General features: G+C 44.1%; 1 protein-coding gene across 3 annotated transcripts; it reads right to left on the bottom strand.

Moving 5' to 3' along the window:
* Positions 1-8,312: 8,312 nt before the first annotated feature.
* On the bottom strand, positions 8,313-116,993 carry LOC118597631 (storkhead-box protein 2). 3 transcript variants are annotated; one of them, XM_036209234.1, is made up of 5 exons: positions 115,348-115,403; positions 32,059-32,178; positions 30,468-30,620; positions 19,893-22,167; positions 8,313-14,816 (listed from the first exon to the last, which is right to left on the bottom strand). In XM_036209234.1, the coding sequence occupies exons 2-5, from the start codon at positions 32,081-32,083 to the stop codon at positions 14,621-14,623; spliced, it is 2,649 nt and encodes an 882-aa protein (XP_036065127.1). In that variant the 5' UTR covers positions 32,084-32,178; positions 115,348-115,403; the 3' UTR covers positions 8,313-14,620. The 3 variants fall into 3 exon arrangements, with proteins under 3 accessions (XP_036065127.1, XP_036065126.1, XP_036065128.1); XM_036209235.1 differs by lacking the exon at positions 32,059-32,178 and adding an exon at positions 19,693-19,746 and having other exon boundaries at positions 14,754-14,816; positions 115,348-116,993; XM_036209233.1 differs by lacking the exon at positions 32,059-32,178 and having other exon boundaries at positions 115,348-116,992.
* Positions 116,994-144,179: the final 27,186 nt, after the last annotated feature.

Genomic DNA, 144,179 nt, shown 5'->3' on the forward strand with positions numbered 1-144,179 from the left:
CTTGTAGCCTTCCTTGTGGCCTGCCTCCTGAATGACTTGGTCCTGGGAACGTGCCTGACTTGATGCTGGAAGGAAGAACTGACAGACAAGACACACGTACTGAAAAGCTGGGCTCCCGTGGATTACGCTCACTCTGATGGAGGGCCTCTACCACACGGGAAGAAAGGGGGGGATGGTCTCAGTAGGAGGCCTCTATAGGGGAGCCTCCTCACTTTGCAGTCTTCCTGGAAGAGAAAGCTGGTGTCGCTGAGTTTTGCACACACTGTCAACATCTAGGCACAGACCAGGGGAAGGCTTTGTCATTTGTCATTTCCTTGAGCCCTGCCTGGGGAAGGCTTGCCACTCGGGTGGGTCCGAGGCATTGGCGGGGGAGGGTGTGTGTCTGTGGGTGTGGGGGGCTTTGACACAGCCTGGCTCATGTCAACAAGCCACATTCACTCAGGCCTCCAGCTGCCCCTCATGCCTCCTTCTGTTCTCATCTCATATTCCTCCTCATTTTCTTTGTCCACAGTGTTCTGACTTTAAAATCAACGTGCGTAGGGTAGAAAATGAGAGCATACCCACAGCTAAGGCGAAGAGAGCGGTTTCCTCAGCGGTGAGACTTCTGTGAGGTGTGGATGTGGATGCCTATCTTTCCAACGTCAGTCAGGTCCCAGCTCCCCGAGGGAACTTGTCTTGGCAGGACATTGTCCCTGGACCTGAAAGCCGACGGACTTCAGAGTAGGACAGTAACTGCTGTGTCCGAAACCTGGGGCCCCTGAAAATGACTTCCTTCAGGTAATCCCTCTAAATACTCCAACCCTAAGAGCTCAGGTAAACGGAAGTGTGTGGAGATTCCCAGTAGCTTCTGAGCCAGACCAAACCCAAGCAGAGGTGGTGGTTTTTTTTAATTAAGAAAAGCAATTGAATTTCAGCTAACCTGAATAATGGAGAGGTAACTGTGATTAATTTACCATAGTTGGACTCCTCAATTGATCTCTAAAAATCTCCACATTACACACATATACATGAAATAGTCGGGGCAACTATTATAGGAAAATAGGAGAAAAGTTATCAGGAAATCGAATTCAAGGGCTTGTTTGAAAAGTATGCAATGGGCGGAGAGCAATGAGACCGTTCAGGTGAAAGATTCTCTGGAGGCCCAACTCCCACAGCTGCTTAAGGAGGAGAGGCCGAAGATTGGGGGGTTGGGGAGGGAAGAAATGACGAGAAACAGAAAGAGAAGCACGTGGCTAAGATGGGCGGGAGTTACATCAAGAGAGAGGATGAATTTTTGTTATACTTCGGTGGAAACTTCGCATACACAATAGTCAGCTGTCTCTAGATGGAAGACACAGCTGAAAGGAAGCACGCTGTGCCTGAGCTCAGAAATACTCCAGTCACTGGGGAAGCCCCGGCCCCCATCGAAGGCCCAGGGCGCACAAGGCCTCAGGCCTCCCCCAACAAATGGTCTGCAGGTCCCACTAAGCAGTATTCACCCCTTCTACGAATCAACAGTTTCTAAGAAACAACTGGTTCTGTGGGGTTTCCTCCATTTCTTTCTTTTTTCTTTTGTTTTGTTTTGCTTTGTTTTGTATTTGTTTTTTGTTTTTGTTTTTGTTTTTTGATAAGGCAGAGTCTCACATAGCTCGGACTGCACTGGTTGTGTAGCTAACAATGCCCTTGCATCTGATTCTCCCTGCATCCATCCACACTCTTGAATTACAAGACTAATAATATGTGTGATGCTTGGGATCGAACCCAGGGATTTGTGCATGTTTGAAGTGTGGTGCTCTACCCATGGAGCCACACTCCCAGCTATTCTCCATTCGTCTTAAGACGCCCCCTGCCTATCTTGCGTTACACCCACCCACCTCCCACACTGAAGATGGCACGTAGAAACTATGTCCCGTGGAGTCTAAAGCCAAGGGCCCCCAGTTTGTTCTAAGAAGGGCCGGAAATTTCCCCTTCATCTTCTAATCTCTTAACAACTTTATGACATTCCGAAGGCCAGCTCTTCCTTCTTGGCTCTCCTTGGTGAGAAGGAAGATGAAGGAAGCCCAAAGGCAGTGCTCCCCAGCGAGCACATTTCCAAGGGCTGCACTGTCAAGCAGGAGCCTTCAAATTATTTCCAGCCTGCAGAGTCCACTACTCACACAGCGAATCGTCCTGAAGCCTTCTTTGCTCAAAGGGGCACCGAGAAAGCAGGATAAATGGAGTCAGTCCCCTTGTGAAACGTGTCATAGAGGGAAAGTGGTAGGAATTATTTTTGCAGAAGATGAGGTCTTGAATGACATTTGTCTCGAAGATTTGGAAGAAACATGATGAAGACACAGGGTTGGAAATGGTGCATGTTTTACAAGAGCACGCTTTGATCAGGGCCCGGGAGGAGAAAAGAGTGCTCAGGGCGACCCTTGTGACGGCAGAGCATTCGATCCGAACCTCGAGATATAGAGAAGCTTAGATATGCGGAGGTTGGAAGCATGGAGGAGGAGGTGTAGGGGCTTATTAACTCCTGCTACAGTATTCAACGTGGCACAGTGCTTTCTTCCCTGGAGAAGGGGCTGTGTGCATACACAGGTGGTGAAGGGGAGGGAGAGGAAGGGACTAAACCCCAGAACAAGGATACGTGCAAACAAATTGAATACGGAATCCTAGACAGGCTCCTGGAACAGAAAGAATAGAGTGGGTCCGAAGTAAGGAAGTGTGAATGAAGTCTGTAACATTCAGAGAGCAGCAAGCTGGTTCATCTGGCGAAGGTGCTTGCTTCTAAACTCAACAAATCGAGTTCAATCCCCAGATCCCACATAGTGAAAGCGATGAATCTATTCTTTCTAGTTGTTCTCTGTTACACACCCACACACCACTAAAGAAGTGCAATAAAATATTTTTAAGGCTGGGAGGCGGTGGCGCATGCCTTTAATCCCAGCACTCAGGAGGAAAAGCCGGGTGGATCTCTGTGAGTTTGAGGCCAGCCTGGGTCTAGAGAGTGAGTTCCAGGAAAGGCGCAGAGCTACACAGAGAAACCCTGTCTTGAGAAAAAATGTTTTTAAGATCTACTTTAATAGTAATCATTAAAAATATTAGTGCTGACCTATTAATAAAGACGGCTGTGACATATTAAATGGGAAACTGGACACAGGACAAGGAAGAGCTCTGTGTAATTCCCTTGCAATTCTATGAGTCTGAACTATTACAAAGGAAAAGTTTTATTATTATTTTTTAACATGGAAGGGCTCTGGTCTAAAACATTCTGCCAAGTCTCCTCCTATTGAGCTCAGGGAAGTCTCCCCTAAGTGTGTATAGTTTCATCAACTGACAAGAAAACAAACCAATCGGAAATGTGCTCTACTTACGCCCATTTGCCTGACTTCTTATGTGGCCCCTCGGGAGCCTCCCTGGTCTTCCTCAGTTGGCTGTTTTTAATGACAGAGGAGGCATGGAAGGGACACCTGTCTCCAAGATTGGTACCTTATTCCAGAGATTTCTCAAACTTACCCAGTCTGGATACCGATTCTTTGATAGTCAGCTCAGATGCCTCGAAGGAGTTTCCTTCAAACATCTATGAAGGCCAAGGTCGGGGGGGGGGGGGGGGGAGAAACACCTGTCTTCTCCAGTCTACTACTTGCCCATCACACTTGTCCAGTCAACAGTGACAAATGATGTGACGCTGTACCGTGCCTGACAGACCAGTGATGCCCCCCACGCAATGACCACTGAGCTACAATTTCACTGTAGAGGAAGAGGCAAGCGTCCCACACTGAGGTTGGAGCAGAGAATGGAAGATGCTGGCTTGAAGCACAGATATTTTTAAAGTTCAGAATAACTTCCCAAAGTGACATATTTTTCAGAGTCAGTCATACAGACATCTTTTGTTTCATTGCCATTTGCAGAGGAAACACAATGTTGATAGACTGATCCATGACAGATAGAGACAGGATAGATGACATAAGATAGATGATAGATAGATAAATAATAGATAGATAATAGATAGATAGAGATAATAGGTAGATAGATAGAGATAGAGAGATAGATGATAGATAGACAATAGGTAGATAGATAGATGATAGATAATAGATAGATAGATAGATGATAGGTAGGTAGATAGATAGATAATAGATAATAGATAGATAGAGATAATAGGTATATAGATAGATAGATATAGATAGACAATAGGTAGATAGATAGATGATAGATAATAGCTAGCTAGCTAGCTAGCTAGCTAGATGATAGGTAGGTAGATAGATAGATAGATAGGTAGATAGATAGATGACAGATAGATGATAGGTAGATAGATAGATAAATAGATAGATAGATAGATAGATGATAGGTAGGTAGATAAATAGAGGATAGGTAGGTAGGTAGATAGATAGATGATAGAGAGATAGATAGATAGATGATAGGTAGATAGATATAGATAGATAGATGACAGGTAGATAGATATAGATAGATAGACAGACAGATAGATATAGATAGATAGGTAGATAGATAGATAGATAGATAGATGACATAAGACAGATAGACAGACAGACAGAAAAGAAGGCAGGGTGAAATATGCAAAGGATGTTGAGGAAGGAAGAGAGAGGAGAAGGAAAGAAGGGAGAAAACAAAGGAAAAAGAAAAAAAGATTTTCTAAGGAAAAAAAATGAGGGGTTGGGGATTTAGCTCAGTGGTAGAGTGCTTGCCTAGCAAGTGCAAGGCCCTGGGTTTGATCCTCAGCTCCCCCCCCCCAACTCCCAACCCTCCACCCCCCCAACCCCCACCCCATCAAAAAAAGTTTTTTTTACTCTTGGAAACTTAAAAATGCAAGTAACATAAAAATACATTTCAGCAATTTTGCAATAAAGGTCTTGTTTACTTAGTTGCTAAGAATGTCTCTGAGTGCATATCCCCAGGCCCAGGACAGGCCCAGTGCAGGCAACCACAGCAGGTGAGCGTTCATGAGCATGGTAGCCATGTTATATGGTAAGTCGGCAGTCTATAACTATCTTCCTCCTCCTTCTGCTCTTCTGTTTTTTTTTTCTGCCCTCTCTTCTCCAATGTTCTCTAAGCCTTAGAGGGAGTGATAGAGATGTCTCATCAAGGGCCGAGTCACAAAACTAAATGAAAGCAAAACAGTGTGAAAGTGAGAGATCCAGGGAGAAGGGGAGGTTGGCAAGGGTGTGGGGAGGATGGGTGTGTGATCAGAATGCATTATATACATGTATGACATTGCCCAAGAGTAAGTTTAATGAAAATAGGTTTAAAGGAATACATTTGAGCTACTGCAATTTCCCATCGGTAATCCACCCACATACCTGTCTATACATACCTGCACATTGACAGTTATTTATCTGACCCCAAGTGAATGTAGATGAATGAGCCCCATAGAAGAGCTGGCAGTCAAAAAGCTCCCAACACAAAGGTGAGCAGAAATAAGATGATGGAATACACTGGTCTGTGGACTTGGGGCTAAGGCAATATGAATAGGAATTATAAAATATAACTAATCCATTGTGGTTATGAATAATTGAAGCCAGGATAAAATTAACACTTAAAAAAGTTATTTTTCTTTTAAAAAACATTTTGGGGAGCTGAAGAGAGTGTTTCCTGCTCTTCTAGGAGACCTGAGTTTAGTTCCCATCACCCGTGTAAGGCAGCTAAGAATCACCTACAACTGCAGGACCGGGGATGCTGATGTCTTTTTCTAGATATCACAGGTGCATGCACACACACAGACACAGGTACGTACACACACACACACACACACACACACACATACAAATAAATCTTGAAAAACAGTCCTAAGGTTTTTTTTGTGTATTTGAATGTTCATGTGTATGCATGTGGGATCAGAGGGCCATTTGCAGAAGTCCATTCTCGCCTACGGTGGGTCTCAGGGACCAAACTCAGGTCAGTAGGTTCAGTGGCAAAGGCCATAACCCGCTGAGCCATCTCTAGGCCCACGATCAAACTTTAATAGCATGACAATAATCACAAAACTGTCTTTAGGCAGTATAATAAAGTAAAAGAAACCCAAGGTGGTAGAAAATGATGTGTGGAATTTTGCAATAAAGAGAAACAAGGAAAACCTGAAGGGTTGTGACCAAAAAGTCTGATGGTGCCTTGAGGCTAAAGAACCCACCTACATCCTCAATCCTTTTATTAAGCTGAGACTGACCTCAGATACAGATTGTTCACCCACTTTGGGGGCAGTAGATCCAGCTCCAGACTCCTAGACATGATCAATAAGGAAACAACATATTCATTTTGCCCCTTGGATCCAATCTAACTTTGTCTTGTTTTGTTTTTTTTTTTTTTTTTAACCTATCAGATTGCAGTTCACTTTCACACCTCACAGGACACACCCAGTGATCCTTTCAAGATGCATCAAAACCGCCATCATGCCTTTCCTGAGTGCATGCGGATGCCTTGATTTTTCTTACTATTACTGCTTGGGGCCGTGTGCATATATATATATATTCACCACACACTGTCCCACAGGTTGCAAGATGAGCTATTTGTTTGACAGGAAAGGTCTGGAGCCCAAAAATGGGATTATCAGTAAATCCAAGTATTCCCAGAGTAGGAATAAGATTTTACAGTTAAATAAGTTATGAAAGTCAGGTGACTAACTCCTTTTTATTATTCAGTTTCTCAATTTCATAGCGGCAAACGGAGTAGGAGGCAATTATATCCCACTTGGATTTTCTTTATGGAGGGGGCGGGGATCTCCCCCACTCTAAAACACGTAAAAACAAGTTAAAACTATACCATTTCCTTTGGAAAGAAAAGACTTTTATGAACTGTGAGCATTCTCTCAAAGGAGCAAGAAACATGCTTTCAACCTTCTTACGAGGTTCCCAGACTTCCTCCGTGCATCCAGTTCACTGGGTCCTGCTGAAATACACACACGGTGCCCTCTCCTTGACCACAGCAGCTGGCAATTCTAAAGCACAGGGAACAATGTGTTGGCTCATCCCTATCTCACGCCTAAAGGCGGGAGTGTCTCTATTGTGGCAGTTTATGTCAAACAAACATGCTCAATAAAATGACTTGTCCTCCAAGGTCATCACCTTGGGCTCTTCAAATTAATGCAAAAGACAAGATTGTTGTTCAAGACATTTTTGGAAGTCTGGGTTAGGTTTTTGCCTTTACAAGAAAATTGGTCTCAATTGTAGGGGGTCTAGTGTTTGGCGGTCACAGGCTGTTTTTTAGCTTGATCATTAGACAGAGTATCATTTTTAGTTTGAGAAGATGGACTTCATTCTCCAGGGGCCTGTCACCAAGGAGCCGACTCAAAGGAATGTAAAGGCATCCTTTCCAGCCCCAGGGAATTGGCTCCAGGACCCTACACAGGTACTCAAATCCTCAACTGTAACAGAAAATGTTTCAGTGTTTGTGTATAACCTATGTGCATCTAAAGATGATGCACATTAAACAATATCTAGATTATATACAATACCTACTGCAACATAAATTCTGTGAACATAGTTATGGTTTATTGTTAATGGGAACTGACAAGGAAGAAGTCTATGCATGTTTAACATAGACACAATCCTATTTGTGATGTATGCATGTGTGTTCATGTGTGTGCAGATATGCTTGTATATGGAGACCTGAAGTTGGCATGAAGTGTCTTTCTCAGTTCCACTTTGCCATATTTTTCAAGACCGTCTCTCACTTAACCTAGAGTTCAACAATCTGGCAAGACTGTTTGCCAGTAAACTCCAAGGATTCTGCCTCTGATGCTCCAGTATAGAGAAGCATTGTCTATGCACCCAGCGTTTATGTGGGTACTGGAGATCTAAACTCAGGTCTTCATGCTTATACAATAAGTACCCTATTGTGTCATCTCCTCAACCCTAGACACAAATTTAAAAGAAACAACTCTTTCAACACATGGTTGTTTGAATGCTGTTAGGATTGGAAACCCATGGCTAGATTTTGAAGACCACTGAACACGTGGGCATCCCTAACTTCTAACCATGTAGGCAAACCTCTCAGTATTTACCTGTGAGACATTTAATTTGTGTTACAAGTTGGAAATGAGTGGTTTAAAAAGAGAAAGCCCCCAAATAACCATGTTACTTTATAACTTCGTAGAAAATGAAACCACACACAGCTCTAGCCATTGCTCTCTGTTAAACCCACCCCAAAATGTGATCTTCTCAAAATCCACAGGAAAAGAATTTCGATACAGGAACTCCATTTTTGGTTTTCAATTTAAAAACTGTAATAAAGAATGTGCAACAGAACTCTGTTACAAAAATCACATTCATCAAAGAGAAAAACTGACCTCGTCTAAAGGATTTTTCTCTCAAGTACCAAAAAAAAAAAAAAATCCACTTACACATATAACCAAATGTTATTTAATATCTTAAAAAGTAACACAATCCAAAATGGATATTTCACACAACACTACATAAACAACATGAACACAATATTACCATATGGAGGGACTTTCAAATATAGACTTACAAAAATCCCTGTCCTTTTTTTCCTTTTAAGTTATTATACTAAGCATGACAAGGAATCATCATTTACAATATGGTACACGGACACGTTAAAAACCATGTTACAAATGTGCTGTTAGAAATCAGTAACATTAGGGAAGACGTTTCATGAACTGCAGTTATTTCATATGAAATACTATACAATATAAACAGAACATCCATCTTGGATGACCTTTACAGCAACCAGAGACCAAGTCATTTAAAGGTTTTTTGTTTTTTGTTTTTTTTTCAGTGCAAAAACATTTTATTCAAGGCAGTCTTGGCTGCAAAACTCCTTCCTAACATACAGTAATTCCCACTTGCACTTCTTAGTTCGTTGACCCCTAATGTAATAGTCACATTGAGTCACTCAGAGAATAGTGATCCCTCGAAACTTGGATGCCCAAATTGAATTCTTTTGCAGATAGTGGTACTGATGTCCCTGCTCTAAGCACTTTGAATCTGTAGCTGTTGATGCTTTCATGAAGGTGACCCTAGGGCAGTTTTACTCCTAACTGGCACACGTGCACAATACTGCACAGTATTCTGTCCTTCCAATGTGGAAACGGTTGTGGTGTAGGTATTTAGGGGGGGGGGGCAAGGAGGCAGAGAGGGTGACCCTCAGAGGAGAGGAAGAGTGAGGGCTGCCAAGATGCATGATGCATGTCCTGGAGCTGTAGAGGACTGGGATTGGAGGAGAGCTCGGGTCTCAGGTTTGATACCTCTTTTAGGCGAGAGCAAGGGAGTGGAGGTACCAAGATCAGCCTTTGGACAGGGAGGTAGGCGGCTGTACAGGGTCCAGCCAAGCTCTAACCTGCCATTTTGGGCCTTTCTAGAGCCATTGATGCCTCACTTGGAAACACCCTTTTCCTCATTCACAGGAGGGTGTGTTCACATGCAAAGCTAACAAGGGGCAAAGGCCTCTTACTGCCCGAATACAATCACAAGAAGGCTTCGTTCCCCTCGAGCTTTATCAAAGTTTAAATTCTGCAAGTCATCAACTGTGTTAAGTCAATGAACAGCAGTAAAGACACAGGAGTGTGTGTCAGAGAAGCCATCACGGGGGAGCCCTTCTGCGTCGTCGCTGATGCAAGGCAAGGGAAGGGGACGGATGCCAATCAGAGAGAAGCCAGTGCCTTTAACAAACACATGAGATTTAGTAACGAAATGTCTCATAAGTATAATTTATGAAATGCATCCTAGAGAAAACTCCATGGGAAAATACCAGTTGTGTCATTAATACTATAACACCTTCTTAGAGAGATGCGGTGACAGCTGGTTTGTTTATATTTCTTGGCAAAGCTCAGATAAGAGCAACCCCTTCCCTGCTATATTTAACTAACCCGAAGAAAAACAATGCCTCCCATGGCTTTTGCATTCATTTTTCTTGTTTCTAGCTTCTCCAAGCCTTAAACACGGACCTAGGAGTCCCTCGCTCACAGGACATTGTTGGATGGCTTTGACAATGGGTGGGATGTTACTGGGTGGGTAAGGAAGATTCAGTCACTTCTGCTTGGGTCCACGGTGGTCTGACAGTGCTAGTTGGATCTGGGACTGGCCTGTGGGAATGGAGAAAGCAGGTATCAAAGACCTTCTGTCTCTTAATTTGAGAAACACTTGGAACTGGACCAGCTTCCCAGATCTTAGGAAGCAGGGCTTGATATACTGTAGCAAATGTTACTCAGTTGAGCACTGTGAAGAGAGCTTAGAAAGATTTTAAAGTAAAACAAAACAAAACAAAAAAACTGTTTCAGCACCTTCCACTGCCTGGAGCAGCCAATGTTCCTGATGATGGGGTTTACAAGAATTACAGAAACCCAATAAGAAACTGTAAACAGGGGTGGATGTCTGGATTGGCCTTGAACAGCAATGGCCTTGGTGTGGATATGCTCATCTCCCACTTTATAACCAATACCAGCAATGTGTGCTGAGGTGTGGAGATTCCAAACAGCCATAACTCTCTGAATGAAATGGACAAGGTGTCAAGCTGAATTTGTTGTCTTTATTAGCACACATCAGAAAAATAGCATTGTAGTGATTTCTCATGATGGCCTATCAAACAGATAGAAAATAGGTCATTGATAGCTGCCACTGTGTTTCTGGGTGATCTTGAATCACTCCGTTTGTTTGCCCCTGTCAAGCATGGGTATTACACACAGGACCTGCCCTGGAATTGTACAATCTAATGCTTCAGAAGCACTTTGAGATCCCCGGATGAGCCGCATAACATTACCAGTTGTTGGATGTTAGCATCCAACAGAATGCTACCCCTTCCAAATGGTAAGACATTTCTCAAAAGTGATCACTACGGTTCTGTGAGAATTATGCCTTTCGTTCAAGTTACAAACTTGATCTTCAAGTACACTTTGTGGTGACCAGTGGTAAATTACAAAGCTGTGTCAACCTAAAGAAGAAATTCCTCTTTCCTATGGACCACCAGTCTTGTTTTGTGGTGGCCACAATAGAATTTAAATGTGCATCTTAACAATATTGATTGAGTTTTGAAAAGGAGACATGTAGGAACAGCTGGTGCTCAAATCACTGCTCCTTCAGGTTCCCCTTTGCTTTATATTTCCTGAACTGGATTCTTCAACACCAAAGACACAGGCATTTATTATCTCTACCCAGCTTGTCTCCTTCCAGCTCTTCTATGTGTCTTCTCTATTGAGTGCACATACAGCTCCTTTCAAGTACTCATTAAGGTCTCCTGAGATGTGCACAATGTATCAAATGGTATACAAATTATTTAACAGACATCTCAGAAGGCATGGCACAGCTAGCTCTTTTAATAAAAAGGAAGTTTGGGCTCCATAGGGTAGCATATAATAAAGGCAGGGAGGCCCACAGTGCTTCCAGTTGGCAGTCCAAATTTCTCACATGTATTTTGTTACTGAAAAAAAAAAAAAGCCTAGCAACCCAATCCAATTCTTTTAGTAATTAATAATACCCCAAATGTTTACCAAGTGGCTCTTTGCCAAAGAGGGCCTTTCTTTCTTTTCTTTCTTTCTTTTTTTTCTTGTAGCAGGAATGGAAGAGTGGGGAAGACAATAATTTTAAAGCATTCATTCACTTGTAACAAATCAAATGAGCTTTCATGGGGGAGAAAGGAGAGAGGAAGAAGACAACAGGTTTATCATGGGAAGCCAAAGAATGTCTTGAATGAAAACCCAGGGAAGGGAGAAAGTCATGAGTCCAATGGACAAGTCACTAACACACACAGAATGCCATGGCCTACTGCTGAAGCATGTTTTCAACACTGCTTTTCTGAAGAACACACTTGAACACACTGCTGCCATTTCATCAAATTCATGGAGGTAGTTGTATGTAAAAATAAAAATTACCATAAAATAATATGCTGTATCATAATAATACATATAGGTGTGCAAAATGCCGACAGATGTGTTGACCCTTTAGAGTTGAATGCCTCTCGGAGATTCAACCAGATTCAGTTTTGTAAACCTTTCCATTGAGAAACACTAAGACTAGACATGCAGTCATGTAACACAAAGCTGTGGTTCCAGTGGAGAAGAGTATTGGCAAAGTCTGGGTAGGGCCTCAAGGCTGTGGGCATCAAGAGTCTCACCATCTTGATGAGACCATCTTAGACACATTGGACTTGTCATACCTGTCATGTGCTTCCCACCACCAATGTTCCTCCGTTCAAGAAGCCACATTAGATTCAGATCAGAGTGTATCTCCACAGCCTATCTGTTTTCGTGGTATATTATCCTTGAAGTCCATCATTCTGTGCTAATGGCTGCTGGTCTAAGGGAGATTCTTCTGTTTGGTTCTTTCTTAATCATGTACCCCATAGTGATTAGGCAAATAGCGTACACATTTTATTTGAATAATGTCTTCTGTAAACCTATTTCTTGTGAACTATCAAAAATGTATGTTTCAAAACTTCTCTTAAACATAATTATGTCCTTTCCTGCTCACACAGCACTAGGTTCCTTCAACGGCTATATTCAGAGGGTCTATCAGAGACTAATGTATTGTTTTAATGGTCCTATTATTAATGATCTGAGTATGCCAAAAATTTGAGAGCAGGTTTTTAGAAAAAAATTAGACAGACCAGATCCAGGAATTGTATGGTATACAGCTGCTTGAGCAAACAGACTATGTAGAATACCAGATACACGGCTGCTCTTTCTGGATGTAGTTAAGTAATGAGATAATATGTTTTTTAGTAACTGAGGCATGCCTGGGAGGAAATAATGTATAAGATTCAAACCCATTTGGCTTAAGTATTTCAATGATGTAGCAACGTACTGAGAACTATGCTTATGTTTCACTACAATAAGCACACAAAAGTAATTTACTATACTAAAGTTGAGGAGCCCAGTTTGACCCAATGCATCTTCCAAAGAGCAGGCAAAATGTGAGAGCATACACATTTCCAGCCACATCATATGACTGTGTTTCCTGAAATGCACTGCTAGTGATTAACCCTAACACAGAAAAAGAAATCTCTCACAAATTTAGGCTCATCACTGAAATCTTGGGTGAAAATATTTTATATTGATTTTAAGTGATTTATGAATTCACTTATGATCTATGACTCTGAAAAGCATCTGACACTAACCTGAATATAACTTCATGTCAGACGGTCTACTGGGATCAGAGGTAACCCTTGTGCAGACAGTTTTCCAGGACCTACAGATATAGGAATCCTAGGGTATACAGCTTCATCTGTATATTCTTCCTTTGAAATGTGTCTTTCCTGTATGACTGAAGTGTGTTGGCTAGTGGTCCCCCTGCTGTGGAGCCTTTTGATACTGAGCGTGACATTGTAAACCAAAGTAGAGTGTGAAGAAATCATTTTAAAAGATGCTGAGTGAGTGACCACACAATCCACCTAAAACACGCCTCGTGAAATTGTTACAAAGTATCTGTAAACATTACTCTGGCATAGTTCATGTATGCATAATTGTCATTCTGATAAATTTTAGGGGAGTACAAATTAAGGATATACCATACCAGCAGAATGAGGACACTCTGCTGTTTATTATGTGGGCCCATGTACATTTCTAATCAAAAATTACTTTAAAGGTTTTTCTCTATAGATATCTTCCCAGGAATAAAAGGCTTGACGTTCAACTCTCCCTAAATTTGCTCTTTCCTACAACCACTAAAAATTATCTCCCACAGCCTAATTTAGGCATTCTATTTAAAACTACATAAAATAGATTTATGCCCCTCTTCCATTAGAAAGAATAACACCCTCAGGCCACATTCTTCATTTGTATCATAAAGAACATTTTGTTCCCAAACAAACTAATCACTGCATCTACTATAGTAAGATAGCTCAACCTAAGTGTCACAAGGAGGAGTATCTCTCTTCAATATCCGATTCATCCCTCCCCAAAGTCCACACAGCCTTCTCCATCACTCAGTGCTGTGCCTCAGCGAGACCTGATTTCCCTTCCTTTGTCCACTTCAAAGGCCAATATTCCTATTTGTGATTATGGAAGGCTAAGCAACTCAAGACAAGCATGGAGCGCATCAGAAAACAGAATCCTGAAACCAAACACTCTAAGGACTTGCGTTGGAACCCTCTGACACTCTTCCATAGGCTCCTGTAAGAACGTCATTAAGACTCACAGTGAAAAGTGACTGCTTTTGAAAGGACTCACACACAAAGGGCTGGGGTCCCTTCTGCTCAGTTTGGCATTGATTGCTCTCATGATGGACACCCTTACATTTACATTTTGTTGTGACTTGGCTTTTTGCGGGGGTGGGTGGGGGGAATTGTCAAGGATTCGTTCCCTGGCCCCATACCCCAATAGGCTGGGAGCAACACACATCTGTGGCATTTCAAAATGGAATTGGCAACTGCATGACATTGAAAAATGCATGTTCCACTTACAGTGTTTAGACTTGCCTATGTGTGCTCAGATATAGTTAGTGAAGCAGAAGTATACATCTCTCCCCTACTGCTATTCGGTTGCTACAGAGCCATAAATGTGAAAAGCAATACTCTGAAATAACAATTTTTTGTGGGTTTTTTTTTTTTTTTTTTTGCCCTAGCCTACTTAGCGGCACAGCTCAAGTGACCCTCAAGCTGTGCTTGAGATGTTTGTCTTTGCAGAGATGTAAACATCAGTCCCAATTGCCGTAAATGTTGCTGTATCAAACGAGACAGAAGGTCTGAGGCAGGAGGACAATCATACACTAGTAACAGAAGCTTGCAAGCAGTTGGAAGGTTTCTGTAATTTCTCAGCTTCGTTGGTCGGGGGATCCGTACTTGCACGGAAGTTGAAGGTTGCACCAGCTCCGCCATGGGCTGGACTCAAAGCAGGATTCGGACGACGGTTGCTTTCCACAATGCTTGACGTGTTGGAAGCCAGGCTCTCCCGAGTGCTAAAAGAATAAAAGGTTGGCTTTGGTTTTGCTTTGAACATAAACAATTCTATATTGAGCCCAGAAGGGAGAGCAAATGATGGAGCTAATAGATTTCCTCTGTTGGCTCACGATGTCCTATCAGTAGGCATCTCCACTGATAATCTGCATGTGCTCTTCCAGCTCGGGCTCTGGGAATCACATGAGACATGAACTGCAGCAGGCCCAGTCAAGGGCTTCTGACTACCAAATATATGGCTTCCCCTACTCTTTCCTTTCAAGAAAGTGACTTCAAAATATGTGACAAATGACCATCACTCTGGCTTAAACAGTGAGTACTCATACCTGTGTGATGGTTTCTCCAAAGGTCGAGAATTCACAGACATCATGGTTCTCGAATAAACTCCATAATTGTACCGAAAGATTCCATTCTTTTTTGTTGCTTTTGATTAGATGCTAATGGGGTGGTGGATGGACGTCAAGCATGCCACTAGCTGACTTCGCCACACGAATAGGAATGAAATTATTTATAAATACTTTATACCTCTGTCTCTATTTTAACACCAGTTAAAACACAATATATGGTCAGATAAAGAATATCACCCCTCCCTCATTTATCTGTGAAGCTGCAATTCACTCCTGTCTCCCCTTGGTAGAAATATTTTCATTTCTTAAGGATGAGGTGACATTAAAACTTCATTACTTCTGCTTAAGTTTTCCAAGTCGGAAAGACTTGAATCTATGTCACCACTACAGGAGATTTAAAACATTCATCAGACTGAGAGGGAGGGAAAAGCCTCCACATTCAAAGTCCCCAAAGTGACTCTAAGAAATTTACCCACTTACACAGAGCCCAGAAACCAGAATCATTCTCAGAACACCTACCCCACTGGCTAGATTCCAAGTTCAGTTGGTCTCTATACCGAGTCTAAGCCAAACCTAGCTACCATGTCAACAACCACAGCCAAGATGCCATCTCCTCCCTTTGCAGCCAATTCCAACAGGGTATTTAACTCTGACCCCTTAGCGACTTGAGTCTTCATCATCAGGAAGCCAAGAATTAAAGGTTTAAAAGACAGTGTGTTTACTGACTATCAAACAAACAAACAACAATAGCAAAAAAAAACCCCAAAAAGCAAACAAACAAACAAAAAAACCAACCAGCACTCTTTCGATTATAGAGGATTAATGCACTTAAAAGGGTAAGCCAAGTTTTTCCACCAAGCTTCTGGTTAGATGGGCACATCTAAAGAATACTCCAAAATGCCACTAAGGACATAAAAAAACCCGACTTTCCTACTTACCTGCCTGACCTCTTTCCCCAGAAAGCCCATCAGTTTTCCAGAGCCATCATTGAGGTATAGGGTCAGAGGAGGATGAAGGGCAAAGACCATGATGAATCTCAAAGGTTTTATGGCACATTCCATTCACTGCACTTCCAATTATGGCAAAACTTTTAAAAAACGATGTGGGGGGGGGCACAGGGGGGAGATGCTATGTGTGCAAAAGTCAGAGGACAATTTGTGGGAGTCATTTCTGGTCTTCCCTAGTACGATGTAGATGTCAGGCTTGGTGGTAAGTGTCTTTTACACACTGAGCTATCTGGTACATGATAAAAACTTTTAACAGCATCTAATTTCCTCATGAATATGGTGGAGAGAATTGTGTTTTGATTTACCTACTTACAGAGGGACTGTGAAAAAGAAATAAACACTGATGTATTGGCACATTAAAAAGTTAGGACAGCGTTATTTCTGTTACACACCTATCATAGACTCCGTCAAATAACTACTGTAGATCAGCTTGGGAATCTAACTATCGCCAATGATATTTTTCTGCGGGAAAATGAATTGTAAGGCCCAAAGTACCTATTTTTAAAAATAGCTGTTGAGGAATCAGCTGAACATTTATTGAGTACCTGCCGTATTGCAGATAGTGTGCTTGGAACTAGAAACAAAAAACACTCTCACATGACCCATTAGTTAAGAGATGTCTTTGGAATACACCTTTGGCCTCCTTTGAGCTAGGTCTAATATATTCATAGGGATAAATATGCACTGTATTCCAGTTTCTGCAAAGAATATATTTCATCCTGGTTGTAATCATGAGCAGAGTTTATGACAGTCATAAGGAGGGATCAGGATATACTAATAACAGAGTTGACTTTTTAGTAGTAAAATACTTCTCATATTTAATTTTAAAAAGAAAGCAAATGGAACACAACCTTTGAAATGAGCTACTTAGGCAGGGCGGTGGTAGGGTACGCCTTTAATCCCAGCACTCGGGAGGCAGAGGCAGGCGGATCTCTGTGAGTTCGAGGCCAGCCTGGGCTACAGAGTGAGTTCCAGGACAGTCAGAACTATGCAGAGAGACCATTTCTCAAAAAAAAAAAAAAAAAAAGAAAGAAAGAAAGAAAAAAAGAAAAAAGAAAGGAGAGAGAGCGAACTATTTGGGACTTTCTAGGTGGAGAGATTCTGCTCCCCATCCTCTTTCCAGTACGTAGCTTTCCAGAGGAGCACAGGCCCAGGGTAGCACACAGTCTCTCTCAAAGTTGTGTAGATGTTTGCTCAACCAGTTTGGGGTCTCATATTTAAAACAGTGACCTCTTCACTTCAACACTTCTCAGTTTCAATATGACTTCCCATAGCACAGTTCAAGTTTCTATCCTTTGTGGACTTTTTTTTTCCCCAATATTCTTTAGTTCCACCAAATGGGACTGAAATCATGGCTAACCATGATGTCCAGGTAAGCACCAAAACCTTCAAATGTAGAGAAAAATCATTTGTCTTGGCAGAATCATAATTGCTTAATGAACTGTTTTAAGGGAAGGTTCCCATAAATAGCCTACTTAAAATCCACACTCCTCATATCCTCATAGTAATGGAACAACATCTGCATGATAGTGTTATTTCACTAGAATACCACTCAAGTTGAAAACGCTGGAAGTCAGATATTCTCTTTTGTTCTCTCCCAGACATAGAAAGGCAGCTTGGTGAACCTACTAAAGTATGTAGAAAGTAAGTTTGTCACCATGCTTCCAACCAAAGGATCTTCATAAAACAGTAAAATTGGGGATTCTCGAATGGGTTTCCTGCATAAAAATTCTGGGAGAGCTACATGTTTCTGAAAAGAAGATCCAATCAGGTATTAATAGACAGACCTATGGCCGGTGGGAAAAGGCTCTCTCTTTTTAGAATGGGCATTTGCTGCTGTGATGACAAGGCATTTAACTTTTAAGTACCTTATTTCAAAATGAAAATAAGCTTCTAGAAGTAACTCTACTTATAAATTCTATGTTCCACAGCCCAAGTTTCAAGATAAGATATTCTTTGGAGATAGTGGTTCGGCTATCTCATGGATACTTCTTTTTACCCCTACACAAACAAAAGTTTTCAATATTACGCAGGGCTTTGGGTTAGAAGCTGCTCACTCCCAACATCTCCTTGACAACAGTCTTGGGAACTTCACCATTTACTGCTGAAGTCCAGGTGCTGAGGGGGCAATGGGAAGGGCTTGGAAGTATAATAAGAAAAGAATTAGGCAGAGGAGTCTACGTGATAAGAAATAATGTGCATAAAATACAAGCAAGGAAAGCATCTTTTCTATAAGCAATGTCTTTGAACTTTTACCACAGACCTCCAAGTATCTGGTTGTTAGTGCTAGGATTTCCACTAGAAATCGGAAAAAGTATAGAACAGGAAAATAAATAGATAAGGACAGAGAAAACTAATTGGAAAATGAAATCTGATTTGGGAGGGAAAAAAATTAGCAAAACAGTTTCTTTAAAAAGACCAAGGCCACTGCTCTCTGGGGTTTCTTGAACATCCTTAATGCCCACAGAGAGACCCAGGCTCCAAGATTCCCATGCACTTTGCCAGAGTGTCAACTCTGATAGATGTCTATTAGACATTAGAACTTCCATTTATGTGTTAACTTGGGGAAAAGGGGTTACATGATCAAAATAGCTACAATAATAAGTCAAGATCTGGTCCTTTAAAAAATAGTAAATGCCTAACTATGGAACAAAAATTGTTATAATCCCCAAGTCTGACTTTGGAATGATGCATCCCCAAGTTACCCAGAAATAGGGTGAAATGATTGCAATGGAATTAACTATAACTCTTAATACATAAATGAAGATCTGAAGTCCCTATGTGGGTACTTATTGTGATTGTAAACACTATGAGATCTTGGGAATCGAAGACAATGAGGAATGTACATCTCAGGATCATTTCTGCATCTTAGAATCACCAATCTGGAGTAGAATTTAGAAGCAAGATTTAGGTTCCAAGTTGCTGTTTAAGGAGAAGAAAGAGTTATGGAGAAAAACAGGATGTGTGGCGTCCCTGGGTTTGTGACTGTCAACCCTAAACAACCTCGGTGCGTTGGAGAGGACCATCAGGGTTTATACACTCTGAACTGTCAACACTGCTGAACTATCAAGGCTACAAAAAATGACAATGTCCAAACAGACACTGTCAGTCAACAGCTGGGCAGAGGAAAATGTGGGCTATGGTTTTGCTCTCATAGAGTACAGGCACCCCTAACTTTTGTGAAGGGAGCAAGCCTCCATGTCTCCATCCACACACAGGTGGAAGAGGAAGACCTCTGAGCCACACAGCCTAGGAGTCAGAATGGTAACGAGCTTTTAGATCCTCTGGAAAGACTGTAAAGCCCACTACTATATTCTCACTAGAGGGGCCATTATCCTGGTACCAATGTACTGCCCACCCCTTTCTTCCCACTGACTGTATTCATTGTTCTCAGAAAGTTACTTTTTTTTTGAAGGACTTAAAAAAAAAATTCCTTCCTCCTGGTTGGCAATACAAATGAGAAGAAAACACTAGGAGTTAATCAGGCTAGTCTGAGGCAAGGCTTAGGGAAGGAACCAACCCACCAGTCCAGATTGGTGATCTCTACAGCTGCAGAAACATTTTTTTTTTTTCAATTCCTGAAAGAGAAGTTAGAAACAGGCTGTTAACAACACAAGTCACACAACTCACAGCCCGCATTCACAATCTGAGACTGGTCGGTTATCTGCATAAAGCCCCGGGCCCTGGCAGGTGTATGCATATACTGAGGGACATCTCTCCCTACCGTGGGGAGTTGAATCCACTGTCCACTGTGATGCTGCTGCTGTCCATACTGTCCAGGCGGGCTGAATGGGTGGCTCTCTGGTTGCTGCTGCTATCAGTTTCTTTTGGGGTGAGGAGGGTGAGGTTCTTCTCAAACTTCCTCTGCAAGTCTCTCTCCTTCTCTCTCTCAAGAAGCCACTGCATGGTGCCCACATCATCTCTGTTTTTCTCCTCCTCTGTGTTTTTGTTGGCCCCTTCTTCAGAGTCATCATCATCAGAGACATTGTAATAGTCAAAAGAGGCCTCCTGGTTCCCTCCAGTCTCCTGTTGGCGCTGGGACGTAGGCATGGCTTGGGCCACGGACGTCCCAAGGGAAGAAGGTTCCAGTGTGTCGCATCGGCCTGGCAGTGTGTCGACAGGTGACTTCGGGTGAGACTTGAGGAGGGAGAAGCTAGATTTGTGGTAGCTGTTTACAGACAAGGTGCTGTGCAGAGGTTTGAACAGTGTGTCCTTGCTGAATAGTTCTTTCCTTTTGTCCAGGCTGCTGGGTTCTGCGCTATGATGTTGGACCAGGCGGCCATTGGCCATCCCCTCTACCACAGCACCAGAGGTAGCAGGGCCCCCACCTGGCCCTTTTGGTGACTCTTCCTTGTGCCCAACAGGTTCCCTGGAAGAATGAGGGGTTTGCCTCTCAGATGGAGACAGCTTTTTTACCCCCTCCACCAGGGTCAAAGTGTCATGGTCCTCTTTATTCTTCCCCAAAGGAGACGGGGCTGTGAGCACAGTCTCACTAGAGGTGTTGCATTGAAAATAGTCATCCACAGCTGTTTTTGCCGCTGGGCAGGGGTTGAGTTCCCCATAGGATGGCATACTCTCAGGGGGTTTGCCTGGCTCCAAAAGGCTACATGTACTGGAAGGCTCCTTGCTGCCACCAACTATTTCTGGAATGCACACCTCTTTATAGCTGGCAGGGGAAATGTGAGCCCTTTGATGACCAAGAGTCTGTGCAGGCCTTAGAGTACTGTCGTCAATGTAGGATTGGCTGGGGGTCTGGTCATCTTGGCTGCAGCCTTCGGCCAGGTCTTCCGGAGTCCCGAGAGAAGACGCGCCCAGAGGGCCTTTGGAGTTATCCATCGACCTGGATCTCTCCTTGGCCTTGTTGGATCTCTCGTTCCTGGACCTCCGGTCCTGGGTATGGCTGTGGCTTCGGTGCACTTTGGAGTGGGAGCTTCCCCTGGAAGGTTCGGGAAAGGGCATCTCCGTTCTCCTTTTGGCCAGTTCGCCAGACACATCCCACTCTGGCGTCATGGGGAAATGGGACTCGATCACATTTGTGTTGCTGTGCATGATGAAGTTGTCTCCTTTGTGTCCGATGATGAAGCAGCCCTCCCTGGGGGCCCTGGTTAGAGGGTCGCAGAATTCATACTCCCTCTCCCCTGGGATATCCAGATGTGAGCCATCCGAAGGATCGCCTTTCGACACTCGAGTCTTGCTGTGGGACCGAGACTTCCCGTGGGACTTGCGGTGAGTCCGGCTCTTTTTACTCCTTCCGCTGTGGTGGGCGGAGGACCCGGCTTTGCTCCGGTGAGCCTTCTCTTCTTCAAGTTTCTTCATCAGTGCCGTGTGCCTCATGACGTTTTCCACCGTCAAGTCCGGGTTGATCCGCCGTATGATCTCCATCTCCACCTCCCGGGGGATGGTGGTCGGCGTGTCCTCGTCTCGGAGGGGCCACTCCTCGGGAGGAAACTGGGCCGAGAAATTGGCCAGCTGTTTGGTCTTGTCTTTCTTAAAACTCAGCCGGAATAACTTGAGGCCGAATTTCTTGGACTGCTTTTCACCGTCTTTCGGTTTTGAGAGAGTTTCCGTCTTGTAGGAGAAATTTATAGTGCTTTTGCTTTTTTCAGTGGGCGGCACCTGGCAGAGCGGGGGAGGGGGGCAGTAGGGGTCTTTGCAGTCCTTGGCGGGTTTCCTCTGCAGAGTGGAGGCATGCATGCTGTGCATGTCTTCTCGGCAGCAATGGCAAGAGTCGCAGTGCTTTCTGGGTAATGTCCTTTCCCTGACACAGCCTGAGGCAGAGGGCGTTATGGTTCCGGGTTGTGGAGAGGTACACTGAGACCTGTCAGGTACCCTCTCATCCAAGTGGTACCACTTACTGTTAGTTCTTATGAGGGAAGGCGTGATGAAGTAAGTCTGTGGGGTCACAATGAAATAGCCATCTGGAGTCGGGTAGATTTTCCTCTCCCGGACCAGTGTGTTTAGGGTATGCCTCAGAATTTCTTGGCTTGGGGTTGGAACACCTAAGAGAGAAACAGAGACGTTTATGAGAGAAGAAAGGGCAGGCTGTGCATCCCTGATTTTCAGAGTCCTATTAACATTGCCAAATTTGAAGTGTCACCCCATGGCATGAAAGGCCGCTTCAGAGGTGTTTATTATGCTTCGTGTGAATCCCAGTTTTCTCTGATGACTCCTATGCAGGTTTACCACCTAGAGAGAGAAAAGGTGTTAAAACAGGGGGAGGACTGGGCATGGAGAAGGGCGTCGGGACTCTTGGCCCAGCATGTGTGAGACCTTGTTTGGGTTCCATGCCTTACACCACATCAGAAAAGTTGCTGCAAGAGAGAGGCGCAAGTCACGCAGAGTTAGATGGTTACTGCTCCAAGGCCTTTCTTGAACACCGGGAAAGAGAGGCTATTTTGTAAAGGGCAGGAAGATGAAAAGTTTCCTATGAAACTTAAATGTATATGACGCAAATTCATGGAAAATAAGTTTTTCAATAAGATCACCAGAGAAGTGAGGTTAAAATAGCTATCTCAATATCAGAGAATACTACACACACACACACACACACACACACACACACACACACACACTCATTTTTTAAAGACTTTATTTAAAGTTAATGTTTATACATTTTATAAAAGGGTAACTAGATTTGACTAGTCCTTTTTTAAACTTCTTTTAACGTTGAGGTTATAGGATAACTACATCATTCTCCCTGTCCTTTCTGTCCCCAAGCCCTTCTGTATACCACGCTTTGCTCTTTTCCAAGTTCATGGCTTCTGTTTTCAGTAATAGTTGTTATATGCATGTGTACAGATGCACCTGCCTACCCTTCATATAAGCCACTCGGTCTGTACAATGTTACTCACATGTATGTTCTCAGGGTGGACATTTGGTATTGGGTAAACAAGCGGGTGCTCTTCCCTGGAAGACACACTTTCTCCCATTCTCAGCATTCTTTAGTTACCTGTAGCTACACCCCAAAAGTCTCACCACTATGACTGCCTGGACATGAGTTGAACAAGGACAACAAGGACAGACATTTCATGTCTTGGGGAGCCCCCATTTGTTAGTGTCAGGCATATCAAGGGTAGTGATATTTACAGAATTGATCTGAATGGTATAATTCAGAATCAGGCCAGATCAAATCATATAAATACTGCCAGTATTTGACCCACAAAAATGGCAGTTCCATGTGTCACAGTCAAAGCAGTACAATATGGAGAGTGAAAGCTTGGATTCCAAGGCCAGACTGTTAGATTGGAAGCCCCACTCTATCTTTGACAATGGAGTTATTGGTTGAATTGTTCATTCTTTGCTCACCCCATTCCCTACTACAGCTGAGATCTAGAATGTTCTCTAAAACTCATGTGTTAAAAGCTTGGCCCTTGGCTTGTTGCTATTGGGAGTTGGTGGTACTTTTAGGAGGTGAAATTTAATGGGGAGGTGTCTTTAGGTCAATGGAGCCCTTGAAGGGGCTTCCTCTCTCTTTTGCTCCTGGGCTGTGATCTTACCACAGAAAGTAGACTCACCATAGATAGACCTAAAAGTCATGGACCCATCTAACTACAGACTGAAACCTTTACAACTATGAACCTAAATAAATCTTTTCTTTTTACAAGTTTTAATTATAATAAGAAGTTAATGCCTCCTCACCAAATTCACACCTTAAAATGCTCACTTCCCCATTAGTCCCCTCCACTCCAACTGACCTTTGTTTGGAGCTAGGGTCTTTGCAGGAATAGCCAAGTTAAAATGGGGTCATTAGAGTGGGTCATAATCCATTAGGAGTAATGTCCTTCTGAAAAGAGGAAAATGACACAGAGAGAGGCATAGACAGAAGATAATGTGAAAAGACACAGGTCAAAGATGGCCATCCACAAGTCAAGGAGAGATGCTTGGGACAGAGTCTTCCCTCACAGCCTTCAGAAGGGAACAGATAGCCCTGCCGGCATACTGACTTAGGATTTCTGGTTTCCAGAGCTGTACACTACTACACGTTTGCTGATCTCCCTGGACTGTTGCAGCAGTCCCAGGCAGTGGTGTGTCATTACAGCATCTGGCGACCTAACCTCTGAGGCATCTAGCCTCATCGAGATGATGGGAGTGTACATGAGTTTGGTGCATGCACAAGAGTGTGTGCCAGAGAGCAAGCACTCAACGAATACTAGCCATTGGCAGTCTCAACCTTGGATTGGGAGCTATGGAAGCCTAGACTACCTTCAAATGAACTACAGTAGCTGGGTGAGCCCATAAGTCTGTGTGCCCTCGATCCTGCCAAGTAATGAAAGTGGGGTCTAACACATTAGAACTAGTCTGGTATTCTGGGGGTGGGGGAGGAAGCCTGTGAGTAGCATACAGCATCCACATCTTTGGAGGACATGCTTAGCAAAGTGCTGAGGCTCACACACACAGCATATGACTAAATGCAGTTAATTTTTAGTTGCACACTTAGATTTAATGCTCCACTTTTGATGAATTTACCCTGATTTATTTTTTAACAAATGATTTGAAGACTGGTATGATAAAGTTTGTTTTTAAATTCTGTGATATTTGTACAAAATAGAAACTCATTTTAATGCAATTTGTGACATTACTCCAAACCATGCAATTCTTGGGTGCCATCATCAAAGAAAAAATAGCTTCACATGAGGTAAGCAACTTGAAAGAGTTTTTTACATCCTACTAAGAACCAGAGGCTACTGCTGAATAGCAGAAAACCCCATTCAGAATAGGATTCCTAAGATGAGTACACATAGCCACACTGGGCTCACAGATGGCGAAGTTGTGGGCACAATGCTCAAATAACAAACCTACATATCTTATATGGTAAGTTTCATTTGTAAAACTCCACAGCTAGCTAGCAGGGAGTAATGGCGCATTCCTGTAACCTCAGAACCCATCAGGAGGACTGAGATGAGTTTAGGGCCAGCCTGGGTTACACAGTAGTTTCTGATCAGGCTGGACTATATAAAGAACCCTTTCTAAAATGAAAAAAAAAAAAAGACCTTATGATTAATTAATTCACCTTGACTGTTACTTAAGGAAGGTAAGTTATACTTCTTTTTATTTCCTCTTAAGAGTGTGTGTGTGTGTGTGTGTGTGTGTGTGTGTGTGTGTGTACACCAAATATGTGTGGGTACCTGCACAGGCCAGAAGAGGCCTCTGGGACTAGAGTATCAGGTGACTGTGAGCAGCCCAACCTGTGTGCTGAGGACCTAACTTGGGTCGTTGAGGAGAGCAATGAGCATTCTTAACCGCCAGGCTGCCCCTCTAGCCCATGAATCGTATTATGAGCAATCATTACTTCTGGTCTTGGAAAACTCATAGATTTATATAGAATCATGACCATAACACAATATATGCTAATTACCATTAAGAAAAATCTCTCTAGCTCTTTCCAAATGAAGGAACAAGAAAGAATCTGTGCTTTGCATACCTGTGCTGCTCAGTTACACCAGACAAACAGCATTGACTTTGAAAACAGAAACCACAAGCATGTTTCCCCTTGCCATCCAAACTATTCTCACACTTCTACCTTGGTGTTTCTGGTTCAGCTGAAAGCTGTAAATATTTCTATTGAGGTTATTATTAAGTCTTGAATATAGTAACTGATATTTCTAGTCATCTGACCCTGAGGTTTACCACACTTGGAGGGTTAACCCGACAAAGTGATGAACACTTGCATTCTTCACATGTCCAGATTCTACACCAGTAGTTTATCACGAATCAGGATTTGCCAAGAACAAAGCTAAGCTCCATGTTCTAAAAGAGCTAAAACTCAACCTCTCCCTGTTCCGTGCCTTTATCTTCCAAAGCAAAGGTAGGTGTTTAAAGATACATCATGACTACATCGTGTTTCTTGGAGCCACATTTTGCTTTAACCCTTTAAATATGATTAATTCTCAGAACAGAGAGCATACATCTGTGTGTTTTATGCTAACAGTTTGGATGAAGGGCACTTTTATTTTCAGATAGGACCTGTGTACATTGTTCAGACTAGTCTGGAACTGGTGGGCTCAAGCAATCTTTATCCATTACCTTCATTAGTACCTGGGACTACAGGCACATGACTATGCTCAGCATTAGATTGAAATGTTTATTGGGCTTCATTATATGTATTTATGAAGAACACTGAATGGGTAGTCAGATAGAGAACACAGATCTGCAGCTAATGCGAAAGCCATGCAGTCCCATAGTCCTCTACGTCCCTGAAGTGAGCTGGCCTTCCTTGCAGGAAGATCCACTCTAACAAGGATTAGCCCAGTGTAACTGAGCACTCATCCTGGATGAATGTGTGAGCAGTTCTTTGGAAGTATGAAAAACAAGCATTATTTTAAGATCTTTAAAAATATTCTTAGGCTGAGGGTGTGGTTCTGTGGTAAGACTTGCTTGGCATGCACAAGGCCCTGGATTCAGTCCCCAGCAGGGCCATGTCTCTCACACCATACCACACACACACACACACACACACACACACACACACACACACACACACATGAGCGCGCGCATGCGCGCACATGCACGCACGCACGCACGTTAATAAAATCAAACCTGAGGCCAGTTATTGGGGTGAACACTGGAAGATCAGAGAAGCAAAACAAGCCACAGCTTCCCTCATCTCCACAGTTACTCAGCTGATCCTGTTTCCTCAGACTAGATGGCTCTCAGCTGAACTGTGCTGCTCAAAGCCTAAAAGCTTAACCAGCCAAATGCTTCTAGTTTCTGGTCTTCATGCCTTATATATCTTTCTGCTTCCTACCATCACTCCCTGGGATTAAAGGCTTGCTTTCTGGGATTAAAGGCATGAGTCACCATGCTTGGCTATATCCTTGAACACATAGAGATCCAGATGGATCTCTGCCTCTGGAATGCTAGGATTAAAGGCGTGTGCTACCACTGCCTATCCTCTATGTTTAATATTGTGGCTGTTCTGTCTCTGACCCCAGATAAGTTTATTAGAGTGCACAATATTTCAGGGAACACAATACCACCACACATGCACACACACCACACACACATACACAGCCCATACCATACACATACACAGCCCACACTACACACATATACACACACATCACACAGCCCACCACATACACAGATTCCACAAGACACACACACAGTTCACACACATACAGCCCACACTACACACACACACCACATAGCTCACCACACACAGTCTACAAGACACACACACACAGCCCACACTACACACACACACACACACACACACACACACTGCTCTAGGCACACATGCACATGCAATTCTGTAATGGAAACTGGTACATAGAATTTGTTGAGCTAATTTTCAAAGTTCAACTTACATTAAAAAGATTCATACTATCATTTGTTTCAGGGTACATTTTTACTAGAAGACTTTATTCTTTGGAATTTAGATGTCCAAAATTATAAGAGGTCACATTTGAAATTATCCTTTTTATTTATAAAACACACATCAAATATAAAAATTCAAATATTTTAATAATACTTTGTTAGACTTCAAAATCTCTTTTTCAAATAGTAAAGTACAAAAGGAAGTAAGTGGTCTTACCTTTAGATTGAAGAAGCTATTCCTTCTGGTACCGTCATTGAAAATGGACTTTTCAAGGAGAATTGAAACAATTTTTAATTCTCAATGATGTTTTGTTTTGATATAGCTGATAGAAAGCAACGCATAAAAAGAGGAGGAGGAAGGAAAGAAGGGAGGGAAGGCAAGGACATCTCCTTTTTTTATGAAATACTAATTAAACGTTTGCAGCTATTAAGTCGGGCATGATGGTGTACATCTATAGAGGCAGGATGGTCAAAGAAAGTTCCAGGCCAGCGTGGTCCACACAGGGAGACTGTGTCTCCACAAAAACAAAAGCAAAACAAAAGGGGGAAAGTAGCTGTTACTAAAGAAGAATTTAAATAATTATTTCCATACCCTGGACCAGAAGTTGCCGATGTTTTTCTGTGAAAAGCCAGTTAGTAAATACTATAGGCTCAGTGAGTCATGTGACCTACATGGCCTCTTCTCAACTCTGCCACAAAGTCCAAGGAGCCAATGCTAATACACAGACATCAGGAACGGCTGTGCTCCAATAAAACTTTATTCACAAAGACAGGTGCTCCTAGGCCTACAGGGCATGCTCTGTGAAGCCCCACCCTTGAGTAACGTCTGCACAGTGTTTTTGCAGATTTCTGGTTCTGACCAATTGTCGTCAGCATACCATAGCTAGAAAAGCTTAGGTAGTGCCTCTTTCCCATAGAAAGCTGGTAAAAGTGTGAGCGATTCATTTTCCTACAAGATCTTGTAACTTGGTGCTACCGTTTGTTGCTCAGCAGTGAAGAGCATGTTACGATTGCATACCAGCTCTGCATTCTTTCTTATTTTATCGTTATGGGAGACACGGAACCACTTCTGAGAAAGTCACTAGGAAGCCTTGAACAGCAGCTGGGCTGATGGATGTCTGAAGCAGTGGCCTAGGTATACTTTGGGGAGAAGGGATGTCCTGTACTGAAGAGTGGTGTTTGCCGAGATCATTGCCCCCTCTTACCTGGGGATTTGTGTCTCTTACTACTAATGGGAGAGGTGTGCCTGGCAGCCAGAAAGGGGCACCATAGTAAGGAATGCTGGGGGAAGGGGAGGATAAATGTTATTACATTTAGGATAATTTATAGGTTGCAAGTGTAGGTTGATTCTAGTCTTTGAATAACATATAGAATATAAAAACACTGACATTGGAAAAGGAGAGGGAGAGCATGGTGGTGAACGCCTTTAATCCCAGCACTCAGAAGGCAGAGGCAGGCGGATCTCTGTGAGTTGGAGGCAAGCCTGGTCCATATGAGCTCCATGACAGCCAGGGCTACACAGAAAAATGCTGTCTTGAAAAACTAAAAACAAAAAGAACCATAACTAAACAGGAAATGTAAGAAAAGAAAAAAGAAAAGAAAAAGGGGACAGGAAGAGGGCAAAGACTGGAAAGGAAATGCATAGTTTCTTTGAGGCCAAAGGAAATGTATGGAGACAGAGGATGGTAGGTCGTGTTAATAATCTTCACAGAGTTGGTTCTTCTATCCTTTCCTTGTGTGTGTGTATGTGTATGTGTGAGATGCGGACATGCATGTGTGCATTCACACACATACTTTCTACCTTGGTCTCAGGTCTAGTCAAGACTGCTTCATCAATGCAATATTAGGGGATAAGATATGACCAAAGGGTCAAGGAATTTTTTCCCCCAAGTCTAGGCAGAACAGGGCTATCTTTGTAAACCTCAGCCTACTCCTGGGGCACCCTCAGACACAGGACCTTAGTAAATGCTTATTGTTGTATATCTCTGTCTGTCTGGTTGCTTATCATCCAGTATTTCTGTAGCAAAAGCTGATTTGGCCAACAGCTTATATGACTAAAGTCTCTTTGAAGGCTGAATGAACATCAAGTATATCACGTGTTTATTTTTAATGTGATTCCTATTGCAGTCTAGAAAGGGACATGGTATTCACCAAGCGGCAAACCAGCAGCCCAGTAAGGTGCACACTGCCCATCTATTCACACATGTTAAAATGTGCATGCATAGAACACTGCCTGTACCTAAGGAAATGTAGAGATTCACAGTAAATGGGATTTTGAAATTCTCTTGTAACATGAGACTTGGCCTCACTGGCAGGGGGCACCACACTGGATGGGAATAATGAGGTACCTCCCTTGAAATGGAGCATGCATGTTTAGTACATACCACTCCAAACAACTCGGGCCTCTGGAATCATCAACAACCATTCACACTGCAGCTACACCTGCTTTCTTCATTTAGTAATATTTAAGGGAAAAAAAACAAATATTTTTTTTTCCTTTTAAAATTGAAATTTCAATTCATGAAGTAACATTTTATTAAGGCTCATCAGATCATAATGCAAACATGCAGGGCATATTTATTTTAGACATCATTTCTGAAGCTGAACTCTTGGGACTAAATGTTCCAGGTGTTTCTGATGAACCCCAGGTTTATATATTTAAAGAAGACTGAACTGCAATGGATGAGTAGCATCTTGGTCATTTTTGCCAATTTCTTATGATGTTGGCTCAATTTTTTTTTTATCCTAAGCATCAAGTTAAAAAAGTATTATATCAAAAAAATAAAAATAAATAAAAAATAAGTAAGAATAAAATAAAAAGTATTGTGTCTAAGTGACACTGTTACTGTTAAAAATGATTTTAAGTCAGGGAAGGAAAGGTCTGGTCAGTTTGAGAGAAATTTTTTTTGCCTTAGTGTTCCTTTAACGTCCTGGAGCCCACGCCCCACATCCCTTTGGAAAGAGCGCCGTTCTTCTTCATTACCTGGGAAACAGGTCGTCAGGTGTTCCATCAGCGCTTCTTGGGTGACAGGCTTTCTTGCAGAGTTCATCGCCGAGATGGCCAAGCAAAGGATTTCCCCGAGTGGAATAAACTGAGATTGACTGATGGGGGACATACTGATTGGTGACACATCACCTGCAGGGAGACAATTGTCAAGTGAGCGGGTTCATTAAGACACCCCACCATTTGTCACACACACACACACACACACACACACACACACACACACACACACGCACTCGCCCTCACCAGGCATGCCCCCTCAGGACCATCCTCTATTCCCCGCATTATAAAGTCAATCCACTGTGAACACAGAAAGTTGTTACCATCACAGCGGATCCGAGAGCTTATATGGAAGAGAGGCTTTAAATGGGGTTTCTAAGGATCAACAGCACCTGCAGGGTGTGGGGTTTCTCTGCAAGTGCTTTCCTGACCAAGCATCCTTTGAGACTGACTGTGAGCATGACCAAGCATCCTTTGAGACCGACTGTGAGCATGACCAAGCATCCTTTGAGACTGACTGTATGACCAAGCATCCTTTGAGACTGACTGTGAGCATGACCAAGCATCCTTTGAGACTGACTGTATGACCAAGCATCCTTTGAGACTGACTGTATGACTAAGCATCCTTTGAGACTGACTATGAGTATGACCAAGCATCCTTTGAGACCGACTGTGAGCATGACCAAGCATCCTTTGAGACCGACCTTGAGCATGGTTGCAAACACACAGAGAGAAGAGGGGCCCTGCCAGTGTGCATTGGGAATCATTTTTAAATGTTCCAATCATGCAAATTATATGAAGGACCTAACACTTTATCATTACTAAAGAATGATACTGAAACTACCTTTGGGGAGGTGGTAAAATCATGTTTTCAGAGACGCCATTTTCATGTTAGTGAATGCAACCTGGAAAGTATTTTTTGCCATTTTTTAAAAAAAGATTCTGTGTGAAAAGCTCATGGATGTTATTTAAAAAAATAGCCCTGTCATAATCAAAATCTTAAAGCAGACCCTAATGAAATACGCTGACTTTGTTAGTTCACAGAAGCCTCAATTTGATGCTATTCTTAGAAAGTCTCTCACTCTGAGTGTGCAAATCAGATTCCTTTGGCCTTGACTGGGAGGCATGTGGTCTCTGAATGTGTAAATCGGACTCTTTCAGCCTGGAGTGTGATGCGTGTGGGGTCCCAGGTCAAATAACACACATCTCATGGACTATATATTAAAATCGAAGAGAAAAAAATCCAAGGAATATTTTTCTCTTGGATGAGAAAGGAGACATGCAGATGATGGAGATGTGAAGCACTCTAATTACTTCCTAGCCTCGGATCTGCAGCGCTGACTGTCTGGCCCTGACTCAGCCATGGCACTCATGCTGATGGGGTCACATGCAATGGGCAGCCTCCCCTGGAGACTTTGGAGTGCCTTTGATGAAGGTTGAGGACACACTAACAGTAAGACCACTTCTCAGAGGCCGGCTTGCCCTGGTCACAGGTGGTATCGACATTCTAAACATATGTATATATTTTTTTCATACAACAATTTTTGAAATAAAAGCAGGGGGAACCTACCTGACCCTTTCTGGCCTGGCTCCATTCCCCAGGTAGCTTTGTGGCTAAAGCCTGGTGCATGCTAGGGGAACGCATCCAAGCACAAGAAGGAGCCAGTAACAGAAACGGACGTCCTAGAATCTGTAATAAGAAGAGAGAGTAAACGGTCGAGCAATAGTATCCTAAATGAGCATCTCAGAGAGGTTACTGCAGGCCTGTGGAATACAACAGCAATCTGGCACTTTACCTTGGAAGGTATATAGTTATATCTTCAATGGATTAAGAACCCTCAGCTCTTACAAATCAGGGCTTGTGAAGCTGAGACAAGGTCTGTTAAAAGGCTTGGAGTGTACTTTGCCGGTGATGGTTTTGTGGGGGCGGGGAAGGGGGGGGATCACTTTTACTGCCCATCTATCCTATTTGCATGAAACAGCAGGATCCTGCTCTTTGCCTAGCCCACAGATCTCAGTCACAAGGACCGAGGCAACAACCCACTGCAGTGTCTGGGGATCTGCAGTGTCACCCCTGGTCTGATTCCTCTCTGCAAAGTGAAGTCACAGGGACCAATCAGCCTGACTTCTCACTCCCCTGCCCAGAATCCTTTGTGAGCTGAAATGAGTCATGCTCCAAGAAAAGACACAGCCTGTGTGTCTGTTAGCTCCTTTGTCTGTGCAGAGAGGTGGGGACGGGCGCTCAGAGGATAGGACAGACCCCAGGTACAGGGAGCAAAGAGTCCACGCTCCTCTCCCAGGGACCCAGGCGCCATCGCATGCATTAGTTCCCCCAACACATTATTATTTTTTTTTTTAAATCACCAAGAGTAAAAAGGGCACATACCTCAAAAAATGCTTGAAGAAAGAACACACACATTAAATTTGATCTGGCATCGTATACTCAACAAACCGCAATCACAGACCTGATACTTTCCTTTTTTTGTTTGTTTGTTTGTTTTAAGGCTGGCTTTTCATCGTCACGGAGGACGAATCTCCCACCTACGTGGAACACAAACAGGCAGTTCTACAATACGCTGGAGTTTAGCTGCAGTAAGCTATTTGTCATGAATTCCAGTTGCCCTGCAAGTCTTTGCAAGCCCAGGGCTCACCACCGGACCAGGCGGCTTCACTCTGCCACTGCCCATAAAGGCAGCGTCAGGGAATGAGGTCACTATGTCAGGAGCTCACTCGCTCTCAGCGCCTGGCTCTCTAGAGCTTATAGCACAACTGGTGGGAGTCAACAGGATGTGTGGTTTTGTGTTGTAGCTTCGCCTGCTTTTCGAAATTTTTTAAAAGAAATTCTATGTTCAAGATCAGGAAGGGAAGGGGAGTTAAAAAATATCAATTGCGTATCTATGCGAAAATGTCTTGTTCTTTGAGCCATCTGTAGCACGCTCATTATTAGCCCACGCTGAATACCTCCTACATTTATGTGTATATGTGTTATATATAAACACATATAAACATACAAAGATACACACAGACACGTGCACACCCCCCGAGACTCTACAGGACAGAAGTACTGAGACATCTGTACAGCAAGCTCACCACTTCTTCAAGAAAACAGCAGCCACACTACAAAGACGAGGCACACCTGAAGCCAGGTACTATTTAAAAAAAAAAAAAAAAGAGTCCTCAACACGGTTCTTCCAATTTTCTTCCATCCTTCCTTTCTTGAGACAGGTTCTTACTCTGTAGCCCAGGCTGGCCTCAAATATCCTGTAATCCTCCCGTCTCAGCCTCAAAAGTGCTGTGATGAGGAGGGGGATAAGCATCAGCCTCCACACTTGGCAGCTCTTCCAAACAGCTGAGTTGGAAGGATCCTTAAGAGGATTAGCAGGCTCAGGTCCCACCTGAACCTTGTCATGTAATTCCTGTGAATGAGCCTATTCTGAGACACACCACCATGAGACTCCAGCCCTATCCCACACCATCCTCTGGTGAGTCCCAATCAACTTCCTCCCTGAAGTGATTTGCAGTCTGGCCTTGGGAAGCTGTGAACACGTTCAACCCTCTTTGGCCTGCCAATGCATGAAACAGCTACAAATACACATTAACCTGGCCCCTAGAGGCCAGATTGCCTCTTGTCTAGCTGCTTGTAGTTTTAGATGCCTAGCAAGCATCTAAACTGTGTGTGTTCATTTATTGGTGGTTGATACGTTTGATTCCAATGTTACACAAACAAACAAACAAAATAACTCTTTGGTGTCTGTCGTCTTCTGGTTCTTTTCAAATCCTCAGCCCCCAGGAGTCTCTTTTTTACTCATTCTTTCCATGCTGTGGACACCAGGGTTCTTCCCCCTGTCACTCTACTCTGGCTCTGTCATGAACGATACATCCACTGATAATGGATGAATGTAATGGATGTTAGCTACTGTGTATCACCAACAATCCTTCAGTAGCTATTACTAAACTAAGTAACACTTGGAATATCAAGGCTTCATGCACTTATGAATTATACCTTTAATGCTTTTTGGTCTTGAATTTCCCTTCCAAGGCATTCTCTTTTCCTGGTTGATCGCTGGAGCCTAAGCCTGTGGCTCAGGACTGGGGCTTTCTATCAATGCAACCCAAAGCTAATCAATTCTCTTTTAATGTAGCTGAATCCTTAAGTATAAATGCATCAAAATCCACCCAATGTATCTATGAAGGTCAATCTTCATTGTCAGCTTGACTGGATTAAGAATCACCTAGGACAGTGGTGGTGATGGTGGTGGCCCACACCTTTAATTCCAACACTTGGCAAGCAGAGGCAGGCAGATCCCTGTGAGTTCGAGGCCAGCTTGGTCTACAAAGCAAGTTCCAGGACACTTAGGGCTGTTACACAGAGAAACCCTGTCTCAAAACCAAACCAACAAACAACAAAAATAATCATCTAGGAGACACATTTCTGGGTGTGTCTGTGAAAGGTTTCCAAAGAGGCTCGAGTGAGGGGAAAGATCACTGAATACAGGAAGTCAGCTGAACACCCGTGTTTGTCTTTCCCCTTATGTAACCTCAGAGTGGATGGATAGCCTCCCTTTCTGTCACCATGACAACATCACTAGCCCTGACAACCTAAGGTCCTCCAGGGAAGTACCAGATTGTCGTGCCTACATTCAATAACTAAAGATTCCACCATCCTTTCCATCTACTAAAGGTTAAATCAGTGAACGAAGAAAAACAAAAGCCCAAGCACTCAAGGGGACAGAAAGGGACAACTAAAGATGTGTTCCAAGTTTCTGGTGTCTAAACATAAATGTGTCCATCCAGAGATGGGCCTATTCTGTTCATAGATAGAAGCGTCAAACCCTTCCAAGGACCTGAAAGGTAAGTCCCATTTTTAAAAGAGTCAACCTGTCTCCTTCCAGATGGTACAACAACTAAGTGCAAGGCAGGATCTGAGTCCCAGGCAGCTGGATCCAGGGTCTGCTCTTGAAGCAATATGCGCGCGCGCACACACATACACACACATACACACACACACACACACACACACACACACACACACACACACACACGCTACCTCTCCAACATAGTAAAATAACCATGGGCAAGAAAACATCTAAGAAATACATATCTCAAGTTTTAAATTAAAAGTCAATCCACTGTGAACACAGAAAGTTGTTACCATCACAGCGGGATCCTACTGGGGGCGGGGGGGGGGGGGCACAACTTCCACGCACAGTGGAAGCTCCAATAATCTCAACAAGCAAAATTCTCCTTAAAAACCTGAGATCTCATTTGAAGAGTGAGAGGACTAACGTCTTGTAACAAATGAGGTTTTGAAAAAACTCATTTCTGCTTTTATTCGCATGGAGATGATTTATGGAAACAACCACTGTTCATTCATGCATTTGTGGTGAGTAACGGTGATTCGTTCATTCAAATGTTGAGGTTCTTTATGTGGCGGGCATCTGCCAGAGGAATTGGGGGTCATGCAGAAAGAGAGGCATCCCCTCCACAACTGTCTTTGCCTCTGAGCAGCTTTAAACAAGTGGAAGAGACAGGCACAGAGGTCAAGGTCACAGTGTTATGTGGTGAGGTCACAGCAAGTGACGGAACAGTAGGCTTTGAGGAGGGTACAGGATAGCAGTAGATACACCTGAAAGTGGTTTATAGCATAGTATATATACACACCTGACAGTAGTATATAGTGGTATATAATATAGTGTATATAAATATATACACCTGACAGTGGTATAGATTGGTATATAACATAGTGTATATAAATATATTATACCTGACAGTGGTTTATAGCCGTATATAATATAGTGGTATATACTGGTATATAATATAGTGTGTATATCTGACAGTGGTATATAGTGGTATATAACATAGTGTATATAAATATATATACCTGACAGTGGTATAGATTGGTATATAACATAGTGTGTATAAATATATTATACCTGACAGTGGTATATAGTGGTATATAATATAGTATGTATATACACCTGACAGTGGTATATAATATAGTGTGTATGTGTGTGTGTATATCTGACAGTGGTATATAGTAGTATATAATATAGTGTGTATATATACCCCTGACAGTGGTATATAATATAGTGTGTGTGTGTGTGTGTGTGTGTGTATACCTGACAGTGGTATATAGTAGTATATAATATTGTATATATATATACCTGACAGTGGCATATAATATAGTACCTACTTGACAGTAGATATAGTGACAGTGGGACTCAGAATCAGGGGACCAGAGGGCTTCTCTAAGGCTTTGAGATGGGAATCTGGTGTCAAGGTGCAAGAGGGTGGCTGGTGGCAAGGAGATGGGGATGAATTAGGGGTGACAGGAAGTACAAGCAAGTGTTTTTCTGGGAAGTTGTAAAGAAGGGGTACAGCTCTGTAGGGGCAACCATGAGGCCACAGCTACGTGCTCAAGGCCTTCATTGTACAAGGAGCAGTGAGCTGTGGCAGGAATTTAAAGACTGGATAAAGCAGGTGTGAATCTCCCAAAGATGTGGTATGGTGGCCCTGCCGATGATCACCTGGAAGAGGACAGGGCAGAATGTAGTGGAATAGAGACCATGACCATCTGTGTGTATTTACCTGCTAATAAGGGATGATGGAGATTGGGAGGCTGAAAACCTAGTGTTGAAGGGTAAGAGGTGTGGATTCATTAAGTATCAGCCAGTAACACAAACACCTCTCTCTATTTCTGAAATCTTTACAGTTTGAAGATGGTCCAGCTGGCTCCCAAGGATTCCCAGAATTCCCTAGACATTTCTGGGGTGGGGGTAGTAGGCTCAGAAGAGGAAGAGACTAGGAGAGCAGAGGGGTAAGGTGTCTGCTCCCAATACCCAAGTGCCACCTGAGTTATACTTAGGGGTTCTGTAAGATTTTACTATAAAAGAAGTTCTACAAAAAGGATGAAAACAATCAGCAGAGTAGATTTTCTTTATTGACCATATTTATATAAAACCTCCTTTTTCGTTTTTTTAATTTTATTTTATGTATAAAAATGTACAGAATATGTAATATATACATATTATGTATTATTATGTACGTGTGTGTGTGTGTGTGTGTGTGTGTGTGTGTGTGTGTGTGTGCATGTGAGCGCAATGCCCATGGAGGCCAGAAGAGGGCACAAGATCCCTGGAACTGGAGTTACAGGCCACCCAATGTGGGTGCTGGAAACTGAACTCAGATCCTCTGGAAGACCAATATATGATCTTAATGGCTGAGCCATCTCTGCAGCCCCCACCCCTTTTGTTTTGTTTTATTGTTTCTTAGGCATGCTTCCTCATATAATAAGCAAACACAGCTGGCCAAAGACAAGGCTTCAGTCAGCCTGCAACTTTAATCAATATTCTCTCCAGAAGATGTCTGGGTGCTCTGAGGCAGCTCAGCCCCCCTGCTGTCAGGACACTTAGAGCTGTGCTTAGATACATCTCCTAGGTTGTAGATGGGTACAGAGGACCCTAAGGAAAGAACTTGAACCCAACTTTGAAATGCCGTAATGAATAAAATTAGGCGGCAGAGCTGGAGATCCCTAAGTGTTGGAATAAGTCCAGCTGGTGTATGAGAGAGAGCAGCAGAAATCCAGTGGCCAAGACCTGGGGCTTGTACCCCCTGCTGGAGCCTGGTTCAGTTCAGTGCCCCCCTCCCCCACTGCATCACTCGGGGACCCCGTCAGCTCTGTTCCGGCTTCAGGTAGATATGAGAGGAGTAGGTGATACTGCTAGCAGATCAAATTCAAATTCAGAAAAGGTCCGAGGAAATTAGAAAAACAAAAACAAAAACAAAAACAACCCAGCCAAAACTAGGAACACATCTAAGGTAGGTCCCACAAACTCGGGAACTCTCCTAAAGCAGAGCCCTCTGAAAATTTTTCAGAATATCTGGTGTAGGAGCAGCAGTTGGGAATGAATACATAGGATTTACAGCTGTTATTAAGGAAGTTGGTTTTATGCCTTGTGTGGGGAGGTGCTCAATTCACACTGAAGAATTGTGTGTTGGGATTATGTGAGTGGGCAAGTATACAGCAGTGCACTTAAGCTTTTTTTTTTTCTTTAAGGATATACACATTGTTCTAACAAAATCTTATTCAAAAGTCTGATGCACAACAGAAGAACTTGAGCCGATGGAGAAAAGCACAGGTGGGGGATGGGTACTCCCGTATTAACCCTTCCCTCCCACATGAGCATGGAGCACAGGCAGAGGCCTACAGACTCTTTCTGACTGACTTGAGAGGTCTGAAGCTGGCTTTCTGGCAAAGTGGCTACTCCAACCCCCTTGGACCTCCACGTCTCCTGGAGTGACTTTAACAGCCAGTGGAGAGGAGGGTGGGGTCTGCCACCAAAGCGGAAAAAAAACCAAAGCAGATTCGGAGATCTCTGGAGTTTACACACCACTTAGGAAGTTAACACCTTCAAAAAGTGTCCTCTCATAATAAAACTTCTCTCAGAGGACCAAGACACAGAGACACTAAATATAATTGCTTTCAATGTAGGTTGGAATACTTGGTGATTCTGCATAGATTACAAAAGACTTCTCGACCCTGATGCCAATTAGCAAAACAACTAGTTGCTGCCTGTCCTTCTGCATGAAGGTCTGTTTCTGTCATCCCCTTGACGGATTTCTTTTCATTCACTGCGCCCACTGTGAGAGGCAGACACTGTGAGCATGCCTGGGGTATTTTGCCAAGAGCTCATTTCCCTATAACCATGACTATGCACAGTAACTTTTAATGCAGGCTACAGAACAAAATGGAGATGGGGTGTCCAAGACATCAGTCTCCATGCCAACTCATGTTTATACTGCATTAAGAGCAAATCACTTCCCACTCCTCATCCATTCCCAAATCAATCCACACTGTCTGCCCCAGCACTTCCTTGGATCTGTTCCCAAACTCTGCCTGCAGCGAGCACCCTGAGCACCACATATCCCACCTCTCCACCTCTACTGCAAAGGACCATCATCTCTCACCTGGCCTGTTGTATTAGGCACTCAGCTTTTCTTCCTCGGTTTTTAATAGCCCCTTTCTCCAGAGCAACCAAGGTCCCCCTAAGAAATCGTAAATCATGCGACTGCCCTGCTTAAAACCCCACAGCACTGCCTTTTACACTCCAAGAGAAACCTGATTTCTTACAAGTTCTACAAGGCTCCCCAGTTTGGACCTAACTGCCTCTGTGGAATAAAGCCCCACTTACTCACACCTCCTCTTGCATTAAAGGCTCACAACCCCCTGTTCTTGGATCCTACCAAGCTTTCTCTGAACTCAGGCCGGATCTTTGTGATTTTGATTTTGCTCTTGGCCAGGGGACCTTCTGGGGTGGACTTTTCAAGGACTGGCCCCTTGCCATTTTATAGATCACAAGTGAAAAGCCATACCCCCGGGGAAACCCACTCACACCACCCAAGCCAATGCTGGGCTTCACTCTCTGAATGTGTGTGTGTGCTCACGTGCTCACGTTTACAGCTTACTGTCTATCTCATCTGCTAGACAGAAACTCCACAAGGAAGAAGACATGAACACCCTCCTGTTCCCAGTACCTAAAACAACGTAGTGCTTACACTAGATACCCAGTACATGGCTAGTGAATGAATACTCTTTTTTAATGATATAACAATATATGGAATGTCTAGGGCTTTTGTGTTGTTTTGTTTTGTTTTTCGAGACAGGGTTTCTCGGTGCCTGTCCTGGATCTCACTCTGTAGCCCAGGCTGGCCTCGAACTCACAGAGATCGGCCTGGTTCTGCTTCCCGAGTGCTGGGATCAAAGGTGTGTACCACCGCTGCCCGGCTCTGGGGTATTTTTTTTTAAACCACATTTTTTAATCCAGATTGTGTTAAGCAATTACAAAACAGAGACCAAATACACTAAACCATTTGATTTTTAAAAGACTCTCCCTAATTAATTTCATAAAAGAAGCCCCCCAAACACAGTATTTATCATAGAAAAGATGTCATACATTAGGTGAGATTTAGAATATGTGTTTAAGATCTGTTAAAGAAATCCTAAGATCTCTCAATACAACATAACACAATCAGAGTTATCAAGATTTTCCTGGGATCTTTCATCAGCATGATTAAGGAGACAACTAGTCACTCTTAAAATATGCCACTAGAAAATTTTTCCAAGCACTAGAGAGCTAGCTCAGCAGTTAAGAGTGCTTGCTACTCTTACAGATGACCCAGGTTCAATTCCCAGCACCCATATGGTGGCTCATAACCATCTTTAACTCTTGTTCCAAGGAATATGACACCCTCCTCAGGTTTCTGTGGGCACCAGATGCATGTGTGGTATACACTGACACATGTAGGCAAAACACCCATACACATAAAATAAAAACAAATTATTTTTTTAAAGAAATAAAAGGAAATTCTTTCAACAACTACTCCACATTTATTTTTTCCAAGAAGACAAGCAACCATAAACACTGCCAAAATATATAACTCAAAGATCCCAGCATTTTGCATAAACTATGAATCATACCTTACTTGTCTATATTTTTATTTTTACTTTATTTACGGGCATGAAAGTGTGCATGCCATGTCTGTGGGTACCCTCAGAGGTTAGAAGAGGGTGTTAGAATCCCTGGAGTTAAAGGCAATTGTGAGCCACCTGACTTGGATGTTAGGAACAGAACCCAGGTCCCCTGGAAGAACAGTAAGTGCTCTTAACCACTGAGCCATCTCTCCAGCTCCTCTCTTGCCTATAATTTATGGGATGTATTTTTCTGTTGTCAGACTGTGTTTGAAGATAGTTAGGGGAAAATCAACATGAGCTCATGGGTATTTTGTGGGTTAAAGAATTCTTTCTGAACAGCTGTTGCTCCCCTCTACCATACCTAAAATAAAGGGTGTGTGTGGGGGGGGAGTAACTAAGGCTTTATTTTCTTACAAAATATCTACTTAAATACAGTCCTTTAGGTGCAAATGCCCAAATGAGTATAATTCAGATACTATTAAGCTCAGAGGAAGCATTCAGTGTATTTCTACCAAGTGAACATAAAATATTTTCAGGGGTACGTGAAGAGCACTTAACGTTTAAAGCAGGTGACATTTTGGACACTGTTTCCAAGGACATTACTTTGTGGGCTGGTTAGCATGAGAAACATAAATTAGTGGGCTGAACAAAAAAGGGTGCCAAAGATGGTCTCCCTCCCATGAGAGGCAAAAGAAAAACCTGTGGAGCATGAAGGGGCATGCTGAGCATGGAGAGTTGGTAGCTCTGGGGCTCAGGTGGAGCAGGCTGAGGGGAGATGAAGAGAAAAGCAGAAACCTGAGCCTGGTAGACCAGAAGGCTTAGAACTTAGTCTCACTAACCAAGGTACTGCCCATGTTTTCATGGGGTCATCATGTGACATGCTTGTGTTAGTCACTCTCCTGTAACTGCAGAATAAACTGGTGCTGCCACTCCCACATCAACCAGGAAGGCCTGACACAACAGGACAGCCTAGATGCTTCTGGTCTACCTGTCTACAGCCCTCACGGCCTGCCTCAGAGAATGTCACTATCTAGCACAAACATTTTAACTATTTAAATCTCTATTTTCTCTTCCAAGTTCTGGGCAGTTACTTTAGTTGGAATTACTCCTCTCTCTCTCTCAATCTCTCTCTCTCTCTCTCTCTCTCTCTCTCTCTCTCTCTCTCTCTCTCTCACACACAGGTGGCTCTATCCAGGTCTAGAGACTCGGATCAGCTGCCCTCTGGGCTTGCTTGGATAGCTAACTTTCATTGAATGACCCTGAGAAAGAATTCAAAATACCTGTCAGCGCTGTAAACACAACTTTGCCTTGCCATTCTGCTAACAGCAGGATGAACTGTATGGTAGATATCTATTACCTTCAGTTCTGAATCATAAGCAAGAGAGGCTGCAATGGTGACTTATTTGAACAAGCGCTTGCCTTGTAAGCACAAGTGTCCAAGTTGAGTGTCCAGAACCCATTTTTTTTAAAGCTGAGCAAGATGGTATAGCCTTATATAATATCACCTCTGGAGAGGCAAAGATAGCCAGACATCTGGGGCTCACTGGCCCACTAGCCTAGCTTATTTTGTGAACTCCAGGCCAATGACAGACCCTGCCTCAATTTTTTAAAACTGTATCATGCCTGAGAAATGACACCCGAGGTTGTCCTCCAGCTTTCACAGGTGAATGTGCACCTGCACACACACACAACCACACACACACAGACACCAGCTTTCACAGGTGAATGTGCACCTGCACACACACACACACACACACACACACACACACACACACACACAGACACCAGCTTTCACAGGTGAATCGGCACCTGCATACACACATGTGTGCACACGTGTACACACACATACACACACACACACACACACACACACACACCAGCTTTCACAGGTGAATCAGCACCTGCGTACACACACACTATACACACACACACACACACACACACACACACACACACACACACAGAGGAAAGATAACATAGGCAAGAAAGACATTCCCAAGTTTTAGACAGCCGTGAGCATTAGAGTCAAAAGTCCACTCCAGCCATAATGAACAGTGCCCTCCCCCGCCCGCCTTCAGTCCCTTTAGTAACTGCTTCGGTGACAGTGAGGGTTTACAAACATCATCCAGAGGATCCCACAGGTGACCCGCTCAGGTGACAAGGTGTGAAAAAGAGGCGGTGCTTGGCACTAGAACGCCTCCTTGGCAGAAGATTAAGCTCTAGCTGCAGTATGAGTGGCACAGTCGGGCAGAATTGCAATAAACACTCGGATGACTAACAGTCTGGCAAAGTCTCTGAGCTGCCCCATGTAGAAAAGCAGACAGCACTACACACCCTCGAAGCAACTGAAAACATCTACCGGGTGCTTAGCTGTAACGTTGTGTGGTTACTAGGGATAATTTAAATATGTACAAGATTAGCATACACAATTCACAGGGTGTGTAAACCCAAACATAACTTGTTTCCCCACAAACAAATGAAATGAATGATTTCTACCTTCAGAAGTTCAGACTTCACTGGGGAAGAAAAGAAACCCACACCTAAGTACACAGAAACACGGGGCAGGACCTGGCAAGGGCGAGGCATGGGGAGTGTCCAGAGAACTTGGGAGGAGGGAAGTGCAGCTGGAGCAGACAGAAATGGTGTGGAAAGAGAGGTGAACTTCTTTTAGACCTGAGAGGCGAGCGAAGAAAGAAAGGCACCCAAACTAGACCCCAAGCTCTGGAAAAGAGGGATTTCTGCAGGCTTGGTGTTAAAAGCGTGTTCCTGGAAGTGGACTCACCCAAAGGACCTAATCATTACATATATACTGAAGGATGAAGGAAGAGATGACCTGGAGACTGGAAGTATGAGCCGAAAATGTGGAGTTACCAGGGGGAGGTAGAGAATAAGCCTCTTGGCAGAGGATTCACCCTGAGAAGTAAAGGGTAAGCAGGCAGAGTGGGTGGTGCAAGATCAGGGTATGGTAGACATCTGTTAGTCTCAAATCAGAAACATAAGCAAGAGAGGCTGGGGTAAGGGCATCTGACTGGGTAGAAAAAGGATCTGCCTTATGGACACAGTGGATTCCACTTGGCGTTTGTTAATGAGTTATGTTTTACCCCTTAGAAGAAGCCTTTCACCTATGTGAACCTACACTCTTAAAATAAAATTGCTGCTAAGCTTTTAGTAACCAGCTGAAGATGAAGATATGTTGACACATTCAAAGCGACTTTCCTGGGGACTTCTATACTTCCCTTACCACCCAGGAGTCTTCAGTGACGACACTTCCTCCCCTGCACAAGACTGTCCCAACAGATTAGGAAAAGACTCCTAGTCTACAACAACAGTCTGGTCCAAGCCAACCAGTATTTATTCAACGCAGCACACAAGACATGGTGTTTGTTGCCCAGGTCAGTATGAACTATATGGAGTGTCTAGACTAGTGTCGTCATTCACAGGAGACGGAAAGTGACCCGTGAGAACAAAGGAAGGTGGTTACTTCTGATCCGAAAAGAGACACCAAGAGAGCATGGTGAGACCTGGCGAGCACTTCAGGGAGAAGGAGGCAGCTAGGGTGCACAGCTCAGGTGGGTAAGGAAAAGAGGGAGGAGAGGGAAGACCGGTAGCTCACCAGGCAGTAAAGTAAATATAAACAGAGATGATGTGGTTAGAAGGGTCGTGGTGCTTTAGAAATGGGCTGGTCACCTGTCTAGATTGGCTAAGATGGAGTGACATTCACCCTCACGTATATACAGACATTCACACATGCTCATGTGAGAGAGAGAGAGACAGAGAGACAGAGAGAGAGATGCTGAATAATGTGGAGGACATTAAAATGATGGATAAATGCATTGCAGGTTTTTATTGAGTGGTACTATTGATATCAAGGTTTGTTTTCTTTTTTGTTTGTTTGTTTTGTTTTTTTGTTTTTTAAGACAGGGTTTCTCTGTGTAGATTTGGTGCCTGTCCTGGATCTCGCTCTGTAGACCAGACTGGCCTCAAACTCATAGAGATCTGCCTGGCTCTGCCTCCCATGTGCTAGGATTAAAGGCGTGCGCCACCGCCACCCAGAGATATCAAGGTTTCTTAAGAAGCAAGTATACATATGATGGTACCCCAAAAGGAAAATAACTATAAAGGCATGGCCTTTACTTTTACCTACTGTGAAGATCAGACAAGATGCCGACTGCTTAACCAGGGAAGAGAGGGGTCAATGGATATAAGAAGTGATCCATGCTTTGTGAAAATATCAACCAGTTTTTCCAGCATGGGTAAATTAGGGATCATCAAAAATACGATTTGAACTGAGGTGTAGCTCAGTGGTACAGTGCTTGCCTTGGATGCATGCATGCCTGGGTTCAATTCCCAGCACAGAGAAGGAGGGATGCGCATTCCCTGGAGTGTCACACACTTAACACTGACTGCCTAGACTCCATACAAATGTCTGGGCCACCGCAGGGCCTGACATTTGGAGTATTGCCCAGTGTGGAATATTAGTCCAAGCTGAGAAAAAAAAAAATCATAGAAGAGGATCCTCCAAAGAGGAATCTCTGAGCACCAGTAATAGATCAGATTTCCCTGGCTGCACAAAAGCCAATAAAAAAAAAAAAGACACAACTTAAAAATTCAACAAAAGCAATTTAAAGAAAAAAAAAAAAAACACCCAGAAAGTTCCAGATTTTCCAAAGCCTTTCTAGTTCAGGATTTACTGAGTGAAGCATATTTTTATAATGAGAGGAGAGACAATTTCAATTAAAGTTGGATTAGATGCAATAGAGAATGGAAAAGGCGATTAAACATCTAAAGAACAAACACCTCGGTGTCCCTCCGGCTAGGAGAGGACACAGCCATGAAGACCCACTGAGGGGTCTGGCCACTCTGCCTGCCAGCTTGGCAGCAAGCTTTTCAACAGGATGGTTCTCACAGGGCCAGACCAGAGGAAGGATGAGGGAGAGCTAGGAGGTGGCAGAAGTTATGGGGGTGGGGGGAGGGGTGGGGGAGGGGTGGGGGGTGGGTGTCAATGCCACAGCCTCAAGGGGAGAGCAGGCTTGGCCAGGAGACAGAGTTAGATGCTAAGCCCAAACTAGCACCCTGTCTTCTGAATGTGTGTTAGTCTATAACATTTATTAAATATTAGTTCATAAATCCATTAAAAGACAGTACCTATTCCTTGATAAAATACGTGAAAAGAAAGCTCGACTCTAAGGCTTCTCCAGACGTCTTTCAGAAAAGAACACACAAATTAAATATGCAGATATCAAAGAATAGTATAATATCAGCTCCCCCCACCCCTGCTTTTAGTTCCTCTAACCAACATCTGAAGTTAAGAAAGGGGAAAATGGAAGTGCTGGGCTGAGCATGGCGATGCACACCTGTAGTCCTAACTCTTGGGAGGCTGAGGCAGGAGGATTCTAGGCTCTTGGACAACTGGCTGTGAAGAAAATTCCAGACAAAGAAAGAAACATGGGGGGGGGAGCCTTTTTATTTTTAATTTTGGTGCAAAGGGAAGAATTCAAATTTCTTTTAAAATTAAATGGCAAGAAAACTATGGAAACTGAAAACCTGAATTATCACTCTTCATTAGACTTACTACATTGCGTTTGGGTGTGTGGGGTTACAGTTGTGACCAACTGGGCTGAAACACACATGAGAATAACTCCCAGATGTACCTGCCAACTGTTTCCGACTGCAAGGAGAGTGCAGGTATGTTTTACAAAGCAATTTGTAGGGGTAAATGTGAGATACTATTGATTTACTTACTCTTGAGTGTATATGTGTGCACACATATATGTGTGGAGGCCGAAGGGTCAGTATCAGACATCTTCCTTAGTTCCTCTCCTCTGTACTTTTTTGAGGCAGGGTCTCTCACTGACTCCAAGGTCCACTGAGTCAGGAGATTGGTTAGGAGTACTGGTCAGCACACTGGCAATGACAGGTACATCATGGCCAGCTTTTCGGCGGGGTGGGGTGGTTACATAGGGTTCCAAATTTGGGTCCTTGTGCCTACTTAGCAAACATTTGACTGACAGAGTCATCTTCCAAAGCCCCAGACTCCATTCTGAAGACTCATTTATACTTCATAACAGACTGCTGTCTGGATTGTAAAAACTTTCCAATTTATTTCTATTCAACACTGGTTTCTGGAATTTGCAGGTGAGCTCCCCTTAGGGGAATGTCTATGTTTATCTTGCAGTTACAACAAAAGCCAGTCGGTGTATGGTCCCAGTGTCTGGAGACAATTATGCCCCAAGTTTGACAAGCAGCAAATCCACCTGAAAGCAGGCCTTAGGATGGTATTTCCCGATTAGTTCCTGTTGTTTTAAAGACATAGCATTATTAAGACCCGGAGCTCTTTTCTCTGGAATCTGTTATAAGGTCAAAGAACAGAGAAACGAGATTACCCTATCACTGGCTTATTTAATCATGGCTGAGTTACCACTCGGTGGGCGTCATTCCTTCTGGAAGGTTGAATTGTGGGAAAACGAAGGGCGCAAAGGCTACCACATTTTTGGAAAGAACACACAGCTGTAGAAGTAACCTCTGACCTCAAGACGCTTCCAATTAAGTGAGGAATGGAAAGTCAACACACATGAAAAGGAGGTATGGAACACTTTCCCACACAGCACTGGGGGACCAGTAAAGTTCCGTCACAAAGCTGCACTTAGCCTGACTGGAGTTGAATACATACAATGTGTGTGTGTGTGTGTGTGTGTGTGTGTGTGTGTGTATGTAGTTGCACATGTGTTTAGGTGCATGTGCACACACATACATGGAGGCCTGAGACTGGTCCCAGGAGTCTTCCTCAGTTGCTTCTTCTAGGCAAGGTCTCTCATTGAGCCCAGAGCTTGTTGATGGGCTACCTGAGACCCTGCCTCTGAGTTCCAGGCTCTGGAATTACATCTGACCCCCAACCTGCCTGTACTTACACAGATGCTGAGACTCCAGAGCCCAGTCCCCAGATTTGTACAGCAAATGCTTTACGTCCTGTGTCACACCCCTGGGCCAGATGTGACTTCTTTTAGCCGTAACAGTGCCTGTCAGAAAGAGCACTCCACTACCTGCATATGTTTCCCCTCAGGAGGCTTGGGATGCCCTCGGTGTGCTGTTTCCAGATATCTCAAGGTGTCCTGTGACTTGTGCCTAAAGTCTATCCTGTTGTGCCTGCCACCGTGTTTTCAACACCCACCGACAGCCAACACAGTAGTTACCACTTATTCTCAGTTTCCCTTTCGGGGTTTCAGATACAGAGAATCATGATCTGAGAAGAATAAATGGAAAGTTCCAGAAATAAATAATCTGTAAGTTTTCCATCACATGCTGTTATGAGTAACACGATAGTGTGTTACCCCAATCCACTCCACCTGGGATATGAATCACCGTCCGTCCAGTGTTTCCACACTGTATATATTACCTGCACATTAATCACTTGGCAGGTGTCTCTGTTAACAAGTCAACTGGTTTTTAGATTGTAGTTTTGTGTTCGAGTCTTGTTCACTTAATAAATACCCCCCAAAGAACAAGAGTAGTAGTGACTTTCAGCCTTTCAGATGTACTATAAAGACAAAAGCTGCATGCTGCTTCCCTTGGGTGAAAACACAGTAAGATTTTTGAGAAAACACATTAACGTAACTTTTAACACAGCACACTGTTACAAGTGTCCTATTTTATTATGAGTCATTGTTGATAAAATATTAATTGTGTCTAACTTATAAATTAAATTTTGCCACAGGTAAGGTATAGGAAAAATGCAATGCTACCTATCATGTCAGTAGGTTCAATCATCCACTGGGGATCTTCCAACAGTTCTCCCGGTGATAGGGGGAAGCCATCACACTTGGTGCATTGCATTACAACTATTATCTGGGTTTTGGTCTGCTCCACAACCTCACTACCGATCACTCACCCACTAACGTGTCTATGCTGAGCTAGTTCTCTGTATTTCCAGAACGTATCACTTCTGGAGGTCAGATGACACATCTTTATCAGTAGGTATTACAACTAGAAGAGTCCTGACATCAAAAAATAAAAATTAGCTCATATTCTCTTATCACTTCATAAGGTATGGATAAAATTTAATGGAATTTCAGGCTGGCATGTAGCCCAGTGGTAGACTACTTGCCTAGTATGTGCAGGATCCTGGCTCTGAGCCTCAGCAACAAAGAAACAAATAAATAATTTAATCAGTTAATTAACTGTTTCAAATAAAATTAAAACCTAGGTGTGGTGGTGCACCCAGGAGACAGAGACAGGGGGATCATGAGTTTAGGCCTAACAACCTAGGCTATATAGTGGAAACTTGTCTTTAAAAAAAAAAAATCCAACTAAATAAATAATAGAATTTCTTTGTTCTCTGACATAGTGATATGATAGAATTTTCTATATTTGTGTTGTCCAGGAGAATAGCTAGTATTCATGTATGGCCAGTACCACCTTAAATAAATCAGATCAAGGAATGAATTCCTCTGTTCAAGTGCTAAATGGCCACAAAGGCTGTTATTTGACATACTGGAACATTTTTATCATCTTGGACATTTTTACTGAACAGCCTCAATCTAATTAATCAACAGGCAATCACAAGGAAACCAGAAACCATTTATTTTTTAGCCACGAAAATCTGCATTGTCAGCATAATATTTAGAAATCAACAGATACAGAACAAGGTCTTCTGATAAACAGGAGTTCCACAAATTAAATAAACAGCAAGTAAACAAGTGAATAAATAAATAAACTTAACAGCACAATTGAGATAGTTAGCTTTCCAAAACTTAACTATACTGTGTCTAACACACTTCTAATCCCTAGAAACCTTTTCTAGAATGTCATAAGGGTGGAGTCACCCTCATTCCAGACTGGCTACTGTCATTGAGCACAGTGTTGAAATTCATCCATGACCATGGGAATGCAACCTCTGGTTCCTTTGGTATGGATATAATTAACTTCTTTGGAACTACTAAACTATTTAGCAGATGGACCGTACAATTTTGTAGTCCAAGTCAGCAAAGCAGTTCTGGCAGCTTTTTGGTCAATTTCTTGTGAGTTTTCTCCCTGGTCCATCAAGCTATTTGCAATAAGATGAGTGTTATTTCAGTCTGCAGGCCTCGCCTTACTGCAACAGCTAGGTAGAGATTCCAGTACAATGTAGAATAAGAATAAATAAGAATAAGGAGATCTCTGTCCTGGTCTCAATCTCAAAGGCAGGGTATTTAGTCTTTCCTATTATTCTATTAGTCATAAACTTTTATTACCAAGTCAAGAAACTCGTCTTTTATTCATAAATTATTAAGAGCTATTCGGTAAATTTTGTTGGTTGCCTAGGTCAGTTATTTGAGCTTTCTTCTTTGGTGTGTTATTGTGGTGGATTTCACTCATTGATTCTCAAGCGCTGAATTAGCCCCCCCACACACACACTAAGCCTTAAACCACATGGCCATTCCCTATTACTGTTTTTATATATTGTGGAATTCACCTTACTAACATTTTGTAGAGGCTTTTTTCTACCCCTGTTCATAAAGGATATTGGTCTCTATTTTATAGTACCATTTTTGGTTCTGGGCATCAGGGTAATGATGAGTTTGTAAAATGAGTTGGGCATTATTGCCTGCCCTTCTATTTTTAATGTAGATCATATGTTAGTTCTTCTATGAATGTTCAGTAGGGCTCTCCAGTGAAGCCATCTGGACCTGGCATCTCTTGGGTTGAACCTTTTGTAAAGCTTTAGACTTGGGTCCACTTAGAAAACAGGACTAGCCAGGCAATGCATTTCTTCTCAGGGAAGTTCTGGTTGCTTATTCTTTCTAGGATTTGATTTGCCTGCTTAAATGATTGAGTTTACATGTCTAGAGCTGTTTCTTTGTTTATTTTACTTTTTGTGTCTATGGAGATTGTAGCATTAACCCTTTTGCAGTTCTTAGGCTGCTCATTTCTTTGTCAATCTGCCTGTTGTTTCTCAATTTTATCGGGACTTTTAAAGAATTAGGTTTAATCCCACCAGCTTGCTTCACTATCTTTGCTTTAAATTCATCAATTCCTGCTTATTATTTCCTTCTTCCTCTCACTTTGGGTTTACTTTGCTCTTTTTTCTCTAGTTCTTTTAAGTGAGAGATTACTTGATCTTAATTTTTTTCTTTCTTATTATGAGCATTCTCTTTACATATCTCCCTCTAAGGCTTCCTTTGACTACTCACATGAATGATGATACAATGTATTTTCATTTTCATACATGTCAAATACTGCCTGGGGACCTCCTTTCTCACCCATGGGTTACGGAAAAGTGTACTCTAATTGAGTGGTATTTGAAGATTTGTCAGTTATCTTTCTGTGGTTGACTTCCAGTCAAACCCCATTATGGTAAGAAAACTATTTGGATCATTTTCCCTCTCTCCATTGTTTGCAGTTTGTTTTAAATTTCAGTTTACTTTTGAAAGTGCTCGTGAGTGCTCCCTGGGGACTTGAAAGGAGTGTGTGTTCTACTGTGCGGAGGAGGAATCTTAGAGAAGTCAGTTGGATCAAATAGTCTGATGGCGTCCTTTGGTTTTCTGTCTACTCATTCTTGCCAATTCCGTGTGGAGACACACTGAAGTCCAAATCATAACCACCCATTTCCTCCCTTCAACTTACTCATACTTTATGTGTGTGCTTGTATACACTTGGTAAACATCCAATTTCCCTTTATAATGTTCCTTTATACCCTTCACACCTGTTCATACCCTCAAGTCTGCTTTTTCTGACATTAACATGGTCACTCCAGCTTTTGTTGGTTAATGTTTGCACTGTGTTTTTTAAAAATCTTCTGCTTTTAAACCTTTTACATCATATTTTAAAAACATCACTTATACATAGTGTATTCAATCACTCAAGAACACTGACAATTTCTATTAACTTCTAAGGAGATAATTAATACTTAATGAACATAACTATGTGATGAGATTTAGATAAACCATTTATTACTTTTTGTTTTTTTCCCTCGGATTTTATTACACTTTTTTTTTTCCTTTTCCTACTTTCATTTGGATATTTGGAATTTTTTATTCTATCTTATTTACTGAGTTTTTACTATATTTTGGTTCGTGCTTTTACTTGTTGCTTTTAACGTTTTAATATGCACTTAATTTTAACAGTGTTTTGGATTGAATATGAACTGTCCCAGGGGCTCATGTTTCAAATGCTTGGTCTCTGGTTGATGGCATTATTTTTGTGTGGAAACCTTGGGAGGAGAGGCCTAGCAGGAGGAAGCAGGTCTCTGGAGATGGGTCCTTGAGGATGTATTCTGTCCACTTTCCATCTCAATCACTATTTGGTGGTCAGCCCTGAGATGAAGAGGCCTCCTCCACCACATTCTTCCACTGCCGTGATGTTGTGCCCAACTGACTGAGACCAAGCCACCATGAACCAAATTCCCTGAAACCTTCAGCCCAACTCAGTCTTTCTTCCTTGTGTTTTCTCTCTGTCATGCATTATTTCAAAGCAACAAGGTGGCTAGCACACTTGTACATTTCGAATGACTATTTCACGTTTTGAGTGGTGAACCTTAACACCAAATTAGTCCATTTCCTTTTCATGCTATAATTACCATGCGTGTTCAACGTGTAAAGAACACTCTGCTCACCCTACATTTGCTTCCTACTCATTATTCACATTTTAAAGGACTTAACAATAATTATATTTACAAAACAGCTGCCACGGTTGGCTTCCTTCGCTCTTGCATGGTGTCCTGTATTGTTTCGGCCACCACTATGTCTTTTAGACCAAGCCTTCCTTTGGTGAATCATTTGTCTCTTATCTAAGAATGCCATCATTTCACCTTCACATTCCAAGGGCAGGCACATCTCATTCCAGCCTTCGTGGTTTCTGATGAGAACCTCACACACATGGCATTCAGCTTGTGCTCTTACACACGATGCTTCATCTCCCATCTAGCTGGAAGATTTTTGGTTTGGTTTGGTTTGAACCCAAGGCTTCTTAAAAATGTTCCCATTCGCAGTCTTTTGCCTCCAAGACATTTTTACATGACCCTAGATATATAAATAAGTATCCAGATCAAATATGCCTTGTAATAAGTCATTAGGAAATTTGTTTTAGGGGTTGAAGCAATGGCTCGTGGTTAAGAGAACTGGCTGTTCTCCTAGAGGACCCCGATTTGATTCCCAGACAGCTGTTCACAACCATAACTGTCTGTAACTCCAGGTCCAGGTCATCTGGCCTGGGCGGCCACTGTGCACCGGCATACATGCAGGCAAAACACCCATGTACATAAACTAAAAGAAATTTTTAATAAAAAATATTTAAAGAAATTTATTTTAAAGCAGTTCTTTGGTATACATGTACATTTTTTCATTACTGAGATGAAAACGAAGTTTCATACTAACAAGAAGAATGTGCTCATTTATTCTTAGATAAAGAATTCAGCCCCAGAGGAAGAAGCTGAGTGTTAAGTGGTTTACTGGGGGTCTGCTCCAGATTTCCTTGTTTTCTTCTGTTTGCATTTGTCCAGCTTCCTGAATCTGAAAATTTATGTTTTCTCAAAATGACCTTTTGTCCATTATTTCCTTTAGTCTACACTGTTCTGGAAAAAAATGGACATTTGATATGTTACTTCCCTCATCTATGGTGCTTTTTTTTCCTCAGTGTTTTTATCTCATTGGGGAAGACTGGATAACTTTTATCTGTTTTCATATCTGAAAACTCTTCCATTAACTACACTATCACTGAGGTCACCTACACATTTATAATTTTGGCTATTAAATAATCAGCACTTGGTTCAGAAATGTATTTCCTATTCCCACAGGTCCAGACTGTGGCTGTCATAGTTGATCTAAAGTCTTACTCTGAAAAATCCCATGTCTGTGACATGGCCATGATTGTGACTAGTCAGTCATTTCCCAGGGGAACCGAGACGCTAAAGAATGTTGAGTGATGCTTATTATCAGACCCTAAACACTTAAATCCTAAGGCTAGGAATGAATTCAGGCCATATTTTTAGAAGCAGGTAGTCAACATGGTTAAGTTCAGGGTGAGAATTCCCAGCCACCTCTATCTGGGTGTGACTAGACTGTCAGTTCAGGGCGAAAGGCCTTTATACAGCTGTTGGGGGGTCTATCTAGCGTGTATCATACCACCCCATGGTCAGTCCAAGGCCCATGTGTCAGCTCTCTGAGTCAGAGTGACTGCTTAGAGTCTGACCCAAATGCGCACAGTGCAGAGGTGAGGCCAGCCATATGCTCCCCATAACTGCGTCTCAGCCTGGTGCCAATGGATGAGAGGAAAGAGGCAAAACAAAGGATATGCACCTCATTGAGACCACAGTGGCATTTGTCGGTAAGAGGGCTGCCCTTCCGCGCTGGTTAGGTTTAACCGGCGACCTAAGACATGCCCAGGAAGACAGTCTTAAGGAGGAATTATCTAGATCAGCATGGCCTGTAGGCATGTCGGTGGAGGATGGTCTTGATTGCCCAGTGATGTAGGAAGACCCATCCTACTTCGAGAGGCACCATTTTACAGGCTGTCCTCTTGAACTGTCTAAGAAAGGGTGATGCTGGTTGAAAATAAGCAAGCAAGCATCTGCTTCTGTCTGCTCATGGCTGTGGATGTGCCTCTGTGACTTCCCTTCAACCACAGAATCTGGAATTGTAAGCCAAGTAAGCCTTTTCTTCCCTAATTTGCTTTTCGTTATGGCAGTTTGAATGTAATTGGCCCCCATAATCCCATAGGAAGTGGCACTACTAGGAGGTGTGGCTTTGTTGGAGTGGGCGTGGCCTTGTTAGAGGAAGTGTGTCACCGAAGGGCTGGGCTTTGAGGTTTCTTATGCTCAAGATGCCACCCAGTGTCTCATCCACTTCCTGTTACCTGCAAGATGTAGGACTCTCAGCTGCCATCTGCTCACATGCCACCATGTTCCCGCCATGATAACAATGGACTGAACCTCTAAAACTGTAAGCGAACCACCCCTATTAAACGTTCTTCCTTTGTAAGAGTTGCCGTGGCCATGATGCCTCTTCACGGTAATAAAAACCCTAAGACAGCCATCCTCCACAGCCCTAGGTGCCTGTCCAAGTCTCACCACTACTGTGCCACATCACACCTGACTACCAACGAGAGAGGAACACACAAACACACACACAGAAAAACATAAAACACAGCTCAAGCCCCACACCTCCATCTCCCAGTCTGTTCAAGGGAGTCATTTTTCCTGCTGTTCAGGTGAGAACATCATTCTGTCCACACAGGCATGTCCCCTGGGTTCTCTACCTTTGAGTCAGCTCTTCATGGAAGAACACTAGACACAAAGCATACAATAGCTGGGTTGTGTCTCAAATTTTGATAGCCCCTCCCCCTGCACCTTCCCCCCCACACACACCTTGTGCTTGCTACCACCCACTTTTCAGAGTCCCAGAGCCGTCACTGTACACATTCTGTCCAGCTTTACGGCTGCACCCAGTCACAGGGCAGAGTACAGGGAGCTTGCTCCATTTCTCTTGAAAACAGAATCTGTAGGGATGTGTCATGGTTTCAGATGACACTGTTACTGCAGAGGGACATGTGTTCATCTTGGCTTTGGTTTTTAATGAAGACTGAATTTGACTTCAGTTCTGCTGTGGCTAGGGTCTCTCTCTCTCTCTGTCTCTCTGTCTCTGTGTGTGTGTGTGTGTGTGTCTCTGTCTCTGTCTGTCTGTCTGTCTGTCTCTCTCTCTCTCTCTCTCTCTCTCCCCTTTGTGTCGGTTTAAAAAAGACTATAAGCTGGGCGTGGTAGTGCATGCCCTTAATCCCAACCATCAGTAGGCAAAGGCTAGTAGATCTTCATGAGTTCAAGGCCAGCCTGGTCTAGAGTAAGTTCCAGGACAGCCAGGGCTACCCACAAAGAAACTTTGTCTCAAAACCAGAAAACTAACAAACAAAAGAATCCATTGCAGTCACCCATTTCCCACATTCCCCACATACCCAATACCTCTGTGGTGACAGCAGATAGTCCCAACTCACTAAACATTACCTATTTTGCTACAATTCTGGTTTCTTTGGCATAATATGCTCTTTGGAGTAAGTAATGAGAAACTAAACCGATGGACACTGTGCCAACCCCCTTTCTCCATGTCCATCCTGACACAAGCCCTGATGAGCTCCGCCATTAGCGTTCTAGACTAGGAGAAATCAGGCACCCCAAACCAGGTCATTAGCATCAGCTATAATTATGGATTCCATCCCATCCCATTTTAAGCCTCCCTCTTCCATCTACAGGGCAGAGTGGAGTGGTGGGTGCTTTCCAAAACTTCCATCTTGTCCTTGGCTGAGGCCACTACAGCTTGAAGGAGAGACAGGTAAGAGTCTAGACTTTTCCCTGAGAATTTCCAGTTCTTCTTCTGCCTCAAGCTGTTGCTACTGGGACCTGCAGAAGACCACTCAGAGATGTTCAACCTATGAGTGAGACTTCTTTGATGCAGCAACTCAAAACATTCCACCCCAGACTTAACCCTCAAAAACTTTACATCTCAACAGTGATAGTTTCATGCATATGTAACAAGCCTCAAATTTTGATGGCCTTCCCATCAAACGGCATATGAGCCAGCAGTGATTGAAAAAGACTTCCATGAATGCCAGGTACACATTATATATGTTAAGACACTTTTATACCAGGGCAGTGAAATGCCTGTGGACCAGAAGATGAGTCCACAGCAGGACAGCAGGATACATTTGGAATTCTACTGCGTTAGCAAGTGAAATGCCAAAGTCAAGCAGGTAGCACATGCAGATCTGCGGAAAGGTTTGTGTGTAATAAGCTTTCCTCCTCCAGCCAGATGGGAAACCATCACTTCCATCTACACGCACTTCCGAGAGGGGAAAGAGAGAGGCAGAGAAGGCAGCCAGCTCCTGGACTCGGACTGTTCTTTATCAAGGCTTCATGCGATCAGCAGGAGTCCCGCAAACACTTTTTGAAAAGATCATTTCTTTATTTTTGTGTATGGATGTGAGGCTGCTGAGTTTATGGGTACCACATACATGCAGGTGTGTGATGAGGACAGAAGAGGATGTCAGATCCCCTGGAACTGGAGTTATGGCTGGTTGTAAGTTACCTGATGGGAAGTTGGGCGCTGGGAACTGAACCTGGGTCCTCTGAAAGAACAGTGAGCACTCTTAACCACTGAGTTATCTCTCCAGTCTGGCAAACACTTTTCTTCTACAAATGTGATGGCCACTTTTCCTTCGACATGCTTCCGCCATGAACACCTAGCACTCGAGTGTGGTGGGAGACAGTGATGAAACTTGGGTCTGGAAACGGGACCCCAGGCTTTCTCAGTGAAATAAAATGAACTTGGTCTGCTCAGGACACTGGGCTCCTGAAAGCACCCAATCCAACAGAAATCATCACATTGCTGTTCACCCTGTGGCTAAGAGACCTTGCACAAAATCTGTGTGTACATCACTGGTAGGTATGCAGTGAACAAAGGCTATGTTGGAAGTACCATACTTAACCATTTACTGAGGCTGTGGGATTTGTAATGTGAGCAGAAACTCATTTGAAACACATGTGGGTATGCATGCACACACATGAGCAAACACATGCACACCACACACACACACACACACACACACACACACACACACACACACACGCATGCATGCATGCACGCACAAAAAGAGTCATAGGTAGAACTCAAGAACTGATAAGGGAATAGAAAGTACTTTCATTGGGCTAAAAGCAATGTGACATTGTATGGGGAATGGTCATGGATCTGCAACCTTGGCTTGACAAGAACTACAGTCACTGATCAATAGTTGCCCAACACCAGACACATCAATTTAACATTTAAGAGAAGAAAATCCTACATATTTCAAGACCAGGGTTAATATACATTAGGAATGAGTACAAAGCACACCGAATCTTCCCAGCGAATGTTTGTGAATATTGAACTGTTAAAATTATAATTTCACAAAGCTCAGGCACAGATGTTGTGGGTAGGCGTCATGTTAGATGTGTTCTCCCTTTCCAGTTTTACCCTTTGAGCCCTTTCTTGGCTAAGCCTCAGTCACATCAAGCTTTTAATGTCATTGTAAGTGTCACATACATCGATGCAGAGACGACAATGACCTGTGCCCATTAGTAAAGTTTTCCTGTGACCTTCCCCCAGATCAGAATGTCTGCCACATTTGTATTTTGAAATAATGGAGTCAGTTCTCACAGGAATAGCACAACTGCCCCCTTTAAAGTCCCACACCTCATAAAAGCCTGGTTTTCAGAACAAATGCTGATAAAGAAAGACATTATCCCCAGTGGGCTATCTCTCTCCTATTTCTCTATGCTAAAATCAAAACCACTCTTGCCTATATAGTTTAGTCATGTGCACTTCATTATGCATGTGAAATGTTGCACTTTTTTGTGTTACACTATTCACCCTTTATCCCTCTACAATCATCCACCCTATCCTGCCTACTCTCCAACAAAAAGAAAAGAGAAGAGAATTAAAAGAATACCCTAGTAACAAAGACCCTTTTGATCAATGGGCTTGAGGTCACAAAGTGGTCCAGGAAAGAGAGTTGGTCTTTTCAACACCAGGATTGTGGTACTAGAGGTGGCAGGATTTCTGTCTCCTGAGCTGTCATGTGCTGACCACCTGGGAGGTGAACCAGAACTTCCCCAATTCTGGGGGATGCATCTGTGATGTGTGGACAATTATCTCACCAGTTCCCGGGGACAGAGTGAACGATTAGAATAACGTAAAAAGTTTTCATAAAGATAAGCTCCCTAATTAAAAAAGTCTTTCATTGTGCTCTTTTAGTGTGTGTGTGTGTGTGTGTGTGTGTGTGTGTGTGTGTGTGTGTGTGTGTGTGTGTGTGTGTGTGTGTGTGTGTGTGTGTGTGTGTGTGTGTAAAATATCCTTTTTAATGCAGTAATGGTGGCAATAGCTGGTAGGGCTTTTAAAAAATACTTATTTATTAGAACTGAAAGTTAGAGGTCTTGCATTGGTCTACACAAACTTTATTATACGGTCTACAATCTGAGGACCCTTGGTCTAGATTTCTGATGAAGTGAGGGGACAATGCAGGGCTTTGGTCTTTACAATACTAACACATCCTGAATCCATCTGCCAGCTCTACCGTGATGCCCAGGCCTTTGAAATCACTGTCATATCCTGTGATATCTTTTCATTAATAAAAGGCATTAACATTTGTTTTCTGCCTCCCTTTGGTTTGGGGTGATTTTGTGTGTGTGTGTGTGTGTGCGCGCGCGCACCTATTCATTTATTTTTCAAGTATGTTTCTTACTTTGTATTTCTTCTTTCATCTTCTCCTATTTTAAAAAGGGGGGGGTGGTTTCACCAGCTTTGGATGGCATGCCTTTAGAGTCCATTCCTTTAGTGGAGTCAGAGACAGGTGGATCTCTATGAGTTTGAGGCCAGTCTGGTCTACAAAGAGTTCCAGGGTAGCCAGAGCTACATAATGAGGCCCTGGCCTCAAAAATAGACAGACAGACAGATAGATAGATAGATAGATAGATAGATAGATAGATAGATAGATAGATAGATAGAAGTATGGAAAGGATTTTCATTATTCATCTTTCAAAGTTAGCATTAAAATATCATTGGTTTATGTTTATAAGTTTTAAGGCTCCCATATATGTTTTACATATATGTTTATGCATGGGTAGGTACAAGTATACAAGTGCACATGTGTGTGGGTAGATGTGCACACAGGCAGACCAGAAGCAAACACTGTCTTCCTCAATTACTCACCACCTTGTTTTTGAGACATGGTCTCTTACTGAATCTGGAGCTCACAGATTTGCTAGACTGGCTAGACAGCAAGCCAGAGGTATCATCCTGTCTCCATTTCTCCAGTGTTGCAACACTGTACCCAGTTTTGTTTGAGGGTGCTGGTGAAGTGAACTCAGGTCCTTATGCTTGGGCAATGAGCACTTTTACTGACTGAGCCATCTGTCCAGCTAATTTCTTAAACCCCACATGATGGTTCTAGTAATAGAGGATTCTAACCATTTTTTTCTCCTAGTGTTACCACTTCCTACAATCTCGTCTAGGTATACCCAAGTGTCACACAGCCCCGTGAGTGAGGTACATCCTGAGTGTCACACAGCCCCGTGAGTGAGGTGTACCCAAGTGTCACACAGCCCTGTGAGTGAGGTACATCCCGAGTGTCACACAGCCCCGTGAGTGAGGTACATCCCGAGTGTCACACAGCCCTGTGAGTTATATCTTGAGTGTCACACAGCCCTGTGAGTGAGGTGTATCCAAGTGTCACACAGCCCTGTGAGTGAGGTGTATCCTGAGTGTCACACAGCCCTGTGAGTGAGGTGTACCCAAGTGTCACACAGCCCTGTGAGTGAGGTACATCCTGAGTGTCACACAGCCCTGTGAGTGAGGTACATCCTGAGTGTCACACAGCCCTGTGAGTGAGGTATATCCCGAGTGTCACACAGCCCTGTGAGTGAGGTACATCCCGAGTATCACACAGCCCTGTGAGTGAGGTACATCCTGAGTGTCACACAGCCCTGTGAGTGAGGTACATCCCGAGTGTCACACAGCCCTGTGAGTGAGGTACATCCCAAGTGTCACACAGCCCTGTGAGTGAGGTACATCCCGAGTATCACACAGCCCTGTGAGTGAGGTACATCCCGAGTGTCACACAGCCCTGTGAGTGAGGTGTACCCCGAGTGTCACACAGCCCTGTGCGTGAGGTGTACCCAAGTGTCACACAGCCCTGTGAGTGAGGTACATCCTGAGTGTCACACAGCCCTGTGAGTGAGGTACATCCCAAGTGTCACACAGCCCTGTGAGTGAGGTACATCCCAAGTGTCACACAGCCCTGTGAGTGAGGTACATCCCAAGTGTCACACAGCCCTGTGAGTGAGGTATATCCCAAGTGTCACACAGCCCTGTGAGTGAGGTGTATCCCGAGTGTCACACAGCCCTGTGAGTGAGGTGTATCCAAGTGTCACACAGCCCTGTGAGTGAGGTGTATCCCGAGTGTCACACAGCCCTGTGAGTGAGGTACATCCCGAGTGTCACACAGCCCTGTGAGTGAGGTGTACCCAAGTGTCACACAGCCCTGTGAGTGAGGTACATCCCAAGTGTCACACAGCCCTGTGAGTGAGGTACATCTCGAGTGTCACACAGCCCTGTGCGTTACATATACCTTGAGTGTTGTTAGACTAGTCTTAAGCACGGAACAAAAAACCGTGTGGTGTGAGCTCCAAACCTTGGGTTGACAGTGTCCATTCTAAAATCTGCCTTCCTTCCTTTATCCTTATGGATCCCACGCACATTCATGCTCTCAACATCCTTAACCACTTACCTTCCCTTCTCATGCCCATCCAGGACCAGTTATATACCCTTTTCTCCGCCCTATTAGCAACTGTGCTTTATTGAGTGCCAATGTAAAGTAAGTATCACCCAGGGGCTTCACACACGCCATTACAGAACAGCCTTAGGGTCTTCAGACCACACATGCCACATTATGGATAAAAATCTAGGCAGTTTGGATACCCTGTCCAACTTTATTAACCACGGGTAACCAACAGTTAATGGAGGCAGTCAAATCATTTCAACACCAACAGAGTTACAGCAAGGTAAAAGTTCTCTAATCGAATTTGATGAAGAGTAATTAGCTTGTGTAAACAGCTCTCAAAAGTGTTTGAAAGGTTGTCAGATTTTCTGTGTGTCCTAGATTACCTCCTCTAATGAGAAACTTATTTAAATAAGTTTTGGAAGGTGGAAAAACTATTTTTCATTTCTATTACTATTATTTATTTATTTATTTATTTATTTATTTATTTATTTATTTATTTGTGTGTGTGTGTGTGTGTGTGTGTGTGTGTGTGCACACGCACGCGCACCACAGCATATGAGTGGAGATCAGAGGTCAACTTCTGAAAGTCAGGTCTCTTCATCTACCATGGGGGGTGGGGTGGGGGGTCCAGGGATCAAACCCAAGTCACCAGGCTTGGGAGCAGAAGTCTTTACCCAATGAGCAATCTTGCCCCACTGATAACAGCTATTTTTAACTCCAGGTTTTTGTTTGGAAAGTTCAATGTCTCCCTCTTTCAATCTAGCCATCTACACACATTTGAATTCATTGCTAGTTAGAGACAATGTGTGGTACCTAACCTTCCTGAAGGCAGCCTCCAAAGGAACCACTGCTAGAAGGGGTCAGGGGGTGATAACATGGAAGGCTTTGGGGGACTGGACAGAGCCACCAGCCTGTCGATGAAATGCAGAACCAAGCAACGTGACAGTGATTCTCTTCAGGTTGGCTTTGGGGTTCTAAGCAATTGAGCCGAGTATTTCCTTGTGGACGATCCATTCTGGATTGATTATTGAATGAAAATTTGGGTTCTCCAAATTTCCCCACTTGGGGCTGAGTTTCCTCCTCCTGTAACTCTGCCTCTAGAAATGAGCATTCACAGGGGACCCAACATCAGTCCTGCTTGCTTCCTGAGCGGCACATCTTGCCCATTCTCCTAGCCACAAGTCCAGTCTTTCTCTTAAGGATTACAAAATCGACTGATGGGTGCCAAGGCTCCTGCTCTGGTCCTGAAACTCTCCTCTGATGCCACACCTTCCTTTTGATCTCTATCATCATCTCTCTTTGACATCTCGCGGCCTCAGACTCAACATGTCCTAGACCAAATTTCTCTTTGCCATTAATCCTGCTCCCTTTCACATCCTCTAGTGTGAGCCTTTGGGCTGCAGCAGTACTGCACCGTACTAGGACTGCAGGATCCCGGCATGTCTTCACGCCTCCCCCGCTACTCTAAGGAGTCAGTAGAGCAGCCTCGTCCCTGTCAAGTTATCACTCTTCTACCTCACTGTTGGCCAAGCCCCTGCCCCCTAGGTTAGCACTTGGCCTTCTGAAAAGCCATTTGTCAGTCTCTTTGGTGGAGCTCAGGTTTAATGGCCAGAATTAGCTCTCCTTCCAAGGCACCTTTCTTATATGTGTTGGCTGTCGACTGGCAAAAACCTCAGTGCTCTAAATAGATGGGTACCAACTGCATCCTTTTATGTGAGTTTTTCTTAAAAGAGTATCACTGGGTAATCCAAGCTGGCTTCCCACTCACACCCTCCCTGCCTCAACCTCCCAAGTGCTATGATTATGGCTGTACCCACCAATACCCAGCTTGCAAACTTAGTTTTCACATGATGAAAACATGGTTGCTACATGAGAACGGGTAACAAAATGCCCTAACTATATCAGAAAGATATTCCTACAGAACAACCGCCAGAATTGAAAGAACAGATAATATTACTCCTAACCCACCACTAAAGATATCTCAAGAAGGCTAAAAAGAATTCAGCCATTTACCAATGAAATACAGTCAGGTACATTTACTGAGCAAGTGCCTCATGCCAGGCATTGTATTGAGGTCACCTAACTTAATACCACCCTGTGATGTAGATATAACTCTGATTTCAAGTATATAGAGTTACTTGTTCTATACCTCCAAGCAAGGAAATGGAGCACCTAGTAGCATTCAAATGGGGTTCTGCTGGATATCACAAACCGGTGTCCAGCTCCCATCACTAGGAACATGTTCAGTGTGCAAGCACAGTGCATCATCAAGACAAAAAAGAGAAGAAATGCCTTGATTATTAATCAATCATAACATTTTTTATTATGTTTTTTTCCTATGTTTCAAATTTCAAGACAACAAATGTTTAGGTTAACCAAAAGAAGGAGTGAATAAAAGGTAACACTATGGTCAAATAGAAACCCAAATGAACAACACATCTAAAGCATCCAAAAGCCCTTCCCTTTCCCGCTTTGTACATCAGAAATAGCTCTTCATTGGTTTTCCAAATAAGACACCCCCTTTTTAAACATCTAAGAGGCATATATCAGAGTCTGGTTGGCAGTTGGTGCTGGTCTCAGTGCTTTGAGGACCGAAAGACAAAGACACTGTGCTGTTGACCTATAAAGAACAAATTTCCAACTCAGAAAAGCACAGAAAACGTAGCTATAATTGACAAAGTTGGGACCTGAGAGACCAGTACTACAGCATTATGAATTAAATACAACCTCATCGTAGTGTTATAAATAAAAGCAGCTCCAAATATAGAAGAATTTGACATATGAAAACCACATAAATGTGTGAGATATACCATATTAAAGGCAATTCGAGGTCACAGAGTTCTGAAGATGAGTTATTTCCCAACAGCTGACTATCAATTAGCCCATCTAAAGAAACGCAGCCACTTGCAAATCTATTCTCTGCAGCAAGTTCTCTCTTCCCAATGTGCTTTTCGGTGTCATTCATTCAACAACAACAACAACAAAATCCCCCCTTTGAAACAAAACAGGTCTTTCAAACTAGTTCCTATTTCAATGATTAAGACCCTGGATTGGCCCAATGCAAGTCAGAAATAGCATACCAACTCAGATAAAGATCTTCTTATTATAATAGGAAAGGATCGTTCTGTCCCAGGCATGGTGCCATAGGACTGTAATCTGAGAACTGGAGAGGCTGAGGCAGGGGGATTTCAAGTTTGGACTACAAAATAAGAACTTAACACACCAACAATCAAAAATTCATTGTGTGAATGAAGTTAACCTTTTAAAAAAAATGTGACCTTCTGATGTCGTAATAAAGGTCCACATAATAGCCACCATGATGTTCTCAGTAGAGGTGACAGCCACTGTCTTCTTATTCCCATTTTCATGTAAAGGAACTTCCTGTACAGTAATGACCCAGGTGGGCACACTGCCCCATGTCCCTCCCCTGGGGTATATTAACAATCTAAAAACAACAAGTGGCCAAGAGCTACACCCAAGAACTGCAGAACTGATATTTTTGTCTGACCCCAAAGCTTTAATACTCTTGACATCCTGCCTTTCAGATTCACCACTTTTTATTCCTCAATTCACTTTTTAACTTTTGCATTTTCCACAAAGCATAGCCAATTACAACTAAACCCCTTTTGTAAACACAGGGCAAGGGTTGAGACTTGTTTGTAATGGGGAACTTTTTTCAAGAAAGGCATTTTTGATGTCTTAAACCACTCAAATTATCTACAGTCCCTCCCTTTTTTTTTCCTTTAGACAGCTCTGGAGGATCATGTTTGGGGAGACTTACAGAGCACAAGCATTAACAACCATACATTATTTCTGAGCAAAGCCCTCTGCTAAGCTACTGGGTCAACTTGATAATATTAGTGATGAAAGAAAAACACGACAATGCCGAATCTACGATTCATCTCCAGGCATCGGGCTTCACATCAATCAGAAGTCATTTATTGTGGAACCTGTCACAAGACATAATGGCTCACACTAGCTGGAACTTGCAATCACTCCTCCTGAAAAGGATTTTTGAAGTAGTAAAAATCTTGCAAAATGCAGTATAAGCAACACAATGTTTCTTTACCATCTTTACCATATTAATTTTGCATATTTTAAATGTGCATGGAGTCGCTAATGAAGATTTTGCTAAGTCAGACGGGACCCATGAATCATACAAATATCAAATATCTGAATTTTGTCTCTTGATTAAGGAAAACAAGTTATCCTATAATACACACAATGAGACATGCCTGCCTACGATGATAATACACACAACTTCTCAAGTTTAAATTGAAGAAAACTGTGCAGCCTGCGGAGTTATGGAAGGCAAGAAATCCTGCCTTTAACAACTGGAGAGTATTACATAGGATCCAATCTTACGTAAACTCTGAATCATTAAATGAACCTAAAAATTGTTGGAATTAGCAAGACGTATCTGGGATTTGAAACCACAACTGCCCTCTCCCTGGGGAAAGGAAGGTTACAGAACATTAAGGTGTTTACAAAGAAAAAGTGCCAGTCTTGCCAACAGGTGGATTTTTCTTCACGAGGTCACTGCATTCTGCTTTGTTTTAGACAAAGGACTCCAGCCTGCCTATCCCAAGGGCCTAGCCACTCCTGGTCTAAGGAGCAGCTGTGTGGATCCAGAATCTGCACCACTAGAAAGAATCAACACGTCGAAAAAAGTCGCAACCCAAGATCGTGTTCCTGACATAGCATTTTGAATTAATCATTTAAAAACTAGAGACCATATTCCCTTTACTTCTCTTTGGTAAGGTCTATATTTACAAAGACATATAAACAGGGTGAAAATCAACCAGGCTTTAAATTCTTTACGAAAATAAAGGAAGTGAGATGCACGGGAGAACCTTCCACTCACTCCTTACGGCTTTTAATTTCCTGGGGTGGATAATCAAGTAGCTTCAATGACACGCCTGTGGCCTGACCTCGGAGAAAGCCGGGCAACAGGCAGAGCTTACCATCCTCTGCAGCCACAGAGAAAGCCATCCCTTGTTACCAAGGTGGTTTGATTCTGTGTATACATTTGAAGGCTTACATATTTTTATGAACAGTTTGCAAGGTAAATACAAAAAGGTGGCAAGACACCAGTTCAGTCCAAAAGTGAGCTCGCGTGCTTCCCACTTGTGATAGGGTGACCCTGGTCACCCAATGCAGCTCCCCCCACCCCCAATAGCTAGGGACACCACCAATGGAGCTGCGGCCCTAACCATCCTAGGGCACCAGTTTATTATCAATAAACGTGATAAAACATGCTCAAACCACCAGACCAAACCCTGGAGAGAATCCGAGTCACTGTGTCACAGAGAGCCAGGGTCAGAGCTTAGGGGTTTGGCTCTTGTGTCTCTGCCGTCAACATCCCCATGTAATTGTTTCACAAACCACCCATCGGCAGTCCTCTGCCATCTGTAGATACAGCTTCCCTTTGCAGATTGGAGTTTCAATGGTCACAGCATTATTCAGTAGACCGCTCTGAGCCAGTCAGATATTCTGTTCAATTAACGAAAGACCCCGTAAGCTAAGCATCAGGATAGAAACTGGCAGATCTCAAGGAATTAAAAAGGAGCTAAATCTACTGGTGAGGCGAGGCTGATGCTTCCTGCAGCCTCTCATGGCTATCATAAACACTAATCACATAAAAAGACTTTAAAAAGTAATCAACGCCAAAATAGTCTCCAGATAGGAACAAGTTTGCTTACCCCACATAAATGCACTTTAATATATCATTTATCCACCAAGAGATATTGTCACTGCTGCCAGAAATCAGTGGAATGTTGTCTCTATGCAGAATGAATAACATGGAGGGTTATCTCTCTCTCTCTCTCTCTCTCTCTCTCTCTCTCTCTCTCTCTCTCTCTTAGAATACGCTTGAGATCCTACATGCCACGTCCACACGTGTTATCTATAACACACACATGCACATATAAAAGAATGAAAAAAGGCAGCTGTAAAACTTCCTCACGTGTTACAGTCAGTAATTAACGCAAGAGAAATGAAAGCACTGTGGACTGCAGTCTTTTGGAGGCAGGAGCTCATAATCCCCAAAGATTCAGAAGCATTACCTCATTGCAGCCTTGAGACAAGCTGAGCATTCACTCTAGGTCTTACCCAGCATCCACCGGTTCACACAAAGACAACAGAGGCGTGACCAATCACATTGTGGCTAGCAGGCACTGTTTCAAAGCCCTCTCCCAATATTACCCATTGACATGCTCGCTGGCAGCCTGCTGAACTTGTCGTCATGGCAACACATCCCAGCTGCTCACCGAGGCTTGTTATATTACTTTTCCTTTTCACCACTCACTCAGCTAATTAAAATTTTAGAACTATGTTTTGCATGTTGGGTGCAAATTGAAACAATGCAGGGTCCTCTCTTCTCTTCTCTTTTCGCCAGCCACCCCCCCCCCCTCTTTTTTTCTTCAATGGAGCTTTAAAAAATGCTGGGAAAAGCTTTCTGAAGGACACTCCCATGAAGTCCCAATATAACCAATCAATGGAGAGAGACTGCATGAAGCTGTAGCCAGATGGAATTTGTCGCTAAACCTAATCTGCAGCAAAGCAAAACCAAACCATGAACATCGCTAATGACATTCTTCCGGTTTTGAAATCTGTAAGCCAATTTGGCATAGATTATTTATGTTGCAAGATTCAAATTGTTCTTGGTCGAAATGTTTTTTTAAATGTTATTTAACATGATTCTGATTTAAAGCAGCTTTACCCAGAATTCCACGATGCAAGCAGAGTAAATAAATAAATAAATAAATCAGCACAGAGAGGATCCAGTTTAAAAACAAAACTGCCAATATGGTAAGTGCTCAGAGAGGTTCTGGCAAAAATCACCATCCTGGAACCTGCCACATGGTTTCCATTGGACCACCAAACTCTACTATGGCTGCAGCCCTTCAGCTGAAAAAAACCACGGACAGAAAATGCCAGCTTTTGTTTACCAAAGCATAGAGAAATAACTCCAACATTCCAAACTGCTTCAAGGATGATGGCGCCTCCCATAGATTGTCTTTCCAAAAATCCCCTCTGTGCCCTTACACAAACCTTTGTCACTGGGGATGATACCAAAGGCATCTTATCTTTGAAGGCAAACATCTTAAATTTGAAGGTATCCGGGTCTGTCGCTAACACAATTAATGGAGTAGAAAGAAAATTGTATTTTGAAACCAGGAGCAGGGTAGATTACCAGCGATAACAACCATCGACGTTTAGAAGGTGTGAATGTTATAGCTGAAGAGCAAAGTCTGCACTAATCTGAACCAAAGGAGAAAAGCAGAACAGAGAAAACAGGTTGAGAATAGTGGCTGAGATTCTGTTTCTTCCATGGTTGGGCTACTGCTTTTCTCAGAGTGAAATAATACACAACAGCTGGATGTGTAGCCCCGAGTAACACAAAACAAACATCTAATCAGACAGGGTCGCTGTGCTCTTAGCAGCCCTGCACACATCCCTAAATGCTCAGGTCTACTTCCAAGAACCAATGAAAGAAGCCCCGCCCACTGGGACAGTCAAGACCTGTCAGGAACACAGTACAGGAATCTACTTTTGTTCCTGAAGGAGGATGGGAGGAATGCAGGTTGGGAGATCAAGGCAGAGGTGGAGCCATCTTGGATATCGAAGGAGAAGGCTGTGTTCTTCCTTCCGGGCTTTGCATTTCCGTATCTAACAGAAGGAACGTGTAACAGAAGGAACGTGTAGGATGGACTCTCAGTTAAACACGGTAGAGTGCAAACAATACCTCCCAACTCCCACTAGATTGAAAAAGGAGAAGAATATGAAAGGGGAAATGAAAGCATGTGAAGCCGTCAAACACTTTTGGAAGTTGGAAAGCAGATGGATGGGAGGTGAAGAGAACTTTAAATACACACGAGTAGAGACACCAACCGCGGATGGTGGCGTGGGTGACATGCTTCTGAAATAATTTCATGTGTACAGTGAAGCTGAGAGTGAGTAAACACCTTGCGGGAAAAGGAAGACCCAAATACAGACTGGGGAGGAGAGCCCGATAGACTCCAGATTTATCTATATATCCTAGGAACGTATGTGCCCAAGCTCACATCTGTTACCAGTTCCAGCCACTGAAAACCCTACAAGTAAAAGGACCCCAGTCCCAATGAACCCACAGCACTCACTCACCATCTAGGGCTCTAAAGAAGCCCGACTATAAGAAACCAGGTGTTCACTGAGAAATAGCTGGTTCTCACATCTAATAAGTCAGAGGTATGGAAAGAAAGCACCCAAGGCAAGGCAAAAAAGAAAAAAGAAAGAAAGAAAGAAAATCTGGGGTTGGGGATTTAGCTCAGTGGTAGAGCACTTGCCTAGCAAGCACAAGGCCCAGGGTTCGATCCTCAGCTCCAAAAAGAAAAAGAAAAAAAAAAAAAAAACAATCAGAAATAAAATCTGGCAGGACCAGACTGAAGGGGGTTTCTATGGCTGAAGAGGTTGAACAGAAGCAGGATTCCCACTAAAGACTCAGCCTATTGAAATAGAAAGAACCCATAACTCCACTATGATGTAAAAATAAACAAGACGCCACGGACTGTGCCAAAATGGACAGCACATTAAAACATAAACAAGCACCAATTCCCAACTCTGGATGAAAGTCTGCAATTGAAACCTCACACGGTGTAGCCAGCCCTGCGATAAATGAGTGGTTCAAGCAGAGACTGCTGGTGAACGCATGGTCAATGCAGAAGGCTGAAGACTGTCAGAGAACAAGCTATTTTACAGTCTCAGAACATCCACAGATCCCATGTTCCACCAAAGGGAGGGGGAAATGGAGAGAGCAGGCTGCCACAGCGACATCATCAAATGATCACACTTAGTAAGCGCCAGGGAAACAAAGAGCCTCCTAGGCCTTCCCCAGCTGTGGGCCGTAAACAATGTGGCACAGTGTTCAAAGTATTCTCATTTTTAAAAATGTTTATTCTAAGCCCGTCATGAAATAACCATACAGCTTCAAACTGAGGGGGCGTTCTATGAAACCACTGGGATGTTATGACCCCAAGGTCAGAACCACAAAAGATAAAAAGTAAATGAAAATTTAAATGTAAAGACTACCAGTGCCGGGTGGTGGTGGTGCATGCCTTTAATCCCAGCACCCAGGGAGGCAGAGGCAGGTGGATCTCTGTGAGTTCAAGGCTAGCCTGGTCTACAGAGCAAGTTCCAAGACAGTCAGAACTACACAGAGAAACCCTGTTCAAAAAACAAAAAAAAACCAAAAACCAGCATGCAACTGAATACAACATGGAACCTTCAGAACATAATATTTCTTGGCTAGAGGATAACGGGAAATTTTAAATATGGATGTCAGAGTGGGTAATGGTATTAGGACAATATTTACTTTCTAACTTTGGTTTTCATGGTTTCACTACGTCAAATAATGTCCTTGTTCTCAGGAACTGTACCACCAAAACATGGGTGGGTTGTTACGAAGTGTGCACTCACGTGGGGCAGACATTAGACTTGACCAAGAGACAGAGTCCACCAATATGGCCCCATGTGAGCAGAAAATCTAGGCGAAGTGCATACCGGTACTCACTTGCTTTATACTGTCACTTATTTTACAAGAAATAAAACACTCAAGGGAGGAGAGAATGCTAGGAAACCTCTAGAATTTAGGTTTCTTAAGACGTAAGGTGTGAGAACCAGGTCATTGTTGCAAAAAAACTCATATCTGTGTGTGTGTGTGTGTGTGTGTGTGTGTGTGTGTGTGTGTGTGTGTGTCTGTCTGTCTGTCTGTCTGTCGCGCACACGCCATGTGTTACACATAAATGTGCAGGTGCGGGCATCCGTGTCCTCACATGATGAGGCCAGAGCAAGGCACCCGGGAGGAATCTTCCGCTGTCGTTCTCTGTCCTACTCTCTAGAGTCAGGGTTTCTTTCTGAACCACAGCTCACTATTTTAGCTAGACCAGCCAGCCAGCTCTGGAGACACCAGCTCCACCTCTCGACACTGGAGTTAGAGGCATCTGAGGCTTTTTATGTAGGTGTTGGAGATTTGGATTCAAGTCTTTATGCTTACAGAGCAGATGCTCTTCTCTACTGACGCATCTTCCTCGGGTCCCTTAAGACGTCATAAAAACCCCCTGCAGGCAAAGCTCCATTTTCCCAACACAGCTACCTCCCAGCCAGGCAGAAGACAGAATTTTTACATGCTGGAGTGCTTACACCAGGTTAGCTGGGGATACCAAGCAGAATCATGAAGGGGAACCAGGAACTCAACGGAGTTGTGTAAATCCTGAAACTGCATTCAAATACCTCTTATGGAAGTCAGAGGTCTAGCTGGGCTCTTCCTTGTGGAAGAGTAGAGCAAATCTCAGTAGCTCGTTAGTGAGCGTTCACTGAGAACTGCTGGCTCCCCTTGGTTCACGAGCTGTGTGACTGGGACCAACTTCTAAATTCCAAGTGCATGGGTTTTCTTGTATGTAAAATGCTAGAGTAAAAACTGCATAGCTTAAAAATAGCATATGGCCCAGAAAAAAAGGGGAAAAAAAGCCCTATTCAGATAACTATGATTCATACTATGATTAGTGAGAGCCTGGTGGGGCCACTGAGGAACAACATGAAGAGGAGACAGGTTCTCTCGAATGCCTCGAGTGACGGGGAAAGATGGCCGCAAGCAGACAGCTACAATGCAAAGACCTAAGAGTGTGTTGTTGGAGGATTTGCGGCACTCCGGTTTTCCCAATCTCAAAAGAGTAGCATTTCCTAAGTAAATTCCTCAAATGAAAGTGGTTCCAGAGACCGGAGAAACGGCTCAGTGGTTAGAAGATCGTAGTGCTCTCGCAGATGACCGAGGCTCAATTCCCAGCACCCACTCGGCTCACAACCATCTCTACTATCAGTTCCAGGAGATCTAATGCCTCTTCTGGCCTTTGTTGGCATGGTGCACTCTCGAGCACACACACACACACACACACACACACACACGCACGCACGCACGCACGCACGCACGCACACACGCACGCACATACACAGTGACAAAACACTCATACACATTTTTAAAATTTAGTTCCTTCTAGAAAATGCTTCTTTACACAAGTTTTCATGGTGAAATCAGACTGGAGACCACTGCACATTCCATCCATCCCCCCTCCCCCCGCCCGCCCCCCCCCCCCACGCCCAGAGAGCCGGCCTTCACACCAGCAGATGTGAGCGAGGGTCCTGTCCTGTTGTAGTAAAGTAGAGGGGCTCCATTTATGTGACCCAGGATCTCCCCCTGGTAATTTGACCACGAGGTTCCCTTTACATTCACGAAGCCCAATATCACCCGGCTGCTAACACAGGTTTCCAAGACTGTGGTTGTGGAGAGATGTATTTTGTTCCTACATTGCGGCTTTTAGAATTCTTTTCCATTTATTCTAGTCAGCAGCCTGACAATTTTCAAAGCTTCCACATTTTGTCAATGAAAATATTATTTAATGGAAACTCCTCAACTAAATTACTCTGGTGGAAGGGAACCTAACATATACAAATGAGATTTGTACATCCCTTTAAACATGATCATACTTGATTCAAAACCACTAACTTAAAAACACTAACTTAGGAGTTTTAGGAGAAAAACGACATCAGTTTAAAAAAAAAAAAGGTTTTTGTTGTTTGTTTTGTTTTGATTTTTAGGGGAATACTTTGAATCATAGGAAACTGGTAAAACACTCGGCGTATGGTCTTTAGTATCCGTGTGGCAATCTTCCTCCAAAGCCAGCTTTTGAATGCCATTATTCTGCAGCGGTTGTTCTATTTTGAAATGTGCATGGTGGATTCTGTGACAGTCACTTGCTTCTCTTGCCGTTTGAGAAAACTCATAAGTACATTCTTTCTGTACTGGAGAGTTCTGAGGAAGAAGTGTCTGGAGCCGGTGTTGTATATCCCAGAGAAAACCGAGCTGCTTTAACGTGTGAAGACTTAAAAGGCTCTAAGAAAGCTCTGGGTACTGAAGACAGCCACAGTCTTGCCTCTAAAGCTCTGGAGAGAGGGCTGTCTTCCTCCAAATCGTGAGTAAGGATCTCTGAGGGGCAGCAGCAGCCCGTTTCTCATCTCTGGTCTCTTTCTTCTCTCTGCTCACCCCCAAATACTTGCTCCTCCCTGTGCCCCAATGTTTCTCTGTGACTCGGCCACTCTCCTAGAGAGAAGAGCTTCAATGCCCATGCCCTTTTTCTCCTGGGGAAGCTGATACCTTTACAATATGGCTTCCAGCTGTGACCTCAGCTCCCAGCTCCAACTGGAGCTCTTCACAATCATCTCCTTCTCCTCCTCCTCCTCCTCCTCCTCCTCCTCCTCCTCCTCTTCCTCCTCCACCACCACCACCACCACCACCACCACCACCACCGCCTTGAAGAACTCTGAGCTTCGTTATCAGTCTTGGCCTTCCACTGGCCTCCTCTCCTGAGGCACTGATGCTGCCCTGGGTTGTCTGGGGGTCCCCCAACACACCATAAGTTCCTGGGGTGAAAGGTTTCTCGACATCTCATCTCTGTACTTCACAGCGCCTGTCACCAGCTGAGCCTGCTGGCGCCATTTGTCCTACTGAAAACTTTCAGGGACTTCTCATGGCACCACATCTGTTGAGGAGCTCTAGCCAAGTTCCCCTCTCTCTCTCTGCACTCCCACCCCAATTACACTGTAGGCCTGTGAAGGCAGCCACCATTTCCACTTTGCTCATGAGAGAGTACACACAAATAACTTCCACATATACACCACTGCCAGGTAGGTACAGAGTAAGTCTCCATGAACATGTGCTGGCTGGCTGGCTGGATGGATAATGAATGAATGAGTGAGTGAGTGAATGAATGAATGAATTGACCAAGCAGAGGTCTGAATCGACCTGAATAAATGAAAACAGAATATCCGCTTCCCTGGGATACAACATAACGTAATAAGAGTGTAATGCAGTTATCACATTAATCAGATACAATAAAAACGCTGTGTGGTAGTGAGGGCTTAAAATGAAAACTCATGGCTGTGCAAAGGAAGGCTTAAACTTCAGAGGGACACTGTGAGAAGGTTGACAGAGGTGACATGGTGAGACGTGGGACACAAACACTGAGCAGAACCAAGTCACGTGTGGAAGTAAGCCTGCGCAATGTGTGAGACAGCCAGCCTGAGACAAGTACTCCATGAGATAACATCGTTAACAGACTCCTCGGAAAACCTAGACTGGACTGGTACCAAAATTAGGGAAGTTCAGAAATCCCCAAACCTAAAATATCAGGACTGGCATTGTTTTTAACTGAAAAGAAAAGAGTGGGTGGAAAATGATTCTGATTTTGTGTCTAAAGACTCAGAGGTACTATTGATTAGAAATCGGCCTGCGTGTCTTTCGTAACTTGGATCCCGGGTTTGTAACGAGTTCCATTTTAATTTTGGTAGTGCTGGGACCAAACCCAGGGCCTCGTTCCTGCTAGGCAAGCCGGATTCCCAGCTCTCTTGAGTTCATTTCTGAGTACCCTTCCCTCCCTCCACTTTGTATTTCTTTCTTCTCCTAGTTCACCTGGTCGTCAGGTCTTAAGGGTAGCTGGGAATACTGCCTCAACTCCAACTCTGATGCTAGCAACTTTAGTGTCTCTGTGAGAACATCTAAATTTTTTTCCCACAAAATCATGATAACACTACTGTGTAAAACTTTGGTTCATATGCCGCGTTCAATACTGTTTCCATGATCTCCAAGAATGAGTGCATTGTTCCAGCAACGGCTCCATCCATCAGGGACAAAGAGAAGAAAAGACGTAACGTGGTTACTGAGCCCAGTCTAAGTACCAGGGATACCACTTCACTTCTCTCAAGAGTTCTGGCAGCAACCCTGTAAGCCAGCTCTCAATACATCTATCTTAAGCCTAAAGTATTAATAAGTCAATAACTTGTCCAGAAATGAAGAGTCACTAAGCCACCAGCCCCAAGAGCACTGGATCTCTGCCTAGTGATTCTCCCCCAAACTGTGTTGAACTAACAGGAACATGCAGCTAAATTGGAAAATACTCCAGCTGCCAATTTTGAAAGACTATGTATCGGCTGGGCATGGTGGCACATGCCTGCATGCAATCCCAGAGCTCCGGGGAAGGAGGGAGGGCGTGGCCAGGAAGCCACCCCAGGCTGTACAGCGAGACTGTGTTTTAAGTGACAAGGCAGAACGGAGAAGAGGGAAGGAAAGCTATTAATTTAAGGGCAAATCATAGATTGCAACTTCAAAATAATGTATCGGCTTCTCCTCTTTGAAAAGAAATAAGGCTCCGTATACCTGCCAAGCACCTCTCCCCTTAGGAACTCTTGAATATGAGTGTGTCCGAAGGGAACCGTATCGGAACAGCCTAAGACAGTAGAGAAACAAGTCCAAAGCAGACTCACTGTGCTACCCTAGGTCAACTGGGAGGACACTCGGATGTGCAAAAGCGCACTGGGAGACGCACACTGAGACAGACCCTAATGCTGTGTTTGGGAAACTATGAAAAGAGAAAGTGACAGGAAGGTCCTGGGAGGAGGAAGTGGGAGGAAGGGCCTTCCAAGCCAGAAAAACAGAAAGCCACATAAGAAAGAGAGCGGAGGAGGAAGAGAGGGCAGGGGAGGAGGGGGCGTTTAATGAAAACAGAACAATAAGGCAGCTATGACTTTCTAGCCTCACAGGACACCTTACTTGCTTTTTAAGGACAGAGAAAGCAGCAGCGCCAACAGTACAGGCTCTGCCTGTAACCAAGGAGCCCACACAGGGCAGATCTGGACGAAGAGGATGCGAGGGCAGGACTACTCGCTCCCAACTGTTGAACTAATAAGCCAGCGAACGCTGAAGCCAACCCTTAAGTATTCTTTACTATTAAAGTCTTCCTAAGAGCACACAAACATCACACTTCTTCTTCTTGGCTTCTTACAGCGGCTATGGAGAAGTCAGAAAGTGAGAAAAATCGTGTCATTGGCACACGGTCACACAGTAAGTAAAGGCTGGACTGAGAACCTGAAATCAAGTCAGTCTGATGAGAAATGCCAGGTTTCCGCCACTCCTTTACCATGCCATTAGGATTTTTGAAGGGGAGCCCACCCCTCCCCCACAGGCTTATGTGTTTGAACACCTGGTCCCCAGCGGGGTGGAGCTGTTTTGGAAGGCTGTGGTACCTGTGGGATGAGAGCCTAGCTGACGGACCTGAGCTACTAAAGACCGCCCCTGGGGGTTGTAGAGTGGACCCGTTTTCTTCTTGGTCCTGTCTCGACCACCTCACCTACCAAGAATAGCAGCGGTCAGCTCCCACCTCCCCGGACCAACCCCACCACACCATCCCACCACGGTGGGTTGTGAACTCTTAAGCTGTGAGCCGGAGGAAGCCTCATACCCCTTGAGAGGGTTCTGTCAGGAGCTGTGTCAGGGCAACCAGGAAAGAAAGCAACACAAGCATCATTTCATGAAAGACTAAAGGGCCATCTGAAACGATCACAAGAGGCCTGTCTTGAGTCCGGCCAATAGTGCGTGTTCAGTTGTTTTAGAACAAAACCAGCTATTCCTTGGAAACAGTGCTTGGTCTCTCCAAAATCGCCAGTCCTGAGCACCCATTTCCATAGGAAATGTTTTAAATCCACCATTTAAAATACCGTATTCCTAAGGGAATCACGCAGCCACATTCAGAATTGTTTTCTTTGGATTTAGAACATTAAGCATTTCATGACTGGGGTTGTTGTTTTTTTGTTTGTTTGTTTTTGTTTTTTAGGAGTTTAGGAGATCTCTTCTGCAGGAGGATAAAATGACTATAGTTTTTACCAAAGAAGGAGAAAATGCTGTGTCCTATCAAAACGCACTGAGGATAAAAGCAGGCTCTGAATGGGGACACACCACGTCTTAGTCAGAATCTAAATTACAAGTGTCCTTTGTCTCAACTAGAATGGCGTGCTTTGGTTTCAAGAATGTAAAACAACTTTACCATATAGCCTGCTAAATGGACTTGCTTGGCACTTGGCAACACCTGGAATCCCCCAAGAAAATGGAATCATTTTGTTTTAACAAAACTTGTTCCCCTGGAGAAGGGCTAAGAGTCTCATATACAAACGTCACTTCTAGGCACTTTTAGCACCACAGACAGCATAGCTAAGTTTTGCTTCTATGTGGAGGCAACCTGAAAATGATCCAGAAGATCTAAAGAACGCAATGACTTATCGCTATAAGGCCAACCAAATGAATCAAAGATAACCAATAATCAGTCAGCGCACTTCTGTATTTGCTTCCTCAGCGGTGAATGACTGTAGCTTGAGTTCTTCACTCAGAATGACTGCTTGCTAGAATGAGGTCTGTCCACACCACCTCTATCTCCATCACCCATTCTACAATGGGGAGTCTCATATGTGTTCCATCTTTTTGAAGAAAATTTACAACTATAAAAGCATTCAGGACTGGGTAGGGGTGGTGTACGTCTTTAATCCCAGCATTCGGGAGGCAGAGCCAGGCAGATCTCGGTGAGTTCAAGGCCAGCCTGGTCTAAGAGCAAGATCCAGGGCAGGCACCAAAACTACACAGAGAAACTCTGTCTGGAAAAACCAAACAAACCAAAAAAAAAGCATTCAGAAGTGGCCCTAGAACACACCTCCCTAGCCACACACCCCCCAAAACAATTGTTGAAATAGTTTGATCATTTTTCATATTAGGAAATGAAAGCTTTGAGGCAAAGGCAACTGCACTCTAGTTCCACAGCCAGATTCAATCACGCTCGTGACATTGATGTTGATCTTTCTTGTACTTTTTTAAATACTCTGACATTTGCAAAATGTGATGTACAAACAACATGTGGGGTTCTTATGCACACAGTCCAAATGCTAAACTAATGGCATCATATCATACATCATTCTGTAACTGTAGCAATCTCTTTTTGTTGATATAGTACCGAGCTCAAGGCCTGGACATGGTAGATATTAGATAAATATTTGTTAAATGAATAAAAGATAGGTTTGTAATAGGGAAGGTCCATAATTTGCTGAATAAACAGATTCCTCCAAATATTCTTTATTACTTGGCATCTTGTGGTGCCCAGATGCAAACAGAGAATTTAAACCCAAAGGGCATCTTCACCCGTAGGTTTTAAATGTGTACTCAATAAATACCTGATGAGTAATGATATATTCTTAATGTAGTATTGGAATATGTTATTCACTAGAGTTTGGAGGACTCCACTGTCAGCAAAGCTGCTAACTATGACTATTACGAAGTCGTCTTCAAAGAAAGGTATGTATTCCAGGACACTTGTACAGCTCAGTCTTCACTATGCACAGCCTAGTCAACGCACTAGCTCCACAATAAGGATGAGCTGATAAATAATTAGAATTATCCCTGGATTTTGTATTGGCAATCAATCTGTCCCATAGGCCTAGCTCCCTAGGAAGATTCGCTTTTCTGTCCTTCATGTGTCTGCTTGGAACATTTATAAAACTGTAATTTTTTTTTAGACTGACATGTCTGTGTTCTATGAAACAATGCATGCTTCTCAAGGATTTGAGACAACTTGGAAGCTGTAACAATGCAGTGTTCTACAGCCCATGAGTAGGAAATGTGTGTGTGTGTGTGTGTGTGTGTGTGTGTGTGTGTGTGCGCGCACGCACGCGCGCGCGCTGAAGCACTCACCTATGCATGCACACATAGAAGCCAAAGGCTGTCAAGGGATGTCTTCCTTAACTGCTTCTCCATCTTATTTATTTTAGAAAGTATCTCTCACGGTCTCTGTACTGTCAACTTTGTAAGCAGAGTCATTATTATATATTCGTCTATAGTAATAACAATGACTGAATGATTAAATACATTTTTAGTGTAAGATCAGTGTTTTTTCTTGTCTCTGTTTTCATCTGGACTAATGAATTTTAGCAAATTTGGAATCTCATGGTTTCTGCCCATTCCAAAATTTTACTGTATCCTAAACCAGTGGTTCTCAACCTTCTGCGACCCTTTAATACAGTTCCTCATGTTGTGGTCACCCACAACCATAAAATCATTCTGTTGTTACTTCATAACTGTGATTTTGCGACTGTTAGGAACTGTAATGTAAATATCCAGGGTTTTCTGATGGTGTTCAGTGATCTCGGTGAAAGGGTCGTTCAATTCTCAAAGGCTGCAACCCACAGGCTGAGAGCCACTGTGGAGCCCTACTGCCACAGGTGGAGGAGAGCTGGTAGGTGATGCTTTCCTAGCAATACAGAGCACAGGGTTTTCTTTTTCATGAGAGAAGAGGAGGAGGAGGAGGAGGAGGAGCAGGAGGAGGAAGAAGACTCCTTATTTCCAACCATACAAAAAAATCTTCATGAGTGTGATGGATCTCTGTTCCCTATGAACTGGCCCTGACCTTGCCCTTCTACAAAGGTCTTCAGTCCCAGGTCAATGACACCGTAGTTGTCCCAAATTGTAAAAAAACGAGTATATCGTCTAATCTCCTTCGAGAACGCCTGGAAAGTCGATATACAAACAGAAATCACGCAACGTGGAATGCATTGTTTTGAAGAGAAAGAGGAACACAACTGAGGAGAAGACTGAGGGCCAGTGGCCTCTTTGACACAAGTTATAGTACAAGGAGGAGCCACATGCGTATCACAGAGCTGCGCTCCCCGAGGGGACACAGATCTGGTAGCAGATCTGGTTAACAGAGTGAGTGGCAAGTGCTCTTCAATGGTATTTATCTATCTTTCTTTCTTTTCTCTCTCTCTTTCTCTCTTTCTTTCTTTCTTTCTTCCTTCCTTCCTTCCTTTCCATTTTCTTCCTTATGATTGTCGAAACAAAAAGCTCTGTGCACGCACATACCATTCATGTAGAAAATAACTGTTTTGCAAATGTCTCAACTGAAAGGAAATTAACTGGTTGATCAATCAATAGTAAATTGGATTGTGCCTTTGTTGACATGTCTGTACCGAGTGTCAAAGTTTATTTAACTGCTGGCTGCTGATCTCAGGGCCGTTAACATTCAAATTACATAGATTGAACCCAAATCAAAGACCCCTCTGCTGCTTACAATTAGGCATGAAGGCTAATTACTTATCAATCCTTGAAGGTTTTAAACACTTTTGATACATTAAATACCCCTGAGGACCAGCCATATTCTTGTAATGGGTTGGGGACAGACCCTTCAACACATACAATCTAATAGCTTAAAAATAAGAATAGGTTAGTGGGTACTGAGATACACCAACTGTCAACAGAATTTTCTCTCTTGTCACAGAAATCTCTTCCCTTAGCCAAAGAGTACAAATGAAAATTCACAATCCTTTGATTTACATGTCATCCCTGTGTTCTTTCTCATGGAGCTTTTGGACACAGAATACATAAACGTAATGATGTTAGTATTCATTCTATATGCCATGTGCCAACAGCTTTATCTCTGTGCAATAGATACTTTGTGAACACTTTAACCACATACCATAAACACGCTTAACATCGATGATCACTACATGCCCAGGCTCTTTAGTAGACCCATGAAACAGAAATGTGACATTCAAGAAATATCATATGGTTCCGTGGTGGCGTGTGCTTTTAATCCCATTATTTAGGAGGCAGAGGCAGGCAGATCTCTATGAATTAGAGGACAGCCTGGTCTACCACAGTGGTTCTCAATTCAGTCAGAGTTACCTGGTAATACTTTAAGTCAACAACAACAAAAAATGAAGCAGAAAGAAAAGTAAGAAATATATCTTGTGAATGAAGGAAAGAACTAAGAGTAGACAAAGAATCTGAAGAGCGATTACTATGAATGAATGAATGAATGAACTCCAGCACGTGGAGTCCCTAATTCAATCATGCCATCAGTAAAATGACTTCGAAAATGAAAAGATAAACTAAAGTACTTCTTGGCTTATTATCCTCATCCCTCACCCATGTAGAATAAATCAGGTCTAATTTTGTTAGTGGTTGCTCAGATAAACATACACAGCTGACTGAGTGGGACAGAAGTAAGGACGGCATGCCTTGTCGAATCCCAGGTCTGCGGAGTACCGCATAAGGTGCACACATCCCCACAGGAAGTGACTGGATTTATGGGATGGTAAAACAAGATGTTTTCCAAATTGCTAAGTAAATAGATGGGACAAAAGTACGTTTTTCAGTCATTTGGCACTCACTTATGAGTAAACGGAGCAATTAAATATTTCTTCTGCCTGAGCAGCAGCACCACACGGAACATTACTATGGCAGAAAGGGTCCTCCAAATGACGGTCAAAGGAGCGGAGACAGACTGTGGAAACATGATTTCAGAAACTCCTGTAGTAAATCAGAGTTTTAGGGGCTGGGGAGATGGCTCAGAGGTTAACAGCTCTGGTTGCTCTTCCAGAGGTTCTGAGTTCAATTTCTAGCAACCACATTGTAGCTCACAATCTATAATGAGATCTGGTGCCCTCTTCTGGCATGCAGGCATAAATAAATAAATGAATGAATGAATAAATAAAGGATGGATGGATGAATGAATGAATGAATAAGTAAATCTTAAAAAAAAAAAAAACATCCTGGCCGGGCGGTGGGAGGCAGAGCCAAGTGGATCTCTGTGAGTTCGAGGCCAGCCTGGACTACCAAGTGAGTTCCAAGAAAAGGTACAAAGCTACACAGAGAAACCCTGTCTCCGGGGAAAAAAAAAAAAAAAAAAAAAAACATACTGTTTGAAAAAACTATAGTTCATTTCTGACACAGCCAGCACACTATTATTTAACATAATATCTCTTCACTCTGATGTCTCTTTGCAAATGGGGACACTGAGCAGCACAGAGCTTAAGAAACAAACATGTCCCAGGCCACAGAGCTATGAAAACAGTAGAACCTGAATTGAAGCCCAGGACCATCCATCCTGCATGCTGAGCTTTCCCAGTCTCTATACCCTACCAGCAATTACACCAGCACACCACAGGCAAGATTTCAAAGACACTCAGTAATTATACAGCATGTGTTCATTTGCAAAGTCTCCTAGTGGAGCCCAAATGGAATCATCTAAGTCTTAACCCGAGAATGCATGAATGTAGCCTTAATTCAAAAATGGGGCCTTTGAGGATATAAGAGATCGCAACATGGGAGGAGTACCCCCAGCTTACCCAGCTGGGCTCCGGGTCCAGGGACCAGCTCTCTCTATGAGTCAGAAGAAAAGACACAATATAGGGAATGCCACATGGTCTCTATGGCTTGGCCTAGAGCAACACAACCATAAGCCAAGGACTTCCTAGGCCACAGAAGCTGAGGGAGACAAGGAAGGATTCTCTCTTCAGATTAGTCCTCCAGAACTTCAAGAGAACACAGCTCTGTGATTACAAGCCACCTAGAGAGTCCGTGGTGCTTTGTTACCCCTGTATTATGAAACAATACCCCTTCCTTCTGTCCCAGCCATGAAATGACTTTGTCAAAAGTTGTTTCAAGAGCTGAATTGTCTGATTAACTACTGATAGCCTTTAAAAGTTGAAAATTTGAATCCCGAAGAGCTGCATCTTTTGCTGGTCTTACCAGGTGGCTCTCCTTTTGAAAACAAGTCATTCAAGGGAAAAAGAAATACTTGTAATGACCAAGGACTCAAGACGATTGTTTTAATAAGAGCCAATCTCCTGAAACAACTGAGGTTAAAAGTTCAACTGGTACCAGGCTCTGCTGACTCCCTATGGGAGGCCTAACCTTGGTGTAGGAGGGAATGGGGAGGAGCGTGTTGGGAGGGAGGGCTGAAGGGGTGGGAGGAGGGAAGAGGGGGGGGTCTGTGATTGGTGTGTAAAATGAATAAAAAACGTTTTTAATTTTAAAAAGTTCAAAGCTAGAGAAAAGAAAGAAGAAAATGGGAGGGAGGGAGGGAGGGAGGGAGGGAGGGAAGGAGCGAGGGAGATGCTGGGTAGAGCACGGCCCCTGGGGGGATCAGAGAAGAACTTCCTTGAGTCAGCTTTCTCTTGCCATGTGAGTTCCAGGATCGAACCCAGCTTCTCAGATTTGGCAGCAAGCACCTCTATCTAGTGAGCCATCTCGCCAACCCAGAAAATACATTTTAAAATAATCATTCTGTTGTCTCCAAAACAATCATGAGTCTAAAAGAACAAAACAAAACGATATCACAAAAGCTTTCACACTTGAAAATGCAAACTTGGAGGATAGATCCTTGGTGGGAAAAAAGAGGAAAAGGGTCCAAATATCATGAGAAGAAAAAGTCCAATTCTTTAAAAAGAGTGGAAAAGAGGATGATTAAAAACTATGTATTTCATAAAAAGAAATCCACAAGGCACACACATTCGCTCCTGGTTTAAAGGGTGGCTTCTTGTTTCGTCGACTTTAGATGAAGTCACTTTTCCAACGTGTCTCAAACTGAAATGTGAAGAACGATAATGCTGTAAAATATAGAACTAATTATTAGAGCAAAGATTGAAATGAGAAACCAGAAGAAACAGGTACCCTGATTTTTACTATATGCAGATAATAAGCACCTTTGATTCCAGCACCTGAGAGGCAGAGGCAGAGTGAGCTCTTTGAGTTCAAGGCCAGCCTGGTCTCCATAGCAAATTCCAGCCCAGTTTACCCAAAGTGGGGTGGGGCAGGGCATGGTCAGATGTTCCTATAACCATCGTGCACTGAGGAGACAAGAGAATCACTGGGGCTTACTGGTCACCAGCCTCGCTCCAGATTCACTGTAAGACCTTGTCTCAAAGGAAGGATTAAGACTGATAGAGCAGGACCCTTAACATCCTCCTCTGGCATCGTGCAAATTCAAGCACAAGTCACACACACACACACACACACACACACACACACACACACACACACACAGCTAAAAGCTGTGTCGAAATGAGGATCTGAAATTAAGGAAGAGATTTCTGAATGCATGTTCATTTAATGCCCAACTTTTCTATGCTGAAGCACCATGCATTCTCAACAGGTTTAATGTGTGTTGAAATTTCTTTGTACCTGGCTGACTTAGCTCAGCCAAGGCGTGACTCCTAAGAGAGAACATCCAGTGGGATGGAAATCTGCAGTTCCTCATTTACCGAGGCTGCTGCGGCTCTCCCTCTTAGGCATGAGCGGTGCTCAGCCTGCATAATAGCAAACGAATCTGTTAAGTGTAGGACAGTGCAGTAAGTATCTCCTTCTACCCTGTGATATCCATTCAAATGAACAGAACGTCACTCTCTTCTGACCACCACATTCTAACTCCAAATGTCCTAAAGGTTTTTAATTCGTTATTTAAAAGAAAACCCCTTTCAATCATTAATTAGCCTGGATAAGGTGGCACAGTGGGGTCCATTGTCTAAGACGTGTAAGAGGTGACAATAGATGGTTTGTGGTGAGATCAAGAGATAAGGCAAATTGTTCCACAGTACACAGTTGGCAGGCTGCCCTTCTGAGAATGCAAGAAGGCTAGCATTCCCTATATTCCATGCATCAGCCAGGCTATGGTGGTGCACGCCTTTAATCCCAGCACTCAGGAGGCAGAGGCAGGCGGGTCTCTGTGAGTTTGAGGCCAGCCTGGTCTACAGAGTGAGTTCCAACACAGCCAGAGCTACACAGAAAAATCCTGTCTTGAATCCACCCTCTCCCTCCCCCTCAAAAAAAATCCCATGCATCTATAAGTGTACTAAAAAAAGTTCTTAGTTTCTTAATTTCCATCATGGATCATCTGTAGACATAGTTCTGTCTACAGAATATTCATAGATAATTCATTGTTTTTATCAATATTTTCCATTTGGGGCAACCTTATTACATACACAGAAAAGATATGATAAGGTCTTAGAATAAAGTAAAAGATGCTGTAGTCAATGAGTTTATGCTCTGCTGTGCAAGGAAATTTGCAGAAAATTCGAAAAGAAAACTATCCAGTGATGTGGCTCAATCAGAGAACCATGCAGAAGCAATTAGACTGAAGAGATTCAGGTGAGCATTATTCATACAGGCTAGCCTCACAGGGACAGATGAGTGAGAGGGAGTCACACAAAGGAACTACAGGCAAGAAAAGCATAAAGAAAAAAAAAAAAAAAAAAACAGCGTACCAGACACACCACAGTCCCCACTCTTGGGAGGTAGAGAAAGACTCCAAGAGTTTTAAAGGCTTTATTCCAAGTTCTAGAGGTAGGGTTAGGGTTGCTATGGACACTGGGCTAGAGTTCAACATAATATCGAACTTCACAGTACTAAAATCATTCATCCACATGCCCTGCCTCTGATTCATCACACCCAGCATTTTCCCCTCCTACCCCAGTTCCCAGAACAGTGAGATAGATTTAGCCTTACAATTGTCTATGGAATTGGTTACCAAGTACTACAGGGTAGTCCGAAGGTAAAGGCAACCTTAAATAAAGCTTGTAGTTGGTTGTATCGTCTTCTTTGGGGTCAACAGGATAGCAGGTTTTTCACTGGAATTGATGTGAGCCTCACTTAAAACTGTCACTAGCACCCAGCAGTTAAGGTTCCCGGTTGCTTCTGGTTGTGTTTTGATTCAGACAGACCCATCACGCCTGCCATGTGACTTCCTGTTGTTGTTGTTGGTTTATGTGTTTGTTTGAGACAAGGTTCCACTAATGCAACCAGACTGACCTCAAACTCACAGAGATCCTCCTGCCTCTGCCTTCTGAGTGCCGGAGTTAAAAGCCATGGCTGGCTCAAGACATGGTTTCTAAGGTGGGCTTGCCATTGCTGGGCTTCCATGTTGGAAATCTGGGGTGATCTGCGCTTAGAATTCCATTTCGCATATACGCACAAAACCAGCTTGGTTTCATCAAAGTAAAGCTGTGCAGGGCTGTGATCAGACTTGGAAATGTTTCCTCAAGAGAAAGCTTATTTCATATCTGAGTCACCAGAGGCCATGGAGACGGTCAGATCGATGCAAAAGCCCAGCCAGATCAGTGTGCATGAGCAGTCATGGTGCCACAGAAGGGTTACAACGAAGCAACCTCTTTACATTTCCTAAGTGAGGGCCTGGCGCACAACATGCTGACCATTTGCAAGCATGCGTGTAGGTCAGGTATACTTCAGAATAGGTTAAGCGGTGTTGCCAAAGTGCTTCTGAAGAAGAAACGCAGCTTTTTAAAGGTTCATTGATGCCAAAGGGCTGAGGAAGAACCACTACACTTCTTAAATGATAAGCAGAGATCGGGATTGTTTGTTTGTTTTTTTTAATTAATTCTGGCACTAACTGCTGTATTACTGGATAATCAGTGCAAGAAAGAAAAACAAAAGACAAAGAATATAAACTATAGAAGATGACATGGATTTAAAATTTTAATGCATAGATCAAGCTGAATGAACAAGGTTTTTGGTTTGTTTGTTTGGGTTTGGTTTTCTTGTTGTTGTTTGTGTTTTTGTTTGTGGTTTTGGTTTTGGTTTTTCAAAACAGGGTTTCTCTGTGTCCTGGAACTCACTCTGCAGACCAGGCTGGCCTCGAACTCAAGAGATCCACCTGCCTCTACCTCCAGAGTGCTGGGATTAAAGGGGTGCGCCACCACTGTCCAGCTGAATGAATCCTTTTGTCCTGATTTAAAAAACAGTGAAGCCAGATAGTCAGGAAAGACAAGTAATTTATATTCAGTTAACATAATATTTAGATTTTAATCTTCAGTTGAAATTGGGTGTGACTTTTTGATACATCCCCCAGCCCATTTTTTTCAATTTTTTGTTTGTTTCTGTTTTTAGCCTCAGGATATAACCTACAGCCTTGTGTATGCTATACAAGTGCTTTACAACTCAGCCAGACCATGTAGCCCAGGCTGGCCTTAAATCTATTGTATCTGCCTTCCCAGTGCTACAATTACAGACATTGCCCACCACATCTTAATCAAAATTATCATCATCATTAAGCACCCACCTGTATCTGTTTCCAACTTCTATTTTCTCCTTTCCATTTTCACTTCTTTAATTTTCTTGAGTCATATTTATGCATCTCACCCTAAGACATCTTAAATCATTTTGGTTCAGAAAGGACATTGAGGTAAAGTCTAAGTAAACCACAAATGTTCTTCCAGCCACAAAAAGACTGTAATTTTAATTACCACACTCAAAACGGAAATCATCAGTAACATCTGAGTTAGATGAAGTTATTAGATAATTTCCCTGGGGTGTTTGTTTGTTTGTTACGGATTTTCTATACAAACCCTTCAGTTTCTACAAGACTCAGCCATGATGAAGAAAAAGCCACTCCCAATTATGTCCTTTGCCTGACTGCGGTACCAAACTCAATCAGCATCATTAGAAACACTTGGGAGATAGGTATTACCACACCATTTGTATCTGTCCACAAACTCAAACAAATGCTGGGTGTGAACCTGATAATCTGCTTTGGAAATTATCCAAGAGCTTAACGAGAATTACTTTCAATTGAATGCACATTAAAAATGTAAACAGTAGGCTAATATAAACACTAACTAATAAATCATTCAGAAAGTCACGTTCTATTTCCATACTTCCCATGGCCGTTCATTCGGAATAAAAATCTGCCTCTTAGCATCTTCCTATGGATAATCTAGGAGACGGTGGGAAAGTATGGGCTTTAGAATAAGCACTTTATAAATACAAGAGATTTGGAAGTACTGTTTCGCAAGAGGCTATAAATATTGCTGAGATGAGGGGCCCTAGTGTGGGACATTTCTTGAGGCCTGAAGCTGCAGATCCACCCACACCTTCCATGTTCTGACAAGGAGCTGGGAGACACGGCTGCTGCTGTAGGAGGCTGGCTTCCCCAGTCAGAGCCAAATTTAAGCTGCTTCGGGAGGGGCAGCTATACTACTTTTCACAAAGCTCCAGTTACTAATTATTCAAGACTGGCATGATCCCTTGAGTGAATCTCAACAAATCTTTATCAAGATTAGGAGTCATAAGCAACAATATTGGTATGTACAAGCCGATTTTTCAGATTAACCCACCAAAGGAAACGGAACGCCAAATAGGCAGCTCTACCTGTGTACCTATATATCCCCAAACGGAACTCACCAAGGTATGCCCCTCACAGCCATACTCTCTCCCCTCAGATACCCGCTTCTCAGGAAATGGCGCCTCTCATAGCCAGGAACCTGGGCATTGCCACCGCCTCCTCCCTCCTGCCCTTCTGCTCTATTTGCCAATCTCCAACCATCATTAGTTGGGTTTCTAGAGAACATGTTGGTCCTGGAGTCCACTGTGCACTCTACTGGCATCATTGACACCAGGCCATCACTGTCTCATGCCCGGATTCCTGGAACAGCCCTTACTTCTCCATGTGGCCCTCTCCTGCCCTCTCCAATTTGACATGAGTTCTGCAATGAGTTATTATTATGTCACTCTCCAGATTAAAACCTTCTATGTTTTCTGGTTTACTGCCCTTTGATTGACATACACATCTTGGCCCCCTTAAGTAAAGAAGTTATATGTCTACCTAAAGGCATCTCCTGACCTGTCCTCTACCCATCAATTCCAGCTTTTCCTTGCTCTGCACAGCACCTTCCAAGCACAGTCAATCCCGTTCTAGATCTTTCCCTGCAGTCTGAACACTGCCCAGAGACAGAAGACCTTTGTCTTTCACTGTCCCTAGACACCTGCCCTCTACAGCTGTGCTTGCACACAGGCAGTAGACAGCATCACATCAGTCGATAGAAGGTCGCACTGGGTAGTTGGTATCTCCGTAATACATTGTGATGGGATACAGAAGTAAGGATGCTTTGAGAAATTAGGAGGATAGGCTGCTTTGGAAGCTTGAGGGTTATGACAATTGCCACAATGTACGCTGTAGTTTCTAGATGAATACCTGTGTCAAGGGCTATTCAGATACTGATTAAAACAAACAAACAAACAAACAAACAAAAAAAAAAACCACTTGCATTCCCCATAAGAAGTTTCTTCTTCAATCCGGAGGGTTTATGTTCCATCTCCCTGACTTGAGTCTTCAAGTCAGATCTACAGCAGCCACAGACAGATGCTGGTATAGCAGCCAGGCAGGAAGGAAAGCATTATAGATCCAGATCAGTATTATTTAAAAAAAAAAAAAAAAAAAAAAAAAACATTTCAACAACGGCTTTCCCACAAGAAATGAAATAAAACTGCATATTATTCTAGGAAGCACTCTGTCTCTCTCTGTCTTTCTTTCTGTCTATCTGTCTATCTGTCTGTCTGTGTGTGTGTGTGTGTGTGTGTGTGTGTGAGAGAGAGAGAGAGAGAGAGAGAGAGAGAGAGAGAGAGAGGAGAAACGAAAGTTACATAGCCAATCAGTTTTAATACTTTTTTTTTTCCGCTGTATAAAAAACAATCACAGAGTCCTGAGCCTAAATGCCAGCTGTTGGATCTCTGGGGAACCAAGTACCCTTCAATTCTGCCACCTTCCCCACATAATCCTGCCTTGATTTTTTTCTTTTTAATATAATTACATGATTTCCCTGCATTCCCTTCCCTCCCTCCTGCTCCTCTTGTGCCCCCTGTTCTCGGAGGCCTGGCCTCCTCTTCTTGGCTATTGCTAGTGTATCAATACAACCTGCTGGGTTCCTTCAGTGCTGCATGCACTGACCACTCTGTACTGAAAAACCCATTAGGGGACTCATTCCCTGGGGAAAGACTGCTTCTCCAGGTAGCTCTCAGCACACACACACACCCAGTTGCCTACAGTACTTTGTCTAGGGGTGGGGCCCTGTGAGGTTTCTGCCTTCCAGGTGGACATATCTACTGTGTCGTCCTTACTTGGCCATTTGTTGTGGTCTCATGAATGAAGCATCGCCGTCATTCCTAGGACATGCCAGCTCACAGCATTCCCAGTCCTCTGTCTGTTACAGCCTTGCCGCCCCCTCTTCCATGATGTTGTCTGAGCCTTGGTGCATGTCCATGGATCCAACTGGCCATGGATCATACTTAGCTTTTCTCTGTATTTTGGCTTTGACCTTTTTCAGGAGTTGTGTGGGGATGGCAAGGGGAAGGGGAATTAGGAAGTCTTAGCACAGGCCTCTTTGTTCCTTTGAATTTAATATTTACAGACAACTCAGATGAACCTGGCAGGACCTTTGCCAAAGCTTCAATCACTTCCTCCAGTTCCCTTAAAATACTTGAATTATGCCCAACAATTAATTGGTTATTGATATAAATTATGTCCCCAAAATACTCAGCTACAGCAACAACTCAACACACCACACCTCATATAGTATGAAGAATGTGTAAACTTTCCAGATTCAAAAGATACCACACTTTTCCTTGAATTCCCAAAAACATTTATCTAGAGCCGTATCCGATTATTCAAGGGAAAACAAATATCACCACAGAAGCAACAAAGAGCATACTGTATTTGACTTAATGATGGCTCTGAACCTACATCACAGTTGGCTCTGGCCAGTCTGGGCCTACCCCTGGATGTAGCACAAAGAAAATGAGCCATGGGCAATGCAGAAGCTCTCAGACGCCGACCAACTTCCATGCTATTCCATGGGGTAGTATCCTGTGGAACTGCCCCATAACTAAAATTGTAAGTTCCTTTATTAGAGCTTTATAGACTGTGGATATGAGCTGGGCGGTCGTGGCACACACCTTTAATCCCAGCACTTGGGAGGCAGAGCGAGGTGGATCTCTGTGAGTTTGGGGCCAGCCTGAGCTACCAAGGAAAGGCGCAAAGCTACACAGAGAGATCCTGTCTCAGAAAAAAAAAAAAAAAAAAAAAAAAGACTGTGGATATGAAATTTATGACAGTAAGTTGATATAGTCACCTGAGGACATTTGGGAAGGGAACAGTTTTTCTGGAGAACCCAGAACCATCACCATCATATCATACAATGTGTTGTATTTCACACATGATCAAAGCATTGCCGCTCTGGATAGGAACTACAATTCTGTTAGACTTCACTGTCTCTTAGTGCCTATGACCAACAGTAGTAGTTAGTGTCTTTTTAGGATCATTTTCCAAAAGAGAAGCTGTTTTTAAAAGAAAATTTCTTTTCTCAAAAACTCTTGAACAGGCCCAGGGAGCCACAGTAAACAGCTGGCTCAGCCACCGAGTCACTGGCCTGTGGCCATGTTGACAGGACACGGGATCAAACTCTGCTTAAGCTGAGTTTTGCACTTATCCCAGATCTCCTTCCTGATCACACGTTAGTAAATGAAGTCTCCAATCCATTCTCGGACACAGAGGTCCACAGCTGCCATTTTCTCCCTTGTCCTTTTGGAATTGGCATAGGCATTGCATCTAGAAGAGAGAAACTCCTGAAGACACTGAAGATGCCTATTTTTGCACGTGCTGGCCTTGTTTGGTCTTAATCCCAATAGTTTTGTCTTCTGTCCGTAAAGGCTACTATGGAAGGTACAAGAATTTGGAGGCTGAATTGGTAAAGATGCAGAGATGAGCAGGAGGCCAATACCAGAAACAAAGATGCTCCAGAACTACATCTGCCCTGCTTCCTAACCATCATAACAGAAACACATGCACTCCAGACTCCAGATCACTTGAGCTGAAAAGGAATCAGAAGAAAGCTACCACAAAGCCAATCAGCTAAATGCAAAATGAAGTGACTGGTGTAATCCCCTGCGAGCTCCTGAGGACCTGGAAATGGATTTTCCCTTGTGTCCTCTCTACAGAACATCTGGCTGCTCTGCTGGCCCCATCATAGAGTCAGCAAGACCATTGGCCCATAAAAAGAGAGGGGTCGCGTCCTGTTCATCTTTGGACAGCTCTCTGGAAACCTCAGGCCCTGCTGAGTGCTGCTCACTTGTCTGCAGATCAGAAGGAGGGTCTCTCCTAAAGAGGAGAGGGGCCAACGGATGGCTGCTCCTCACAGATCTCATGACAGAGTCAGTCACAGAAAGGGCAAAACAAGACGATAATTAGTGTGGCTCACCAACATACACACACACACACACACACACACACACACACACACACACACACACACACAGACTCCTACCTCCTATCAAAAAGCATTGGTTGGGAACCTCATGACTATTAGTCTTAATTGCTACTTCTAGATCCGTTACACGTGCACTGGAAAATACCATGTCTACCCTGCAAAGCTCATCTATTTTAAACTATCTTTCAGATCCCTCCTATAGGTCAGGGACCAATGTAATTATAGCCCGTTAAGTCCTTCTAACTCTGAAAAAAAAAAAAAAAAGGAGAGAAGTTATCAGAAACAAATGGCCCCCTTTTAGAAACTGCAAACCACCACCACCAACCTTAGATAATCAACTTATTAATAACAATAACTGTTGACTACAACAAAGCATAAATGGCACCCTAGTTAATGGTCTCACACTCTACATTCAGGGAGGCATTTAATCATCAGAACATTCTCAGGAAGTACTGCTCTTATTGTCCCATTTTACACATGGGACACAGAGGAGCCAGGTCTGGAGCTGCCTACATGCAGAGCTTATATGCACCCCAACTCAGGCAGCTCTTCTCTCACATTCCCAGCCCTAAGCCACTAAGTGTGGACTCTGCTAGCAGAGAACCAACAGAAAAGGTCTCCGCATGTGTGAGTAAGGGGCTGAAAAAGCAACTCAAGCTAAGGGTAATGCCCCTCAGAATGTACTGTTTGGACTCTCGTGGCTTAAGGCTGTCTCCGGGAGACCAGCTCTTTCCTTCTTAGACTCCACTGTCAGTTGGTCTTTCACTCGGGGCCCAGTTTTCAACCTCTCTTATGGATCTCGTTAAAGATTCCGCCTACATTATCCTAATTCTAAATCAGAGGATGGAGCACGAACAGTTTACGGTAAGAAAACTTCACTGGTCTCAAGTCAAATCCTAGCTTTGCATCAGCTGCGTCAAACGTTCAGCCAGAAATTCCTTGTCCATAAATGGACACAAAGATACCACTAACTCCGTACTTTGGGCTGTTGTATCAAATGAAGGAATATAGATGTTGCCTAATTCTCCCGCGGTACATGAAAGGCATCAGTATCCCAAATTCTAAAATATCCCTTAGGGGGAAAAAACATGTATTATTTATCTCAGAAATATATTTATCACTTAGGATGCTTGTGTTGACTGTTTTCTTTAATTATATCATTATTATTTCATCTTGATTTTATTTACGTATTTATTTACTTATTTACTCATTTATTTATTTATTTGGTTGTTTGGTTGGTTGGTTGGTTGGTTGTGGGGGGAAGGTCTCATGTAGCCAGACTGGCCTTCAAACTTTACACATTGCTGAGGATGACCTCTGCCTCCCCAGTGCTGGGATTAAAGACATGCTCCACCATGCCCGTGACCTTCATAAGTACTGAGAATTACAAGTGTGTGGCACTATGCTGGGTTTTATATGGTGCTGGGGATCAAACCCAGGCCCCTGTCCGTGCTAGACAGGCATTCTCCCAACACAGCCACATCCCCAGCCCTGCCTTGAGAATTTCATCCTCAATTTTAATTTTTACTTTGTAATTTACCTTGAGTACTTTACCCATTTGTCTTGAATATTTACAAAGGTATCATTTCCTCTTCAATTTCAGAAGTGCATCTGTTTTCACACAGATGAGAAGGTACAAAAATATCTGACTTATCTTTAAGGTGACTTACCTGATTCCCCCATGTAACAAAGCCTCATTTTCATATGCAATGGACCAACTCTGAGTTTAGGGATTATGGGGGAGGGCCAGGTTAACAGCCACTTTTCCTTTGGTTAGTGCAATTAAGTGGTATAAATAAGATTTCACAGGACCGTGTATCTATTATTGAAGATGGAAAAAAAATAACCTGTTTTCAAATGCTAAGGAACTTCTGCCATGGCAACAATTGATATGCTAATTATAAATAATTTATCCTTTCGTTACATAGCCTAAGGACATAAAAGGAACCGCTTCCTTTCATTAAATATTCCATAACATTTAAATCTTTCACTTCCTTAGACAGGTCTTCCTCCCAATTTTCTCAAATTAGTGCAGTTCAGTCCAAGTTAGATGGATTTCACTGACGGTGGAACATTGTATATATACAGCAAGTCACGCCTGACAAAGGCTTAATTCAATGACGATGTTTTCTTGACTACAGCTAGCAAGGATTCCTGACTGTCCTCTGGAAATAACCCTTAACCATAGCACAGTCTGATTAGAATCATTCTTAAGGCAACTTTAGAAGGGAATTTGGGGTGACTTGGTTTGAGAATTTTCACCTTCTGTAGAACTAAGACCCCCTTTTCTGGATATCCAGAATAACATGCTCAGAACTACACAGAAGGTGGGGCGGGACCAGTGGGTCAGCTCCTCACACACCGCACCTTGCCAATATTCATCTACCAAGAACAAACCTCCAAAGGCTTCGTCTGCTGGTCATATGCTTGAGAAAAAGTGAACAACCACATTGCTCTAGATTCAGCTACATGCCAAAGGTCTGCTTTTTCCACTTTTGCCTTCAGATTATTGAAGACCATCTATAAAAACCCCCAACTCATACAAATTGGAGGCCTCCACAAATTCAGGCCACCCCCTCAGCTGTCCACTGTCTTCACAGAGATGTTGACACCCTCCCCCATCTCCTCTTCCATCTCTCCCATTGGATAGACATTTTCTGCTTCAGACACAATGGGTGTAGAATGTGATGTTCCTCTCATAGGGTACCCATTCTCTACCTACCAGTTTCTTCCTCTTGGTTACTTAACCTAGATCCACTTGAGTCAGGGTTACCTTTCTGTAATCAAACCCCAGCATGCCACACCCCTACTTAAAATTCTTGGGTGACATATTATTATACTCAGAACAAAACGATAGCTCTCAGCTTAAAATATAAGGTCCTTGTCCCCTCTCTTCTTGAGCCTTTGCCTCTCACCACACCTACCTAGCTTCCAAAGGGACAGAAAAACTGCTCATTGTAACCCTTCCTATCTAGCCTCCCACACCCCCAGCCTCTACAGCCCTTCCCTTGCGGGGATGACGTCTGTGAGTCTTTTGTGCTGGCTGGGAGATCTCTGCACCCCTCCCAGACTCCTTCCTTGTCTCCTCCAGCTCCGCTAGGTGCTCCTGGCTCCATGACATCCCACACTCCGAACTCTTCACTCTCAACAGCCTTTTAGTCTCCAGGAAGTTATGGGCTTCCGGAATCTAAATACAGATCTTACCGCTCTAGAGGAACACACACGTCAAGGCCTTCCCCTCTAGGCATTGATCCTGGCTTATTGGACGTGGAAACAAGTAAATAAATGAAGACACAGGGAGACCCACAGTCTGAGACAATGGCAAATCAGTGGCTCCCAAACCCAAAATTACCTAGAGAGTGTTTAAAAACATAAAGTTCTGGGCCTCGTCCCAAGCCTACAAATACTTGGAGAATGAGGCCAAGATGTGTGGCTGCTTAACAAGCTCCCTGGATGATTCCGCAGAAGGAACGGTGTCGACGCTGGTCCCCAGATGGTGTCTAGGAACTGCAGTCTACACAGAATGTTCCTGCCGCAGCTATTTCCTGCTGCGTGGCGTTAGAAGACAAGGACAGTGACGACTGGGTGCTGCTGAATGGAGCCTGAGGATGTCACACCACACTTCCTGAAGCCCCCGTGAAGCTTGGGGACTTTACAGAGGGCAGTGTTTGGGTTTCTGCAGGTCACCTCCAGGATACTCTGTGCTCCTAACTATATTTCAAGTGACCAGAAGCAAGGGCTCAAGGGCTTCATTTCCTTATGTGTTACAACACCACCTCACAGCATGCGCTGCACACAGGGATCCAAGTTGAATGATTAGAAGTTATGCCCATATTTAAACACACCTTTCATTTAGAAAAAAAATTAAGATAATAGTGATCAAATAAAAAAAAATAAGGAGCTCCTTCCTCTTCCTTCCACTGTGGTCATTACTGGGCAACTGGAGCCTCTGGCCAGGCGGTGGTGGCGCACACCTTTAATCTCAGTACTTAGGAGGCAGAGCCAGAGGGATCTCTGTGAGTTCGAGACCAGCCTGAGCTACAGAGTGAGTTCCAAGTCAGGCATCAAAACTATACAGAGAAACCCTGTCTCAAAAAACAAAAAAGAAAGAAAGAAAGAACTGTGAGACTATAAATACCTATTCTTTTTGTTAAAAATGTGTGTGTGCTTGTATGTGTTTTGTGTGTATGTGTCTGTGTGTATGTGTGTGTATACTGTCTGTGTGTATTGTTTGTGTGTATGTATTGCTTGCATGTATGTGTGTCTGTGTGTATGTGTCTGTGTATATGTGTGTGTATACTGTCTGTGTGTATTGTTTGTGTGTATGTATTGCTTGCATGTATGTGTGTCTGTGTATGTGTGTGTATTGTATGTGTGTGTTTTGTGTGTTTGTCTGTGTCTGTGTGTGTATTGTATATGTGTGTGTGTGTAGATGTGTGTAGGTGCCTGAATGTCACAGCAGGTGTGAGGATGTCAGAGGTCCACCTTGGCTGTCAGTTCTTGCCTTCCAACTTGCTTGAATAGTGTTTCCTGTTGTTCGCTATGAAGCATGCCAGGCTGGCTTCCGGGAACTGCAGTGAATTACTAGAAACACTTGTTCTACCCCGTTCTTCCTTACGTAGGTTCTGGGGAGGCAAACTCGGGTTCTCTTATTTGCAGAGCAAGAGCTTAACCTTACACTAAGCCCCAGTCCAAGTACGTGTTCTTAAAATGGGTGACTGAAACTACTTCCCACTCATCAGCAACCTTATCAAAAACATCGGGAAAATCCAAAGCACTGTGGTGTTGAGATCTAGAACGGTGGATTGTGCACTGGTGGCTGAAATGTAAAACGATGCTATGGCTGTGAGAAGTTTGGTGATACGGCACAAAAAATGAGAGGCAGAAGTTTTGTGAGAGTCAGCAATTCTAAGTTATCCAAAGGAATTAGAAGCAGGGTCTCAACACTTTCTTAATAAAGTGTCTGAATCAAACCGTTCACAGGAAGATGCATGTGATATGCACACCCAGTAGAATATCATTTATCCTGAAAAAAGAAAAAAAAAACATCTGCGGGGGTACAGCGTGGCTGGACTTGCAGGACCTGACGTAAATCGAAATAAACCCATCATAGATAAATACTATAGGATTCCACATGGAAGAGCTTCTGTGTGGTATCCAGCTACTTGAATTAACAGAGACGGAATGGTGGTTTCTAGGGACTGGGAGGAAGAAAACAGGAAATGATTGTTAAAAGCATACTTAAATATAGTTTACATAATTAAATATACTTTCACTTCAGGAACAAACTAGCTTCTCAAAAGGCCACGGCAGAGGGACCTTACAAAAATCTTCTTGCTCATGGGGGGAGATGGAGGTAGGGGATGGGGAGTGGATATGACCAAAACGCATTATATAAATGCATGAAATACATAAAAATATTTTTAAAATAGTCTTTTTTATTAGTCTTGGTATAGGCCTGTAGGTGTAAGACAAGATTAAATCCACCATAATCAAGAAGTTAATAAAATAGGAATCTGGGTGAATCTGATGATAAAGATATACATGGTTAAAACTGGGTAAATGAATGATGTCTTTGCCAATCAGTTAACTGGTTTAGAATATATATTAAATGCATATTTTAAAATCTTTACTTGGCTTGGGGGACTACATAAAGACCAACAGACATTGGGTGTCCTGCAAATTGTTTACGCCTCCACTCAACCCTACCCCAGCTGAGGCTCAAGCGTTGTAGCTTCCCAATCTCACCTTTGCTTTTAAAGATGCGATGTACTGATCAGAGCTGCCAATCATTACACATAAAATGATAACACAAAGTTCAAAGAAGAGACATGAAAATAATTTTAAAATTCTAATCCTGAGAAATCGAACACAAGGGAACTTAACCTTTTACACACTGATGCCTTGATCTTAAAAGTTTAAAAATCCAGAAAAACCATAAATCACATTTTTTTTCAGTTAAGAGCTATCAACTTTGTATTTTATTTCTCCAATATTTCTCGTTTATAAAGAATTTAAGTGTTAGTAGCGGAAATAATTTCAATAACTTTTACTTACAATTTGGGAAGTTTTTAGAAAATGTATGAGTAAAACCTTGTGACTTAGGGACTCTGAAAACTGGGATTTTTCTGTATTTACTTTCATTGTTCCATACTTTGAGGATCTTATTGGCTCTAGATTTTGCAGAACATTTTTACCTGTAGAAAAACCAAAGATGATGCGTCCATCCTGTTCACATTCACTATGGTACCATGGGTAACAGAACTCATCCTTGGACACTCAGAAACTGCAGGGAACTGGGAACTGGGAAGGATTTTCTCAGATGGAGTCACTTTCCAAGGAGTCACAGCCCGCCTCCACCCCAAGTGAAGATTTTATAATACGCATTTAATATATATTCTAAACCAGTTAACTGATTGGCAAAGACATCATTCATTTACCCAGTTTTAACCATCTATATCTTTATCATCAGCGTCACCCAGATTCCTATTTTATTAACTTTGTGATTATGTTGGATTTAATCTTATCTTACACCTACAGGCCTATACAAGGCCTTCTTTGCCAGATAACGTCATCTTGAATTACAGCGTCAGGTCCTGTCAACTCCCTTAGTGATTTGGCCTGTGGTTATCTTCCCAGTGTGTTTAGTCAAAAATGCTTCCAAAAACACGTGGAAAAGTTAAGGCTACGCTCGACCCTTTTCCTCAGTCATTTTCATAGCCAAAAGGCTCAAGAAGAGTACAGGAAAAAGTAGGAAAAAATACTTTGCTGGGCCTGAGAAGATGGCATGAGGACCGACCTGAGTTTAAATCCCCAGCGCCCACAGAAAACTCTGGTATGTCATGATGCCTTTTCCTATCCTCCCAGCTCTGAGAGGGGTGGAGAGGAGACAGGAGGATCATGGGACTTGGATGGCCACCAGCTTAGCTCCAAGTTCAGCGAGAGACCCTGTCTAAAAGGAAGGAGGTAAGGAATGCTAGCACAGGACGCCTTGTCTCAGGGGTTCCCAACCTTCCTATGCTGTGACCTTTAAAACAGTTCCTCATGTTGTGGTGACCCCCAACCTGAACATTATTTTCATTGCTACGTCATAACTGTGATTTTGCTAAGAATCGTAATGTAAATATCTGATAGTCAGGGTGGTCTTAGGTGACCCTTGTTAAAAGGTGGTTAGACTCCAAAGGGGTGACAACTCATGGATTGGGAACCACTACCCTACTTCTTCCTTTAGCCTCTGCACGCACACGGGCACAAACACCCACAAACACAAGTGCACAAACTTGACACGCAATCACACCATACTCACACACATATGCATGCACACCATACATGCACACACTATACATATATGTGTGTATATGGATGATATCGTATATATGATGTATATAATGAAGAAAATGCTTTGCAAATGAACAAAGTGATGTACACAGGAATCCTCTCACTCATGTGGCACACATGGTTGTCAGGCACCTTTGTGCTAAACTAGTTAAGTCAAGGCTGATCTTCCCTAGGAATCAGGGATATCCCATGTGAGTGACAGCTGTGATAACATCAAGCCAATTAAGGCATCAGAGGAGCTCACCAGGCTGGGAAGAAACCCACTCCCGTGATAAGAAGAGGAAGGGCAAGAAATAGCTCCCCACCCTGCCCCTGACATCTCTGACGGGGCCCTATTACTCAGAAGAGAAGAGAGGATGAGCCACAGAACTGCAGCGGGCTGAAGAGAGGTCAGTCTCAAATAGCATACATAAATATTTAAGTAAAAACTCATTCAGACGGGCAGAGAACAATCTCTGAAATCTCTCCCCTCAGTTCATCACAGGCCTCTCAAGCAGAGTCCAACCCCCTCACCCCCACTTTAGAGGAAATACAAGGGAAAACAACTCAGAGAAGGAAAAGAAAAACAGCTACCATCTAATTTAAAGCAGTGAAATTAATTCTGGGCTGGGAAGATGGCTCTGTGGGTAAAGTGTATGCAGAGCAAGTATGAAGACCTAGGTTCAAATCCCCAGAACCCATATAAGATAGCCCACACCTATAACTCCATGGCTGGGATAGGGTGGAGACAGAGGGATCCTGGGGACTCAGCCAAATGGAGAGCTCCAGATTCAATAAAAGACCTTGTCTCTGTAGCTGGAAAGTTTCTCTCTGGGTCCTGCCAAGCCCCCTCAGTCCCACAGCCCAAATACAAAATAATCACTCAGAAGCTTATATGACTTACAAACTGTATGGCCATGGCAGGCTTCTAGCTATCTAGTTCTTGTATCTTAAATTAACCCATTTCTATAAATCTATAACTTGCCACTTGGCTTGTGGCTTGCGGGTATCGTACATCAAGTTTCTCATGGCAGCGTCTGGCAGCATCTCCTGATTCAGCCTTCCACTTCCAAGAATTCTCCTCTCTCTTTGTCCCACCTATACTTCCTGCCTGGCTACTTTATTTATTAACCAATCAGAGCAACACATTCAACATGCAGAGTGATATCCACAGCGTGTCTCAAAAAATACAGAGCCAGGCTATGATGGTATACACCTTTAATCTAGACAGGTGGATCTCTGTGTTCCAGGCCAGCCTGGTCTACAGAGTTGAGTTCCAGGACATCCAGGAATGTTACACAGAGAAATCTTATCTCAAAAAAACAAAAAGAGAATGGTGGTAAGGCTGGAAAACTGACTGAGCAGTTAGGAGCACTCGCTTATCCTGCAGGATGCTGGAATTCAGTTTCCAACACCCATGTCAGCAACCTCCTACAACTCCAGGCCTGGAGCATCTGACACGATCTTCTGGCCTAACCCAAATTTATGTGTGTGCACACACATTCATATATGCACATACACACACACAAACATACACATAGATGTAAATAAATCGTTTTTATACAATACAACAACTGGGTGGCGGTGGCACATGGCTTTAATCCCAGCACTAGGGAAGCAGAGCCAGGTGGATCTCTGTGAGTTGGAGGCCAGCCTAGGCTATGGAGTGAGATCCAGGACAGGTACCAAAACTACATGGAGAAACCCTGTCTCAAAAAAAAAAAAAAAAAAAAAACCAGAGAATGATAGAAGAAGACACCAAACACATACAACAAAAACACATACACATATATTTTAAGTTAATTTCACCATTTTTTAAACATAAAGCCTCAGTTGGGCATTCATAATTCAAGATAGGTTATGAGTGTGTATAAGAGTCAGTCAGTACATTGTACACGTGTACAAAATTTATCACTGATGTTATTTAAAATATTCACTGGTGGCGTCCACACAGGCTTGTTCTGAGGCCTTGGTGACACAACAGCAATGCACTCACCGCCTGGTACTCTGTAGATGAGGTACCAAAAATAAAAATAGGTCCCTGCCTTGAGAGCAATGTGAATAAAATGTAAGGGGTCTGTCTGGACACCTAAATTTCAGGAGCTTTGCTGTTTTATAAGGATGATGTAGCCAGACTGAGAGAAACCAGAGGAGTCCTTCCAACCCCTGGACTGCCAAGCTTAGCTACACCTTCCAAGAATGTGTCCCCAGTGACCTGCCTCCAAGACACTGCACAGCCATTAGCCACATCCCTGATAAGCCCACAGCATCAATTCCAGCCGAAGGACCAAGGCTTCCCGGGGGTCTCCCACATCTGTGGCTGCATTTGATAACGACAGACTCATTGTTTTGCCCATATATAGGATGCCACATACTACTTAGCAGCATCTGACATGGTTTGGATGGAAATGATGTTCTCCACAGGTTCATGTGTTTCCATACTTGGTCGCCAGCTGAGGCCTCGCTTGGTTGAGTTCTCACGGGAGGAAGCAGGTCACTGCAAGCAGCCTTGAGGTTCTGTAGCTGTTCCTCTCACTTCCTGTCCTCCTCTGCCTTCTGGTTACTGAAGCAATGTGACCAACTGCTTCATGTACCTGTCATGCTTTGCCCACCACACCGTGAAGGGTTGTATCCCTCCAACTGGGAGCCAACATAACCCTTCTTGCCTTAAGCTGCTTCTTGTTGGGAATTTGATCTCACAATGAGAAAAAAAAAATAACATAGCATCCCAAGTGCAGGTTCTGTGTCATTCTCCCCATGAGTAAGACACACACACACACACACACACACACACACACACACAAAACTGGTATCAACACATGCAATTCTATATTCTCCAGAAACTAAGTCTTTAATGGCAAAATTGAGGCCCTCCTTGCCTGCTCACACACAAAGGCAGCTTTTAAAGTTTAACTGGCTGGCTATGGCCATACAAAGCTTTCTTTACATCTTTCCCCCTGAATTTGAAGGAAGGGAACACTGACAGCCTATGGTGGTTTGAAAGAAAATGGCCTCCAGGGGGCGTGGCACTATTAGGAGGTGTGGCTTTGTTGGAGTAGGTGGAGTCTTACAAGAGGAAATGTGTCACTGTGAAGGTGGGCTTTGAGGTCTCCTATGCTCAAGCTGTGCCCGGTGACACAGTTCACTTCCTATGGTCTGCGGATCAAGATGTAGAACTCTCAGCTCCTTCTCCAGCACCAAGTCTGCCTGCATGCTGCCATGTCCCACCATATGATAATGGACTGAACCTCTGAAACTGTAAGCCAGCCCCAATCAAATGTTTTCCTCTGTAAGAGTTGTCATGGCCATGGTGTCTCTTCACTAGAAACACTAAGACAGAACCCAATGGGATGAGAAACTGAAAATGACCAGGAATGACTATAATAGATGCAACCATGTAGGTCTCTAAGATCCAAGGTCCCAGACTCTAAGCTGAGTAGGGTCCCCATGAGGTTTCAGCTTTGAAAGCTAAGCAGGGTGGGAAGCACGTTCTCCTCTCCAGCTCAACTGTTACCTCGGAGCTCCAAGGCATGCTGAGAACCCATCCATGTTCCTGGTAAAGCAGCAGAGATTCACCTGTGAAAAGTGGGTTCAAACTGTGCCATTCACTCCCTGTTTTGTTCTTACACAGCCCCCAGAACTATCCTATCCTCACGTTTTAAGACCCGTCAAGGGAGAGAAAATGCACTTGCTTTAAAGGGAAGATTCCACTAGGCTTTCCCTCCAAGTTGGCCTTGGAAAATGTTATCTGTTTCCTTTTTTATAGCGAGCTTTAGTCAAGACCCATTTTTGCTGCATATGGAAACATAAACACAGCCCAGCTCATCTCCAAGAAGGCTCTATTTCCCCTCTTTACCTTCAACTGCAAAGTCAAATAAGCATCTCCAGTTAATCCACATCTGATTAGATGATTTTTAAGTGAAGTCAAGTTCTCTTAGATTTATATTTCACAGGAATGTTGACTTCATAACGATTCTTGATCATTTTTTTTTCCTAAATTGGAAATCCAAGAACAAGGAGCCCACTTAGATAAATGAGTAATTCTGTGGGCTAACCTTAGATCACTTATCAAGATCAATAAGAAATGGAATACTTTATTTCTGATTAAATGAATCTGGAGTAAGAGGCTAAGAATCTGACTTAAGTAGACTCTGAACTTGGCCTGACCTTGGACAAGTTGGCTGCTGGCACTCTCAGTTGTAAAACATCAAGGAATGCCCAGGTCTGCGTAGTTACATTCCAAAAGACATTACAACAGTAGACCCGACCCTGCACCAGGGACTCTATCAGCTCTATCCCATACAGCTGCTCATTTAATCCACACAGGAACCCACTTAGATCTTACAGATAAGGAAATAAAAATAATCTGAATACATAAATTGCCAGTATTATACAGCCAGCCACTGGGTAGCAAGACACTATGTAACTGTTTGACTTCCTTCCCTCTTCTGTCTCTCTTGCACATATGTAGCATGTGTGTATGTGTGTCCACTTGTGTGTAGGCACCCTTTTATATGCATGTGCAAATGCATGCAGAAACCTGAAGCAGACATCAAGCGCCTTCCTCAGCTGCTTTTCCTCTTATTATTCATTGAGGCAGGGTAGCTAAATCAAACCCAAAGCTGGCTGGTACAGCTAGACTCACAAGCCAGCTTGCTCAGGGATCACCCGCCTCTGCCTTGCAAGTGCTGGAATTACAGCCAAGCTACCACACCCCTCTGGCATTAGTGTGGGTTCTGGGAACTCAAATGTGGTCCTCATACATGTGAAGCAAGGGCTTTGACCACTGAGCAACATCCCCATCTTTGCTGGTTTGGGAGCCTTGACTCACAATGTTCTACTACTGTAGAAAAGTTCTGTATCCACAGGTGTGGAAAAATCCACCCAGATTCTGTCTTCATTCCTGGAGCTTGATCACTCTCTCTGGCAGACTTTTAAAGGTTGTTGTTTTAAGTTTATCAGCATATGTCCTTTGTCTACAGTATAAAGAGCATGTTGATAAATGGAGGGGGGCGGAATGTCCAAATACTTCTTTTGAATATTTAAAAACCTACTGAAATGAAAATTCACAGAAACTCCCATCACAATTACAAATGTGAGCATGCAATCTGAAAGGATGTTTTCTTTTAGGCAGGAGGTCGAGTCAAGAAAGTGAGTTGGTTTCACAACATGGCCGAAAGATCTAGATGGGGTATTTTTTTTAAATCCTCAAACAGAGGTTCTACCTGTTCACCCTGGTGGCCGTCCAAATTGCTCCATTTGCCTTGTTGGCCCGTTTTGCTCAGGGACGGCAGCAAGGTGGCAGATACCCACAATTACTCAGCAGGGTCTTCACATCACTCCGGGTGCTAACCATGCCTTGGGTTAGAGAGAGAATTGGAACCCCAAGTCTGCACTGTCAGCTACCAGGGATCTGAACAAGACTGTGTGTTCTCAAAGTTGTACATGTAAACTATCAGCTACTGAGTTTCTAAACTATGATGGAGGGGTCACACAGGAAAATGATGGCCAACGTCCAACGCCCTCAGAGCTGTGCAAGGGTGCTATCGGAACACAAACCAGCATTTCAAAAACAATCAGGCTGCCCAGGGATGGTGGTTCTCAACCTTTCTCACGCTGCACCCCTTTAGTATAGTCTCATGTTGTGGTGATCGCCCACCATAACATTATTTCTGTTGCTAATTCATAACTATGACTTTGCTACTGTTGTGAATCATGATGTAAGTATCTGAAATGCAGGATATCTGATGCACAACCCCTTGTGAAAGGGGACCCATGAGCTGAGAATCACCGCTCAAGGAAGTCCAAAACGCCAAGAGGGCACTAAATGTGAAGTGGAGGGACTGGCTAGCATTGCACAGGGAAGAAAAGACTTCGAACTTTTCCAAATGAAAGCAACATTGTCACAAAATAAAAACCCAAATGTATTTTTTACATAGCTTCTATGTAACTCTTTTTTCTTTTTTTTAAAGATCAGTTCTTAATGTTTAAAGTGTTAACTGTTAAACTACCATTGCAGCTCTAATTGGCTGAGATTCTTAGCTACATATACAAGTCAGCACTGCCTCTTTAAACAGTAACAGTTTCACACCTGTAAGGCATCAGGTTTGGTTCTAAGTGCTTCCGCATATGAATTCCCATAATTCACCCAACGCCTGATGAGCCGGTACCATTAGGATTCTCATTTCTCAAGACAGGAAACTGAGATCCTAGGAAAATAGCTAATGTTTCTGCTGGTTTACTTGGGAGAGGTAGAGAGGCTGGACTGTGAAGCCAGGCTCCCAGGGCCTGCCTCTCAGCTCTAACTCCCAATGCTCACAGCCTCTCGGAAAAGCAACCTGCTCACCTATATTGTATACTAGGTGACTCACGGGTCAGGCATGGTGGGAATGGCAGGCTTGAAACCCTAAACACACAGGCACTCTATGAGGGGAAGGGTCATTGTCAGCAGTCACAGCCAGTCCCAAAAGAGCATCTGTCACCACCAGCACAGCCACGTGGACACCACCTACCACCCACTGCCACAACAGCAAGCCCACAACCACCACACCAAAGACCGCATCTCATGGTCCCCATCAGTTTGTCCCAACAATCAAAGTCAGGAAGGGCAAGGGCCCCTGAAACTAGAAAACAAAAAACAAACAAACAAACAAACAAACAAACAACCAGGGCCCCCATGTGGGGGTTGTCAAGAGAGCAGCCATGTAGCAATTGAGCGTCTCCACAGAGAAGCCAGACTCTGCCTCCCATCAGCGACCCAATGGTGGGAAGATCCCTGTCCCAGGGCGCCTGAAACAAGCAAACAAACTAGCACAGCACAAGAGAAAATTTTTCTAATTCCTAGAGTTGGATTACAGATATCTGTAAAACTAGTTCCTTCCAGGGCACTGAGGGAGAATACATCCCAGGCCTCTTTCCGGCTTCTGCTGGTGATTAGCAATCACTGGCCTTCCTCAGCCTGTGGATACTCCTACAGCTGCCCCTACGGTCCCAGGATGCCCCCTCCAGCTGGAATTCTTTCCTTCTTTTTACATATCGGATGCAAAGCCCCTCCACCTCCATCAATAAGCCCCTCAACAAGATTACACCGCCACCATATTCCCTGATATGATCATATTCACAGGCACCAGAGACCAGAACGTGAATGTATATTTTGGGGGGAACCTGTCTGACACATAATGGTAGGGAACTACTACAGAGCTAAGAGTGGCACTCAGCTGTGGGGAAACAAAACAGTAGACGAACCTCAATCACCATGATGGGCATCATTTCACCTACTGATGAAATCATTTCCAAGCCAAAGGTGCACATACAAAAAGCAGTGGAGATGCCATTGGCTCTCCTAAGGGAAGAGACCAGACAGGAATGTGCAGTAAGGGTGAGGTAGGGTGTTAATTGCCAGACAGTCCCTCCCTGGGAAACTACGGCCATCAGAAGGATAAGGCCAGGCATCCATCCTCTACCCGAATGCCTACAGGCATCTGCCAAATATCTCTCTTTTATCTTCAAAAAGAGAAAACTTGGCCTGGAGGAGTCATCCTAGATTAAAGCGGAAAGATAAATGGAGATTTTTAACTGTGAGTGTGAGTTACCTAAGCCATAATTTTTCCACTGAACAGGTATATGACAGATGTTTGAGCATACATTATTTACATAGCTAGTCTCGTCTTTTGTGCAGTTACTAGTGTGGCCCTCATTCTTCCCAAACCTGAGCACAGACACCCAAAGCATGTTCCCACTGCCAACAAAACAAAATAGCTACAGAGTCAATGTAAATACCAATAATGCAAATCTAGGAATTACACTACACTTTGCTCTTAAGACCAGGGGAGAAGCATGCAAGCCATCTTAGTGACGATCCTTCAGGCTTTTGGAAACCTAAGGAGAACTCAGTCTGTGAAATCCAGTTGACCCTCCATCTGCTGGAAATAAAAATAACTTAAGCCATCCGAAAAGCAGACCGTAAAGTACAAAGAAGCTGAGCTATTCCGGTGTTCAACCGTTACTGTGGATGGATGACCTCCAGCTCTCTAACCTTTGCCATTCACAAGCGTGCCTAAAGGACCGCCCTGCTCTGAGAACTCATCATTAGTCCAAAATGGAACTCATCATCTGCTCCACTTCCCCAGCTTCCTAATAGCTCATTATATTCTTCAGAAGCAACATTGATTCATGTGTGTTTTTTTTTTTTAAATCAGTGTATATTTGTTATACAAAGCAATGTTTTTTGAGATGTTTTTAATCAAGTATATCATGTACTTCAACCATCTTTGCTCATCACCCCCTCCTGTGATCCTTGACCCTTCTTGCTGGTCCCCATTCCTAAATAACCCTTCTATTTTCATTCTCTCTGTCTCTCTGTCTCTCTGTCTCTGTGCGTGCATGCGTGTGCGTGTGCGTGTGCGTGTGCGTGTGCGTGTGCGTGTGCGTGTGTGTGTGTGTGTGTGTGTGTGTGTGTGCGTGAAACCTAGGCTCCACATATGAACAAAAACATGATATGTGCCTCTCTGACCCCGGTGACCTCCAATTCCCCCCATCTTCCTTCAAATGTCACAACCCCCTCCTCTTTTCCAGCTGAATAAAGCCCCCACTGTGAGCTCATGTAGTATGTCTTCTTTCCTATCCATGCTGACGGACAGCTAGGCTGACTCCAAACTTGCCTATTGTGAGCAGAGATGAGGAGACGTCTCTGTGGCATGCTGACTTAGATGCCAAGTATAGTCCCAGAAGTGGTATTTCTAGATCATGGGATTCTACTGTTTGACTTCTGAGGAACCCCCATACTTCTTTCTATGGTGCCTACACTAGCTTACATTCCCACCAGCAAGATATAAGGGTGGCTTTTGTTTTTTTTTTTTACTTCTTAAAGCCAACTAGTTCCAAAGAGTAACCCCTCCCTCTGTCTGCCGGGTCCTTCCTGGGGTCTTCTTCCCACCTCTTCCTCCTTGGCCTATACAAGTTCTAGTTCGTGTACAAGTACACAGTTCCAGTCAGGCCAACGGGTTCTTTTCAGCTGGTTATCTGGTTAAATATCTTTAGTAAAAAGTTATAAGTTCATTGTAATGAGGATTAGAAAAAAATATAATTATCAAGTGAAACCCATAATTTCACAGAAAAGGAGGTCTCTTTCTAATTCACTTAGCTAAAAACTGAACCACATTGAAAGAAAATCTGGAAGGAACAGGTGAGCTAACTTTAACTATGCTGGAAGCCTGACCGCCATTATGTCCTGCTGTAGCAGCATTGAGTGTGGTGAACCTTTACAGGGGTGACCAGATATGACAGTGCTATCCTGGGAAAGGGTCTGATGCCTCCCTGGAGGAAGGAAGTTATGTCTGATGTGACCCGACCCATTCTCTTAATGGGAAGGTGTTGGATGGTGAGGCTAGCCTACATGCTTGGTCCCTTCTGCATGAGACCAATTAGTTACACTGGAGCACTGAACAATGAGGGAGAGCGAGATCGCACAAGAACATCTGTATCATGTTACAGTCACTAGAATTGTGTGCCAAATAAATTTTGTAGCCCCAGATAAAATAGCCTAAGACAAGTTGTATATAGTTAAGACAAAAAATGGATACAGTGTGGTATGCTAACATAGTGAAACATGGTTCTGGGGGGGTCTTTTCTCATCTACTGCAGGATCCCCACATGAGTCCCCCCCATCCCCCTGCAGATCTCCAAAGCACTAAAAACTCACAACCATCCATCTACCTTACAAGCCATGGTGAGACACCCCTTCTTCAAATGTTTCTTTCCTTACTCCCCCCCCCCACTCAAAGTCACAAATCTATTGCTTACCTCATAAACTCAGGAATCACTCAGAGTTCAGGTTCCTTCTTTGCCTGGTTATACCATTACTCACATCCCAAAGTTACAGCATGATCAAATCCACAGAGCTTTGTGTGGGGCTCATACTGTCCCCACCCTTCCCCCAATCCTTCTCTTTCTCCATCTCTTTAAATCCTAGCCACTTCTCAAGACCCCAGTAAGCGCCCCCCCCCCCCCCCCCCCGCTGCTTCAGTTGCTAAGTGGTATCTTACTATTTTCTGAACCATGTTCAACCTACGCCAATGCAAACTAACTGCTGCTTGGCTCCTGATTGTATACTCCAATTTCCGGATTTCCAAAGGCTCACTCATGAACTGCTGGGGTTTCTTCCCTCACCAATCAAAGCAGGAGATGGTTCAAAGGCAGCACCTTAAGATTGCATAGTATATAATAAATATATTATTTGATGCAATAATAGTCTATAGAATCCTAAGTTTTAGTAACGTCCCCAGTTATAAAAAGATGAGTCGCATCCAGACATCCTTCCTTTCATCCTTTTTCTAAAAAGTCATGTTTGAGTCATTCATCTAAAAGACATCTGAGTCCTGATATGCGCCAAGCTTGAGGATGCTGTCAGGACCCAGATGTCAATGAAACAGGTGTTGTCAGTGAACAGCTGGCTGTCCAGCCAAGGACAGGAACAGGCGAGCTGGAGGCAAGATGCGGAGCTGCTCTGACATAAAGCAACTGTCACAGAAAGGATCTAGAGGAAGAGGAAAAGAAAGGGCACACAGGGGTGCCCCTGTACCCTAAGCTACGCCAGACGCTGAGGCAGGAGGCTGAAAGTTCAAGCTAATATGAGGTTTAGACTTAATTTCAAATGAAGGGGTTGGGCAAGATGTGTTGACTCTGGAAGGGAAAATTGAATTCTATCAGGCTTGAAGAGATGGGGGACATAAACAGAGTCATCGAAAGTCTGAAACAGTTGGGCGGTGGTGGTGCATGCCTTTCATCAGGAGGCAGAGGCAGGCAGATCTCTGTGTGTTCGAGGCCAGCCTGGTCTACAGAGCAAGTTCCAGGACAGGCTTCAAAGCTACACAGAGAAACGCTGTAAAAAAAGAAAAAGTCTGAAACATACATAACAGCTTGAGGGGTGAATGAACATAAAAAGCTCCCAGACCCTGGATCATAGGGTAATGAGGTTAGCAAGATGTGGGAACAGTGGGGAAAGTCACGCCATGAGAACTTCCTAGAACCCACTGTCCACACAGGACTCAATGCGTGAGAGGCATTAAAAAGAGAAGCAACTTGGAGCCAGGTGAAAATTAACAAAAGCAAAAAGCCTTCCGGGGTCCCCAGAAGAATGGATTTGGCCTGGAAAACTGGTCCCTTTGGAAGCTAACAGAGAAGAGCAGAAGATCTAAGCTGCCAGAATAAAGAGCAAAGAGACAAATTTTAAAACATTTAAGTAGTAAAAAGCAATAGGATTTTCTGACCAGCTGGCTACACATTCCAACATCACATAAAAACAGTCTGGGGATTTACTACTTAAGGAAAAGTTGATCACCTCCTTTAAAAATCAACCATGTGATTTCATTCTCGTGTGACATGGCCGGAGTAAATTTAGAGCTGACCAGACTCTCCTCTCGTGGCCACAAGAGGCCTTCCCAGTCAAGACACCACACAGTTCCCTGACGAAGCAATGGAGGCGGCGCCGAACTCCAAAGTTGGTGTATTGTCCCCAAAGCAAGGACCTACCCAGATTTCACTTGGGTCATGCTTTCCACATAAACAGTCTTGGACCAAAGAACACACCCTCATCTAATCTACTCCAAATCTCTGGGAACTTAAAGGGAATGTAAGGCCTCAAATGCCCAGGAGTTAAGAGCATTCGAAGGTTTTAGACGGCATACTATTTTTCTTTCTCTTTTCCAAATAAAAATTTTCCAAAGAGTGTCAAAGACATTCAAAGACCAAGAGAGGTAACCTTTGTAAACGTGCCCATGTTCCCGTGGGAAATAATGAATGAAGTCATTCGCCCCGGAGTGTACCATCCCTCACTTCCACCCGCCTGATGAGAGCAGACAGTACAGGTTAGCTGCAAGTCAAGACAGTTGGAAAAACAGAGCCAAGGAAAGAAAGGGAAGAAGCAGGATGCTATTTATGAAAACTTGTCACCCGGCCGCAAATGAAGCAGACATTCAACACGGGGCCTAAGGGTGGCAGGAAGCAGAAGTCCAACATGAGCATCACTCCCGCTAAGAGAAGCACGTGACTCCGGGGTGTACAGAAGGACAAAGGGCTCTCCTAACGATCACGTACTAAGTTCAGAAGTCCCAAGCTTGCTCATTATGAAACCTCTAGAATGGAGGCATGGAGCCAAAGGACTCATTATGGGTGGAGGGAGGTCATTTGACTGGAGGGGGACCCAGCTGGCTTGGACAGGCCATGATTAGAATCTGAGTGTCTAGCTTCAACTCTCTCATTTCTTAAAACAAGAGCGAGCGAGGAACTGGATCATAGTAAACCGGAACTCGTTTCTGTAAAATGAAAACCGATAAACTAACCAAGTGGTGTGCCAGCTATGTCTCCCCACTAATTAAATCGTCATCAGAAAAAAACTAATCCACATTTTTTTAGGATGTCAGTTTAGGGCTTTCATTTTCCCTTTCTTTTCAAATTCCATGGGGCCATAGTATTAAAAACAATCAGCTTTCTTCCTGAAAGATATGACTTTAAACACGGGTACTGACCTAAAACTTTTCACCGGTTAGTGTTTCCATTAACATGCAAAGTCTTTATGGGCATGCTCAGTAGAGCCGGAAGACTAGAAAAAGTAACTTGTAATCTTGATCAATGCTAGACTACCCAGCAAAATTCTGGCAGCGTTATGCAAGGGAGGTGAAGCATCAGCCAGCCTCAGTACAGTCCAAGGGAAATGGAAGTGAGAGGCATGGCACCATATGAATATATGGTTCGAAGGACATTCCCACAGGAATAGACAAGGTTCTGAAGGCTTGGCCCACAAGACGCTGAAGGATCTTCAATCATTTTACACTGGCTTATGACCATGGCTGCGAATATGTAGCTCTGAGAATTATACAGATTTTCTTCTTCATGGGGAGTTTGACTCTTCTCTCTGGCTAACATCACAATTTCTAGCTAGTGGTAGAAAAAAAATGAGGCAGAATGGACCAGCATCCATTGGCGCTAACCTCCTTTCTTCTTAGAATGCTGTGCACATTTTTGTAGTCATCTTGGTTTGAACAAAAGGCAAGACCCCGCCCCCCACTTCTGCCCAGCAGCCACTGTTGGGAAATGAATATGCAAGAGGAACACTGGACTCTTCTCCAGGCCTGTGAACTCTCTGGTTGCTAGGAGGCTGGGGACTCTTAGGATTACTTTCCATCCGATAGCTGAAAAGTGGCAGAGAAAGAAAGCATGGTCTTCCCAACCAAAAGGTTCATGGTGTTCCAGCCAACGGTCTCCTTGCAAGACCTGCTCAGCCTTATGGGTGTCTGGTCTGATCTTGTAAGCCTAAATTTTCTCCTGAAGGGAGCTGAAAAGAACCAAGGCCAAAGGTCAAGCCTACTGCTATAAATCACCTTGCAGACTGGTAATTGCTTATTACCAGTTAGAAATGGTGCTGTCTCATTAAAGCCTGTCATAAATGCCTACAACTTTACTTGAAGCCCCTACTATGTGCTAGAGAGCTGTAGTAAATCCACGATGGCTATCAGTGTATATTTGTAAAACCGTCCTGGGATTTTGCATTTCCCAAAGGTCTTTTTTTTTTTTTTTTTTAAATTATTTCCCTCAATTTTCATTTTTTCTGGGGGAATTTCTGAAAAGTCTCAAAGCTGAGGCTATTCTAGACAATTTAGGATGTTTTTGAAGAGGCTTATCTCTGAATCCAAATCATTTGCCTACAACAAAACTCTTCTTTACTAAAAATGGAGTATGGTGACTCCACAGGAAACAATGAAGCCCACGGCCAGGAGAACAGAACAAACTGTCAAAGGCCATCATGTTTCTAGGCTCCTTCCTTTCCTAGTTCATGCTATGAGATGTGCAACACAGCTCCAGCTAGCACCCAGAACAACCAACGTGATGGAGTAGATTCCGTTCACATCTTTTTGGAGGATGAGTTCCCTCCAAACGATCTCTGTAGGTTTCACATGGCATCAGCTTCCACCACCTCCCATGCTGCTGTAAGGAGCCAAATTTGGGGAAGGAAACAATAAAGATATTTGCCTTCTAAAGCCACCCCAACCAAAAAGTTGCATAGGAGAAAGGGTCCACCGCCCTCTCAATGCTCACTGGAGGCATTTGTCTGCCTTAGGATAGACCATTTCTTTCAATGAACCCTAAACCTACTAAAGCCCATGCTCTGTCCAACCCTGCATCCTCACAATAATCTAGCGAGACCCTGGTCTTCGGGAACACTCCATCAAATGATGAATGAGTGATACCATTCACTCCTTGAGGTCCTCTGATCTCAACAGTAACCTAATGTTGAATCTGGCCAGAACACCACCCACTTGGAACTGGCTATCCCAGGAAGACCATCTGCAGGTCACATGCAGAAGAAAATGAGAGAACCATGTCAAACTGGAAGATCCTTCCTCGTGCCCTCAAAAAAAAAAAAAAAAAAAAAAAAAAGTCTCCCAGCACTGGCAATCACCAAGTTCTTTTGCAAAGTCTGAAAACATGATCACAAGAAAGCAATGATGAGGCAGATAAAAATAGACTCCACAGGAATGTGCCTGCCATTATTAAAAAGTCTTGCGGGCTTGTTGGAGTACTGATAGCCACCTGCCCTCCAACAGCTCTGCATTTAGTGTCAATTCGGATTTCTTGGAGGAGGGGGATGACAAGAAAGAGTGGCGTGCTGAGGATGCATCTAAGTGGAGGAAGCTTAGGATTAGCCTAACACTCAATGTAGACACGAGGTTTGTGTAGAGAGTAGAGTTGGCTCGTATGGTATATTTACTGCCGTGATCCTGAAGAATGGAGCATCCACAGCCATGACTTAGATTATTTAAGCATCAACTGTGGTTGTCACTTCCTTTCCAAAAAGGGTTTCTCATGAAAGAAAAAATCCAGGGAGTGTGATTGCCAAAAGAGCCTGCAACATCCTTACGTTGCCCAGTTTTTTGCAATAAAAAGGATGGTTACATTTATTGAGGCTTTTCCAGGAATGGAGACGTGGTGGTCATGGGACATTTTTGAAGTGTGAGATAGTGACCCCAATTTAAAAGGATTTGCTGTCTAAGGAGAAAGTAAAGCTAGACTCTAAGTACCAACCACAGGCTTAAAACAATCTCCCCAGTTAAGACGGGGGCTTAGGGTGATTTGGGACAGGGACTTGGCTGTAGAATTAAGTCATCATGCTTCCCTCCCACTGCATTTAAAAAGCAAATTAATTTTTTTTCCCAGAAGGCAAACATTGATACCTTCCACCTCCTTGCATACAAGTAAGGGACACAAAATGCAAGGCTCTCAGGATTCTCCCCCTTCAGCATCTCAAGTGCAGTATCCCTGGGTTCCCAAGCCAGTGAATGGAATTCAAAGAGAGCCTGCTCATCCTAGGAGCCTCTGCACAGATGCAGCATTTTCACGGGAAACCTATTTTGAAGCCTTCACTTCAGTGAGCCATTGTGTTTGTCCTTCCCATCTGGCATGCAAAACACGACATAGCCTCCATTCCATCCACAGCACTGATGCAACCTAAGCTAAATCCACGCACAACCCTGTGAGTCGTCCATATGCAAACACACCACAACCCCCTCCCCAAGCATTCACGGAGCCCCAGCATAGATCCTGCGTGCAAATCGAACCAGCTTCAGATGGACATGGGCAGAGCTTTCCCCTGCCTCGAGTCATCTAGAACAGTGCATGGAACCTCTGTTCCCCTTTTTCTTGGGGGGGGGGGTGTTTAAATACCCTCTAAGGTAACTGGCCATAATGCAGACACAGGCGAACCTGGTACTGCAGGCAACCTTAGACGCAGGCTCTCCTTTCACAAAGCTCGGAGAGGCTGCAGTCCGCCTATCTCCCTGCAGACCAGATGCTCGGCTCGATCCCCTTGCCCGATTTTACCTAACTAATAGCTCTCCAACCCCATATTGAGAGGGCCTGCTGTGGATCTTGCAGAGGTACAAAATGGTGGATGGGAGCTAATTTTTTTTTCCCCTGCTCTCCCCATAACCCGGCAACATCCATCACCGAAGGTCCCCTATACCCAAGCCCCTGGCGCACCAAACACGGCCGGCGGCAGAACAGTGGTTAACCAACCTGATGTCATGTAGCCCCGAGAAGCCTGGGGCGCGAAGGCCGCGGGGAAGCGCTTGTACAGGCGGTAGTCCTTCTCGCTGCGGGACCTCATGCGGTCCGAGGCCCGGTCCGAGAAATCTGAGCTAGGCCAGGCTCGCCGCAAGGTTGTGCTCCGGGTCTTCTTCATGGTGGGCAAGGGCGACCCTGGTGCCCCGACAGTGGGGCCTCAGCGCCGGGGCGCAGCGCGCTGCTTCATCCGTCTACCGCGGTCACGACCCGGGAGGACTCTGCGCACATTTTTCCCCCAGCCCCTCTTCTCGTCGGTGTCTACACCGCCAGCGGCAGGACCGGCCCTCCCCACGCCCCCCCACACCCCCACGGCGAAGGCTCCAATTTTACACTCGTCCCACAATGCATTCCACTTCATTTGCAATCCGCCCGGCTTCCAGCTTCCAGATTCCTGGGGGGAGGAAAGGCACGTTGGGAGGCTCGGCGGCCGGGAGGGGGCGGCCGGGGTGGGGGCGCCGAGACTTGCAGCGTGGAAGCAATGGGAGCGCAGACAATGGCCCGATTCAGCGCAGGAGTGCTTAGCCAACTGTGCGCCACAGCACAAAAGACCCAAACAAATGAGGAAGCCTAGGCCTCCGGGGCCCGACCCGGGATCGCACGCCCGGGCAGCTTGACCGGGTGGCGGCAGCCTCAACCGTACCGGGAGGCTTCAACGCCAGGCGTGGGGATGACAGCGTCCGAGCCGCGTCCCCCCGGACCTCCCAGCCGCGAGGCCCGCAGTCCCCGGTGCTGACTGCCTCTGCCTCTCCCGCAGTCCTCGGGAGGCAGTCTTCATTCCAGAGGCTCGAACGGGGGGCGCGCGGGAGCACCGGGACCGCCGCTGCGACCACGCAGGAAGAGCCCGATGGGTGCTGACGACCGCGGCGCCCGCGTCAGGCTTCCTCCTTCCGAGGCTGGCGGGGGCGCGGGAGGGTGGGGGCGCGTGCCGACACGCGTGGGTCCCCCGCCGCAGGCATACTCCTACTCACGGGGCCGCGGTGGCTGCGGAGCCCGGCGATCGGCCCGCGCGCGGGGCCATCGGGGCTCGGGGACTAGCGCGCTGCGCGTTGGCACGGCAGGAAGCGGGACGGCCACCCAGTGTCATGCTAATCTCGGGGCTGCGCAGAGGCTCAGCGCGGATCCCGGCAGCAAATCCCCAGCAGCGGCGGCGGCGGCGGCGGCGGCGGCGGTGGCGGCGGCGGCGGCGGTGGCGGCGGCGGCGGCGCGGGGCCTGGGCCCTGCCGATGACACCGCGCGGATCGTTCCACGTCTTTCCGATGGTCCCTCCCCTTCGCTCCGAGGGCTAGCCTTCGTGGGAACGCGCCGATCTGCGGCGCCCGGCCCGGCCCACCTGCGCCTAGCCGGAGCCACGGGGCGCCACGAACGCGCGGGGACGCCAGGCCCGCGCCGCCTGCCACGCGCCAACGGCCTGCGCCCTCCGCGATCCTGGGTGGAAGTCACTCCCCGGTGGCGTGGCTGCGCTGGCGGCCCCGGGGCCTCCGCACCGCCGGGCCCTGCACAGCTGTTTATGGTCCAAGCACCAATCGCTGCAGGACAGCGGTGCGCGCGGAGGAGGGGGCGCGGGCCAGACGCGGGGTCACGCCGAGTTAAAGGCGCCCGGCCTGGCCGCCAGCCCCGCCACGCGCCGCCACTCCCATTCTTATCCGCCACGCTCACCTCCCTATTTGGGTTGCCAAAAATGCGTTTTGAGCTATAAACAATGAGAATAAACCTGACTGCCTCTCGAGGTGATCTGTCATTTCGCGTTTGAGCATTTTTTTTTTTAATGCATCTGTGACAACGAGGCGTTCCCAATCATTTTAAAGGTGGTGTGCCATGCTGATGGGTGACAAGATGCAGAGCCAGCAATGGGAAGCCTTCATGGGGACTCAGCAGACGGAGGGTTCTAAAGGGTTAAGATTCAGGAAGCCCTGGCAAGACTTCCAGGAGGCAGAAAGGCGATGGGATCTAGAAGAGGGGCCGCCATCTATTGCCTGTATCTCTGTCAGGAAAGAAAAAAAAAAAAAAAAAAAAAAACACCTCTCTGCGGATACTAAGGAGGCGGGGATAAAAAGCCACAAGTCACATATAAACCCCATAACTACATCAAGCAACATTAATTACTAACTAGAAACCTATTCGCTAATATTCAGCGACCTCTTTATAAAGTCAAGACAATCCCTCAAAAGGTGCCTTTTGCTAAAATGCAAAAATCAGAAAGGTTTAGAAGGATTAAAGGGCCAGAGGGGTGCTTTTTTTAAATGTTTTCATGAGTGCGAGTTATGACATCTAGATATCTCAAATCAACAATTACTAGTACCTCGAAGTGGTTATACAAGTTATTGTAACAATGATGAGTTGAGTGAAGGCGATCGTGGGACAGCTGTGACAGTCACTAACTGGAGATGTATGTACATAAAGTACCACATCCGGTTGCGTGCGGCCCATGATAGCAGAAAAGAAATACAGAATGCTGTTCAAGCCAAACATTGTGCCACAGTCTGTGAAGAAGCATAACCTCTATGGGACATGCCAGGAGCTGAGGCCTGTAGCGTGCAGAGCTCCTCCAACAGTGAAGGAGGTGGTGTTTGGGGCCATGGGAACAGCCTGTGCAAAGGCCCTGAGGTAGAAACGAGTCTTGGTTTCTGTGGGAAGAAAAGCAAGAAGGCCAGTATGGCTGGAATCGGCGCTGAACAAGAAAGCCGTGGGCGATGAGGTCATGGAGGAAGGGAGGGGAGATCATGCAGGAACTTGCTGGCCATGCTCAAGGTTTATATTCTACTCCTGGTGGACCAGGAGCCACAGAAGGGCTCAAAGCAAAACTGCGTTCATGATTTTAGAATTTCTATGTAGAAGGTGCTTAGACGGTAGAATACGAGGTGGGGGTTGGTTGGGAATTCGTGAGAAGTTTGAATTCCATGTCCATTGTAAAACAAAAGGGGTGGGGAGATCATGTTGACATCATGAAACAGTGAGTGGGCTGGTGTGTGTTTAAAGAGGAGAGTTAGAGCAGGCCCCGGTCACTTGTGATAACAAACTGTTCAGGGAAGTGAGAGCACCCAGTGGCCAAGCAGCCAGGCACTTAAGAACCAGGCAGTCAGTATGCCAGGACTCTCAGAATCCAGATGATGTGTGAAGCAGGGATGGTAGGGCCCGCTCAGAAACTGACTCACCCACATCAGCTAACCTTGTGTGATGGTCATCCCAAGAGAAAGGATTGGTACAGCCACTGTGAAAGTCAAGTTCAGCTCCTCCATCTGTGCTATGGGAAAAAAAAAAAGTCTGCTTTCCTCCTATGTGACCACTGGATCCCTAGCCACAGTTCCGAATCTCCTAGCTCTTCCTGAGACAACAGTGCCTATTAGGAATGAACTAGCCACCAAGTCAACCCATCTTTGGGAACCCCAATATTCAACCTGGGAATTCACAATTAAAATTTAATTGCTGGGGAGATAGTTCAGTTATAAACATGAGGACCTGAGGTACACAACCCCAACCCATGTAAAAAGAAGCCAGGCATGGTGGCACACACTTGTAAATCCAGCACTCGAGACAGAGACAAGGATCCCTGGGGCTCACTGGCCAGCTAGTCTATTATAATCAGAGATCTCTGGGCCAATGAGAGACACTGTCTCAAAGAAACGAAGGTGGATGGTACCTGAGGACACCTGAAGTGAGTCTCTGGCCTCTACTCACATATGCACACTGAGCATGCCCTCCCAACATCACCCACACAAACACACACATCCACGAATCCATATACACAATACAGTCATACACAAACACATAAAAATGGCTAAGCAAGTCTGTTTTTATAATACTAAAAATTTTAAAGAAAGGCTTAAGAATTTGCATTTTTAGTTTTATGTATCAGGTCAGAAATACTAATTAGATCTGGTAGTGACTTGAATTCGACGGTGTTGTTGGTTTAGACTTGCTAAGATGGAAAGCTGTAAGAATTTTGACTGACATTCCCATCATTTAAAATGGTGAAATTTGTCATCATTGAGTGAATTCAAGAGGAACTGAAGTGTGAGGCCCCGTGTGTAAGGGACATCTTGGCTACTCACTGTTGCTCATTGCCCTAATTAGGAGACTGGTAAAGACCTGTCTTGGGAAGGTTTGGGTGGGCCTTCCCCTGTCAATTAGAGCAACTGCTTTAAAATAAAAAGCGAATACGCCAAGTATTTCGTTTCAAAAATAAACGGAAAATATCGGATGAATTAGGCTTGGTTTAAATTTTTTAATTTATAAATCAAAAGACACTATCAATGGAAAAAATACCTTGTACAGAACTGGGAGAAGAAATGCAACCCATAAATCTAATAAGGGGTTAAAATCCCCAATACAGAGAGGATTGTTAAAAAAAAAAAAAAACACCTCAAAGCAACAAGACACACACACACACACACACACACACACACACACACACACACATCAAACAACCTAATCCAAAAGCCTGACAGAAGACACACAGATAGTCAATAAGAATAACCAGATGTGGGGGTTGGAGAGATGGCTCAGAGGTCAAAAGCACTGGCTGCTCTTCCAGAGGTCCTGAGTTCAAGTCCCAGCAACCACATGGTGGCTCATAACCATCTATAATAAAATCTGGTTCCTGCATTCTTCTGGGTGTGCAGGCAGACCACTGTGTACATAATAAATAAATAAATCTTAAAAAAAAATAAGAATAACCACATAAGGGCTAGAGGTTAGGCTCACAAACAAAAATATAACAATAAACACACAAAAAATCTCAACATCACTAATCATCAAAGATTCACAAAAGTCAAAAGTATTATAAGGTACCTCTTATAACCATTAGGTAGGGTATTAGCAAAAGGAAGGACAATGAGGGAGGAGAGGGAGAAAGAATGGAGGGAGAGAAGGAGAGACAGTGCTCCTCTCGTGTAGAGGTATTTGAGCCCCTGTATAGGGTTGGCAGAACTGAATTAACTGTACAGTTGCTGTGGAAAACAGTAAGGCAGTCCCTCAACAAATTAAAAACAGGATTCAAATATGATCCAGTAATTCCACCTCAGAAAATGTGGCCAGATTCTGAAGAGAATGCAAGGCATGAGAGAGATATTTGCAAGCAATTTCATAGCAGTTTTACTCATCAGAGTTAAAAACATCAACGCATAAACAAAAATGTAGCTTTATCCACACAGTGGGGCATCATTCTACCTCCAAACGGAAGGGTATTTTTATGTCTGCTGCATATGTCTGAGCCTCGATGGCACCATGCTAAATGACGTATCAGCCACAACAAGACAAACACAGTGTGCCTTCGCTTAGATGACACAAACAGTCAACATCACAAGAGACAATAGGGGAAGAGTGGCTGCCAGACTGGGGAGGAAGAGCTAGCGAGCTACTGGGTAGTGGACAGAGGGTCCATGAAGACGGTGGTGGAAATGGATGGTGGCAATGGTGTATTTCTGACGTATTCCATCTTACCAAGCGCTTTACAATGGCTAAGATGGATATTTTATATCATGTGTATCTAGGGCCTTAATAGTAATCTTCTGATACTATGAATGTTTGAAAAAGTCGTAGAGAATCATATCAATTCATGTTTACCTAAAATTATATAAGACACGTGTGTGTGTGTGTGTGTGTGTGTGTGTGTGTGTGTGTGTGTGTGTGTTTAATGAGTTACTTCACTAGGGGTGATAATACTCTCAAGATGTCTAGTCTAGCCCACAAAATCCCAGTACCAAGCACGAGAAATCTCCCTGTGAGTTCTTGGTCAGGCAAGTCAACAGACTCCCAAAACAATACTGCCTATTGCTATTGCCCCTTGGGAGTCTCCCAGAATTGGAAGGTGAGACCCTGTTGCTGAAGACACATTGTACTTCAGACATAGGACATGGAAGAATTGAGCTGATTGTGACCTGGAAGCCTCTGCCCTGAGGACTAGCTTCCATAGTACCTGAAGGGGCCATGGAAACTGCTAAAGGAGAGAAGTAATCAGTAGTCCTACCCAGCTATGACACCTACAAACCACAACAATAACCAGAATACCAAGATATCCCCCAAAGATGCTATAATGGCAGTTATAATGGGAGGTAACCAACAGCTGTCTAATTAGACTTATGGCTCACTCCATGAGACGGAAATCATGCCTGGTACTGCAAATCTGGACAACGACCCGTCACTCACTGGTGAGGCCATAGAACCGAGAGAGAATGCATTATTGCCACTTCCTTAAACCAGTATAACCTTTAACTGCATTCTAAACAGTTATCCTTATGCCCACGGGAAATGCACAACTGCACCCTTGATCAAAGACACCTCTCTATGCAGCAGATGGAAATCAATACAGAAAGCCACAACTGATCAAAATGCAGAGAGCAAGTGAGGGGGTGCCCAGCCCCAGCTGAGAACATCTCAGAAGAAAAGCCGGAAAGGCTGTAAGAACAGAGGACTGGGGCATCTACTGAGAGATCTACAACTCCTCTATAAGAAAGGGAAATTATACTCATGAAATCTTAACTGTAGTATTGCCTAACAAGACCTCTGACAGCATTGCAACGTGGGTGGGGGAAATCTCACAAAGCCCCACCCCCAAAGAAAGAGCCGTAGACAATGAGTGACAGATGAGAGAGGAAATGACCAGTCTCCCAGGGAGGAGCTCCCCAAACAGCTGTCCGATACCAGGTGGCCAGCCCTAAAGGCACATACATATGAGCAACACTGAACAGCTTCAGTAGGTTGTATTTATATATTACATATATCATATTCATATGTATTTTACTATTTATAGTAACTTATAGAAATACCTGTAATGGTAATAATTAACAAAAAGGAAGCCATATATTTGAGGGGGGGACAAAGAAAGTACTAGAGGAGGAAATGATAAGAAATTGGACAAATTTAATAATAATAATTAATAATAATAAAAATGGTAAGTCCTAATTAAATATACCAAATTTAAAGGTTCAATAAAGTGACGAAAGGGTATTCACCCATGTCCTTACACAGTCCTAACTACTCAGTGAAGGAAATTTAGACTTCAACTTTCAATGTTATCGCCAATATATTAATCAAATGCTACATTGATAAACCAAAACAGAACCCCTCTTAGAGCAGCAGACAGTGCGTCAGACTCATGAAAACCAAAAGTATCTTTTGTTGTAAATTTTAATACATGGTTACTTAATACACCAACAAACTGAATTCAGTCCAAATCTTCACTATTAGATTTAAAAAAAAAAAAAAAAAAAAAAAAAAGACCCAAATCAAACTTTTCTCCACATCCATAATCAAATTCCACCTGAAAATCTGCATGTGGGGCCACATGTGACCTCGGTGGGTCCAATCTGGTCCTTCCAAGATTCGAGACAGAAGAAAATGTGCTTTGCGCTATGCCATGTGACCTCTGACCTGAAGAGGAAGCAGTTCTCTGCATGTGCCCACAGCTTCACTCCTGGTCCAGCTCTTGCTTTCTTTAGGAACTGCAGATGCGCAACTATTTGGGGTGCCAGATGAAGCCTTCACATTGCCCCCACCACAAGCATCAGAGAAGACATCAAAATCCATGCACCAGGAGCCTCGCATGGAACAGAACAGAGAGTAGGCAAGTGAGGCGGCCACTACAACACAGGGTAGCAGCTCCAGGCTGAGCTGGGAAAACCCCACAAGGTGTGTCCAGTGTTTGAGCATCCTCACAGCAAGGTGAGCCCCGACACAGGGGTGTGGGAGCCTAGCCAGATGTCAGCCCAGCCACTGAGTCCACTCAAGGGCCATTCAAGCTTTGGAAACACCAGGTGGATCCCACATCATGGGCCCTGAGACAACCTCAGCCCAGATCCCCACTGCCAGAGTATCTCCAGGGTTCCTAAAGTCGATTCTTGAGCACTCGGCCCATTGAACTGGTCAACAGGTATGCCAGTCTCCAGCTCTTCGAATCTGCCATCTCCCTCTTCAGAGAGTAACCAAGTCTTCCAAAGACTGAATGGGGACTTCGGGAGGAAGCTGATCACTGGTTGTTGGGTTTTTGTTTGTTTGTTTATTTGTTTGTTGTGTGTGTGTGTGTGTGTGTGTGTGTGTGTGTGTGTGAGAGAGAGAGAGAGAGAGAGAGAGAGAGAGAGAGAGAGAGAGAGAGAGAGAGAGAGAGAGAGAAGAGTCACCAAATACAGATATGGTCACAGACAGATCCTCTGCCCAGTTTAGGGAAAGGCCTGGGAACTCCTGAAAGATTAAATGCTGCTTTTCTGTATTTAAAAAAACAGCAAATGAAAGAAAAAAATGAGGAGCAGAGAAAGAATTGTGGCCAACTAGTGACACTGAGGAGGCACCACCCAGGTCTCCCACCTGCCCTCTGAGGTCACCTCACTTCTCAGGACAGCCTGGGGAGAACCCACACCCACATGTTCTTTGGCCTGGAGTTCACTGTCGGGAGGCAGGAAGGAGTGTTTTGTGCTATCTTCTACAACCCAGGAAGACGCTGATGTGAAGTAGTATACCTTCTCACGTGAAAGCCTTCAACGGGTTGGAGGCAGACTGAATATCCCACAAAGGAGAGAGGTGAGTGGACACGTGTTCAAAAACACAACCCAGGCAGCCGGCTGCCGACAAGAGCGAGGGAATGCTGGGATAGTGGGCCGTTGTATAAACTCCCTAAACATCGTTGAACTTCAGAGCTAAAATGAATGTTTTATGGTATCTGCCACGAAAGCCGGACCTCCAAACTGCTGTTGGAGGGAACACTGCTGAGCTGTACGAGGGAGACTAGCCCGGGGATCAAGATGGCTTGACTTGACAGGATGGATGGAAGTTTGACCTTGAATTCTAGCACAGAGTGGGTGTGCAGCGGAACCAGGAAGCATTAGCAAGCAGAGCCTGCAAGTGTTGATGGAGTGGGGGTGGGGAGACAGACAGAAGACACAGGGTGAGGGACGTCACCAGTCTTTATGAGCTGGTGACTCCGCACACACAGACTAGGAATCGTTTGAATTTTGGATGCATTTGTTTCTCGAATCCTGAAGCACTCATTACTTACATGAGTCCTTCTGACTCGTACTTCTAACTCCTTTTTGCCGTCACGTGATCCCTAATGACGTGTATACACACACTTACCCTCCTGCTGGTACAAGCAACCATCTCTCTGCGGCCAAACCCATTCAGCACCTCAGTCCTTAAGTGATCTCCAGTTGGACACTGCTGTCCACTTCTTCCTCTTTAGCTGGCCCCACTGTTCTGTTACCATTCTGCCCTGGCTCTCTGACTTGGTGTCAGCTCTGATGGAGTAGCTCAGGCTGTTCTCTGGATTTTTGTCCCAGCCTCCCTCTTTATCGTCACGAGCTCACAGCAGAGCTCAACGACACCCTCTGCTTTCTTTTTACCTCCGTAAATGTATGTTTTTCTGAAACCCCTACCCTCCCAGTCCCTTCTCCTGTGTCTGCAAATGTTTGTATCCTGCTTCCGGTACATCTCCGTGGATCTTTCATAGATAACCAGCTCATACTATCATCACACACAATCCATCGCCACCATCCTCACACTCCCAACTTCTGGGGGTCGTTTTTGTTTCCTGTAAGTGCGCTGTGCACATGTATATGTGATGAGCGTACATGTGAGCACTCAGAGACTAGGGAGTCCTGCTCCACCTCTCTCTTCACCTTATGCCCTTGAGACAGTCTCTCACGAAACCTGGAGCTAGTCCTAGCAGCCAGCAAGCCCCAGTAATCCTCCTGTCTCCACTCCCTTTATTGCTGGAGTTACAGATAGATGTACCGCCAGCCCTAGCTTTTTTACAAAGGTGAGGTGATTCAAATATAGGTACACTCACTTATGTAGCAAGTGTTCTTCCTCACTGAGCCATCTCTCCAGCCCCACCTCTAGAGGCTTAGTCCACACTTGCAAGCCTGCTGACCATGGTCTTATCATCCAGTCAACCCGGGCAGGAATCCAGAAGCCATCTCCATTTCTTCTGTCTGGCACTGACTGTTCTTTTCTCCCATCAAGACCCTGCCCTGCCCATAACTCCACTGGGTCACCAGACTCTGTACTTCTACTACTGTGTTATACCTTGGAGACCCAAGTCAAGGCTCTCTCTAGGAAGGAGAAGGCAGGCCCTAAAATGAAATGCAGCTCATTTGCAAAAACTACAAGCATTTCATAAAATAAGACTATATCGCAAATTGTAAAAATCAAAACAAAATATGAGAGTAGACACCTATAATTCCAGAACTCAAGAATCAAAGAGAGAAGGATATCAAGGTCAGCCTGGGCTAAACACACACACACACACACACACACACACACACACACACAGAGAGAGAGAGAGAGAGAGAGAGAGAGAGAGAGAGAGAGAGAGAGCCCAAACTACACATAATCATATGCCTAGCTTATTTGTTAGAAGATCTTCCAAAATAAGCTTTTTTGTTTTTTGAATTTGAAAATCAAACTTCAGAATCAGTAATTTGGTTCAGTATTAAATAGTTTAAAGCCAGCATCGGACGGTATACCAAAATGATTAGCTATTTCAGTTTGTATATTAACTGGCATGGGGAAGCCCCAATTCACCAGTGAATGCAGTCTGAGATAATGAGAATATTGAGCCATCCTCTGTGACAAGGCTGGGCAAGGACAGTGAAAGCTTTGTTCGCTGAACTTTGTTAGCAGGAGTTATTCTGCATAGGGTACGTATTTAATAACATGTATGCTTTCTTCTTTGGGAAAATACCCCCAGGACTCTTGTATCAAGCTTACAAGATGCTCTTCAATGGCATTAAGATATATTTTTGCAGCCAGCAAAATAAAGCAAGTAAAGAAGCTTGCCACCAAACGAGTCTGGGGCTGTGAGTTCGATCCCTGGCAAAGCAAGACCTGAGTCCTGAAAGTCTTATTCTCAATTTCTCATGCATGCAGTACAGTGATACGAGCCCTTTGTGACCTGCCTACACATAAGAAATGAATGTTGATTTTCCCCCCAATTAAACCTGAAGAGTCCCTAATTCACTTTACCCAAAGACACCAGCTCACCAAAATTCAGTGTATGCCCTGTGAGCCCAAGTATGGTTGGGTCAATGTGTGTATATGTGCAGATGCACATGTATGTGTGGGTGCGTGTGCATATGTGTGTACATACCTGTGGAAGTCAGAGCTCAACCTCAGGCATAATTCCTCAGGCGCCATCCACCTTATTTTTGACACAGGGTCTCTCACTGGGCCCTGACATCCAATGATAAAGCTAGAGAGGCTTGCCAGACAGCTCCGAGGAGTCCCGTGCCAGTCCCACTGTGCCTGGCTTTTGTTTCTAAACTTGCACAGGAAGCATGCCACTGACGAAGCCATCCCCCCTGCCCCATGAATCACCTTTTAAAAATATGTCTCATTTTGGAATAGTTTTTGCATACTAGCTCACAACTCGGCTACATCTGAGCATTTGGAGAACCAGTGTTAACTCAAGTAGGTAAGAACAGCACCATAATTTAATCTTTTACAAAGCCTGGAACAACCCAGGACCCTCCCACAAAGAACAGGCTGGCTCTAGTGCAGTGGTTCTCAACCCTGGGGGGGGGGTGAACAGCCCTTTCCCAGGGGTCACCAAAGACGATCAGAAAACACAGATATTTGCATCGCCATTCAGAACAGTGGGAAAATCAGTTAGGAAGAGGCAATGAAAATGCTTTTATGGTTGGGGGGGGGGGGGTCACCACAACATAAGGAACTGTAATCAAGGGTCGCAGTATTAGGAAGGGTGAGAACCATTGCTCCAGAGTGACCCTAAGTTGGTCTGAGACCCAAATAGCCAACACGAGGTTCTCCCTCATGAAATCCAAGCTTGTGAATGAGACCAAAGCGAACTAGAAGTCACAGGTTGATGTGGGTGCAGGGGGAAGAAATTCAGTTACCTGATTTACATGGCTGACAATGTTAAGAACACCCCCTCCTCCCCCATTTTCCACATACATCTCTGGCTTCTGCTGTGGAGATAACAATGATTAGCGTCCACTTCTCCTGCCAAGCTCCAAGAGGCAGAGCAAGACTTCCTCTGTAGCCTCTTTATGTGCTGATCATGCACCCAACCTGCTAGCTGAGATCCCAGTATCGGTGAGGTCCTTGGGTTATCACAACTAATACTGACCTGGATGTATCTGGAAAAATAAAAATGAGCATGTGTGTAATCCTCACCATCTCATAAAGAAAAAGTGCACACTTTATATTTATGTTAAGCAAATCCTTGACATACTTTGCTGCAACATAGCCAGTGGGTTTTTTGTGTAGTAGAAAATATATTCATGGACGCATCTCTCTCTCATTAAAAAAATCATGAAGGGGCTGCTGAGATGGCTCAGCAGGTGAAGAAGCCTGTCACCAAGGCTGACAACCTGAGTTTGATCCCTAGAACTCACATGGTAGCAGGAGAAACTGACTTCTGGAAGTTGTCCTCTTACCACGGCAACTGCCCCAGTTTCAACTTTTGAGACTGTGCTTCTTACTTAAAAAGATCACTCTAAGCACAGGCTTCCACATGTTTGCTCCCCTGATGCCCCAGGGCAACGTCACCTTGGGCTTCTGTCACTACGGATACAAAACACAAAATATAGCCAACCCCCAACAGCACTTCCTGTCTCTGGTGTTCTTGGAATCTTCCTGTGTGGGGTGCACAAGCCTCATGCACGGGTGAGAGGCCAGAGAGAGACACTGGGCATTCTCTCTTTCACCATCCTGCCTCAGTCCCTTGAGATGGGGTCTCTTCAATGAGCCTGAAGTTTACATCTTTTGACTAAATTGGCTTGTCAGCAAGATGCAGAATTCCTACTGTACACACACACACACACACACACACACACACACACACACACACACACAAGAATTGGAGGCATAGGCACACGTGGCCACACCTGACTTTTTACACTTCAAATCCAAACTTAGCTCCTCACGCTTACATGTCAAGTGATCTTATCCACTGAACTTCCAATACTTGTACTTAAGGGAAAAAGAAATAATCCTTTATGGAAATAAACCTTTGAGAGGTCACTGAGAGTCTATCCCTAGGGGGACTAGGGAACCATGTAGTTCGAGAGCTTTTCTCCAGGTCCCACTAAAGCCCCAATAGAACCCTGCCTTCGTTTTCTGTTCTTCCAGGTCTCAAAGTTAACAATTTGGAGCCTCCATGGACTCTGGCCATGATATGCTGCCTCACTACAGACTCAGGCAATGGGACAGTCAACTGCAAACGGGAACCTCAGAACGTGTGCGCTCAGATTAACCTTTTCTCTTTGTAAGGTGATTGTCTCGGGCATTTGTGATCAAAGCCAAAGGCTGGCTAGCGCATGTCAGCATTTACTGAACAAAACAGAAGTTAGTATCAGGAAAGAAAATGAAAACCTGAGGCTCGGAGACAGTAAGCCATTGGTCCAGAGGTTGAAGAACTAGAATTCCTTTCTGAGATTCCGGGATGGTTTTTTTTCCTGCCCTGCCCCCTCTGCCTCTCTAATACCTATAGGAGCTGTGAGGAGATGTAGGCTTTTCTTATTCACTGTCCCTTGTATAATGTGAATGAAGCTCACCCAGATATTCATCTCACTAGACTACCCTTCCAGTGTTCAAGTGATCTATGAATAAGTACTTATGAGTACGTGCACAGGAATGCTGGCAGCCAGATTTACACAGATGCTTCCAATGGCCCAACCCCCAAGCCCCACCCTCACCCCAGTGCCCCACCCCTCACTTCTGCAGATGAGGTATGAGGTTGGAGGAGTCCAGCGCACATGCTTCCTTTAGACGAATCAATCCTGAGAGTTTTCTGTTCTCATTCTCTTTGTGGGTTAGCACAAGCTCCTTTCCTAATGAACAAAAGCCCACAGCACCACACAACTAGATTTTGAAAGATAGATCATCTATCCAACCTGTGGCTCATGAGCAATTTAAGAGAGGAAAAACTCAAATGTGTCCTGTCTTACCCAATTTCACCGAAAGCTTTTGTGGTTTTGTTTGTTTGTTTGTTTGTTTTTACATTTCTAAGACTCTATTTAAGAATTCTGGGGGCTCAGTGGACTTCAGACTCCAATTTGAAGACCTGAGACTGGATTCCAGAACACCCATTAAGGCCTAGCATGGCCTGTAACCTCGGCCCTGTAGGGAACGGAGACAGGAGACTCACCAGGACTTGCTGACTGTCAATGTAGCTGAAAGACTAGCTTCCAGGTTTTGTGACAGGCTCTAACTCAAGGGAATATGGAGGGCAGTGGCCTCCACCTGCACACACCCACATACACATATAACACAAACAAACAAACAAACAAATAAATAAATGAATAAATGGGAAATAACAGAATTTCTTCATTAATTCCAGTGATGTTCAGATGCTTTTATGATGGCGTTGAGTGATGGCTAACATCTCCAGTCTGAACACAGAGTGGAAACTACACATGCCATCATTAACAATGTCTGCCAGGCCCACGTGAATGGCTTGTTTTAAACTTTTCTCCCATATTCAGCAGCTCAAGTAATTAAGCTATGGAATCCTATGATATGGGAAAGGTGTGGCACAAGTTTTGTTAGCTAATGTTTGGGTGCAGAAGGTTACTGCCCCATAAATGTTCTGAAGGAGGTTTTGTCCAGTGCCACATTATCGCTTATCATTCAACCTGGATAAATAAATAGATGTATTTATTTGTGTGTGTGTGTGTGTGTGTGTGTGTGTGTGTGTGTGTGTGTGTACACACGTGTCACAGCCTACCTGTGGAAGTCACAGGACAAATGGTGAGGGGTCAGTTTTTTCCTTCTACCACCTGAGTCTCTGGGCTAAACTCAGGTTGAGGACCACTGCTCTCTCTGGAAAGAGACAGATGGAAACGACAGAAACAGAATGTTGAAGCCAGACACTCAATGGGGCACGGTTTTGTTCTAAAAGAATCTCAGAGGCTAGTTTCCAAAGGATATCTGATCTGGCTTCCTGGCTCGTGCTTTAACATCTCTAGCTCCCTGGAGGCAAGCTTCCCGGAGATTTTTCCAGAGTCATGATGCATTTTTAAACTTAAATTATTTGAGTTACAGGGATAAGGGATTCCATCATGGTGGGGTCTGACAAATCGATGTATTCCTGCACACTTGGGAGATAGAGGGAGGAGATCAAGAGTTCAAGGCCAGCCTTAGACTAGTGAGAAAGTCTGTCTCAAAAGTAAAGAAATACACAAACAAATAAAATCTTAGCTCCTGAAACAATCCTAACACAACTGCCTGATATGAGACGTCCAAGCTTATGTTGGTTGGACATCCATTTACTTGTAGTATTATCCAACACCAACCTCAGCCACTACATGAAAGTTTAACAGATAGTGATTTGATGTAGTTGTCCGAGCCCAAGTGATCAAGGTTGAAAAAATGCCTACATAAAGTCAGGGCTAAGGGTTCCACACTACAGCAAACAGCTGCAGGCTTCCAGGAAGTGACTCAAAGGCCTCAGCATTTTGATCAGCAAGGGTTGCTAACCCTTGCTGCAAAAATGTTGCTAAATCAGTGTAGCTTAGGTGATATAGAGAATAGGAATATAATGCTCTAGAATTGGACTATACCTATCAGCATATGAATCCAACTGGTCTACCTCCTGGCTAGATGACCCTGGGCCTGTCCACTCTCTTTTCTCCCCTTCTTCCCTGGCTCCTGGAGAAATGCAAAACTATCCACCTCTTTCTATGAAACAGCCCTGTTTAAAACAGTGGCTTGACAATTACTCCATGCTTAGTAAATAGAAATAAAATTGTTTTCAGGATAAATCTTTACCTGGTCCAGGAATGAACACACATCTTTCTGCCTGCCACATTATCACACCGAGTAAGTCAAACATCCTTTTTCTCTTTTTCTTTCCTACATCTGCTCCTCACTGCACATTTGTCAATGATTACCCTCCAAAGCCTTCTAACTTTAGAAAATGTAAAATGAGGGCTGGTGAGATGGCTTGGCAGGTGAAGGCACACCCTGCCAAGCCTGACGACCTGGGTTTGATCCCTGGGACCTGCATGGTGGAGGGTGAGAATCAACACCTACAAGCTGTCTTCTAACCTCGAGTCAAGTGCCTTGGCACAGATGTACACACAATAAATAAATAAAATGTAAAAGAAAAAAAATTTAAGGATATTTAAAATTAATTGTTATCTCTACAATTTCTCAAGCAGCTTAGAGCAGAGTACCTCCACACTGGGCATGCACACACATTGAGTCACAGGTTTCAACTGTCCAAGATTGTACTGGCCCTCTCCCTTTCTGCTGCTTTTTCCTTTCTTTCTCCTCTCTCTCTATCTCCTTCTCTCTCTCTCACTCTCTATCTATCTATCTATATCATCTATCTATCTATCATCTATCTATCACCTATCTATCATCTATCATCTATCATCTATCTATCTATCGGCATCTCTTCAGTAGCTGCTTTAAACAGTCAAACCTTGTGATTTACCCCAGTTCCCCAGTTGCCTTGTTCTGCATAGACAAGCCAGTTCTGGTGTGCAATAGTTCATTTGAGAATTAGTCTCCTTTTTAAAATCAAGGTAGATGTGGTCTGCTGTGTTGCTGGATGTAGATGCAAACAGCATGCAAAAGGAAAAGGCGAGGTTCCATTCACAAAGAGGGCCATTCACAAAGTGCACCAGTACATCAACCTTGGCTAAGTTCATGGTTTTGTTTTTACTGTTTTGCTTGTTGCAAAAGTACTTATACAAGTTTGCTAGGCAGCCTGTAACAAACACCCACACACTAGATCGCTTAATCGGCAGAAATTATAGTTCAAGATGAAGGGCTGATTACTTCTGTACGCTATGAGGAAGAGTATGCCCATGCCTTGCCTCTGGCAGTCTCTGTTGTCCACGTGGCTTCTGTTTATCGTCTTGCCTTCACGTGGTACTTTCCTTATGTACATATCTGTGTCCAAGTTTCCCCTTTTATAAGGACATTATTATAATAGTAGTGGCCACCTTACTCTCCAATGCATTATATGAGCAGTGACCCTCTGTCCAAATAGCATCCTATCCAGACATACTGATGTCTAAGACAGCCACATACAAATTTGTGGGTGACCCAATTCAAATCGTAACAGTATTATTGAGGACCACCTGTTAACTCTTCCAGATTTGTAAACTAAAGCTAGATTCATTTGGAAAGAAGGAAGAAAGGAAGGAATGAAGGAATGAAGGAAGGAAGGAAGGAAGGAAGGAAGGAAGGGAGGAAGGAGAAAGTGTGAGAGAGAAAGAAAGAAAGAAAGAAAGAAAGAAAGAAAGAAAGAAAGAAAGAAAGAAAGAAAGGAGGAAATTAAAGTCAGGTGTAGTGGTACTCTCCCAGGGTGGCTGGAGGCAGGAGGAAGACCAGGAATTTGAGACACTGTCTCAAACCAAAACCAGGAAATGAATAAACTAAATACCTCAATTAAGCAGATGCATGCCTATCCATGCATCAAGCACTTCTTAGCCAAGTCTATCCAAGTGAATCGCCCCCTTTGGTAAAGCTGCACGTCCTCCATACAGGAAGCAGCCAGGTTGGTGCCTGCACCAGGAGAAAAGACACCTCTGCACAAAGTCAAGCGGCACAGCAGCTGTGCCTCATGGCACTGGCGTGGCCACATAGTTTGAGTGTTATCCAAAAGGATGGCATGGGGGAAGGGTGGACAAGAGCGCTCCTGAGATATTTAACTCTCATCAATAGGAGGAGCAAGTCTGTCTCACCGCTGTACAGCAGTGTGAACCAACACTTCTTGCTTGCGAAGCCCCAGGGCCCAGAAACCATCAAATCAGCATAAAAAGTAACCAAGGAGCTTGGTGGGGAGCAGACCAGATGATGCATTTCCAACCCCAATGACCCTGGATGAGCTGAGTGTGACAGTCAGGCCTCACAATGTCCACTCCTCCTGACTGCTTCCAGACCAGGAGGAAATGGGGCAAGGGACCCTCTCAGTTCGCCAGCACCTAGGTGGCAAGTCAGAAAGACAGTGTGTGGGGTATCTGCTGTCAGCCTGCCCAAGTGGGATGGCCAAGTAAGTACCTAGGAGGCCAGTTTCCACAATTGTCAAGTGAAAGTGAGAACAGACCTCTGGAGGCAGCCACAGGCGCAGGTTAGGTCTCAGGACTGAAGTAAACAAAGCCTGGAAAGAAGCATTGCAAACGGGAGCTAGTACAGATGGAGGGTCCCTAATCCCAAAAGCCTGAAATCCAAGCTGTTACGAATTCCAAACCTTTCTGCCGTCCAGCATTACCTCCAGAGGTGGTGCACATTATGAAAATTTAATGCACAAAATTATTGAAAAGATAGTGTAGAGAATACATCAGGCTGTGCATATAGGATACATATGGCATATATGTGAATTCCATGTTCCACTTGGGTCTTATTCCCAAGACCACTCATGATACACAGAGCACATATTCTAAAAGCTCCCCACCCTGCCAAAACTTCTGAAACTCAACATACTTCTGATCCCAAGTATTTCAGATAATGGTTCTCCAAATTAGTGTTCTTTTTTATTATTAAGAGATTTTCTATTCATGTTACATACCAAACACAGATTCCCCTGTCCTCCCTCCTCCCACCCTTCAGCCTCCCCCCCCAACCAACCCCCCATTCCCACCTCCTCCAAGGCAAGGTCTCCCATGGGGAGTCAGCGAATTAGCTCTCTTTAGGGATCAAAGACTAAGGGGCTTAGAGCCTTGAATGTTCATCCTTTGAAAAATAAGGTCATATTCTCTCAGAGAAGGAAAGAAAACTCGGGTTTGGGAGATAACTTAGTGCATCCATGAGAAACTGAGTCCATCCCCAGACCTCACATAAAAAGGACAGGGGTGGTAGAGAGAGCGTGCTTGTCATCCCAGCTCTGGGGAGGCAGAGTCAGCTAATCCGTGGGGCTTGCTGAACAGCCAGCCTAACCTAACTGGTGAATCCAGGTCCCAGGAAAGATTCTATCTAAAAGAAACGGATGGGGCTGGAGAGATGGCTCAGAGATTAAGAGCACTAGCTGTTCCTTCAGAGGACCTTAGTTCAATTCCCAGCACCCACATGGCTGCTTACAACTGTCTACAACTCCAGTTCTGGGGGATCCAGCACCCTTACACAGACATACATGCACATAAAAAATAAGACTAAATAAGTTGTACAAAAAACAAGAAACGACAAACCAATGAAAACAAACAAAACACTGTAGTGGGTAGCCATCCCAGCCTTGGCCTGAAAGTTCCAACCCCCATTGGAGCTTCGGTAATGGTCACGCCCACAAGGCGGGGCTGAGGGAGGAAGCTGAAGAGCCAGGATCGAGAGGAGTGGCTTCTCTTGGTTCCGGGACCCTGGACACTGGAGGTAGACCGAGCAGAGTTCTCCAGAGAACACCGCCGGACTGTGCCATACCTTTGCCAGACCCTGCAACCTATCCCTTCATTTGTAAGTTACCCCACAAAATAAACCTCCCTTTTAACTATGTGGAGTGGCCTTAATAATTTCACCAACAAAACACAGAGGACAGTGCTTGAGGACTAACACCTGATGTTTACCTCTGGTCTTCACACACCCGTGTGCACACACATGTGCCCCCTCCAACACACACCAGGAAGAAACAAAAAAGAGACAGAGTAGAAGGGGGAGATAAAATTGAGGTCTCTAATACCATATACTCCTCCCATGGTCAGGAGGGCACAGATGAGCCTAGAGTACTTGGCTGCTATTCTACAGTACTTGTTTGAAGACACATGCTTTGAAGTGTGGATGTTCATCCCGGATAAAATACTTATTCGATGCAAAACCTTGAGCCATGTCCAAAATCTCCATTAAGCCATCCTTCCCTCCAAGGTCAAATGGGGCAAATGGCCGTCTTTCTAACCTAGTGTAAAGAATAAATATGAGCAGGAACGTTAATTCCTCAGCAGGGCACCTGCTAACAAAGGTGTCAGTGTTCAATCATTAGTAAGAGCCATCCGATTGCTGAGTGGGGGAAGGCAGGTAGATGTAGGGCCTCGGGTGGTTTTCACAGTGCCTTTGTGACAAGTAGGGAGAAACATCGTTTCCTGGGTAAGGATGCATTAGTTCCTCTGTGCAATAATGGCGGCCGTGGCTGTGACAATCAGTGGTACCTCTGCTGTGAGTTTCCTCTCAGGAGGTAACTGCATGCAGTCACCCAGACTTAATCTGCCAACAGAAGGAGCTCACACAAGTGGGAATATGGTGTTCATGAACCTGACATTACCCTCTTTGCAGAAGAAGAAGGAGAGAAGAGAGGTCAGAGGCGCCGGAAGGTTTATCACGACGGGTAGTTTATTCTGGCTTCAACTGATAGAAAAGGCTGTGCTTTGATACAAAGCATCTCTCACAGGTTCATGCACTAAATACTTGGTCACCATCTGGCAGTGCCAACTTTGGGGGGATGAGCGCAGGGGGATTTGAAAGATAGCTAAAAGAAAAAGTTAGCTGCGTCTCTTTTCCTACGGATCTTGCCTTGCAAATTGCTCGGTTTCAGCCTGGAATGTTCTCATAGGCACATAGGGAAAGCACCGTCACACACACCTGCTCAAAAGTCACCTCTCTCCACTTTCTCTTGATGCCCAAGGGCCCCCAGTGGCCTCACAGACATGCAGATGACTCTTAGTCTTCAGTCTCTATTACTGAAACAGAGTTCCCAAGGTAGGAACATCCTCCTTACAGAACAGGCCTTAAGTTCAGGGCCCTAGCGGACCTCTCTCCAAGGGCTCCTCCCGTTCATTCTGCCTTATCTGTTTGAAGACAACCAGTTCTTCTGAGCCTTGCTGAGCATCTGCCTACAGCATCTGATGACCCCCGAAGGTCTGAGAACCCTCTGGTTTTCATCCCCGGCAGGTCGCCGCCTCTGCTTTCTGCTCTTCATCTCCTTCCAGAGTCCTCTACACCCATCCTACCTTTGGGCCTCAGCTTCTTGGGACACCAGGACTAGAAGCAGGAATGGTGCCTTCTCCCTGACCAGCAATTCCACAGGACTGCGGTCCCTGAACCCTGAAAGCAGTCGTCGGTGTGAACATGACGAAAGGGAGGTAAGGCTCTCCATCGGCTTTAGACATCGGTTTTGGCTATCACTCAGTTGTAAGGAATAACTCAGAAAACATGTATTTTAAAGGGGAAATTCCTACAACTTCCATATTCAGACCCCTCACCATGCACAGAGTCAAAGGGCAGATCTTAGAATAGACAGACGACTGGAAAGGGGAGATGCAGAAATTGGACGCATCGATCAGGCAAGACATCCAAGCTGTTTCAGGTCCCAGGTGCTGAGGCACACCCTCATCCTACCAAAGCCACTAACAAAACATCACAAGAGAGCTGTCCGGCAGAGGCCTGGGGGTGCAGGGGCCTGAGCTGTCCTGCATAGGCAAGGAAGCATTGATAGTCACCTTAGTGCAGAGTCCGTGCAGGATCAATGACCACAAACCACAGGTCTCCACTTGCAGGGCCCCACCTCTAGGGTGCACATGCGCGAGCGCACGAGCACACACACACACACACACACACACACACACACACACACACACACACAGAGGGCTCTTTATCCTTTCTCTGCCTTTACCTGCCTGTGTCCCTCCCTCCTGCCTTAAAGACAGCCAGTGGTAGAGAAGAAAGGTCAAACACCCCATAACAGCAAGGACTCCGAACAGTGAGGAAAACAGACTTTCCCCAAATTTCCAAAAAAGAGCAGGTTTGTGGACAAGATTTCGGGAATGGGAGAGTAGGGCAAGAAATTACAAGGTATGCTAGACTCTCCTGGCTCCCATGAGTCCCCAGAACGGCCAGGCTCTGCCCTGGAATTCAGCCTGACCTAGAGAACAGCTCTTAAAACAGTTTCCTATAGCGTGCTGCTCGCCCACTATTTGGATCTTGGTGGCTGGTGACAGGGCATCAGCTCTCTGGCTCCCATAACAGGATGCACTCACAGTATTACCCTCATCAGCAAACTTGAAGGACAGGCCCACTTCTCATTCCCAGGGTCCTCCTTTCCCTGTGATTCTTTGGTAAGTGTGGTTTTTTTTTATATTTATTTTATTTCATTGATGTTTTAGCCTTCACTGGAGTTACAGAAAGTTGTAAGCTGCCATGTGGGTGCTGGGAATTCAACCCGGGTCCTCTGGACAATCCTCTGGAAAACCAATCAGTGCTCTTAACCACTGAGCCATCTCTCCAGCCGGAAGCTGTGGTGGTTTGAAAGAAAATGGCCCCCATAGGGAGTGGTACTATAGAAGGCGTGGCCTTGTTGGAGTGGGCGTGCCTTTGTTGGAGTGGGTGTGGCCTTGTTGGAGTGGGTGTGGACTTGTTGGAGTAGGTGTGGCCTTATTGGAGTGGGTGTGGCCTTGTTGGAGTAGGTGTGCCCTTGTTGGAGTAGGTGTGCCCTTGTTGGAGTGGGTGTGGCCTTGTTGGAGTGGGTGTGGCCTTGTTGGAGTGGGTGTGCCCTTGTTGGAGTAGGTGTGCCCTTGTTGGAGTGGGTGTGCCCTTGTTGGAGTAGGTGTGCCCTTGTTGGAGTGGGTGTGGCCTTGTTAGAGTAGGTGTGACTTTGTTGGAGGAAGCATGTGAGTGTGGGCTTTATGGTCCTATGCTCAAACTACATCCAGTCTCCATAGAGTCTCTCCTGCTGCCTGAAGATCTAGATGAAGAACTCTGGGATCCTTCAGCACCATGTCTGCCTGCATGCTGCCATGATCATAATGGACTGAACCCCTGAAATTGTAAGCCAACTCCAATTAAATATTTTCCTTTGGGTTGGGGATTTAGCTCAGTGGTAGAGCGCTTGCCTAGCAAGCTCAAGGCCCTGGGTTCAGTCCTCAGCTCCAGAAAAATAATTTTTTTTTTCCTTTATAAGAGTTGTGGTGGTCATAGTATCTCTTCACAGCAACAGAAACCCTAAGACAGAAGACACTGACAGACACTTGAGTGAACATTCTGCTTTTAGCCAGCTTCACAGAATACACTGTAGCCGTAAGTTTCTCTGGTCCTGCCCAGCCCACCCCACCCCACCTACCCCAGCCCAGTCCTGCAGCAACTCATAAAATAATCACTCAGAGGCTTAATATTATTTATAAACTGTATGGCCTATGGCAGACCTCTTGCTGGCTAGCTCTTATATCTTAAATTAACTCATTTCTATTGATCTACATTTTGCCACATGTTCCATGGCTTTACTGGTCTACTGGCATGTTACTCCTTGGGCAGCAGGCTGGTGTCTCTCCCTCCTCTCCTTTCTTCCTCCTGTCTCTTGGATTTCCTACCTGGCTATAACCTGACTCACCAGAGCAGCTTTTTTACTAACCAATCATAGCAACACACATTCACAGCATACAGACAGACATCCCACAGCAATACCTAGCCTTCTCATTAAGTTGATGAACAATGAATGGTATAGGACTTGATTGTCACTGCTGTGGTCTAAAATGTCCCCCACAGGTTCATCTCTTGAATGCTTTTTGTTCAGCTGGTGTCACCATTTTGGAAAGCTGTGTAACTCTTAGAAGGTGGGGTCTTGCTGGCAGATGTAGGTCACTAAGAGCAGGCCTTTCAAGGTAGCATCAGTCCTTGGCTCCCGTTGGACTCCCTGTTTCCTAGCCTGCAGCCAGGTTAATGGCAGACACCACATCATGACCTGAGCTGCTCTGCCATGCCTTCCTGACCATGGTGCACTGACTGAAACCCTTGCAACTCTGAGCCAAAATAAACCCTTCCTTAAGTTATTTCTGTCTGGTATCATGGACACAGTAATGCAAAAGTTACTAACGCAGATCCCCGTACTCAGCAGCACAAAATCCCAAAGAGAGGTGACATTCATTCACAGCCTGCTCCTGGCTCTATTTCAAAGACAACTGTAAAGAAATACAAGAAGGGACAAATACAGAATCTACTAAACCTCCTAAAAGCACAGGTCAGCATTCCCCAAGATGCTTCTCTGGAATCCAATGTCTAGTGATGAAATATGACCCTATGCACAAGAACTGGTACTTCTTGTATCAGTTAGCTGGACTCTAGGAGCACAGGACACTCAGAGCTCCTGAGATAATGAGAGACTCATTAAATACACACAAGTAGAAGTCAGCTTAGCTTGCTCTCTTCCTAGCACGACAAGTTCTTTAATATGCAGATACACGGACAACTTGTGGAGATATGAAATGGACGGGTGTCCCTCACTAGCGTGGTAAAAAGATCTACCAACAGCTTGCGGGTAAAACGGCCCAGGTTCAAATCACTTGCCCTACAAGCTAGGTGGCCCGAGTTCCATCCCTAGAAACCACGATTAAAAGGAGGTAATTGACTCCTGGTTTCTGTCCCTGTTAGCTTTGTCAACTTGAAACATCCTGAAGTCATCTGAGCGGGGAGCCTCAATTGGGGAATTGTTTAGATTAGACTGACCTGTGGGTGTGTCTACGGGGACTGTCTTGATAATTCATTGATGTAGGAGTTCCCAACCCACTGTGGACCCTACAATCCCTAAGCAGGTAATCCCGGGTTGTAGGAGAAAGCTAGCTAATCACAAGCTTGAGAGGGAGCCAGCAAGCATCATTCTTCCATGGTGTCTGCCTCAAGTTCCTATGTGAGCCCCGACCTTGACTTCCCGCCATGATGGACTTGTGACCTGGAAGTGGGAACCCAATAAATCCTTCCTTCCCCTAAGCTGCTATTAGGTAAAGTTTAGAGAAAATCCCTTCAGCAGCTTTACCAAAGCAACTGAATGGAACTAGAGCTGTGTCGCTGACCTCACACATAAGCACAGCAGGAGTGTGCACACACGTGCACATACACTACACACACACACACACACACACACACACACACACACCACTAATAATAATAATAACTTTTTTAAAATGTAAAAACCAATCAACTATTTTGAAAGACCAGATAATGTAAAAAGAATTAAAATATTCCAAAACTAAGTGATTCTCCAGTAAACTCCATGGCAACAGTAAAGTTGTAGCTTATTTTTAAAGCTCTTTAAAGAGTTTTTTTTTTTCTTTTAGATTTATTTTACTTTAATGTACAGATGTTTTGCCTGTATTTATATCTACTCACCGTATGAGAGCCTGGTATCAGCAGAGGTTGGAAGAGGGCACCAGATTCCCTAGAACTGACCTTATAGATGGTTGTGAGCCACCACGTGGATGCTGCTACCCAAACCTGGCCCCTGCTCTTAACTCCGAGCCATCTCTCCAGCCCCACATTTTTTTCTTAACTTTTTAAAAATTGTGCTTGTGTGTGTATGTGCAGGTATGTGTGCACGCCTCTGTGTGCATATAGCAGGTGTGTACGGAGATCAAAAGACAGACAGACAGACAGACAGCCTTGGGAAGTTGGTTCCTTCCCTGTCACTCTTCCGTGGGCTCCAGAGATCACATGTATGCCACCAGACTTCCGTGGCACATGCTTTACCCATGGACCTACCTTTCCAGCCTGGCCATAGTCATTTTATTGGTGATATTGAATGTCCTTTGTGAACCCTCCCTCTTTCCAGTGATCTAATCCCCTTATCATTCTTAATAGAGTTTGCTTTTCTTTCGAAGGAGAAAACATTCCTGAACATATAAAGACTATACAATACTTTTACTAATAAAAAGAGCAACTACAGATATTTAACATTACTGCTCATTTATTTGGGTTATTGTGGCAATAGTGTTATGACTATTTTTTAAGTATAAAGATACTTTTAAAGATATAGAGTAAAATATGTATGGGCCAAACAATATGATATCTGGGATCATTTCAAAAGATCATTTCCCATCTCTATAATGGAAATACAGAAGAAATAAAACAAACCAGGAACTGATGAAAAATTTCTGGCTTTGAGTTTGTTTTGCTACTCAGTTTACTTTTATCTATATTAGAAATGGAGTCTCATAAAAAGGAAAAAAGCAACAGTTAGGAAGAAAAATCTAAATTTTAAATACCCAACAATAACAGAGAGTTGGACAAAATTTTTCCACTAAGAATGTAGTCAGCCATGAGGACTCCAAAGAGTTCCTACATAGCAAGACATAGGTAAGTGGGGTTACACCCCTGGCTGTGCCCTGTCTTAGCATTGTGACCTTAAGCTCTCTCCAAGCCTCTGTGGGATTCATTGTTTTTTAATAGGAGTGTGTCAGACCAGACATTCTCCAAGGTCTTGAGAGAAGGTGAAATATGAAGCCCAGTTAACAATCAGCACCAAATAGGTCAGGCAGGCGCTTTAAAGTACAATCCAGGCACAGTAAATCCTAACAGCTGCCGAGACGCCACATGGCATTTACACAACTACAAAAGCTAAGTGTTGCACCTACATGTGGGGGAAAGTGTATTCATCCGACCTTGGCCAAGGTCCTGCCTTTCTTCCTCTTTGTGAAGTGAGAGGTACCCTCCAGGACCGGGACAGAACGAAGTGAAGGAATTTAATTGAATTAAGCTTCATTGAACTCTTTGCAATAGCTCAAGATGAACGGACCCACCAGGAAATGAGAAACAGTTTGACATCTGGAAAGTGCCCTGCTTTTTTCTTTGATAGTGGCTTTAAAAAGTGGGAACCCAATACTCAGGAACACATAAAGATCAGTACATATCTGGAGTCAAGGGTCAATTCACAGAACACTCCATATACACAAAAGCAGGCAAGAGTCGCACTGGGATCAAGGGAATTCCATTTTGTCTCACAGATCAAATTTCCCGAATTCCATCTGGGATATCCTCATAAAACTGAGAGGCAGGGGAAGGCTGGACAATGTATCCGAACAAACATTCCCACTTTTTTTTTTCAAAATAGGGAAGCATATATTTACCTACACTAGACCCAAAGTGCTACCGGTTCACATACTTCCCACAGCCCTTGGTCATGAAGGATGTTACAGAGTAGCACTGTAGAAGAGACCCTCATTACATGCAATTAATTCAGTTCTAAGTCAGTTCAAGTTCAAACCAATCAATACAAGTTATTTTTCAAGTTGCTGCTTCAAATTAATTCCCTGAGGAAGAACATCCAAGGATGCCTTGGTCAGTGATAACTCTCTTCACTCTCTCTCAGCATTCTTAAGCTACAGGGGTGATGGCTTATAGGCCTCAAAAAGAATTCAGTCAGATGGAAAAACTTGAATCATGACTTGAAATAGACTTGGGAAGGGTGAGGCAGGACAGTGAAATCAATGTTGATAACTCCTCCTCCTGGACACCTCTGCCTGAACAGTATTCTAAACAGAGATGTCTGCCTTTTTCTCGTGTCTTTCTATGTTCTCCAGGTAATGCTGATGAACCAGTCTGCCTCTGTCTTAGTCTCAAAAGCCATCTTATAGTGAAGACAAACTAGGTTTATTCCTGTTGATGATTAAACATCTGTTTCTCAAGGATTGGGTTATGTCTTACCTGTAACCTTAACTATAAATAGTTCTGTATTGTATGTTCCAGGAATAGCAATTATGTCTTTGTTTCAAAAAGTTAATAACCATCTTTCAACCCTTCCTTTGTTTCAAAAGGTCATTATAACTACCTTGTTATGACCACCTTGCAAACATGCCTTTGTTCCAGGAGGTCATTATGACTAACTTGTTATGCTTACGTTCTACTCCTATAATCCTGCCTAGTTTGCCCTTCAAATCTCCCATTTTGAAAACCCCCTACCCCTGAGCTTTAAAATCCTTGTCCTTCTCACATCCTATGCTGATCTCTTAACCCTGCCTTAAGGGTAGACAGCCAGTATGCAGAAAGAAAAAGGCTTGCTTTAATTAATTTACCCATGACGATTTGAGTCAGTGGTCTTTCCCCTCCCGTCTTTGAGATTACCAATACATGTTGACTTCTAGTTAAAAATAGAAACCATGTAACTACTATGAAAGAACCTCAAGCATGTCACATCTTTTCAATGAATGGCCCAAATCTCTTCTTGTTCTCTATCAGTGAGTCTATTGTTTCCTTACCCACTTAATACTGAGATAATACCTTCTTTCCAGGACAAACTCTGAGTTTATGGGTAACTCCCTTGACCTCTGAACTTACAAAAAAAAAAATTCTACTTAGTTGCTTTGAAGTAGAAAGGATCTGAAGAGACCTGAGCCATCCTTTAGTCTTATATGTTGTTCTGAGATGTGATCACTTATTCACTTAATATCTGCGCCATGAACAAGGCAGCCAATGAGACAACAGCTAACAGCTACAGAGAGTGGATTGTAGTGGATAGCCATCCCAGCCTTGGCCTGGAAGTTCCAACCCCCATTGAGGCTTCGGTAATGGTCACGCCCACAAGGCAGGGCGGAGGAGGAAGCGGAAGACCGAGGATCAAGAGGAGGTCTCTCTCTCGCTTGGTTCCAGGACCCTGGACGCTGGAGGTAGACCGAGCAGAGTTCTCCAGAGAACACCGCCGGACTGCGCTATACCTTTGCCAGACCCTGCAACCTACCCCTTCATTTGTAAGTTAGCCCACAAAATAAACCTCCCTTTTAACTACATGGAGTGGCCTTAATATTTCACCAATATCTGGCGCCCAATGTGGGGCTCGAACCCATGACCCTGAGATTAAGAGTCTCATGCTCTACCGACTGAGCTAGCCGGACTAGCATACATGAATGCCTAGGTTAAATTCTCAGCATTATGTTTACATGGCATGGTGGTTGGCACACATCTGTAATCCCAGCACCCAGAAAACAGAAGCAAGGGAGCCTAGAGTTCAAGGCCATCCTTGGCTATGTAGTGATTCCAAGGCTAGCCTGGGTCTATGTTTCTTGAAAAATAAAATAAAACTCTCTTTTAGAGGTCTCTACACAAGTAGGGAGCAGAACTCCCTACATCATAGTCAAATATAAGCTGTTATTAGTCAACTATTGCCTCACAATTTTCTTTGTATGTCCAAGGTGAGATGCTAAAATTTC

The sequence above is a fragment of the Onychomys torridus genome, chromosome 17, assembly GCF_903995425.1.
Source record: "Onychomys torridus chromosome 17, mOncTor1.1, whole genome shotgun sequence".
NCBI lineage: Eukaryota > Metazoa > Chordata > Mammalia > Rodentia > Cricetidae > Onychomys > Onychomys torridus.

What these genes read in the sequence shown, in the direction of transcription:
- LOC118597631 (XM_036209233.1), bottom strand. Translation starts at nt 115,513, where the DNA reads ATGAAGAAGACCCGGAGCACAACCTTGCGGCGAGCCTGGCCTAGCTCA. An exon ending in TCGGGGCTACATGACATCAG is followed by an intron (nt 30,621 to 115,347) that starts GTTGGTTAACCA and finishes GTCTCCCTGCAG; the next exon opens with GTGATGTGTCACCAATCAGT. An exon ending in AGTGGATTCAACTCCCCACG is followed by an intron (nt 14,817 to 19,892) that starts GTAGGGAGAGAT and finishes TTATTCTTTTAG; the next exon opens with CACTCGGGAGAGCCTGGCTT.